Source organism: Strix aluco, chromosome 21, assembly GCF_031877795.1.
Source record: "Strix aluco isolate bStrAlu1 chromosome 21, bStrAlu1.hap1, whole genome shotgun sequence".
NCBI classification, from domain to species: Eukaryota; Metazoa; Chordata; class Aves; order Strigiformes; family Strigidae; genus Strix; species Strix aluco.
The window spans coordinates 9,112,981-9,235,118 of NC_133951.1; the positions used below are offsets into that span (position 1 = coordinate 9,112,981).

The following is a 122,138-nucleotide window of genomic DNA, read 5'->3' on the forward strand; positions in this document are numbered from 1 at the left end:
GTGATGTTATATTGATAATGAAGAGGCCAAAAGTGTCCTGCTTGTATTTTTAATCTCCAGGCAGGAAATATGCAACTTTCTCATCTGGCTGCTGCTATTGTTTGTGTTGAAGCTGAGGGGATGCAGTTTTCCTTGTGAGGATTTATCGGGGAGCTAAAATGCAGCTTCTGCCATCGCATCTGCTCTGGTATGTGTACGCTCTGCACCGTGGGAGGTGTGACTGGGTCTGAGCTGTAACAAACCCCAGACTCTAAAGCAAGGGAGTGCTGTGGGACAAAAAAAATAACCTCACCTGAACTTCAAATCCTCCTCTGCTCTTCCTCGGACTGGGGAAGGGGGTTTGGATCCAGCCCAGCAGAAGGGCTGGACGCAATGGTGGGATTGCTGCCCCTTGGGCCATGGTGGGCTGCGTTAGGAGCAGGTGTGGATGGATCTCGTTTACGGTGCAACAAGGGGTTGCATCGACCCATGAGCTGGATCTATTGCAGACGAGGAGTGGGCTGTGGTGCTCGTGCCTGGGATAAAGCGGGATGTGGATCCATCCTGTTTGTGAGCAAGGTACCGAGACTGGGTTTGGCAGCTGTGGGTGGTTGTTGTTGCGGCAGGAACTTACCTGGTATTTCAGCTCGGAGCTGCCTGGGCACTGGGCATGACACTGTGGGACACTCTGGAATTTGCCAGTGGGAAATTTGGAGGAGAAACTCCCAGCGAGGGGGCTGGAGACCACCCTCGGCTCTGTCCTGAGCCGACAGGCGAAGCCAAGCAGGCGATGCTGCCCACAGCGCCTGCAGCCCCCTCCATGCCCCCTCGGCACGGCGGGCACCTTCCCACCACCCGCTCAGCCCTTTCCCTGTGGGATGGTGCTTGTGCAGAGGGAGGGTCCGGGGCGGCTCGCGGGCTGTGCCTGCCCGTCCAGGTGTGCGAGGGAGGAATGCCAACCCCTGAGTCACGGGCACCCCCTCCTCCCTCCCTAGCTGGGATAAAGCTTGTCCTCACCTGGGATCCAATCTCATTTATCGCGTTCCCACCTTTCCTCCCTGCCAGCCCCCCGGGAGGGAGAGGCGGCAGCTCCGGGACGGCGAGGGGAGCGAGAACAAAGTCGATATTTGACTGGAGGGTACAGAAACCAGCGGGGAGGTATGTGGGATCGCGGGCTGCCTGCCCTCCCCGACGGACTGGAAGTTGACGTTTAACCGGAAAGAGAAAAGGGACAGAAAGTAGAGAGGAGAGAGAGAAAAAGAAAAAAAAAAAGAAAAAGAAAGAAAAGGCCAAGGCTGGAAATCAAGTTGTAGCAGTGAAGCAGCACGTTCCCCCTCTGCCTTCGAAAGAATTTCTTGGCTTGGTGTGTGGGTGCCTGTTATTCGGACTGCGGCAGAGGATTTGGACACTGAGTCAGACCCGGCGCTAATGAGGTTTGTGGAATTAATTCATCTGTGCTCTTTAGCGTCCAGCTTGCTTTAATTTTGCTGCGTTGATTAACCTGGGGGTGAAATAAGGCACGGGACTCCTTGCGTGAGCAGGTAGGCAGGGCACGGATGAGGGGGCTCAGCTCCCTGCCTGCTTGTTCCCCCTTTTTCCTCTGGTTTTGGCTGTTGGACGCTGTGTCGTGCCTCTCGCCCGGCTGGGAAGGGCAGCACTCGTGACCGAGCAGGGCTTTGCAAGGCTGCACGGGGCGGTTTTTGTCTCTGAAGGTATTTGGGTGGGGGGCTGTGGAGTGGAGGTGGGGGTAGCACAGTGTGGTAAGACAGAGCAGAGCCCTTTGGGGAACATTTGTTGCAGGTTTCAAAGGTTGCCCTCTCTGTCTGCCCTGCTTGCAGGGGTAAAGGCAGTTGCACCTTGGAGCTGGCACCCAGGGAAAGCTTTCACGGGTGAAACTGCGCAAGATCAGCCGAGCTGCGGGTGGCTCCGAGCTGCTGAACACATGGAAGTTGTTTTGCAGAATGGGTGGCTGCCTGCGAGCCCCAGCGAGGGGGGAGCGTGTCCCTGGAGGAAAAGGCCGTGGGGGTTCAGGGTGGGCTTTGCTGAACCTCAGGCACTGGGGTATTTGTGAGCTGGTGGGTCTGAAATGGAGAGGAAATAGGGAAATGGACAGAAGAATGTGTGCAAGGGAGCCGACAGGTGCAGGTTAGGTGGGGGGAAAGGGGGGGTGAGGGGAGCACCCATGGAGGGGAGAGAGAGGAAAAGTGTCTTGTGGGGCCAAAGAAGCAGAGAAATCGCTGGGAGCAGCACGTGGGGAGGTACGGGGAGGGCGGGCAGGAGGGTCCCGGGGCTGTGCTGGTGTTTGGGCAGCCCCGCACGCAGGGTCCCGACCTTCCTGCCTGCCCCTCGGGGCTCCCCCCTGCCCAAAGCCAGGGGTCAGAGGGAGGAGGTGGTACCACAGCTATGGGCCCTTTGCTGGCACAGCGTGGTGTCAGCCACTCCCCAGCTGCCGGCAGCTCTGTGTGGGTCCCTGGACTGGGTCCCGCTGCATTTTGTCCTTCACTGGAAGATGATGGGGGCCGTGTTGGGTTTGGGGCTTGACCTGGGAGCTGGGAACCCCCTTTTTGCTGGAAACAACAAATGGTGATGCTCACATGGAGTCTCGTGTCTGCAGAGGCACACGTGGGGAAGGAGGGGAAACGGACAGGAAAGACAAACAAAATCAAAGACAAATACAACTTCGTGTTTAAGCGCTTTGCAGGTCAAGTTTTTGATAGTTTTCTGGAGGTGTGTGTTGATAATTTCCAAGTTTCGGAGCACAGCCCCTGGCAGCTCTGCGCTGCCACATGTGCCGTGGAGGGAGTAGCCTGGGTAGGGAGAGACCGTATGTTGTGGCCCTGATCTGTGCACCCGCAGCCCTGCCCTGGGAGGAGAACTGAGCCTGCATGTGCTGCCGTGGAGGGAGCGGGACTGGTGTCCCTGGGGGAGCACCCAGCTGCCTTTCTGCTTTGCCTCCATCGTGATTACCTCTCCCTCGGGACCCCCAGCCCAGTGCTGAGGCTGGTCATGGTGACCCTCACTGCCTGCCTGCCCCAGCATGCTGCAGGCACCATGGTCCTCAGCACACATGGGCAGGCAGATGCTCCTCCAGGCGCCTCCCATCTACTGGGGTGTCAGTGCCCTACCCAGACCCGGTGCACCCCTCGGCAGGACGGGGGGATCTGCAGCCACAGAAGGGGCAATGCCCGCCAGAGGGAGGAAAGGCTGCACCAGGGAGCTCGAGCATCTTCCTGACTTTCCCTCTCCCATGTCCCCAGCCTGCAGGTGTCCCCTGTGTGGCATCTGGGACCAGGCTCCCACCATGGGCTCATGGCTCATCATAACCTGCTCCTTGGTCCCTGTCCCCCATCCACCCTGGGGCAATGCCCAACTTCGACCTTGTCCTTCCCACCAGAGCTGCTGGGGTGAGGACAGGACGGGGCAGGACAGGGTGACGAAGCTCTGTCACTCCAACCCTGTCCTCCAACTCATTGCTTCACTGGTTTCCTTGGAGCATGGCATTTCGGGGGGAGGAGGTACCCAGCCCGGGCTTCTCCAAGTTTGGGTGTTCCCGGAGTCTTTCCAGAGCAGGTTTGTCGGTTGTGCTGAGGTGCAGGCAAAATCTGGGGGAGTGGGAGGAGACCAGGAGGAAATGCTGGAGTGGTGGTCTGGGATGGGGTAGAATGTTTGTGTGCAGGCAGGAGCTGGTCCACTTCCTTCCTTGGTCTTGCACAACTGAACAGCTGCTTGTTTTTGTTGTTTTCATCATGAAAATCCAACCAAGTCCCTACAGCTTTTCCGAAGTGAAAGTGGCGTTTTCCCTTCCAGAGGACACTTTTGAAGTCAAGGGATGGCCGCTCGCGTGTTTTTGCACAAATATTACAGGCTGCGTTCCTGCAGCTGGCAGGGCCGAGTGGCAGCGGCGATGCTCTGGGTCACCAACGCCCTGCCCGCTGGTAACTGCCCAGCTAAATCCTTGGCAGTTGGCAGCTCACAGGGCAACAGGACATTAATATTGAGCTGAGTTTTATGGCCTTTTATCTCAGCACTTGAAAAGACATGACAGCCGTTTATGTGGCCAAGGCCCAGGGTGTGTCCGTCCATCCCTTGGTGACTCTTTCTTGACTTGTGATTAAAGGACGATGAATTAGGTCTGTGCTTTGTGGCTACCTTGGAAGATGGGTGTGTGTGCTGAGCAGTCTGGTCCCCTGTACTCAATCTTTCCCTGGTGGCCTTTGCCGTGATGGAAGATGGGATTTGCTGTGTGCTCGGGGGATGTTTTCCCTGTGTTTTCCCTTGACGGGCTCAAAGGACTTCCCTCCCCTTTCATCTCGCCTGTAATTGGCATCTCCCCACATCTCTGTAGCGCCAGTCGCTGCAGCTGGCATGGCTTGCTGGGGCGGAGCAAAGGAAAAAGGGATTTTCCTGACTTCAAAACCTGCCTGTCTCTGTGGTGAGGGACACAGCATTTGCCAGCAAGTGGTGGCGTGAGGACTTTTGCTGAAGGAGATCACGGGCATGTCCGGGGATAACTGCCAGCCTCAGAGCCAGCTGCATGGACCCCGCAAGCCAAACCTGCGAAGAGCCTGAGCTGGGGACAGTTGGTGTTGCAGGAAACAGTGCTCAGGGGCCACAGGAGGAAAATACAGGGATTTCCTTGGTCAGCTGGTACCTCTTACCCATAAGAAAACCAGGGTATTGGCTACCAGGTCCTGAAAACCAGCAAAGCTTCCCTGGGTGTTCCCCACAGAAATGCTGCCTCGAGGTTTCCATATTTCTTATGTTTCAGCTATGGGGGATTAATTACTGTGTGATAAATCCCTCTGAGCAGAGCTGACAACATAAATGAGATACCAACATCTTGTCACGTGTTGCCTGCATACCCAGTGACCGTCATGGAGAGCGAAGTGTGAACACCAAGGGAGACGTCTCCTGGGGTCTATGTCACGTTGGTTTGAGCCCTTTGCTGCAATGAATTCTGCAAGTGCTCAGCTTCATGCATTCAATGTATTTCCATTGGCTTTGGTGGCTGATGCAGGATACAGTGTGATCCAACACTGTTGGTACTAGAGCGGGTGTTTCCAGGGGTTTCCCTGGGCCCCAGGTCAGGCCGTCTGGTCTGTGTGCTGGATGTCTCCCTGGGAACTCAAACATCTTCACTTCACGCAACTATTCCCATTTTCCTTCCCTGTTTTAAGTGGTTTTCACATTCTTTTCATTTTTTTCAGAATCAGGGCTTACACAACAAGAAGCTATAAAATAATCTTATTTACATCTTATATTTCACACTTGCATCTTCCAGAAAGGAGATGCTTTAAAATTATCTTTATACCAAATCTTTTGCCTTGACTGCTCTCGCTTGCCCTGCTGAGGTGCCAGAGTCAGAGCTGCCCTGGGGCACAGCAGCCTCAGAGCTTGAGCTCCAGCTTTGTCTCTTTTGTTTACCACGTCCAAATGCTGACTTCTGGATGGCACTAAGTTTTCTCAGTCACGTGTGGGTGCAGGGAGAATGGTTCACTCTCTTTAGTATTTGGCCTTTGGATCCATGTGAGGGGTCCTGCTGCCCTGGACAGGACAGAGGGGTGCTGCCGGGTGCTCAGGACCATGGACTCATTCAGCAGCTCCAATGCTCCAACTCTGGCATTTCCCAAGGCCTCACCCTCTATTTATTGTTGGTTGGACCATCCTGGAAACTCTTAGTGCCATAGGAAATAGCTGAAGGGAGGGGTCTGTTTTGCTTTGGGGAGAGATGCAGACAGTCGCTTTGTTTTCCTCCTCTCTTTTTTTCCTTCACCTGCCAGGAAAAGCAAGGTCCTGACCTGGTTGGCGCTCACACGTGCAGACGGTGCTGGGCTCCAGCCGGCAGCAGCCTGGGCTCCGGCTGCCTGCACCCACCCCGCTGCCCCGGGGACCTGTCAAGCCGAGCACCCCAGCTCCAGGGCACAGAGGTGCTGTGGTGTGGCAGCTGCCCTGCCCTGGCATTGCAGGGACTTTGACCCTTTCACAGATGCCGGAGCAGAGGATGAGCCACTCTGGGTTTTGCTTTTGTGCCCTGCCCTGCTGAGATCAGAGATTGCTTCCAGGCATCAGGTTGCCCTGGGCAGGCAGAGCTGTCCCACCCCGGCGGGGCTGGGCAGAGGCTCTGTGGGACCTGCCCCGATCATCTCCAGGACTGTTTCCATCTGTAGTGATCCATGTGTTTCAGGAGGAAGAGGATGGATGTGCTGCCCCGGGCGTGTGCCCGGCTGCTCCTCCTGTCCCTGCTCTGTGCCACCGGCCTCTGCCAAAGGAGCAAAAGTGAGTGCAGCCGTGGTAGGTCCATCTGTGCTCTCCCCTTGGTGCTGTCCCATGGGGACTGTGCGCACCCCTCCTGGGCTTTGGAAACGCCAGTCCTCATGCAGATCAGACCTGTTGCGTGCCTTTCCTCCTGTTTTCTACCTCCCCAGCATTTGTGGCCCCTCCCTTGTTACCCCACTGCTGTTCTGTAGCCAGCTTCTACTAACCACCCAGGCAAAACCTCCATCAACTCCCCCAGAAACACGATCAGCCTTTTTCATGCCCTCCCACAGCTCACTTGGTTTTTTTACATTCCTGATGCCCTGATCTCTCCCGGTAGATAACCACTGCGTGCTGTCCCGGGCAAAGAGCTGCACTGAGTGCATCCGAGTGGATAAGGACTGCTCCTTCTGCACCGACGAGGTGAGACCTTGCAGGGGATCCTGGGGCTCCGCTTCCCACCCTGCTGACAGAGAGATCCACCACCCCCAGTGAAAGCTGGAAGAGGAACCTGAGAGCAGGGTCAGCTTTCTGGCTCCAGCTTCTCTCTGTGAAGAGCTGGGCTGGATGGGAAGCGCCGAAATGGGGGGTTCCTTTGGTGTGGACGAATGGAGAGGAAGAGGAGTTCGGGGCAAACTTGTAGGAATACAGGGCTTTATCAGAAAATGCCAATGTGCCAGATCTGAAACAGCGTGTGCAAGGGATGGAGGGAGAGTTTCATCTCAGACAACCCAGTAACTCACTGGGGGTTGCGTTTCCCTGCTGCTGGGGCACATTGGCTTTTCTGTATGAGACTCATCCCCATCTCTCTGCCCCACTCCATCTCCCCAAGGCTCGCTAATGGTCTCAGCAGAGGACCCTGCTTCCTGACAAGTGCCTTTCCCCCTTGCATGGAGGATTTGCTGTTTTCTGTGATTGTAATATTGTTCTTGCCCCCTTGGCAGAGCTTTGAAGAGTCTCGCTGTGACTTGCGGGAGAACTTGCTGCGGTACGGCTGCGGGGAGGCCAGCATCGTGTACACCAGGGGCGAGATGCGGACCCAGCAGGTGGGTGCTGGGGACACAGCCCTTGCTTGGCTGCTTCTGAGGGGTCCCACCATTCCCAGTGTCCTTCATGTCCTTCATCCTCCTCTAGAGTCTTCAGCAGGAGAAATACAAAGTCCAGACCTCTGCAGGGTGTGTTCAAAAATAATGCTCTGCCTTCACTAGCTGATGAACCTGTTGGCAACCAGCCTCGGTTGTTTAGGGCTGGGGTGGCTTTTCAGGCAAAACAGATGTAAGCAAAATGTCAAGGTCTGGAGGAGGCACCCAGCTGGGCACGTGTGGCCTTGGTCCTCAATTGCACATGAGGGAAGAGAGCGTGATCATCCTTGCCTTTCCCCTTCCCACGTATCCCTGCTCCTTGCTGCTATCTCGTTGCATCTGCACAGGAGATGGAGTCCATCCCATCACATCACTCTTTCTCCACAGAATTTCAGTATCAACACATCCCTGCAGAGGACCCAGGTGTCCCCCCAGGGCATGCTCATGCGTCTGCGAGCTGGGGAGGAGATGAGCTTCAACATGGATGTCTTCCAGCCCATGGAGAGTCCTGTGGATCTCTACATCCTCATGGACTTCTCCTACTCTATGTCTGATGACCTGGACAACCTCAAAAGCATGGGCCAAAAACTAGGTGAGACCAGAGCTGGGGGAAGAGGGGAACTAGATCCTGTGCTGATGAAGGCAGGCAGCTCACTCCTGCCCATGGCTGTGAGTTCTCTGTCAGCATCAGAGAAGGGGATGCAAAGGGCTGAGAGGCATCTGCTTTAATTAGAGTTTCTTATCTTTGTGCAGCTTGCGGGGGGGGATGTCTCTCTTGGCCCTTCAGGGATCATCATGTGTAGCCTCTCCTTTCAGCCCAGCGTGGGGGCTGCTGCCCTGCAGAGTTGATCTGTGTGGTGACTTTGGCATCTTGAACCTGTAGGTGTGGTTTGTGCTATTGCAGAAACTCTAGTCTTGGAAAGGGGCTACCAAAGGTGGTATAGGTTTCTATCCCAAAAAAGACAAGCCCCAAGCCCAAAGAGTTTAAAAGCTGACAGTTTGGGAGTCTTATCTAAGACCTGACCAGCAGAGAAGATACTCTAGAAAGGACTTCTTTCCCTGGAGCGGCAACCTCACAGACATCTCTTTATTCACATCTCCTCCTCTCTCCCTTCCTCTCCTCCCAGCGGAATTCCTGCAAGACCTGACCTCTAATTACACCATTGGATTTGGCAAGTTTGTGGACAAAGTCTCATCCCCTCAGACAGACATGAGACCTGAGAAGTGAGTGAGGCCAGTGGGTCCCTGGGATGGGAGCAGAGGGGAGGGCAGGTGCCTTCTGTTTCTCCATGATTTTCCTGATCTTTGCTGTCTGCAGTGCGAGAACCTCCATCCATCTCTCTCCCTTCATTGCAAGTGTCTCCACTGGCTTCCCCACCCTGTGCTCAGGGCTTGCTGTAGCACCGTGCCAATGCCAACAGTGTCCTCCTCTGCTCTCAGACCTTCCCCTCTCTGCCATGGCAGATTGCTTGTCTTGTCTTCTCCTCCACCTCTGCCCTCCTCCCTTCGACCGCTCCCAGCCCTCCTCTCAGTGCTGATGGCTTGCCGACTCAACTTCATGTCCACTCCTGAGGGACGACTCAGCTGCCAGGTGCTCTCACGCACTTCCTCTCCTTGCACCCAGGCATCCCTTTGCTCCTGCCTCCTACAAAACCCCCTGCTCTTCCCTTCTCTCCTAGGCTGCGTGAGCCCTGGAACAATGCAGACTCCCCCTTCTCCTTCAAGAATGTCATCTGCCTGACCGACAACATCACCCGCTTCAGCGAGGAGCTCAGGAAAGAGCGCATCTCTGGCAACCTGGATGCCCCTGAGGGCGGCTTTGATGCCATCCTGCAGGCAGCCGTTTGCAAGGTGATGGTGGCCAGGGGTGCAGGAGCTGTGTGGGCAGGACTCTGTTCTTAATGAGTGGATCTTCTTGATACCGGGTGATCAGCAAAAGAGCAGCATGCTGGGCAGCTGATGAGACAGCCAGGAAGCCCAGGTTATACATTCAGCTACAGCAGGTTCTTGCCCTCCCAGCCACACACTCCCAGTGCCGAGTTGTTTTTCATTCCATATTTTTCCTAGGTCTTAGATCATCTCTGTGTATCTTTGGTGTTTGATCCCCAGCACAGGCACTGCTTGCTGGGCACCCTGCATGTGCTCTTTGCTTTGTCCCTCTTCATGCCTGCTGTGGTGAAACTGCTCCCTGGAAAACAGCCCGCTTGGGCTTGACCATTTGGCTGAGGGATAAGCACAGCTCCAAACACGTCCAGAAAAGTGTGTGCTTGCCCCCTGTACATATATGTGCCTGGCACTAAGCTGCTGGGAGTCATCCTATACATTGGGGTGCAGATGGGGGAAGTGGAGATCTGCTGGCGTGGATTCCCAGGGCCATGTAGCTGGTTGTGTTTGCTGCCAAGTGGAGGTGGTGCCTTGACCCTTGGGTTTTCCAACTCCTGCCAGTGCTGGCCTGCCAACAGCTGAAAGGGCTGTGCAGTGGTTTGGGGGGCACAGAGATAAAGGTTCCTTCTCCCCCTCCCTGGCTGTAGGAGAAGATCGGCTGGAGGAAGGACAGCACTCACCTGCTTGTATTCTCCACTGAATCTGCCTTTCACTATGAAGCTGATGGTACCAACGTCCTGGCAGGGATCCTGGCAAGAAATGATGAGCAGTGTCACCTAGACATCTATGGCACCTACATGTATGACACCAAGCAGGACTATCCGTCGGTGCCCACCCTGGTGCGCCTCTTGGGCCAGCACAACATCATCCCCATCTTTGCTGTCACCAACCACTCCTACAGCTACTATGAGGTGAGGAGACCACAGCAGTGGTGCCACATGGGCTTACCTTTCCTCCAGGACCAATGTCCTCTGCCTGCAGCTTGGCTCTGAGGAGGAAGTGTTCACTCATCTCTGCTCCCCAAGTGCTAAACCAATGCCCTGACACTTTCAGAGGGTGCCACAGTGTGTTGGGGGGCCGCTCTGGGTCATGGAAAGTCTCAAGGTGTATAATTGGGTGCAGGAATTTGCAGTCCTAGAGGTCTCTCTGTGTTGGTGTCTGTTTCTTGTAAAGCAGTGGGGACACAGAGCTCAAGAGTAATTTAGGTTGGAAGGGACTTTTGGAGGTCTTTGGTCCAAGCCCTGATCAAAGCAGAGCCCATGTCTGTGCTAAAGGAGATTTCTCAAGGCCTTGGCTTAGGGGGCTTCTTTCTCTCTGCAGAAACTGCACAAGTATTTCCCCATCTCTGAGATCGGGGTGCTCCAGGAGGACTCTTCCAATATTGTGGAGCTGCTCCGCACAGCCTTTGAGGTAATGGTGCTCTCTGGAACTTCCTTCTCACTCCCAGGGAAGGCAGAGGCTGGGTACCTCCTGCCCAGAAGAGCAGGCAGATGCAGGATGCAGCCCATCTGGGTCAGGCCATGAGGTGGTCGCAGCTGTACTGCTGAAAATCAATGTTGTGCTTATCTTCTGTCACCCAGCGCATCCGCTCCAAGATGGACATCAGGGCTGACTTCATCCCCAAAGCCATGAAGACAGAGTTTACCTCCTTAATGTATAAAAAGACAGAATCTGGCTCCTTCCACATCAACCGTGGGGAAGTGGTAAGTCCTTGGATGGCCCCAGAGGGAAAGCATGTGTGAGAGGCTGAGCCCTCCACTGCATCCCTCCTTCCTTCTTCCCTTGGGGTTGGTCCAGCTGAGCTGTGGTCCAGCAGAGCTGGCTCACCCCTGTGGCATCTCCCTTCCTTCCAGGGCAAGTTCGACGTGCGCCTGAAGGCACTTGAGTATGTTGGCGGGCAGCACGTCTGCAGCCTCCCTGAGAAAGACCGTCAGGGAGTTATCCACGTGAAACCCACATCCCTGAGTGACAGCCTCAAAGTCACAGCCTCTGTCATCTGTGACGCGTGTCCTTGTGAACAGGTGCGTGCTGCAGAGAGATCTCCTCCTCCTGGCCAGCCTGGGGTGGGAACGTGTGGGCTGGCATGTGTGGGTCCTGCTTGACCCTTCACTGTTGCTCAGTGGAGGCTCAGCCTGGCCAAGGAGATCTTCATCACTGCCTGTACCAAGCTGGGCATGTTGTTCCGTGGCAGAGCTTGGTCTTGTGGGCAAAATTTTGCCCCTAGATCTGCCTTTCTGATGCCTGAAATAGTCTTGGAGGCAGCTGAGCCCATTTGGCAACGCCTCTTCTCTCTTCTCTTACAGCAACAACAGTTTAACTCGCCTAAGTGCAGCTTCCATGGGGACTTTGTTTGCGGACAGTGCATCTGCCACCAAGGCTGGTAAGGACTTTGTCCAGCTCCATACCCCTTCCAGGGTTCCTGCTGGGTCTGGGGACCCACAGTGACACACGCCTGTGCCCTGGGCATCCTGCCCAGGACCCTTCTGTCCTGTGCTCTGCTCCTGCCTCTCTCAGCACCATCTCCTTCCCACCAGGCGAGGGGACACGTGTGACTGCTCCCCAGCGTCGTCCCCCAACAATGAAGCCTGCATCCGCCCCGGGGATGTGGAGCCGTGCTCGGGCCGGGGCGAGTGCCTGTGTGGGAAGTGCCAGTGCTACTCCGAGGAGCTGACGCAGCGCTTCGATGGGGCGTTCTGCCAGTACGACATCCTGCAGTGCCCGCGAACCTCCGGCTTCCTCTGCAATGGTGAGAGCAGCCCGGCCAGCCCCAGCATCCCCCAGCTATGGGACGTGCAGTGCTCTGCTCTGTCCTGGTGGCACGGACAGGGTGTCCCTGGGCTGGTGGCACTGGCATGGGGGGTTGAATGACCAGCAATTGGCTGTGGGGACTCTGTGCTTGCAAGCGTGCAGGGAGGATGCCATGGAGTCTGTTTGCAGTCCCTTTGCACCCCAAAGGAAGCAGGAGAGCCACAGACCAGGAGGGCCAGGGGAGTGGCACAGCACTGGGCCCTGGGTAATTCCTCTTTTTGCGTCACAGATCGCGGTCGCTGCTCCAAGGGTGCGTGTGTGTGCGAGAGCGGCTGGGAGGGTCCGGGCTGCGAATGTCCCACGAGCAATGACACCTGCATCGACAGCCAAGGGGTAGGTCCTGCCCTGCCTGCGTGAGGGACGACCGGACCAGGCAGGGCTGTAGCAATTGTCCCTGATTCCCGAAGCTCAGGGCCACTGGGAGCTGGCACTTTGCTGACTCCCAGCACTGCTGCGTGTCTATGGTTGCCCTCAGATGCCGATTGTCATCTCTTCCCTCCCAGGGCATTTGCAATAACCATGGGAGATGCGAATGCGGCAGATGCATCTGTGACAAGGCTTCGTTGTACACCAGCTCCACCTGCGAAATCAGCTACTCCCTGGTGAGGCTCAGCCTGGGGTCCCTCTGGGTTTATCACTTCTCCCTCTCACACAGAGCCTCCAGGGAAAGAAAGCAAAGCAGAGATGAAGACACATCTTGGTCAGGAGCAAAATCCTGAGCAGGGGTTAATCTTGCCAGTCCTGCAGGCCTTCAGTGGCCAGGAAGGGTCTGGTATGGGAGCTGCTTTGTAGCTGTGGGCTTTCTTTGACCTCCAGTTCACCAGCAGCAACTGTCTGTGTTTTATCTGCACACTGGTGAAGGGCAGAGGTTTGAGGCTCGGCTCCTGATTTGTTCTGATTTGCCTCAAGACTGGAAAAAAACTTTTCATGGTCTGGTGGCTCAGTTTCCCCATTGACAAACATGGGCTAATCCCACAGTGGGAGTGGAGAAAGCTGTCTTGGTTGTATTTTGGAAAGGCCACCTAAAACCCCTGGAGAAGGTCTAATCGCTACCCAAATGCAGGCTGTTGGTATAAGAGATTTTGGAGCTGGCTGTGGTGGGCTCCTGGGCTTATAAATCCCTCATTAGCTGCTTGTTCTCTGTGATTCCTCTTTTTGACCTTGCCCTGGCACCGGGGTGAGGACACAGTGTTGCCCCTCCAGCTCTGCTTTTCGGAGGCGATGTCCTCCCTTGCTCCCCGTGGGCTGTCTGTTGACCATCCCACCTTGCTTCTCTGCCCAGGGCTTCCAGGCTGTGTGCGAGAGCATCCGGGACTGCGTTCGCTGCCAGGCCTGGGGAACAGGCAACACGAAAGGGAACTGCAGCACCTGCCACCTCCAGATCCAGATGGTGGAAGAGCTGAAGAAAGGTACCAGGAGAAGCGGAGCTGGGTGTAGACACGTGTGGTGTGTCTCCTGTGGGCCCTGTCCCATGTGTGTGTGCATGTGGGGCTGCTCCCCAAGCTTTTCCTGGTCCTGATGACTTTGCAACCATGTCCCCTCTCTCTGCAGAGGAGGCCAGCGAGTACTGCTCATTCCAGGACGAGGAGGACGATTGCACATACCACTACACCCTGGAGGGAGACCCCACCGTCCTCCCCAACACCACCGTCCATGTGCAGAAGAAAAAAGGTGAGCAGGGACCTGGGAGGAGAGGATGTCCAGCCTGGGGTCTGGATCAGCAGTGACCTGCTTCACAGCACCTCTGATCCCCGCTTTGTCCCTTTGCTGTGCCCCTGGGCAGGGTCAGCTGCAGGCAGTACCTCCCTGCCCACCTTCCTGCGTGACAGGGGTGGGTGACATTGGCTGTCACATGAACTGCAAGGAGTGGAGTGTAGCATCCTCACAGACCAGCGCCTTTAGAGATCAGTGCCTTTTTACTGCTGGCACAGGCAGAGATTGGTGCAAGGTGCTGAACAGCCTCTTGGGGTGGCTGGATGTGAGCAGAGAGGTGGGCTGGTTCTCCCTGAGCAGCGCTTTTTGAGCATCAAGAGACAAGTTCCCAAGCTTAACTGGGCTGCTCCATCCCTCGGAGCTGTGGTCCAGCCTATCCCCTCTGTCCCTGCCTCCCCACTCCCTCCCTGCACACCCCACGCAGGAGGCTGATGCCCAGGAGTGACATTGCTGTCACTTGCAGAGTGCCCACCGGGGAGCTTCCTCTGGCTCATCCCGCTGCTCATCTTCCTCATCCTGCTCCTGGGGCTGTTGCTGCTGCTCTGCTGGAAGTTCTGCGCCTGCTGCAAGGTGAGTGCCTCGGCCGGCTGCCCCAACCTGGGGAGAAGACCAGATAAAGGCCAAAAACATGACGAATTTCCAGAATCCATCCAGCCTTCAGTACGGCCAGATGGGCGGGGGCTGGGTCCCAGTGATATCCAGCACCTCTGCTGTTGCTGCCATGAGTGGCTGTGGGATTTCCCCCACTGAAGGGACATATGGCTAAAATCAGCTTCCAGAGCCCCATCCATCCTTTGTCCACCCATCCCTGTTGATCTGAATCCTCCCAGCTGGAGACGTGGAAGTTTTTGCCTTTGGCTGCAAAGTGATTGTGTCTTTGGCCATTTGTTTTCTAGGCTTGTCTGGCCCTGCTTCCCTGCTGTGCACGAGGTACCAGCCCTTCGAACTGGGGGGGAGAGGGACCTGTGGGGTTCTCTGCCTCCCTGGGTTGGGAGGGGGCATGGTGGGATAAGCATCCCTCCTCTTCCTCCTTCTCTATGAGCTGGGGAGGTGGATTGGGGAAAAGCTCCTAGCAGAGAGCCTGAGCCAAAGAGCCCTTGAGCTGCTGCTCCTCTGCTCCTCCCTGCCCCACACCCTTGTGTGCTCTACTGGGAATCCCACTGCTGGCTCTCCCCTGACCAGTGCCCCTTGTAGTGCCTAGCTGGTGTGATGTGCTGTCCCCACTCATGGACACCCCTTGCCATCTCCCCCCTACTCCACTCCTGACATACCAACACCCTTAGTGTGGTGGAAGCCCTAACGATTCCCCAGAACAAAGTCTCTGGTGTTGGGAAGTTGTTGGCTGGTGTTGTCCCAGTCTGCCCAGACTCTGACCCTGTCCCTGGCTCTGCAGGTCGCACTGTTGGCTTCAAGGAGGACCACTACATGCTTCGCCACAGCCTCATGTCCTCTGACCACCTGGACACCCCCATGGTCCGCAGCGGGTCCCTCAAGGGCCGGGACACAGTCCGCTGGAAGATCAACAACAATGTTCACAAGCAGGGCTTCACCTCCCTCGCTGCCACCAACCCCAAAGATCTCAGTGAGTGCCACGTCTGGGGAACAGGGCATAGAGGAGATGCTGCGTGTGCCAGAAAGGACACAAACCCTTGGTGGTAGCATCCATCTCCAGCAGCCATGGTGTTACCTCCAAGGCCAATTGCAAGGGGAATTGTTCCTTTATCTGCTTCCATCCTGGGGGAGGCTGAGCAGCACATTCCTGTGTCCAGCCCTGTAGCAGGACAGGTGGGAGCCTTGGAAACCTCCTGACAACCCGGCTGCACGGTGAATGTACCCTGCATGTGTCTTAGTCTCATTAGCTTAGTGACCCAGCCTTGATTTTGCTGCTTCATCAGCCCAGAGCCATCACTGGACACTGTTTCCTTTACTGGATCTGGCAGAGAGCTTACCGGTTAGCCCTCCAGTTCTCAGAGGGTTTTCTCTGCTGGTGCTATGGGGTTTGGGTGCTAGCGATACAGGATCTGGATACTGAGCATCACGCGTGTCCCCATGCTTCCAGCTTTTGGCTACATTATTTCTGACCAAGAAGGAAGGAATTTGACTTGAGAATTTCTCTTTCCAGTTCCCTACGGGCTGTCTCTGAGGCTGACCCGGCTTTTCACACAGAACCTGGTGAAGCCGGACACCCGGGAGTGCGAGCAACTGCGCAAGGAAGTGGAGGAGAATGTATGAGCCTGGGTGTGAGGGGGGCTTGGGGTGGGACTGGGGGACAGCGATGCTGTGGAAGGGGGGTGCCCCTTCCCTGTGAACCCAGATGGCTCTTGAAAGGAAGAAGCAATTTTTTTCTCTTAGAAAGGAAATTTTAAGATCACAATTGAGAATCATCAAAGCATTACACTGATGAGATTTCAGGTTTGCTTTGGGGTGGGTACGTGGTCTGAAGCTCCTGTGTGGCTTCAGTTTGCAGCCTCTTGCCATGTCCTGGGAAAAAACCACGTGGTGGTCTCTGTCTGGTGTGGCAGGGTGGGGTGAGGGGGGAGAACCCAGGGGTGGCCAGAGGGCTCTTGTGTTTGCTGGCAGCAGCATCTGCTCGCTGAACACATCCCTGTTCAGCAACGGATATGTTGTGAAGGTCCTTCTTGCTCCTTGTAGCTGAACGACGTTTTCAAGCACATCCCTGGCTGCCACAAGCTCCAACAGACCAAGTTCAGGTGAGTCACTGGGGGAGAGACCTCCTGCGGGACAGGGTTCCCCCAAGGCCCTGCTGATGAGGGTGTGGACCAGAGGGCTGGGGTGTGAAATCCAGGATGCTGGGAGGGAGCACGGTCCGTGAGACATCCCCGGCACAAGTTTCACCCACCCAGGGCTGCAGAGCAGAGCCCACCCAGCTGCACAGGTGATCTCAGCTGCATCTGCCTTTGGATCTGAGACTCCTACAGACAGGGACAAATCCTGGTCACATGATGCTCAATGGGAAAACTGCTCACTTCAAAAGCTTCCACCCTGTGCAAAGTTACAAGTGCCTGGTGCAGGACGGAGGAGTCTGGGGATGCCGGAGATGAGCAGGGAGTGTTATCCCTTCCCAACAGCTCTGACCAGATGTGATCTCCCCCTGGGCATGTTCCTCATTGCATTGGGAAACCCAGGGCTGGAGGGAGCAGCCAAGCAGGAGGGAACTTGTGATGGGGCCATGGGATGTGTTGGCACCCGCAGGGCAGCTGCTGCAGCTCAGACCTGCACAGGGCTGTGATTCATGCAGAACTTTGTCTCTCCAAATGCGTTAGTCACTCTGATTTGGATTCTTTTTTTTCCCCCAGGTTACAGCCCAATTCTGGGAAAAGGTAAGAGGAACTTGCAGCCCTCTTTTATGCTGCTTCTCCCACTTTGTACACACACATGTGGGGTGACTGAAGGCCCCATGCACTCACTAGCCCCTCCAGCTGCTATGCGAGATGAGCAATCCTGGCCTCAGCTCTTACCCAGCTTTCTCCTCCCACCGGTCACAGGCAGGACCACACCATTGTGGACACAGTGCTCACCGCCCCTCGCTCAGCCAAGCCAGAGATCATCAAAGTGATGGAAAAGCACGTTTCCCACGAGGCTTTCAATGACCTGAAGGTTTCACCAGGTTATTACACTGTGACCTCAGACCAAGGTAGGGAGCAGACCCCAGCGCTGCCTCCTGATTGGTCAGGGAGGGCATTTCCCACCCCTCACCACTGCCCTTTTCCCCAGATGCTCACGGGATGGTGGAGTTCCAAGAGGCTGTGGAACTGGTAGACGTCCGTGTCCCACTCTTCATCAGGGAGGATGATGATGATGAGAAGCAGTTGCAGGTGGAGGCCATTGATGTCCCCACCGGCATCGCAGAGATTGGACGCAAGCTTGTCAACATCACCATCATCAAAGAACAAGGTGAAGGGCTGCAACCGTGGCATGAGGTGACAGGCATTTGTGTTTGAGTGTCCATGTCCAGATGGACTCATGTGGTTTCTAAGGAAGATACAGCCTCTGTTTCTGAGCTCCCCCAGACCACAAGACTTGCTTGATGACTCCTATCTTAAGTCACCTGGGTCTAAACTAGAGCATCTTTTAAAGAAGGGTTATCATCCCTGGTGACAGAGACCCAAACATTTGACCATCACAACTTTAGATGCTACCAATTCCATGGCAGATCCAGGGTTGATCATACGCCTCTGCTGCTCCAGTTCATAGTTTGCTGGAGTAAAGTAAAACCCCTTTGCTGTTAGGTTGTGCTTGGGGCAGGTGAATGTCCCCAGCAGTTTGCCTCTGCTTCCCATCTGGTTGTTTTGAGCAGGGAGCATGAGTCAGGAGTGGTAAAGTCTCCAGCCCACGCAGTAATATTTCGTATACAGTTCATACCTACGGGTGATAGGAACTCTGTTCGGGGAGGACACCTGCGTGTTTGTAATGTCATTCTTCATGTATTTGCTCTACACATTCCTTCTCTCCTGCCCCTTCCAGCCAGCAGCCTCATCACCTTCTTGCAGCCAGCGTATTCCCACAGTCGCTTTGACAAGCTGGCCAAGATCCCTGTCCTCCGGGAGATCATAGACAACGGGAAGTCCCAAGTCACCTACAGGACCCGGGATCTCACTGCCAAGAATGGCAGGGTAAGGGTGACGGCCTTGGCAGGCAGGAACAAGTGGGCACAGAGGGATGGGAAGGAACCAGCCCTGGGGCTGCAGAAGAGCAGTTAATCAGGTTCAAAGGGGATGCAGCTGAGAGAGGGGTGACCCAAGGCTTGAGGTTAGCACAAGGGCAGACATTCCTCTCCATCTCCCTGTGCCTCGGGGACCTGAGAGGATGCCTGTACCTGAGGCAGAGGGTACCGGCTGCCCCCTGAGCTGTGGGCACTGGGAGGCAAGTGGGGATTCACTGGAAAAGGAGGTGAAGCTCTCTGAGAGCCTTCTCATGGATGCTGTGGCCTATAATCACACACCTCTTCCTTCTCCTCCAGGACTACATCTTCACAGAGGGTGACCTGGTCTTCCAGCCCGGGGAGACCCGAAAGGAGGTGCAGGTCCCCTTGCTGGAGCTGACTGAAATAGATACCCTTCTACACAACTACCAGCTCAAGCAGTTCGCCATCGACCTCCTCCATCCTAAGTATGGCGCCAAGATCGGCCGATACCCCCAAACCACGGTGACCATCGCCGACCCAGGTAGGGGCTGGCAGCCAAGCAGTGGGGAATGGCAGCAGGGGCTGTGGGACCCCCACACCGGACCAGCCCACCCCGAGCCTGTGTACAGAGTTCTAGCCCTGCTCCTCACCAAAAAGCGGCAATGAGGAGGTTCCTCCAGCTCCTACTGGTAGTTCTGGGCCTCCCTCTAGAGGCATTAGTGGGTATAGACAGTGGGTGGGAAGAAGGTGGATAATCTACCTCACAAAAATAGAGCAGATTCTTCATTCCTTTTCCTTGGGGATTTGAATAAAAAGCTTGAGGAGAGGTGGGACTTGCCATGAGCTGTGCTTGGTGGCTTCTGTGGCTGGACAAGCAAAACTCTAAGGATTGTCATCAAGTGGGTCAATAACATAAAGGTATTTATCACAGTACTGGTCATGAATACTGGGGGTACAAGAAAGTTCCTTGTCACTGGGACCAGCAAGAACAGCTTCAGGGGCAGGCACTGGGGCTGGAGAGGCTCCAGAGAGCTCTCAGCTGGGCTTGGTGGATTTCCAGGAGAAGCGGCTGGGCGACTTGAAGGCTTTGCCCATCTCCGTCTTCTCTCATGGCTGCACAGAGCAGCTGATCAAGATGTTGAAGCATTATGAAATACATTCAGACAGAGCTAAATATTTTCAGAGGCAAGAAGGTGGTCTCTTAATTTCTTCCTACCTGGGAAGCCTGTGAGAAGCAGCAAGAGGTGCAGGACTTGGGGGGTCTGAGCCCGACTCTCATGCCAGCTTGCTGTGTGTCTTTGGGGGATGTCATCACCAAGTGCCTCAGATTCCCTTCCCTACGATGGGTATCTGCCCCTCAGAAATGCTTTGAGAGGCTCAGTCAGGATGGCAGGGCGGGGCTGGAGAGAGGCACACTTCCTTCTTTTCCTTCCACGCAAGGGACTAACACTGATGTGATCTTTCTTCTTCGTGTTTGCAGAGGTGGTGGACGGTGTCCCCTCAATGACTGGCCTGAGCCAGGTCTCCCAGTCCCCCAAAGGCCGCCTGAGTGCTCCACTTAATCCCAATGCTCACGCTCTCAGCTCCAGGGAAATCCGCTTCAGCTGGTTTCCTCCACCAGGAAAACCTCTGGGGTACAAGGTAAGGGGTGAGTGGATCCTGGGGAAAGGTGTGGGTCCCGTCCTGCAGGTGTTTCACACACACAGTCATCTGTGCCAAAGGGATGGGGAGAAGACGCCCAAAGGAGGGAGCAAGCTCACCTCTTCTGGAGGGACCACTGCTGGGTGGCTGTGGGATTTGCAGGAAAGATTCCCAGTGGGTTCATCTCGCTTTCCATCACTTACCATGAAATGCCCAGACTGTCCTGGCCTCCCATTTCAGAGGAATGGCACAACACCCTGGCTTTCCCAGAGCAGATCTAATAAGAAATGGGGAATTTCTCACCCATTATGGTGAGGATCTGAAGGAATCATGGCTTGCTCTTGCTTTGCCAGGTGAAATACTGGATCCAAGGGGACCCTGAGTCTGATGCCCATCTCATCGATGTCAAAGCACCAGCAGCAGAACTGAGTAACCTCTACCCCTTCTGCGACTACGAGATGCAAGTCTGCGCCTACAATGCCATGGGTGAAGGGGCTTATTCTGACATCACCCACTGCCGCACACTTGAGGATCGTGAGTGACTCTATACTTTGCTTCGCACCACATTGGTGCCTGTGCATCCAGCAAGGGGTCGGGGCTCCAGCACTGAGCTTCTGACAGTCTTGGGGACAAGCACTGAGCAGCCCCCACTGCGACCCAGCCATGATCCGGGGAGCTCTGGGTGTCTGTGTGTGCTGACTCCTGACTTGCGGTAACCTGGGCCCTTTGTTCTTGCCTTTCCAGTCCCCAGCGAGCCTGGCCGCTTGGCTTTCAATGTCGTGTCTTCCACCGTGACACAGCTGAGCTGGGCTGAGCCTGCAGAAACCAATGGGGAGATCACGGCTTATGAAGTCAGTTACGGACTCGTCAACGAGGACAATGGTAAGAGCTCGTTTTCTGACTGGGTCAGCCCAGACAGGCTGAAGGGCTGGAGTACACTTTGCATAGGCTGGGCTGGTCCCAAGCAGCAGCAGAACCAGAATGGCTCCAAGCATGTTTCTTGTGAAAACTTGGATCTGGAGGGGTCACTTCTTGATGGAAGGAGTACAGAAAAATCACCACTCAAGATTTAATCCTGCAAATCCCAGAGCACTCTCAGCTCCCATTCACTTCCATAGTGTTTTTTGTTGGTTTTCATCTTAGAAACTTAGTTCATAGTTCTAGATCTAGGACTAGGATGCCAGGAAAATGCTGTTTGGTGACACGCAAGCAACAGGAGAACTCTGCTGTAGGCCGACTTCAGCATTCAGTTTGGAAATTTCCCCAAGACGATGTCATGCCTGTCGTGAGCAGCTCAAATAGCTGCTGCACCTTGTCCCAGAGCCAGGCTGTGTCCTGACACCAGAGAGAGCCTGTTGGCCATGAGCAGGGTGCTGTGGGGTACTCTGTGTCTCGAGACCTCATGGGTGATAGGTGTACCCATATTTGCAGTACCCATTGGCCCAATGAAGAAGGTGCTGGTTGAAGACCCAAAGAAGCGCATGGTGCTGATAGAAAACCTGCGGGAGTCCCAGCCCTATCGCTACATGGTGAAGGCCAGAAATGGTGCTGGCTGGGGACCTGAGAGAGCAGCCACCATCAACCTTGCTACGCAGCCCAAGCGCCCGATGTCCAGTGAGTTACCGCCCTGCCTGGGTGGGGAGTGGGGGGGCAGAAGCAGTGCTGGGGAGTGCTCCCCATCACCCCAGCTGCTTGTCTAATAGCACTTTCCACCTCTCCTCCAGTCCCCATCATCCCTGACGTCCCCATCATTGATGCAGAGGGAGGTGAGGACTATGACAGCTACCTGATGTATAGCGCAGATGTGCTTCGCTCTCCAGCTGGCAGCAAGCGTCCCAGTGTCTCTGATGATTCAGGTACGGTGCTCTGAGTTTTGCAAAGGTCATTTTTAACATTCATTTTCCTTAACAACAGCCTTCAGCAATGAGCTTCGCTGCTCTTTTCCTCCTCACGGAGATGGGGAGATCCAAATCACAGAGATGGCGGAGATCAGCCTTTCCAAAGCACAGTAGCTGCATCCATGGGAACACTTGGCTAGTCATAATGTCACCAGTCACCAGTGCCTCCTTGTCTTAGCCATGAGGCAAAGAGAAATCCCAGTGTGGGGTGGGAGAGAAGCTTTTCGTGGCGCTCTCTGCTCATCTTCCCTTCCTGTTGCTATTTGTCTGGACCATGAGAGTTACTGTCAGCAAACAGGCACTGGCAAGGCACAGACCTCTGAGTCCCTTGGATTCTCAGAGTCTTGGCCAAGCCAACAGCAGGGAACTCACCAAGTGCTGGGAAGGCACTGGCCTCTCTTCCTCCATCACTTCACTCTCTGAATGAGGCTGGCTCCCTTGTCTTGTACTGGACAACAAGGGGAAGATGAGCCATCAAATGAAACGATGAGGCTTGTCAGTAGGATCTGGAGGGTATTCCCTGGAGTCGGTTCTCCAGGGCCTAGGATCTAGGAGTGAGTCCTTGGTCCTTTCAGAGAGCAAAGTAATGGGAACACCAAGAGTCTGACCATCCTGAGCGCACATCAAGGAGTGAGGAAACCTCTCCCGAGCAGAGCACAATTGTCGCACACTCTTCGTGACAGGGACAGGCATGTGGTGGGACTTTAACTCTCGCCCTTTGTCGTGATGGACACAGGGCTGGAAAACAGCCCTGAGGTTAAGGAACCCCATGCATGTCATGTTCCTACTATCCTCCATCTACCAGTCACACGATGGTTGCACCGCCTGAACTCATCAGCCAACACCTGGCGAGACGGGCTGTGAACGGGTGTCATTCCCAGTGGCGCCTGCCCCTTCCCCTCCCCAGCAAGCAGCACGAAGGTGGTGGGTAGTCCACTCTGTCCCCTGCAGACCATGCCAACACCAGTGCTTGCGTTGTCCCAAAAGGCTCCAGGTGGAAATATGTGCAGTTGCTGGGAGAAGACTTGGATCTTCGTCGCATCACCTGGAGGCTCCCACCTGAAACCATTCCCCGCCTCTCTGGCAGCAGCCGCTTCTCCTCGGACACCGAGGGCCTCCTCCACGAGGAGGACAGCGACGTGGCTACTGGCAGCCTGAGAAGGAGCGGGACGCCCCGGCCCCAAGCAGGTGAAGGACGGCTTCATTATGGCACTGAGTGTCCTGTCTCGTCCTGCTCTGAGCCGAGGGGCCAGCAGCTGGGGTCTGCCCCAGAACATGTCCCCTTCCTCCCCTTGTGTGCCCATCCTCATGTTGGCGTGATTCACTGTTCACATGCTGTAGTCTGCTTCAAAACCTTGTCCTGGTGTGTCTGCTCACAAGAGTGTCAAGGTAACCCCCATCTCGGCATGGACTTGGGAGCCTGCTAGCAAGTTGCTTCTACAAAAGGCTGGACCTTCGAGGCAGGAGCAAACTCGGATGATACCTGCTAAGTGCCGTCTCCAAGGGCAGCTCCTCACCTTAATTTAGTGCCCTGAGCTTCTGGGGCAGATCTGCTGGACTATTAAACAGAAATCACTCTCTCATGGGTAGCTGATCTCTCCTGGCCTGCTGGGGAGGGATGGGGGTTTGTCACGGACCAGATCAACGGAGCAGAGTTTGCTTTTCAGATCCATCTGACATGGGATCCAGAGTGAGATTTGGAGAAACTGCCTCCATAAAGGGCTGTTTTCCTTCTTCTGCCTTCTTTTTTTAATCTGAAATGATAAACCTGTGCTTGCGTCTAAGGAGAGATGTGAGAACATGGCGAGAAACGCAAGGCAGTGCCCCAGCGAGGCCGAGGTCTGGAGTTACCTTGGGCACCATGGGTGTCTCTGGTGCTGGGTGTAGGGCAAAGTCTTTGTTTACCTGTTTGTTTCCACGTCATCGCGTTGAGCGGTTGTGTCTTGTTCTAGATGTAGTGCTCCAGCACAACCTTCCAGAGTGGCTGAAGCCAGGATGCAGCCAAGGCAGGGTGCACCATGATGCATCCTGCTTCCTCCCCATGGAAACTGGGGCAGCAGCCCTGTCCACAGCCATGTTCCTCACGGTGTGCCCTCTTTCACAGAGCACCTGCTGAATGGTCGGGTGGACTTCTCCTTCCCTGGCAGTGGCAGTGGCACACTGACCAGGACAACGAACACCAGCTACCACCAGCTGAGCCCACATGTGCAGCAAGAGCACAGGGTGATGGGGAGCTCCTCGCTGACAAGAGACTACTCCACAATGCTGATGGGGCATGGTGAGTATTGTGGTGATGGGACCTCCCCTTCCCTTCCACCTCCATGACTGTCTTCAGACCCATGTCCTGCAAGTCCTGTTGGGGTGAGGACTGTGTTGGGGTGAGGACTGTGTAAGGGGGCCTATGAACCAGAGATCTGGAAGGTCATGTCCTCACCACTGATGTGTAGGTGCTTTGCTAAGGCCACCCTGCTCCCAGACCAGTTTGGAAAGGGTTCTCATCCCTCACGTACAGAGTGCTCAGGAAAAGGACCTACATCTTTATCCTCACACCATAAAGCACTCCAGGAAGAACACATCTCTACTTCTTACTCTATCTAGCAGCATGGTTGCCTTTCAGCTCCACATGTGTACATCAGCTGGTGCTGACAGAAGGTTGTTAAAAGCTCTTCAAATCTGAGCCTTAAAAAGCCATCTCTGCAGGAGCCAGCACCTGGGCTGAACCCACTCTGAAGTCTCCAATGGTGTTTTTCTCTCTTTCTCTTGCACTGCTTCTGTAGATTACCCGGGGAGACTCCTCCCTCCCATCCGTGAAGATGCTGGGAGGACAGTCCCACAGCCCTGGGATGTGGGTTTCAGGAGCAGGGCAAAGGTGAAGGGTTACTACCCCAGCACTGGCTTTCGGGACTCTATAATCATGACTGATGGGTCCGCAGGGATTTGCAAGTACATAGGTACAGCTTTGTCCAGTGTCTCCTCGAGCCGTGCATCCCATAACAGCCAAGTCACCGGCCATCCATGAGCTGTTGCCATCCACTGCTTGACCCAAACCCTCTCTCCATGGCTTGTTGTGTGCTGCACTGATCTTCCTCCTGACCCAGCCTGTGCCTCCATCACACCACCTTTCCATTTACAGGGGACTTCAGCTGTGTTTCAACCCACCTGGGCTGATTAACACTCACCACCACTGCCACTGTGCTCTAACGAGCTGATCAGCTCATTGTCCCCATCCTCGTCATTCCTAACAAGCTTGTTGTTCTGTCTTACCCCACAGGCCTTTGGAGGACTCTTGGGGAGAACGTGTGCTCCATGTGAGATGTCCCTCTGCAAGCTCCTTGGCCAAAGCCCATGTTAGTGAGGGGCTTCAGTCCCTGGGTGTCACCTGGGAGGCTGCTGTGCTCGCCATGAGCCTTGCTGTCCCAGTGGGCTGAGCTGGGGGGGAGCCAGACCACCCAGTCCTGGTCCCAGCTGCCCCCATCCCCTTGAACAGCCTCTGGAGGTGTTGGGCTGCTTTAGTTATAGACTAGGGCTAGTCTTAACTGAGCTACATCTGAAGATGTCTGTGAAGCTTCTGGCAGACTGGAGAGGGTGCTTCAGGCTGAGCGAGGAGGGCCGCACACAGCACTCAGGCCCCTGCGCCAGTCTCTCTACCACAGGGCCATGAAGCTTACCTTGACTTGCCCCACCCAAGGTTGGCAACCCAAGGCCATGGGATGTCACTGTAGGTGTGCAGAGCCAGCCAGTCCTCCCTCATGATGGACCAGCTTGCAGAGATGACATCTTGCCACGTTCTCCCCGGACCATCGGACCATCCCACGCTTGCGCGTGCCACTCCCTCCTCTCCCCCAGCCAGCTTAGCCCCCAGCCCCCAAATCTCCACCCTGATGTTCCTTTTTTGCCCCAGACTCCAGGCTGCCACTGGGCGTCCCCGACACCCCCACACGCCTGGTGTTCTCCGCCCTGGGACCCACCTCCCTGAAGGTGAGCTGGCAGGAACCACACTGCGAGAAGGAGGTGCAGGGCTACAGCGTGCAGTACCAGCTCCTCAATGGAGGTCAGTAAACAGGCGGCTGGTGCCCACCAGACAGTTGGTGGTGGGAGTTTCTGGTGATGGAAAGTCTGGTCTGGGTCTTCTCCTGGGCAACTGCCTCTGGGTGGCCCAGCTTGAGCAGAGGTGTTGAGCCAGATGACCTCCAGAGGTCCCTTCCAACCTCAACCATTCTGGGTTTCAGGAACTGGTCCCAACTCTGCTTTATGTGTAGCCTTGAGGAAATGTCTCAGCTACCCCACAGCTCTCGTTCCCCATTTCTACTGGGGGGGGACAATTCCTGGGGTTGCTTGTGGAATCACCCCTCCTCCAAAAGACCTTGGGCTTATTCTCCACCAGCCCCAACATCTTAGTTGAAGGGGTTTTTATCACATTGGACTTGGAAGGATTGGAATGAAAATCTCTTATTTTTACATGAAACTTGGGGCAGTGTTAGTGAAAATGTAATTCTCTCTGCTGAAAATCCTTGAGTTTTCAAGAAGCTGTTGTTTGTCCCAGGCCTTTTTTGGAACATCGCATCCTGCAGTACCAGTTGTCGGTGGCACGGTGTGATGGAGGTGGCTGGGGAGGGGCGCTGGATGACTTTTCCAGGCAGTTTGTTTGAGATAGGGCCATGGCTTTCACCTAAACTCCGTCTTTGTGCCTGCAACATGGTGCTGATATCCTGCTTCCATGTACATCCCAGGAGAGGTGCACCGACTCACCATCCCCAATCCCAGCCAGAACTCGGTGGTGGTAGAGGACCTGCTGCCCAACCACTCCTACATCTTCAAGGTGAAGGCGCAGAGTGAGGAAGGCTGGGGCCCCGAAAGGGAAGGAGTCATCACCATAGAGTCCCAGGTGGACCCGCAGAGCCCGCTCAGCCCTGTACCAGGTGAGGTGGATGAGGAACAGAGGAAGGGTGGCACTGATGTCTCTGCTGCTGTCTGCAGTGCTGGCCTTGCTGTTTCCTCTCCTCTTACCACATCCTGAGCTCTACTTTCCTTCCTTTCATTTAGAAAGAGGACCTTCTTCCCCATGCACTTACCTTCCACTAGCTGTCTAGATAGCCGAGACCTTCCAGCTCACTTCATAAATGCTGTGTGCAGATCCCTCCCAGGCTCCTCCTCACCACCTTCTGTGACACTGACCTCTCACTCATGTCACTGCAGGTTCACCCTTCACACTGAGCACACCCAGTGCTCCCGGACCGCTGGTTTTCACTGCCCTCAGCCCTGACTCACTGCAGCTCAGCTGGGAAAGACCCCGCAAGCCCAATGGGTCCATCTTGGGCTACATGGTCACCTGTGAGATGCTGCATGGAGGAGGTACAGTATCGGGCTGTGGAAGCCCAGTTCCCTGTGTACAGCACAAGATACCTCCACCAAAGGCAGCTGCATTTTTGCTGTGACCAGCAACAAAGTTGTCTGCTTAATCAGAGCAAATAAAGTGAGGACATGAGGCTGATCCCAGGCCTGGGAGCTGCTGGACCCTTGTGTCATTGCATGGTCTGGTGTAACAGATGTGGTGGGAAGAGGAAGGACCTGTAACTTATTACAAACCAAACCCAGTGGAGGTTGTTTGTTGAGGATCACCACCATACTAAAATAGGGTTGTCTTAACCCTTAGTAGAACTGGGTGTGATCATACAGTGTGTGTGTGGTATAAAGCTTAGGGAAAGCCAAGACAGCAGCCAGAGTTGGGGGGAGTGTGTTTGGAGGGACTGTCATTCCTGCCTGTCTTCACCACTGATATGTCTGTGTGGATTAGGGGAGCCCAGAAATATCTATGTCGAAGGAGACAATCCAGAAACTACCTTGACTGTGCCCCACCTGAGTGAGAATGTCCCGTATAAGTTCAAAGTGCAAGCCAAGACCACCCAAGGCTTTGGGCCAGAGAGAGAAGGCATCATCACCATTGAATCTCAGGATGGAGGTACAGTACCATGTCTTTGTGGAGGTGCAAAGATAAGAAACCTCTCAGAGCAGAGAACACAACCCCTCGAGTCCCTTTCCAGCTCTGGTGGTGACTCCATTTTCCATGAAAGACATGGAGACATTGTCTTCCGTGAGGACAATGCTGTGCCTTGTGAGCACTGTCCCAGTCCCACTGAATGTGGGAGGATCGTGAGAACCTGCCAGTGTTTAATTTATTATGAAACTTCTGTCTTATGCCCAGTTATACACATACCTAGAGGCAGTTTCTTACACTGCACAGGTGTAAAACCTTCTCAGTCCTCCCAGTTCCTCCTAAACCTGGCTCTGAGAAACCTCCTGAGCTGACTGTTGGCGCTCACTGTGCAGGGTTGAGGGGTTGGAAGCTCCTTGTCATTTCCTGACTGATTTGTCCCTTTTCCTTCTCCCCAGGCACTTTCTCCCAGTTTGGAGGACAGCAGTACATGAGAGAAGAAGTGTACAACTTCCCCACCGAATACACCACCAAAACCAGCATCAGCCATTCCTCTCTGGATCCCCACTTCACAGGTAGGGGCTCACTGTCTGCTTTGAAACCCTTGGAGAGCAAAGGATAACTCTGCTTGTCCAAAGGTCTGAGGGTGCTTTTTTCTCAAGTGTCAAAGGCAGGGAGGGAGGGTCCATCAGGCTGGATGGATAAAGAGGACCAGACCCTTCCCTACACCGTGTCCCTGCTCTGCCCCAAAGGTAGTTGCAGTTGTTTCCCCATGTGCTGCCCAGTCAGAGGGAATGCTGAGTTTTCAAAGTCCCCCAGGACTATCACTAGGGACCATGCTAGCTCTTCCTGCAAGGTTAGATCTCTTCAGAGCAGGAAAAAAGAGAAGTGTGACCACTATCTTTAATTACATTAGTGTAGTTGTCCCACTTGAGTTCATGGGTTCACGCTGCACCATGGAGAGTTTGGGAGCAGTTAGGACATCCATCTTATTGACTGACATAGCAAAGTACTGAATCACGGGATCTGGAGAGGTTTTCCAGAAGTGAATTCCTCTACCAGGAATCATCAGGTAGAGCCAATCCTATTCCCTGTGACCCCGTACCCAGCACGGTGTCCTGACCTCTGAGCTTCTCGTTGCAGACGGCATGCTGATGACAACCCAGCGAGTGGAGAGCGCCAGCAGCACCCTCACCAAACAGGTCACCAAAGAGTTTGTGAGCCGGACCGTGATGTCCAGTGGGACCCTCACCAAACAGATGGAGAGGCAGTTCTACGAGGCCTGAGCCAGGGCAGGCTGCCCACCAGCGGGACATTTGTGTTCAGATGGCCAGGCTTTGTGGAATGCTCCAAGGGTGCTTCATCCAGATGCTGCTACGGTGTCTGGGCAGCTCCTCCTGTGGGCAGAGACCCTCCATTGCACTTCAAGTTCTGGACCTCTCCTTTGAAGCCCAGCGCACTCAGAGCTCTGGCACGGTTGGGTCATCAGGTGTGTGCTCATCCTTCAGGGCTTGTTCACCCTGTCCTGCTCTGCAGAGACTCAGTGCTGCAGAGTCCACAGGGATGTCTTCCATGAACAATCGCCGCTCACTCCAATACCATTCTTCAGTGCCCATCCATCCAAATACACCTACCAAAATTTGGGTGACTCGATGGCTCCAGCCTCCCCAGATACATGGAACAGAATGTTTTATTCTCACATCCTCAGTTTTGAGAGGATCCCAGCTGGCAACATCCTGATTTATAGAGGGTCACTGTTTCCACCTTTGCTCCAGGGTCTCTGGCAACTTGTCTGTCCACTGGAGACGGTTGTTTTGTTCTGTTTGGGTTTTTTTGAGAGCTGCAAGGTAGTGGTTGGGGGTAACCTATGCTTTCTTACTGCACCTATTTGTGTCTATCTTCCGCTGCTAACATTTGGTACCACGATAGCAAAGTATAGCCTCTCATTTGTATAGCATTACTCGTGATGGCTTCTGATGCATTTTTTTGCATACAATATTGTACAGTTTTCGTAGTATATATATATAAATATATATAAATGTATTTTATTATTTTATTAAAAAAATGGAGGTGGATGAGCTCTAAGCTGAATGCAGAGGCTACACTGGGACTGTGGCTAATAAGAAACATGAATAACTGGAAGAAATTAGTTAAGGGCTTGGTCCAAAGATCACTATAAACCCTGTGGAAAGCCTGTTGATGAGCTGGTGGGTTCTGCCTTTGGCCTTATATCCTCCAGCACCGGAGAGCCCGGCAGAAGGCTGGAAGCAGTCGGAGCCCCTCGCTGCACAGCATCCACCAGCCAAGCACCCTCCAGCCACAGCACACGCGCGGGAGGGCTGGGAGCTGCCTGGAGGAGAGGGCTGGGGATGGCCCAAGCAGTGATGCCTGGAGATGGGAACAGTGCCTGGGATTTCTTACATGGCTGATCTGGACAGCATGAGATTTTGGGCAGAAGATGTTGGGTATCTTTTAAAAGCCCTTTTGCCCAACAGCAACATCCATAAAGGGACCTGTGATCCCTCAGTAAAGACAAGGGAAGAGCAAGCCTGGGAACAGCAGGCTCTGATCATCCTGAGCAAGTCTCTGAGCCTCCTTCAGCTCTCGGCTTTAGCTGTCCTCACACAGTGCTGGGTGCAGGGCTGAGCTGAGACCTTGCTGGGCCTCATTTCCTGGCTCTGGGCACGATGCCTGGCATCTCACTCCCCTGTGCCAACGAGAACAATTGGGCTGCATGTTCTGCTGAACAGCGTGTTTCCCTGGCATGCTTCAGCTGCACGGGAGCAGGCAAGGAGCCTGCCGAAAGCAAGGATCCTGCCTGAAGCAGCAGCTGCCACTGTTCTGGATTAGAGCTTCCAACCAAAACAGCAGCTGCCTTGTCTCCCTGGCAGCATCGCCTGCCTGATTTGATCTGACGCTGGGCCTTGGCTTTTTTGTTGTGGGTTTTTTTTTTTTTCTTTGGACTCAGAAGAAGACTTTCCAGCAATGACACCACCAAGAGCTTCCTCTCTTCTCTGGGCTGTTCATGTGAGTGGGACACGTTGTACATGTTCGAGCTGAAGATGCATATGGGTGACTAAAGTGTACAGAAGTCTCCACGACTGCAGCTGGATCTAGGTCAGTTTTGAACTTGGGTGAAGAGATATTTCACCAACCCTGTGGGTTTTACTGTGCCTTCAAGAAGCACTTACTTCTCCTGTGCAAGTACCAGTGGTGTTAACCTGCCTGCCTCCCAGTTCCCATCACACCTGTGTGGTTGGGGTTTCCTCTCCAGTTGATGTGTCTCCTCCTCCACATGGACTCCATGACCCTTTCCCTGTGCTTTGTGGTCCAGGGTAAAACGCTGAAAACTGCCTAAAAAGGGAGCTCCACTTGCAAGCATTTTAACCAGACAATCCTGTTATCCAAGAGAAGAGCACAGCCCCTCAGCTGCTGCTCTCCAGGGTGTCACGCCATCCCCACGCGCAAGGCTGCACACCTAGGCCATGCCTCGCACTAGAACAGCGTCACTTTTTAATTTTCATCTGGTCATTAGGGCTGGTGCTGTTTCAGCCTTTCTGAGGTGGATCCAGCAGCCTGCTCTGACAGTTGCTCTTTGATCAGATGCCTTTCCTGTTGCACTCAATAAATGTTTTTTCTCTACAGTCTGCCTCTTCCCTTTTCTTTAAAAAAAAAAAAATTAAAAAATCATCCCCCCCCCCAAATACCCTCCACCTGCAGCAGTAGCTGAAGGACATGTGCCAGAAGCAGATACCCAAGCAGGGGTTTCTGCTAAGTGTCAGTGCCTGCTGCTCCTCCACTGCCATCCCCTCCTGCGACTGCAGCTCCAGAGGCACTACTGGACCCTGCATCCCTGGTAACAGCTCGTTACCCCAGTGCAAACTGGAGTTAAACCAGTCTCCTGCGAGGAAAGTGACTTCGGTGTCAGAGCTCGGCTCAGGTGGGTGCAGAACAACTGTGCAAATGTTTTGCATTTATTAGGCAAATACTGCAGGCAGACAAATTGACTCCCTTGTGAAGTGAGGAAAGCAGGCACCTCTTGGGGGGGGATGGCGAGGGTGATCCCAGCCCAGGCAAGGCGGTCGCTCCTCTACAGGGGCAGCACCTTTGCCCCACTGGAAGGTTTGGTGAGGTAGAAGGTGGCTGTGCCGCTGTATTTCTCCTGGAAGACAAGAGGAGCAGTCAGTGCTGGTGCTCTGGGGCTGTAGGATGCCGCAGCAAGAGATCGGGCTAGGGGATACCATGGCCAGGGAAGAAAAGCCACGTCAGTCAGCCCAGCCGTGCATCTGGCCCGGACACTGCTCCAAGAGTGGCCATGTGAGATGCTTTTTGGGGACAGCATCCTGTCCTGGCCACTGCCTGGGGTCCCTTGGTCCATCCACAGCATGGGGCAGGGAGAGTATCAACACATCCCCAAGCTGACCCTTCAGCAGGCCCTTATGGGCTGTTCCCCATGACTTTTTCCAACCCCTTTTTGACCCAGCTGATGCTGTCGACCTTCACAGCCTCTGGTGACAGCAGAAAACTTACCATCAGCTCTGCACAGTGCTTCCTCTGCTCTGTTTTTCCCCTAACTCATCCAGTGGTCACTGGTTCTTATTTTGGAGGATTTGAGGGTCAGTTCCACACTCATCCTATCTACCCCCCTTTGCTGTTCTGTAACTCCTGGTCACGTTCTCCCTCTCCCAGCCTCTCATCAGATTGCAGAGGCACGGCCCTTTCAGTCTCTCCTAGTTTCAGACCTTCCTCTGTCCCTTCTTTATCCCATCCCCACTATTTATAGGGTGCACCATGATCTCATACAGCAGCAAAACGAGGCTCTGCCTCATTCACAGCCCCCATTTCCTGACACCTCCATTTTGCTGGCGTTTTCAGCTACCAGTGCACGCTGAGCTGCTGATTTAGAGAACACTGATGACAGCACTGAGATATTTCCTGGGCTGTAACTGCCAGTGTTAAGCTCAGCATTGCCTAAGCCTGGCTTGGATGACTTTTCCCTAGACAGATTTAGCCTTCCTGAAGCTCACCCGGCACCTTTTTGCTCACTTTCTCAATGCAGTAAGGTCCTTGGGCAGTGCTCTGTGACCAGCAACGGTGCTGAACTGCCTGCAAGAGCTTAGTAGCATCAACAGACTTGGGGTTATCCCTGCACGGTGCTGGATAGGCTACACCAACCCCAAGTGCCTCAGGTGCGTGGCTTAAATGGCATCCCCAGGCCATGCCCCTGAGCGTTTCCTTGGGATCTTTAAGACAATCTCCTGGCACTTTTCTGCTGCGTACCTGGATGTGGTGCTGGGCTCTCTCTGCAGCCCCGGCCTCCAGCAGTGTCACCGTGCAGCCTCCAAAGCCTCCCCCAGTCATCCTGCTGCCATAAATCCCATTGACCTCCAGGGCTGCTGCTACCAGCTCATCCAGCTCTGGGCAGCTCACTTCGTAGTCGTCTCTAGAGAGAGGAGACCCGTGGTCAGCCCTGTCCTGCACCTCAGCCAAGCCCCTGCACCATGAGCAGCTGAAACATGCGTCTTGGTGCATCCATTGCCATAGCAAACTGCAGCGATGCAGGATGCTGCAGATCCTGGTCCAGCTCTCTGCCTGTAAGTGCACATATACGTGAGCAAGGCTGCGAGCATCGGGGACCTGCTGGGCCCTGCTGTAAGCAGCACACGTCTGTAACGTACATGATGGGCTGCCTCATCCCAGCACTCCCGGCACAGAAGCCTGTGAGGCTCTTCTTAAAACTCCCCAGCAGGCTGAGCCGTGGGAGACACTGAGCAGGACATGGTTCTGGCTGCCCCCGGTGCTGCACCCACAGGCAGGAGAACCCCACAAGGACTAGATGCCGGTGCCCTCGACACAGCCTTCCCTGCCTCAGGGTTGGTACCTCCTCACCTGAGAGAGTTGTGACTCTCCACCATCAGCCTCCCGAACGTCCTGTAGTCCCTGTCCTGCAGGGCTTTTGCTGCCTGGGCCGTCCGTGCTATCTCGCCAACGACATGCCTGGCCCGCCGGTACACCTCCTCACCCAGCCGGCTTCTGGCCGCTGCGGAGACATGTGTGCCCCTGCAGCAAAGCCACTCGGGTCTGCAGGATGCTGCTGGGGGTAGGCACAGCTACATCCTGCAACCCTCCTGTTGCCAGAGCTTCTCTACTTGTGGCACGCTCCCATCCCAGTGTGTGCACCCACCCACCTGTCCCAGGTGCTGCCCCACAGTCTCAGCCTGTGCCATGGGGCACTGAGCTTCTGCTGCCCTGAGGAGCGGCCAGAGCCAAGGGAGGGACCGTCCCCACCTTCCAGCTCAGCCATGGTGGCATCTCGCAGGCTGCCCTTGCCAAGCGTCGCCGCCGCCTCCTCACACTGCCGCCGGCGCGTGGGATACTCGCTGCCCGTCAGCGTGTGCCGCACGTTGGAGTTGGTGATGAGCACGGCCAGGCTGGCATCAGCCAGCGGGACAGGAACAGTCTCCAGGGACCTGCAGTGAGAGCTCAGCGTGGGCCATGTGCTTGTCCCCCCTGCCTGCTCCAGCCCTCGGCCATCCGGGTGAGGCCACAGGGCAGGCGGCTCCTGCCCCCGCAGAGGCAAAGTCCAAGTGGTTTAGAATTTCATTTGAGCATTTTATTACCTCCCAATTAGTAGTCCCATAATAGACCCTAATGACTTTTCAGGAAAGACAGCCCAGGAAGTAGCGAGAAGGATGCAGGAAGAGGAATCAAGACCCAGGAATTAAAACACAGGGAGCCCCAGCCCCGCGGTGAGGACTGGGTTCAGGGTTTAACCCGTCCCTGCACTCCTACATTTATTTCATGGCCACCTGAGCAGCTCATCCCCACCTGCCTGAGGAGATGGGCACAGCACAGCGAGCTCAGCACTTGGCCCTGACCTGCAGTCAATGAGCAGCGCGTGGCCTTCCTTGCCCATCACGGATATGAACTGGTCCATGATCCCGCAGGGCATGCTGGCAAACGTGTGCTCTGCTTTCTGGCATGCCAGCGCCTTGGCTACCAAATCACCGTCATCTGTGCCAGAGCAGAGACAAGCAGGTTAGCACCTCTGGGACCTTTGCCCCTTTGTGCTGGAGTGGAGGAGCAAACACGAAGGTAAAGGGTTGCTTTCCCATGGAATGGGGTTTTGCTAAAGCATCAGCCGCAGGTGCTTGCTCCTGCTCCCGTGCACAGCATCTGTGCCACTGTGGGTCCCCAGATCCAGCTGGATGCAATAATTTGACACTGGTGTCTCAGATCTCTCTATTTTTGGTGACATGAAGGTGGGGAGAAGATGCTCCCAAGGGAAGACCCTCCCATCCCCTGGCCAGCCCCAGGGCAGTCCATGGGCTTTAGAGGCATGGGCAGGTCAGGCTGGGTGAGCCAGAGGAGTCCTGCAGCCACAGTGTTGCAGCTCCAGCTGCAGAGGGGGTTTGTGACCCACCCTACAGCAGCATTCTCCTGAGGGCTGTGGGATCTTGCTAAGGGCACCCCCCTCATCCCAGTTCCCACCCAGGAATGGAGGCATCAGGGGCCAGGACCGGCTGCTGCCTTACCAGGGCAGAGCTGCTGGAGGAAGGTGTAAGTAGCCACCTCCAGAGCAGCTGAGCTGGAGAGGCCCCCGCCCAAGGGGATGTCACTGGCTATGACGGCGTTGAAGCCTGGCACGGGACCACCTGCGGGAAGAGAAGGGAGAAGGGGGGCCGTGAGCCCCTGCAGGGCTGGGGGCTGCCCTGCCCCTCAGTTCACGGGGAACAGACAGAGGAGGATATCCCACTTTAAAATGCAAAGTGACTCATGGCAGAGTGTGACCTGGGCATCCCCCCCCACCCCAAACACTGGGGTCTTCAGAGCTGAAAGTGTCTCTGCTGGAGCCTGGTCTGGGCAGCCGCTGCGGGATTGCACCGGCACTGGAAAAGCCCCTGGAGCACACCAGAAGCTGGGCACCAAGCATCAGCCCCACGAGAGGGGGAACCCACCCGGCAGCCTGGGCCTTACCCCGGTAGTGCTGGATGACGCCCTTGACGTAGTTGGCCCAGCGAGGCTGCCCTGGGCTCAGAGGGCTGCCTTGGCAGGGAGCCGGGAACTGCACCCTGTGGGGCTCGTCCGCCTCCGCCGAGGTGGTGAGGATGGAGATGGTCCCGTCCTGCGTGGGGGATCCCACCAGCACCGTCCCCAGCTGCAGGGCCTGGCAGGGTGGGGAAGGTGGGCTCAGACCCCGTGGCATCCCCCGGAGCATCCCCACTGGTGGCAGGGGACAGCTGTGGCTGCTTCAACCCACAGCTGGCAGCACCCAACACGTGTTACCCTTAACTCTGTCCACGCGGAGCTGCCAGCCCCCACTGCACACTCCGGCTCATCACGGCATTAAAACTTTCTGGCTATTTAATGCCACACAGGGTCAGCCTTAGCACTGAAATGTTGTGACCAACCACCCCAGCTCAGTGCTGGGGTGCTGGCTGCTGGGCTCCGGGGAGTGGAAACCCACAACAAGGATGTAAGAGGCTTCGGGAAGTTTTCTTGCTTGCAGGGGAATTCAGCTGACCTGCTCCCACGCTCCTCAGCCTCAAAATAATTAGCTGTAGGTTTGATTTAAGACTGAGCGGGGGCTTCCCCGCTGAGCTGAAGGTCTGGAAGCTCCAGCGGCTTCAAACCATCTCTGTCACCAAACCCTCGCTCTCCAGGGATGGAAAATTGTTTGATAGAGTTGCAGAAAAGAGGCTTCAGCCCCTCGAAGAGGCGGTCAGGGAGGGGGAATCTCATCCCCTCTGCAGTGAGTTAGGAACCGGTCTGCGGGGTGAGCGGCTCCTGCTCCGAGCTCCGGTGGTCCCGGGCGCGGTGGGGGGATCCCGGGGGATCCCGGGGGGACATCCTGGGGCAGGCGGGGGTGACGGCGGCCGGGGACGCCCGGAGGCTGCAGGGAGGACCCGGAAGGGTGACACCGAGGGATCACGGGGCCGGGGCGGCGGAGCACGGCCCTTACCATGGGCAGCACGAAGCCGCCGTTGTAGTCGGTGTGCTCGCCGATGAGGTTGACCCGGCCGGGGGCCCACGCCGCCAGCACCGCCGCCGCCCCCCCAAAAACCGCTGCGTGCGCCCGGCGGGCGGCTGCCAGCAACGCGGCCAACCCGGGCTCCACCGCCGCCTCCGCCATGGCCGGGCCGCTCCGCCCCGCCCCCGGGCCCCGCTCCGCTCCGCCCCGGATCCCCCCCCCGGTCCCTCCCCGCCGGCGACCGGGCTCGAACTCGCGGCGCTGCGGGGCCCCGGCGGAGCTGGGGGGGGGACGACGACGACACCCTTCCCGGTCCACGCAGCCCCTTCCCGCGACCTCGGCGACCTGTTCGTGCGTGTGAGCCCCTCCGGGCAGGGCGAGAGTCCCACCTACACACACCCGTGTGTACCTATGGCGGTGCCTGGCACTTTTTAACACGTGTATCTATATCCCTACCCATATCCCAGCGCCTGCGCTGCCCCCATATACGTACAGGTACGTATGTATATATATGCACCGGTGTCTCTGTTATATATCTGTTTGATGCCAATACAGACGCCAGTGTATGTGTTTTATATGTATGTACAGATATATATGTATATATGATACCTATAGACGCGCCAATGTCTGTTGTACCTGTGTACATCCACGCCTGTCTGTGCCTGTGACACCTGCACATACGTACCCACACGTACCCATACCCCTAAGGTACATACGTGTATATATGTGTATGTATGTTCAGTGTCTGTATCTCTGCACACAGGGGGCTGTGCCCGTGGAGCGCTGCCAGGCGGGACGTGCCCCTGCCCCTGCCCGCGGCTGACGCAGGTGGGTGGGAGCCGGGAGGTTTCACCCCCCGCGGGGCCGAGCTGCTCCGCTCCGCTCCCGGGGCGGGGCCCCTTCCCGGTTCCCGGTTCCCGCCCGGCCGCAGCTGCCGCCGCGGGACCCCCCCCCGGGCGGGTGGACGAGCCCATGGCCAGGAAGGAGCCGCTGCTGAGCGCCCTTAAAGGTGAGCGTGGGTCCCCCCCGTCCCCTCCCGGGACCGGCTGTCCCCGGCAGCCCTCGCCCGGGGCCCGGCCCCTCGCTGCACCGGTTCGGCCGGGCCGGGCCGGGCGGGGCTCCCCGGGCTCCCCGGACCGGGGGCTGCCGTGGCAGGGCCGGCCCCGCCGCCTGCCCGGGGATTTGCCCCCCCGCTGCCGCACCTGGCCTTGATTTTGAGGAAGTTTACCTGAGTTTCTGCCCGGTCGCATCCTGCCGGGGTGCCGGGGACCTCCTGCAGCACCAGCGACCCACCCTGGGGCTGTGCACCGAGCCGTTCCCATGGGTGCCCCCTACCCCTGGCTGGGGCACCTATGGGTGCTGACGTTCCCCTCACCACAGGCGGGGTGCTGCGGCTGCGGGAGGGCGGGGGGCCCTGCACGGACACCTCCCCGCACCTCACCTCCCTCTGCCAGCTGCTGGAGAGCATCCTGCGCCGGGGGCTCCGACGTGAGTGGCCCTTCATGCCCGGGCGGCGGGTGGCAGTGTCCCGGTGCCCATGGCAAGGGGCCTCACGCTCCCTTTCTCCCGCAGAGCCAGCCTGGGGCTTCAGGAGACGGGATTACTGGCACTGGCTGGAGCAGCTCCCTACGGGGGACAGTGGCAGGTGAGCAGCGATGAAAATCTGAGCCGTTGACGGCGTCCATCATGACGTGCTCATCCCAAAGACCCCGGGCACAGGGAGGAGGATGCTCCCACATGCTGCCAAAGTTTCAGCCCCGAGCTGCTTCCCCTCTCCCCAAACAGGCCGACCCCTCTCTCCATCAGCATCCAGAAAGCGGGCAGCTGCGGGAAGGTGCGGACGGTGCAGGGCCACGGGCGGTACTTTCTGCGCTTGGCTCTGCAGGAGAAGGTGCTGGCAGCAGCTGTGAGGCAGCTGGCACAGACCCCCCGGCTCCTGGAGGTGCAGCACATGGGGGGGAGCCACTACCTGTGGGTAACGGGCAGCAAAACGGCAGCGTAATGGTGGCGTTTGTCTGCGTTTCAGTTTTATGATCCAGTGAGCTCCATCCTCGGCAACGAAGACCTCCTGGGTAAGACAGTGGATCCTCCGAGGTGGGATGTAACATGCCCCGGGGGTGGCTGTCAAAGGCTTTATGGCCCCACACTGCTGCAGGGGCGGTGGGGGAGGAAAACGGTCCATTGTGATTTTTTTTTTTTAAGCCAAACTTAGCGGTAAAATCTAAATATGCTGCTGCAGCGATGGGAAAAGAGGTGTAAATTTTTAAACACGGTTTGAATCCATCTAAGGTTGGTTTTAATGTCATGGGGTAGGAAAATTGTCTTTGAAGTGTCTTTCGTGTTATTTCTTTGTACCAAGGATGCTGGTTTAAGCAGACCCAGCAGTCCAGCTTCGAGGGGAGCCCTTAGCGGCTGGGTCCAGGCTGCAGTCCCGCATGGAGGGTCATGGGGGGTTCGGTGCCGTAAATGTCTGCGAGGCCTTGACAGGCTGCACCACTCCATCCACAGCCACGTTCCTCGGGGGGGCCAGGCCAGGGTGAAAGCCTTTAATCTTTTGATTATGATAAATAACCCCGTGTTAAACCTGTACCTAGATGGCTTATAAATCACCCACACTGCTGGTGCATGAGCAGATTGCAGATCCCCATCAGTGTAATTGCAAGTCTCGTGCAAGAGAGCCCGGGCAGCTTCACTTTGCATTTAGGGGCAGAAAAGGAGAGAAAGTTGCTCATCAGCAACGTTTGCTGCGAGCCTTGGTCTGAAATTGGGGAAATGAGGCATTGAGCTCCCCACGCCGGCAGTGGGAGCCCGGGATGAGCCCCCAGCAGCAGCCTGGGTGCCGTGGTGCTGGGATGCTCTCAGGGCCTCGCTCCCCAGGGCTCATTAGTTACACCGAAAATGGCTTTATTCGGACCTCTGCCATGTCCCCGCGAGGCTGTGGCTGCTGGGAACCCAGCAGTGACGCTGCCTCTCCATCCCCATCCCTCTGCAGAGCCTTTCCTCTCGCTGCTGCTGGTGGTGACAGAGATGGATTTCTCCCTGGACCTGCAGGTACGGTGACGAATCGGCGGGGTGGTGGCCAGCACACGGCTGCCGGCATGGGGCCCTGGCCGCTTCCTCGCCAGGACCGATGGCGCTAACGGTCCTTTGTTTGCAGAATTGCAGCTTCTTGGACGAAAGCTGGCTGCTGCCGGTAAGAGCTAGTCTCTCCCTGGAGCAGTCCTTCCACCGCCTGGCCCTCGTTGGAAAGTCAAATGAAGGAGATAAGGAATGATTTGGTGGGGAGGGATCACCACGCGACTCTCCGCCTGGCCGCTGCCGGGGGTGCATTGGCTCGGGTTCACCAGCACAAGCAGAGCTGCCTCTGCCGCTGAGGTCGGATCCTGCTGGTGCCTGCACTGTCACCAGGAGCAGATCCCAGCATTCCTGGGAGTAAAACCAAGCAAGAGTAGTACCCAGACCTAAACTGCTGACATAAATTAGGTTTTCCCATGCTCCCTTCCCTGATTTCTTGCCAAAAAAATATCCATTTCCCTGGGCTCACAGATTACATGTCGGTTTTGCTCTTGGTTTTGCTCAGTGAAATATTGGTGCATTTATTGAGAACAGTGGGGATGCCTTGATGTCTTTTAAAAATGATGAGCATCCCTCCGCTGCCTTTTTAACCCAAAAGAATCCCCCCAAAAAGCTCAAGGCGGCTTTGGGGTCGGTTACAGCGTGTGCCAAGCCACAGCACTGCTGCGGAGGCTGGGATCCCACTGGCTTTTGGGCATTTCTAACAGCAAGTACTCCCGGCCAAACTGGGTTTCGGGTCCCTGGCTAATGTGATGTGACAGTAAGTGCCACTGCAAATGGCAGCAGCTTTGGGAGGGGCGACAGCGCTCCCCCGGCTGTGTGGGGACATGTAGGGTGAGGGAGGAGGGCTCATCACTGAGTTAAGACTTCACCTGCTGCTTTGCCACTATCCATCTAGCAGGTTTGTCCCTCCAGGGTCTGGGCACAGCCAAACCCCAGGAGAGGACAGGGACAAGCAGTCACTGATGGTCCCTCCGGGCCTCTCTCTGGGCTCCCAAAGCCCTGGTTTGGCATCAGCACCAGAAATGATCCAGGGTGAGGGGTCCCCATCCTCCCCTTCATCCTGGTCACACTCCTTGAGCATCCTGTGGCCATTGCCAGAGCCACTGTCACCGGCTGCTCTCTTCCAGGTGTGCATCACTTATGAGACGGTCCCGTGCCGAGCGCTGGGGATGGTGCTCAGGTAGGAGCCCTTGATACTCCTCTCTTCTGTCCAGCGGGATCTGGACACCACGGCACTCAAACCCCACCCCAAAAAGGGGAGATTTGAGAGCATCGGGGATGTCTCAGGTGCTTTTCTCCCCATTGGCTCAGCCTCACCAGTATCTGCTGTCTGTGGGGTGGCTTTTCCCTGCGTCCATGTGTCAGTGAAACATCACTGTACTGATGGTACAAAAGGGCTGGGGAGCTGGGCTGGGTCTCTGGGGCTGAGCTGGGGCTCGGCTGCACCCCCAGGTACGTGGACGGCCGAGTCTTTGTCACCGAGGTGCTCCCCGAGAGCCAGGCAGATGTAGACGAGGTGGTGCTGGCCGGTGACATCCTCGATGAGATCAACGGCTGCTCTCTGAGAAACGCCTACAGCGGGCAGGTGGGTGGGCACAGAGGGCTGGCGTGTCCCCCCATCTCCCCCTCTCCTTCCCCTCCCTGTCCTCCCCTCTGCTTTCCCCACCCTCCCTCCAGGCCGGGGCCATGCTGCAGAAGATGAAGGGACAACCGCTCAGCTTCCGTCTGCTGCGCTGGCGGTGGCACGACGGGGAGGTCTACGAGCCGCTGCTGCCCTACCTGAAGGTCTTGAAGGAGAAGGAGCCCCATTTCCAGCTCCAGCGTGGCCCCCGGCGCAGGGGCGAGGGGGAGCCGCGGAGGCTGCAGGGGGGCAGGTAGGTCTGGTGCCATGGGGAACCCCCGGGCTGGGCTGGGAGTCCTGGAATCAGGGCAGCCCTATGCCCGGGCTATCCCTGGTCTCCACTCAGGGCTGCGGGGCCAAAGCTGCCCCCATGGCCTGGGGGGGGGTGCTGGGGGGCTGTGAGCATCTTCCCCTGCAAAAAGCAGCAGGAGGATGAGTGGGGTCCTTGCTCTGATGCCCCTGAGCCCTTTTCTCCCCAGGCTGCTCTACAACCTGCGGTACCTGGGCCGGACCAGCGTTGGGAAGGTGAGATGATGGGCCAGAGATGTGCCTAGGGGTAAATTGTCTCTTCTGGGTTTCTTTTCACGTGCCCGTGGGTTATTCCCTCCTTCCCTCTCCATTTCAGTACGGTGGCAAAGAGGTGCTGGACCAGGCCATCCCCACCGTGCTGGAGAGACACTCGGCAGCACGGGTGAGCGAAGGGGCTGAGGGCATCTCGGGAAGGGCTCGGTGAGAAAACTGCAGGGAAATATGGTCTCTGCCTGGGGATATTTTTTCCTGCCGGCTCCAGGTTCACTTGGCCTGGCTGAGTATTTGACAACCCTCACCTCTGTGATTTGGTTTTTGTTTTTTGTTTTTGTTTTTTTTTTCCTGGTTAGAAGCATCTCTGCAGCCAGGATAGGAAAGTGAATTAAGGAAAAAAAAATACAGCCAGCTGCAGGAAAGCACTGGGAAGAACTGTGGGACGTTGAGCCTGGTTCCAGGGGTGCTTCAGGGCTCAGGTCACTGTCGCTTGAGCCGTTGAGGGGAGTTAGATTCACATGCAAAAGCACTGGGTGGTGAAAAATGGGGCAGCACAGAGAAAACTCCTTGAAAAAGCTGTGCTTGGCTGTGCTTCATCACCTCTGCTTTTGAATAATCTCTCTTGTAAGTGTCTTATTAAAAATAGAGCTCAGACGCTGTGATGATCAAGGCTTCTCCCCCCTCCACCCCCCATTTAGGAGGTTTTATTTGATGTGAAGGAGGCAGAAGTCCTCGTACAGGAGAAGACTTCTTCCAAGGTACGTGAGCGACATCCAAGGTCTGGGTGACTCCCGAGGCTGCCGATCTCGCAGCACAGGGAGCCTGGCTGGAGGGGGCGTGGGGACCGTTTAAACCAGGACTGGGGATGACAGGAACTGGCTGCAGCACCCAACGCCATCTCCCTCCTCTCCCCTGCGCAGCTCCTGTGCCGCTACCCCTACCCCAAGATCTCCTGCGTGGGACGTTGCGTGGGCAGCAGCAATTTATTTGCCTTCTGCGTGGTGTAAGTGTTGCCCGTGGGCGCTGGGAGGGGGGATATAGAAGGATGCAGGTCTCAGAAAATAAACAAGTGACGTCCAGCCCAGCTGCGGGGTCTCTGGTGTGGTTACAAGCCAGGGCTGGGCTTTCAGAGCCGCTCTCTCTGCCAGCTAATGTACGTGTTTCCATTTTTAGCGCTTCCCCGGAGAGCCCTGACGGGAGCACGTTCGACTGCCTGGTGTTTGCATCGCGTTCTGAGCAGGAATGCGAGGAAATTGTCAGGAGAGTCGGTAAGGGAACGGTTTATGTCTTCAGATATCATCACGGTGAGATCGGGGAATAGCAAGGATTGCTATTCTGGTCCACCACATGCAAGATCTAACTTAATTCCTTTTTGTTGAGGTTACTAAGATGAATAGATATTTTGATACACTTTGATACAGTTTTCTGGTGCGTTTGGGTTTTGTGTTGTGTGTGGGATTTTTTGTGGGTTTTTTTTGTTGTGTTTTTTTTTTTTTAAGAACTGCTAGACAATGATTTTATTTTAAGAAACAGCTTCTAGGCATACCCAGATGGTTCATTGTTTCCACTAAGAACTTGGAGGAAACATTGTTTTCGAGGGATGTTATTTTAAAACATACTTTTCCTGCAGGAGCCCAGCCTGCTACTGCAGTTTAGCACCAGATCAAGCATTCATCAATCCCATCACTTGGAAGTCTTATTTTTAACCTGCCTAAATGCAAGCTGCATGGTGCTTCCCCAACTACGTGGCTCCTGGGCCACCGAGGGCCCTCAGTTTCTTGTGGGGACATCCCTGCCAGGGGTCCCCTTGGCAGGCTGTACCCCCCAGGACAGACCTGCCCAGGTGATCTACCACAGATCACTTAGCATCAACTGAACTTTGAGATGGCGCTTAACTTTGATCCAGGCCTTTAAAGCATGTAGATGCAAGGAAATCTTCTTCCCCCACAGGTTTAGCAGCAAGGAAAATACTTGTTTAAAACCTAATCTTGGATCATTTTAGCACGTTTCTAGCAGCTCTGTAGCAGATATAACGGTGTTAGCTGGGGGCTGCGTTTGTTCCAAGCACACTTGGAGCAGCGCAGGAAAGGTCGCTGAGGAAGTTGTGCAAGAGCGTGTGGTAAGGGGCGTCTGTTCCTCCAGCTGCAGGGTTTAAGCACACGGAGTGGTTTGTCTGAGAGAGGAGAGCCCCAGCCCCTGCACTGCGGCTGGCCGGCAGCACCCCGAGCGCTGCAGCTCCGACTCCCCAGAGCAGGATGGTTTCCAAACAGTTTCCAAACAGCTCCCAGGCCATCGTGGAAGGACGTGCTGTAAACACCTCGGGGCCGCAAACAACCACACTGAGGGCCAGTGCTGACTTACTGCCTGCTCCCTGGTATGAACCATTGCTGTTCTTCCTCCTGAAATGCCACTTTTAATTTCATTGAAATAAATCAAGCTCAGCCAGCTAAACTACTTCCCTGTGCTACTTTACCCTAGCCTTACTAGCACAGCCTGTTCTTGAAGAGCTGAGAGCCGGCCTCACAATTCAATTTAAATGTTAATTACCTGTTTCAGATGTAGTCTGAGCAACTTTCCTCTACCCCAACCTAACAAGGCCTGGCTGTTCCCAGAGGCACCACTGAGAAAGCCAGACCTGTCCTAGCAGAGCCTGAAGAGCTGCGCTGAAGTGAAGGTTTGAGCATAATCCTGTTTCATCAAAAAAGCTTAAACAGGAAATGAGAATCTTATTGAGCGCCCATTCCAGTTTGCTTAGCAGCCCATCTGCTCTCAGGTTGTATAATTAGCTTTCCCACTCGCCTGCCATCCTGCGCTGGCTGCTGTTATTAACTGGGACTTAGTCACACAGCCAGATCCCACAGAAACTCACTTCGGTTTTGCTTCAGGCAGAGCAGTCACACCACCAAAATAAACTTCCCCTGCATCTACTGGAAAGGAGGAGGGGAAAAAAAAAAGGCTTAGAGAACTAAGTTGTGCCTGAACATTGAACACAGTAAGCAGATAAGCTTTATGAAAACCCCCAAGAGCCCCCAGCAGCAGGCTGCTGCCTCACCCGCCATCAGGCCCTTGCCAGGCTCAGCGCCACGCTCCCCAGCCAAGAGCTGCGACTCAAGCTACAGAAAGACTCCAAAAACCTCTGAGGGGGGCCAGGGCAAGTTCTTTCTGTTGACAAAATTTCAGTTGCCAAAGCAGCTGTCAGGGTTACAGGCATCTACTGCTAGCCTACTGCAGCCAGGAGGAGGAAGCTTCTTCAAGCCCATACAAACCAAATGACAGAGACTCCTCACATGTGAATGTAAAACATTTAATTTAAAAATGTTGACACTACAATATATAAAATAGCTATTATAAATGCACATAGTGTATTCTATAGCTGCCAGGTTTACGTTTTTAGGAAACTGTAAGTTACACTGTGGTTAAGACTTGTAGTTTCACCCTCTGAAAAAGTCCACATTTGATCACAGTGATGTATGGTCAGACTAACAGCCCCAATTGTTAAACACTTGGATCAAGTCATAACCAGTTTTATTGCAAAAGGACCCTGTACACATTTATATCAATTCTAGTACCTTACAAGTTTAGCTACCCAACAAGTCATTAACATACAGAAACATGCATGAGAAGCAAGAAAGATCACCCATCCCTTCTGCATATTAGCAACTTGTCACTCCTGAGCAACAAGGCTCACATCACTGAGGTTTATGTGAACAGTCACTTTTAGCATTCATCCTGAGTGAAAGATGGAATGACTTAAGTACAAATGCAACATATTATAAACAATTTCTTACAAAAAAGTCACAAATTAAAACCAAAGTATTTTACAGAATTTACTACAAAACACCATAAAAACAGCCTTCACTTAAGCCCTCTCCCCCCGTATCCTGCGAGCCAACTGGATATCTTTGGGCATGATGGTGACTCTCTTGGCATGGATGGCGCACAGGTTTGTATCTTCAAACAGACCCACCAGATATGCTTCGCTGGCCTCCTGTTTCAAGAGCACAAGAAGAAACGTCGTTAGAAACGCCCAGCGAAGCACACTCAGCACCGCGAGCGCCGAGGCCCAGCAAAGGCCGCGAGCTAAATACCTGCAGCGCACCGATGGCTGCACTCTGGAACCTCAAGTCTGTTTTGAAGTCTTGGGCGATTTCCCTGACCAGCCGCTGGAAGGGCAGCTTGCGGATCAGCAGCTCCGTAGACTTCTGGTAGCGACGGATCTCACGGAGGGCAACAGTGCCCGGCCTGGGTGGAGGAGGAGGAGGGAGGGAGCAGGTGAGCCGGGGCAGGGGCTGCGGCAGCGCCGGGCCGGGCCGGGCCGTGCCGAGCCGAGCCGGCGGCCTTACCTGTAGCGATGAGGCTTCTTGACGCCGCCAGTAGAGGGGGCGCTTTTCCGGGCCGCCTTGGTGGCCAGCTGCTTGCGCGGAGCCTTCCCCCCAGTGGACTTACGGGCGGTCTGCTTTGTACGGGCCATTTTTCTTCACTTACCTACGGAAACACGCACGCGTGACACGGGGCCCAGCTCTCCCCACCCCCGCCGCGGCACGACCCGTCAGGCCCAGCAACACGGCGCTTACCCCCACCCCCCCGCGCTCCGTCCCGTCCAATCCCCTCAAGTCTCAGAAGCGGCAGATGTCGGCGAGCTGCCCCCCTCCCCCGCCGCTGAGGCGGGCAGGCGGCCAGCAGCCTCCCCCGGGAGGGGGAGGAGGAGTCACGGTTCCCCCCTCCGCCCCCGCTTCGCGTCGTGGCCCGACCGCTCCCCTCCCCGGGGGAAGCAGACTGAGTCACGCCGCCTCCTGCTTCCTCCCGGGCCACCCCAGAGAAGAGGGGGGGGGATGGGAACCGGCCGTGACTCAGGGCACGTAGGCAAGGCCCGGCCTGTCCACCAGGCTCTAGGAGGAACCAAGGCCGCCAACGGTCGCACAACCCCGTCGCCCACCACGGAACGCGCCCGAGGGCCGCCACTTACCGCTCTGAGAAGAGGGAAGCACCGGTGCCGGTAGCGCTGCGCACCGAAGCCTGCGCTGCTACTGCCAGAAGCCGCTCCGCAGCCAACCACCCCCTCACTGCGCCCTCCCCGCCGCGGGGACGCGCCTTTTATGACGGGGGCGGCACACGGCGCGGTGACGTCACAATGCCTGGAAGCAGCGCGCCGCACCATTGGCCGGGGCCTCCGCCGGCGCCGTGGCGTCACGACACACAAAGGCCGTGCTCCGGTTCCTCGGCGCTGATTGGGCGCAGGCCCGGCCGCTGATTGGTTGTTAAAGTAGGCGCCCGATTGGGCATTGTGAGGCGAGAAGGGGCCAATCGACGGCGGGCGGACGCTCTGCGCGCTGATTGGACGAAACGAGGCACGGTTTGGATCCTACCCTTTGTTGCAAAGCTCCACAATGGGAAGTCAATAGGAGCGGGGCGAGCGGCGGCGGGGCGCGGCGGGGCGGCGGGCTTCCCCCGGGCACCCCCCGGCCGGCCCCGGCGGCCCCCGCCGCCTCCCGGCCCGCCCCCCCCTCCCCCGCCCCCGCCACAAAGCGCCTTTCTTGGCGTGCGGTGCGGAGGCGCCCGGTGGGGGGCTGCGAGCGGCGAGGGCCGGGCCAGGCCGCGGGGCCGCCTGGGGGGGGGGCGGTGGGACCCCCCCCGCCGCCCTCCGCCTCCCCCGGCAGCCGCAGCGCGCAGGCCGCGGGGAGCGGCGGCCCTCGGGCAAGATGCGGGAGCCTCCGGTGTGTGGCGGCTCGCTCGGGGCCCGCGTCGTCCCCTCCCCCCCGCCGCGCTCGCGTGTGTCGGCGGGGACGAGTGAAGCCCCTCGCACGGGAACGGGCCCGGGCGGCGCCGCCGGCATTTCTTGCCTGGTTGGATCGTGGCAGCAGCCGGGGAACGCGCGTCACGGGACTTGGATCCGGACTGGCCACCCCCGCTGGTCTGTGACCCCCCAGAAGCCAGGGAGAGCGTGACCCTGGGCCCTGGGAGGCCCGGCCCCGGGCGCCAGCCGGGCAGCGCGCAGGGGTCGGGGCTGTGTCCCCCTTCCCCGAATCCCACTGGCTTCGTGGGTCGCCCGCAACGCTAACACGGATCGCAAAGTTTCATTGCGAGTAGAAAGCCAGAATCCATCTTCCCTGTAGGTAGCATCTAGGAAGATAAATAGCAATTAAATAAAAGGACAGCCTTTTGGGGGAAGTTGCTGTCTTAAGTTGTACCTGGCTATATATTATTATTTCATGGTAGCAACTGCTGGGAGCAGAGGCAGGTCCCTGCCCCCATGGGAAGGGTACCATGAGCAGGAAGAACAGGTCCCACGTGCCCCGCAGTTGTAGAGCGCAGAATATATTGCGAACACAAACAGACGCCCGCTTAACCGCCGCTCCAAAGGTATCCGTGAGCTCCGCAAACTGGAGCGCAGCTGTAATCATGCAGACTTTGCATGAGGTTGTGCATCCTCCCCGAATGCGTAAGCCTGTCTCGGGCCAACACCCGTGGCGGCGGGCAGAGCGAGGATCGCCGCGGCGCCGGAGCTCGGCACGTAGGGAGCGCGTCTCTCGCTCCTCCGCCTGCTCCGGTAAGTCAAGCAAACGCCCGCCAATATGGTGCGACAGGACCGTCACGTGTGCCCGGGCCGGGACTGCTGGAGGGACGTTGTCTCCTCTGCCTCTGGTCCTCATTTTCAGGTTCATTTTCTCTGTTGTAAAGGAAAATGTTAATTATTTATCAGAGAGAAAACCTGCATATCAGTGGAATGACTTGGGAGGTGTCAGGAAACAATCATTTGCATTGTACGTGTTTTGGAAAATCTGAGGTAAAGAATTCCCTTTTCATCTGAGTTGTTCACGCTTAGGAAAAAGAAATCTAGAAACCTCTTCCTATGATAACAGCATATACTTTAAATTTGTTATTTTTAAGAGCGTACTCCGCTGTCACTAGTGCCAGGAGGCCAGTGCTTAACGTTTGTTACCAGGAGTTGAGAAGCTCCTTAGATAATTTCCCATGTTTTCATAGCAATGGCTGCTCATGCTGCTAATTTTAGAGATACTTTTGATTTTTTGCTCTCTTTAAGAATGGATAAGAGCTGTGCATCCTCTTGGATGAAACAGGCTGATGGAAGGGCGTACACACCAAAGCTGAAGAGAGCGAATGAGCGCACGTTAACAAGGACCTGCGCAAAGATGGAAGTAAATGCGCCCTGGGCACATGCACCTGGCTCGTCCTAAACATTTCTCTGCTCTTGGCGAGTTGTCCCGACTGTGAAACAAAAGAGAACTAGAAGAGGAAATGGTGTCAGTACCAGATTGTAGAGTAAACATCAGTGTATGAGGATTCCAGTCTGTGGTTTCCAAATCCCTGGGCATGATGTGCACACTGATGGTGTTTTCAGCGTGATTCGTTGATAATTGAAGGGTTTTTTCTGCAGGTTCATCGCTGACAGTGATTTTGTGTTGGGTATATAGGTGTGTATGTGTAGATATTAACTGAAATACCTCCACACGTATTGACTTATGAAAAAAGTTGTCCTACTTGACCAAGAGCTGCATAATTATAGTACTCCAGCCTCCCATGGAGGGTTGTTAGATGAATAAGAAGGTATTGACATTCTGTGACTTATTTCTGCAAATGCAGGGGAATAGGCTATTAAATTACCCCAGTAAAAGCCTGCACAGCAGACGCTGAATCAGTGTAAATGAGAATTAAAAAAGTTATTTCCCTCCCCAAAACAGCTGCACAGGCAGCACGCAGACCAGGCCCAAAAGTTTATTATTAACATCGTTCGCCCTGCGCGTGCTGGCAGAGTTTAAAAAAGGTGTTTGCCTTATAAATCCTTTCTGCCCTCTACCACACAGCTGGAGGATCCCAGCACGGGAAGCGGTTCTGTGTAGAGCCCAAGAGATCAAAGTCCTATTAAAAGAAACTCGTATCATTTCCTCCCCCGGGAGAGAAGGTAATTTACAGAGGAAGCTCTTTGCATGGAAATTCAGCTGCTTCCTTGGACATGGCTCCTTCAGGGGGGGAGTTTCTCCTGGGGGAGGACTGGGAGCTCGTGCGATCTTCTGATGACCCAGCATCCAGGGGCCTTTGGTGTCACCTACTCAGAGGTAGGTTCCCCACGCGGCTCGCTGGGGCTTCCGCCTCCTCCTCCTCCTCCTCCTCTCTGGGACTGCAGTGCTATTCCCAGGCACTTCCTGGATGGTGTTGTCCCGTGGGTGGGGAAGGCCGCGGAGCGATGAGAGATGCCAACACTAAAATAACCCTTTGGCCGGGACGCTGTGCTCCCGCGTCCACGTTCCGTCCCTGAGGCGGAGGGAAGGGGGGGAGGAAGGAAGTGAGGCCGCCTGCCACAAATAACTCTCCATCCTCTCACAGGCCTCCCGGCCCAGCCTCCCCCGCACCCATCCCTGCTCGCCTGGAGGGGCCGCGCTGTCCCCGGGGCTCGGTGCCGCCCCCGGGGCTCGGTGCCGTCCCTGGCCCCGGGCCCTTCCTGAGGGCCGGCGCCGGGGCCTCGCAGCGGGCGCCGTCCCGCCCCGCCGCCGGGGGGCGCCCTGGCGCTCCGCCCCCCCCCACCGACTACAAGTCCCGCCGCCCCCCGCGCGGCCGGAAGCGCGGCCCGCGCCGCCGCCGGGCGCCCCTGGGGGTTGTAGTCCCGCCGGCCGGAAGCCGCCGCCCGCCGCGTCCCGGGTTGGCGGAGCGCGCGCGCGCGGCGGGACTACAAGTCCCACCCCGCCCCGCGCACCGGGGCGGCAATGGCGGCGGCGGCGCCTGCGCGCGGCGCCCTCCGTGCGGACCGCGCAGAGTGAATAATAAAGGTCTCCTCGGCGGTAGCGGCGGCGGCGGGAGCGGAAGGCAGGAGGCATGTCCAAGGGCCCGGTGGCGAGCGGCTCCGCCGCGGCCGGGCCGGCGAGCGCCGCCAGCGCGCTGCAGGCGCAGCCCGAGAAGCCGCAGCACTACACGTACGTAGCGAGAGCTTCCCCGCCGCCGCCCGCCCGCGCGCCAACACGCGCCTGACGTCAGCGGGCAGCGTGCGGCACGCGCGCACGGAGACCCGCCGCCCGCCCGCGCGGCACCGGCTGGAACCGGCCCCAGCCGGCGCGGGCCGGCGGGTCCCGCCTGCGGGGGGAGGGAGGGGGGGGGGGGGGGGCGGGGCGGGGGATGAGCGACTCCCCCTCCCCCCCCCCCCCCCCCGCCCCCCCCCCCCCCCCCTTCCCGCGGGTCGCGCCGGCCGTGATGTGACGCACCGGGGCGGCGGAGCACCGGCGGCCGCGGCCTCCCCCGGGGGTGTGGGGGGGCCCCTGTGGCGGGTCGGCCGCCATCCTAGCTCCGGCCCCTGCGAGGGGGGTGGCCGGCCGGCTGTCATCGCCGGGTCCTGCTGCCCCCCGTCCCTCTCGGCGGGGTCCCCCTGCACGCCCTCACGCCGGCCTGGTGGCTCCTTCCCCCCGTGTGGAAGTGGCACGCGTGGAGGTGGCACTTTGGGGTGCTGGGCTCCTCGAGCTCCGCGGCCCGGGGCTGTCACCCCGGTCCTCCATCCCCTGAGGAGTCTTGGAGGGGCTCCTCAAGCACCTGTGGAGGGAGGCGTCGTGAGGAGATGGGTGCCACGTTGTGTGACTGTCCCCAAGGACTGAAAGCCGGCCGGCGTGTGCCTGCGAGAGATGGCTCGAGGGGGGCCCCTCGTCAGGACAGGCATCTTTGAGAAGTTGCCCACGGGCAAGCTAAGGAATGTTTTACACGTGTGTGTGAGAAATATCCCCCGTAGGAAACGTTACCCGAAGTCACGAGCCGCGCTTGTCCTGTTCCCACCTCTTCTCTCACCGCTCGGGTGCGATTCCTCTGTGAAGGAAAGTTGGTGCCTCTTGGTGCGTATCGCCTCCGTTGCCGGAGACGGTGCCTCAGTGAAGGCTTATTGCTGGAATGTGCCTTCCCTAAGCAGAAAATACCATTTCAGCGTGTTGTCCCAAGGATATACGGTCTCCTGGAGCTTGTGCTGTGTGAACTTGGCCTGTGATAAGTTGTTTGGGTTGGAAAGTGTGGCAATGATATTCAGTTCTTTTGCAATAGGGATAACGGGGTGGATTGAGAGTGAGCGTTGTCTTTGTGAGGATGGGCTAGCGATGGATGAGTAATGGATGGAAATAGGTCAGGTGTTGCCTGTTCTCCTTAAAAGGAAAAAGTTTGGGACTATTCCTTGTGAATAAAGTATGTGTACCAAACTGTCTACCCTTATCATTTTAGGGTGTTGTCTGCATACAGAAGAAATGTCATACAAATTACCCGTATCTCTCATTTGTGTTGATGCCCCCACCCACAATGAGAAGGGCAGGTTCAGAGTGTGGTCTGTGTTCTTTTAGTTCTCATTTTCATAAAGTTGGTGGACTTCTTTGCTGCGTTCACGCCATGATACACGGAATAAAAAGAGCTGCGAGAGAAGCAGAGGCACGGATCCGTACAACCGGTATGCCTGCTGCAGGGATCACAGGCTATTTGACATCCTCTTCAGGCTGTTCAGAAGACTGAGTCTGGGCTTCTAGGTTTTACATCCATCGTGAAGGTCCCGTTGTGATCTTCAGGGAGGTGGCAAGCCACAGCCTCATAGGTTACTTTATTTCTGGTGGTGTCTACAGTTAAAGTTTGACAACTTTATAGGAAAAACTGGCATGAAGGAGTCTCCTAGGAGTGTTGCTGTAGTGGTAAAAGAGGGTGCAGGTGGAGTACAGAGTGAGAGGTGGAGTGACACCAACGACAGAGAAGCAATCGGTCAAAAGTGAGAGGGGGGAAGAACCCAGGTGACAAGGAGAATGGGGTAGAGCGATTATAAGTATGCTAGGGAGAGGAAGCCGAAGGTGGTAACATGGCTAAGCATGACCATGGAAACAAGGATATCAAAGATTAGGAAAGAATCAATGGAAGAAACAGTTCAAGAAATGGGAGGAGAAGAGGAAGGTCAGGATCTGGTAGCGGAAAAGGACAGAGGAGGAAAATGGGACAGTGTGGAACAAAGGTGGTGGTGCAATTAGCTGCTTTCCAGAAGGCAAAACACGGATTTTCAGATGGATGCTAAAAATACTTCAGTGGAAACAGTTGCAGAGAAGCTGAATAACCATAAGTGAAGGATGGGTTTGGGGGCTGCAGTGTGCTGACAGCGGGATGTGAGCCATACTTTGAAAGTCTTGGATTTGTACACTAGGTCACGTCATACTGTAAACCTCCTTCTGATAACATATGGGAACTTATTTGGTGGTCGTTCATGTGAACAAGTTGTATGTTGTCAAAATGTAAATATTTTCTTCCTTTTTTTCCTTAAATATAGTTTGTTTCCATAAAATGACATGAAGGTTACAAGTTGTAAACTCAAGTAAGCTTAATTATCTGCATACTTTGCTGTTCCCTGGGGACAGGCAATCTGGTGCTGGGGATCTCTGCCTTGGAAAGTTTTGGTTGTGTTTGTTAGGAAATGTTCCAATTTCCATATTAGTGTCGATTTCTAAACTCGTGTTATTATTTGCATGAGATTTTTAGGTACTTTGAACTGCAGTTCTAGATCCTGTCGGTAAGCCTTTGTATTTGTTCTAGACGTACAGCAAAAGAAAATCTGAAAAAAATAGAAGTAGTGATGCTATCTCGCACCTTTGGCACTGTTTGCTGGTGGAAGAGCTTAAAAAACCCCTTCAATTGTGTCCGCCGTGCAGATAGATACTCCCAGAGACCAAGTCATTCTGGTATATGCCAGACTTTGCTATTTAATGACGAGCGGCGTGTTTCTCATCTGGGGATCTGCTATTCCGTTTGTAGACTTCACATGAGTAATGAAACACTCGACAGCTCTCTGGGTTGCTGGGTTAGAGAGTTCTGCGTGTGGCTGTTCCCTGCAATCCCGTAGCGGGATGAGGTCGGTGTACTCCTCAGAACAAAGGGGTGAGCTGGGCTCCTGCCTGGGGTACCTGCGGGCTGGCGTGGCTTTGATCTGCTTGGGGCGATGTGCTGTGCAGGGCTTAGTTGATTGCTCATAGTGGGAAGTGGATTTGGTTTGGGTACGCTCTGTCAAACCTCAACTAAGTGTTGGCTTTGCGCCGTTTCTTAGCTCTGCTGGCAGGGTTATTTCTGTGTGTATCTATCTCTGTCTTTAATGTGTTACCTACAAATGTGGATAGAGGCTGAGTTCAAAGAAACTGAAAGCAAGTGATCAGTCATTTGGAGTTGTAGATACCGAGTACGATGGTGTAGTTTTGTTTTGGTACAGTCTCTCCATTTGGCTGTTTCTGTCTTCATTGGTTTTCAGTCAGGCTGGACTCTTTAATTGTGAATTGTAAAGATTGTATCCACTGCTTAGGTGTTTATCGATCTGGCAGAATTTAGATGAGTGAAAGTGGAGCAGTCCTTTGTTTGCTGTGCATTCACCTGAAAGTCAGACAGTTTAATAACTCTGCAGGGAAGCAAACGTTCCAGTGAAGATAAATTAACCCATTTAATGAAAAGACGAAGAGTGCCTTCATTCTATCTATTCTATTCAAAACACACATGCTCAAAAGCAGTGTTGAAACTATTCTGATTTAGGTGATAAACTCTTTGGGACACAGATTTGCGGGGCATAACCCAGATCGTTGCTACTCAAGATAATTCTCTTGAGTGTGCCTGTCTTAAATATGAGCAGCCATCCTGTAAATAAACGTCAGGTTTCCGTGTCCCCGCAGGCTGTACCCTCACTTGAGTTCTGGACCGAGATGCCTGGGAGCACATCCTGTCTTCCTTTGTACTACAGCAAGATAAGCTTTGTGATTATGCCTTTGCAGCATAAAAGACAAAAAACTTGTCTTTCTTTTTGCACGAGGGAAGGAATTGTGGGAAATTCCTGAAGGATTAGTACCCTGTAAGTAGTGCTAGACCTGCATCCACACGGTTGATCGTTGATCGTGCTGTCATGTTAGTGACTGCTGGCCTGCACTCACCCAAGCTTTATCTTGCAACCATTTTGATGCCAGCCATTTAGAGGTAGAAGGACTAGTGCACTTGAGAGTGAAGGACATTTTAAGTGGGGATGAAGATCAGGTTGGTGCAATGCTTTACTTACAGCTCAAATCAAAGACATTTTTGTACCTGCATGTTTTTGGGTACTGCCTTGTCTGGGGGTTTCTCAGCCTTAAATAGGAACTATGATTAGGACAGTGATGGAAATACGGGCGAAGAAGAAATAAAAATAGAAAGATCATAGGTGGACTTGGCTTTCAATAAAGAGCTTGCACGTGCAGCCTTATTTATCTCAAAAGCTTGTGTTTAAATTCTTACTCAAGACCAATAGCAGACAAAAACGCACCTCAAAGCATTTGTAGTAGCAGAGAGTAATCCTTATCTTCTTATCAGTGGACAGTGTCTTATCACTGGCAGGGCAAACACAGCGTGTCTGATCTCAAATGTGCAGACTGAGTGTCTGTGGAAAGAAAACTAAAAAACCAGATGTGTAGCTAACATGTTCCCAGAGTTGTTGCTTTTTCTATAAGTGGCTTGCTCTTCTAGAACCCTTGGCATTTGTCTGCATAGTCTGTTAGATTATACTTTTGATGTGCTTGAATTGGGTGGTCTTCACAACCTGGCAAATACATTTAGGCTTTTGAAACTGTTTTTAGAAACCTTTTGTGTTCTTTTTAAACCATCAGAACTCTTAAAATAACAAACTGTTGCCCTAATTCTGCTTTGGTTTTACTGGTGACAACTCTTAGATCAATAAGCTGATATGGACTTACACATAAATAGAAACTAGCCCTGTTGTTTAAACAAAGCAAAAAAACAACCAAAACCCAAACAAGAACTCCCACAAGCAACCCAGAAAACAAAAACAACAAAAAAAACCCCCATGCGTTTTTAGGTTTCAAATTTGGTAATACCCTCGGAGATAGTTGGGAAAGGACAGAATAAGTCAATACTTCTAAACCAGGGACTTACCGCTGGTCTACTACATAGTTACCTGTGTATGTCAGCTTATCAGGGAAGCAGAAGCTGGTTATTACTGCTGCTTTTTAAGTCTGTGTGAACTTCACTGAACACAGGTCCACCGCAAACTGTTATTAGGAAGTGTGAATAGTTACAGGAAGTTGGAAATATAAAGTACTGGAGTGTGAACAGGAAGAGCTGCCTTCACAGTATGTGCTTACCACCGAATACATAGACTGAAAAATAACACTGGATTTTATGGCCCTTCAAAGGATGAGTGTCGAAAGCCTGCAGCTTGAGAGGTGGGCCGGTGGGTGGTGTGGGTCTTTCGGGCCTGATCGGTCAGGCTCTGCGTTGTCCTGCTGATCGATGCACGTGCTGAGGCAAGAAGGTATTTCTTGTCCCTTGTGTTGAAGGGGGTGCTGGAGCTGTGGGTTTCTTGCTACGCTTACACTTAATAAGTGAGTGCTTTTGGGTATCAAAAGTGACAGGGAATTCACATACAGATGACTGCTCTATCGGCAGTGTATAGATATTTGGCAGAGTGAAAAGCTTCATGTATTGCTTTGACATTTTCAGAATTAGTTTGGGTCTGGCAAGGCTTGGCATTTCAAAAATCCAAAACTCTGTGAAAGAGGAGAGGGATTCAGTCATGCAGGATTCTTCCAACTTGGAAAATGGTTCCTTCAATTTTCTGATTAAAAAGTATTGTGTTAATGCTTATACATTGCTTACATTAGCATATAGGATATTTTTCTGTGGCATGAGAGGCAAAATTTAAATTAATAATTCTTTTAGAAAACCTCAGAGCTTAGAGTTTCCCGTTATATCAATTTTTCTCATTTTGTAGGTTTATGTGTGGTCTAATTTATTTTTTTTTATATTGTGTGGCTTTATTTTAAGGAAGATTCTGTTGGAGTTCAGTATTTTAGTTTTCTCTAGATCTTCTCCTTCCACCAGAATAAGGTTTTTCTAACTTCTGTGGCAGCAGCAATGTGCAGCTTTCTTGTTACAAAGGGTCTGACCAATGTTCTCCAGAAAATCTTCCGGCAGTGCGTTACAACATTTCTGCCTAGCTGCTTGCTGGATGTTACTGCCCCTGTAACAACGTGGCAGGAGGGAATGTGTCAGTACATCAGTTAATATGCAACACAATAAGCATGATTAGCATGAGCTAACTGTCACTGGTAGACTGTATTAATATACCAGGCTGTGAACTGGAGCCACCAGAGAGCAGGCACACGTTCCTTTCTGTTAACCCTGCTATAAGGAGCTGTAATTTCTAAGAGAGGAGCAAAACAAAAAGCTGGTGCAATAATGTCTTGAATTGCTGTGTTGAGGCTCACGAGAACCTGTTTGTCTGGACCCTAAGAGCTACGTTCATTTTCAGAGGATGCCAAGGTGGTGTTTTGTTCCTTCCGTTAACTTTTTGCTTTTCAAAAACTTCATAAATCTTTTTGAAAGCACAAGAAACAGGGCTGAAAGAGATGGTGAGAAGTGACCTGGTCCATCCTTTTGCCCAACAGGATCACCTACACCTAAACGGTATCTAAGAATTTTTTGTCTAATTGTCATTACTTTTTTAATATTGTGTCAGTTTCCTCCTTAAAGACTCCTTAAACTAGATTTTGGTGAAATCTTAGGCTACAAGAGGGAGACGATCACAGAGGTTTCTACATTATAAGGCCTTTATCTACTCTATAAGCTTTTTGTAACATTCAGCACATCACTTGCAAATCAGGTACAAAGTTGGTACTGAAGGCTATGCCCTGTGCGTGCACAGAGCCAGCCAGCAGATCCCCTGGTCTCCTGAATGAATGAATGTGCCAGCAGGCTGTAGAGCAAGTGCAATTTCTTAGTTACCTTTTTTCTCCACTTCATTGAGAAATAGTTTGTCTTCTGTATCAGGGCAATCAAAAAAAAGCCTCACCAGAAGGGTACATAGGGAGATGCTGAAGGCTTGTACTTCCTCAAACTCCGCCTAGTGATGACAGCCAATTTAGATGCTTGTGATAATTTTCTCAGCAATCTCTGTCTTGTGTATTTTGATCAGTGCTTGATGCAGTTAATACCAGTTTGACATTTGAAATATCAGTTGGAATGAATGTTCCCTTAAAATGAATACCAATGATTTCTTCTCTTCTTACATTTGTTGCAGGCTGTCTTCTGACTCAGACACCTTCACCCCGCCGTAGTGTTCATTCAGGTTTAGAAGGTTATTGTTACAACAAGAAAAGTTCTAGGTTTTCTTTGAAAGAAATATTTCAATTTTAAGTGCTAAATTGCAATGATGGCAAGAAAAGTGCTAGCTCACTGAGATGCTTGTTACTGGCCTGATTCTTATCTCTTATTAAAAGTCAGAGACGTTTAATTGAATATAGTTGTCAGAACACTGGCAAAAGAGGAACTTATACTGAGTTTGTGGTTAGACAAGAAAAATCTTAGGCCATCCCTAGCTATCTGTTGGTCAAAAACTGCAAATGTATTTTAGTAGAGCATACTGGCTTAAGAATGATGTCACTGTTAATTACAGTTAAGAAATGAATGTTGGATTGCTTTTTATGATCGTATGCCTAGAATTTCTTTAGATTAATAGGCAGTTATGCACATATGGAAAGGGAAATATTTTCTTGAAACTATACCTGATGAATATCTGCAGAAATCTGAATTAAAGTCAGTATTGTTTTACTTGTTAGCCTTCATCTTCAGCATGTCACCACAGTTCAAAAAGAAGCTGTCAGTCCCAACCCAATATGCTCAGAGGTGATTTTTCTCTAATTTTCAATAGACTGTGAGCTTTCATTAATAGCACTTGAATATTACCATCATAGCAGAAATAAAACTAGCAGATGCCTCAGGGCAATTGTGCAGCTTTACAGCAAGAAAAAAAAAATCGTTTGCACATTTAAAATATCTTGAGAATGCCACCAGATTTATTCCTGTATTGATTAGTCAAAATGGAACATGAGAAGTTGTGGTATAGCCTGGGATTTGACTGCTTTCCCCTTGGTGGAGAGCTGGTATACCTCTTGATGTCAGCCTACCTGTTTGAAGCGCAGTCTCACATGGGGCCATATAATGGTGCTTCTTTGGACCAGTCTACCTGTGCGTGTAGGACTTTTATGGAGTGTTGAAAGAGTCCCCTGGGCTGTAGCAGACATGAATGAAGTCTCATTTGACTGCTGAATAGAAGAGAAAATTGATTGAATAGCTAACATTGATTCTTCAAAAATCAACCAGTAAGAGTTGGCTCTTATCTTTGCGCTGGCACATGTGTTATGGGATGCAGGTTCATGCTTGTTAGATAATCACCGTGTTTTGTTTCAGGCTCACAACAGAAAATGTCTGTTCACAAATGTAAGCCCTTCCAGAGAGGCTGCTGCAAATCTGGTTGGCATTTAACCTGAGAAGAAGCAGATGCCATTTCATTTTCAAATGTAGATTGGTCTGGATGAGAGCACTATAGATCTGTCATTTCTTGTGGAGTTTTGGTTTTCTGGGTTTGGTCCAGCGTAAGTGTAGACCTTCAAACAGTTCACGTACTGTCTGTTGTGAGTGTGGGGCTGCAATTGATCTACAGGCTGTTTGTTAAATCATGAGGGGTTTTGGTGTGGTCAGGAGAAGGAAGGTTACTGTGCTCTATATCTGAAGCACCTCTTGTGAGACAAGACGTTGAGGGTTAGCTGCCTAAAAATGCTCATAAAAATCTGTAACTGAAACCCTGAGCTATGTGTAATGGCTTGTATGGAAATAATATTTTTCTGAATTAGCCTTTTTGAATTCTTGCATGTGGGATGTTTTGTTTTAGGAACTAGCAGAGTGAGTAACACAAGTTTTTAAAACAGCCCAGCCCTGTTCCCAGCCTTCGCTAGTGTTTCTACAGTTGCGAGCGCTGGGTAAGGCTTTGTTAGTGGTTGAATCGATGGCAGGAGAAGTACAGTGTGGAAAAACTTTAATTTTTACAGTACAGGACATCAGTGTATTATTGAGACCTTAATTCACTGTAGTCTAGTGCAGCAAACCTGATGCACGTCAACGCCATTTGAACTCTGCCTTTCTGCAGACGTTCTCCATGTGTCTGAGGCTACAAACACTAACGCTAGGATAAAGAAGCATCGTCTATCCAATCCAGTTAATATAAGATAGAAAATTTATCTGGATATAAGGTGAATAAATGACCATAATAGACAAGTCTGTGGATGGATGTTTTTGCGAACTATTTAGTAGTAAAATATTGAACTGCTCATATTTAAGCACATGTTGATATATTGTGCTGACAATTAAACCAGGTATAAACCTTCAGCAGTGTACAGCTGCCTGGATGCAGTAAGCTCCAGTATTTTTACTGAAACAGTTAGGCTCAACCCACATGTTATTGAAAAATAATTATTTCAATATGATCCTGTTCTCATAGACTCTGCACTTACACAGGTGCTGTAGGGAAGGATTAATGGCAGCTAAATAGTTTGTAGAGCAGAAACCAACCCACAGAGTGATGAGGGTTGTCTCACCTGGGGGTGATCCATGTTTGAAAACAGGGAGGTGTACTTTAGGCACAGCTGCGTCGTTTACATAAACTAGCGGTGTTAAATCGAAAATATGTCATTTAAACTTGGAAAAAAATGGCTGTGTTTTTAAAACATCACATGAACTGTCGAAATGCTTAGTTAATTTTGAGGTCATGTCAAGTAATACATATTCATGGCCAACTAATTTGGGGAAAAACATAAAACTCAAGGAAATGTAAATGTAAACTCAAGACTTTCTGCAGAGTTCTGGATCTTGCTCAATGGCTTTTAAGGAAACATCTCTGAAATGTAATGCAGTTAAATGTTTGCATATGCCTGTGCTTGGATTGTTTTAATTAAAAAAGGTGAAAGCTCTGTGTAAACAAACACTTGTGTTTAAAATGGATTTTATTGGTATGGCTTGGTCATACACATTTCATGGTCCACTGATGCAACAAGTTTATGCTTTTCAAAGAGAGCACTGCCAAAAAAATGACTCAAATTGTTTTATTCGTCGGGTTTGAATGACACAACTCGATGTATGCCAAGCCTAAGGGATGCACAGCTCGAGGGAAGTCTGAACACGCACCTCTTTCCCCTGACACCCACAGACTGCAACACAATTGTAACTCAGCAGAGCTTGTGTCTTGGCTGTTCACAAATGTGATAAATGTTCATTTCATTGAGTTAACTCCGAGTTGAAAGCCTTGATTTTCCTTCCTCATCAAGACAGAGCATTGGTGAGCTACTTAGCTACAGCATGGTATTTCTCTCGAAACAAAGCCATTTTTGCTACGACTGTGGAAACCAAACAGTGTTTTGCCTGAAGCTGGTGCAAGGCTGTCTTCCCGTGGTGGACTGGCACCATGCTGTAGTTAGTGTCTCTCTTTGTTTTTCCTTAGTTTTTTCAGCGTAGACAAGACACAGCTGTTTGTGTCTGACATTTTTCTTTTAATTGAAAAATGCCTGATCATTTCTGATAGTTGCCAACACGTTATTTTTAGCATGAACTTTTGCAGTCACTCAGCTAAAGTTATTATCTGTAAAGTATTGCTAGTATGTAGTTCTTTTCTTGCAGCTGAATTGAATTAGTTACATTGTTGTCCACCTCAAGATCTCCTTTGAAATCCAGAAATAGTTACAGTAGCGATCAGGTTACTGTTGAATATGACTATTGTACTTGCTGGTGTGTTATCCTTAGTTCTCTGTAATCTAGCAGTTTGAATTTTAGCTTCTGCAGTAAACACTATCCTTTAGCACTTACTTGAAAGCATCCAGCTCAACTTTACTTGCTAAATCGATCAGATGTCTAGGAAAAGGAAAACTGGTGAGTGCTGCCTACCTATTTCTGTAGTGAAAAGTGGGGGAGCCATGGGCTTTGGATGTGAGCAGTTGTCTTTTTGATCACTAAGGTACACAATGAGTTATATGAACTCTTAAAACAAAAAAACCTCCACAACCAAACAAGCCCAACTCCATGCATCTGTAATAAGTCTCTCCAACTCACTTTCTTTATTTGACCTTAGACTGACATTATTGTCAAGCTCTAATGGAGAAAGGGAAATCTAACAGCTTTAAAATCACACAGTGCTGTCTGCTGTGTGACCTTTTTCCAGTTGATGGTTCAATTTATTTAGGTGATAAAGAAAACACTGAGGCATGTGAAGTCTATCTTCTTGACAGATGTGAGCTCACTGAAACTTTTTCCTCATCCTTTTCTCCTTCCGCACATTCACAGTCAGCCTTTTGTTTTTAGAAAGTGATCCATATATTTTTCTTTGGGATTTAAATGCTTTCTAATTTTTTCAAGGTTTACAAAACTGCACCTGGCTGTTGAGGGTATGGAAAGGCAGATAGACTGATAGTTGTGGAGATGTGCTCAAAGAGAGGTGTTTGCATTTTGTGTCAGGTGAGGCACAGCGTATGCAATAGCCTTAAAGTGTGAGGATTTGGTCAGGTCTGTGAGGTTATTTAGAAAAATACCATTAAATATGGAAAAGCAGAAATATCCAATAGTGGTGAGCCACAGTAACTGATAAAGATTACTGGTAAAACCTGATCAGAACTTTTCCTAGAGTCATGATGAAAACCTTCAAGTTTGCCGCTAAAAGTGTTTGTTATTGTTTGCTATTCAGCAGTGATTGTTGTGAGGCTCTGTTTCATTATTAGATTACATGTGCCAGTAAGTGAAAAATACTGTTTATTGAAACAGACTTGTATTAACTACTGCTCTTATTAGAAGGATGCTAAACATTTCCTTGCAGAGGTTTGGGCAGGCTGTAAACCAGGCTGCTGGTAGTCTGCAGCTGTCAGTTGAGGGATTTGGGGTTGCCTTGTGCCCACCCCTGGGAACAAGGAACTACAACTCCTATGAAGTTGAATTGTTTGTTTCACTTTTTTCTCCCAAATCCCGAGAAATCTTGAGAGTCGAAGGCTATGTTCCCTGCTGGGAAGCTTGCTTTGCATTGAAATACCAGCATTTTATAAGACGTCGTGGGAATGCTGGTATCAAACACTTTCTCTGAATTATTTTGGAATGACACTATTCTTTTAAGTTCCTAGTTTTTTTCCCCCCAATTATTCTGGAACACCTTCTTTGCCCTAAGAGCAAAAACTCATGAGCAATGTCAAAGCTGCATATCATGGGTTTTCTCTATCAATAATGATATGTTAAACGAAAGGTGCATTAGTAGGATTTTTATTGAGTATCCTGTTGGAATAAGTAGATTCTGTCATGCACCACTGACTCATTTCAATTGGAATACCACAGTTCAGTAAAAGAAAATAATTGAGTCATGGGTTTCTTACTTAAAGTGTGTCTGATATCATCTTCTGCAATAAAATTTTATGAGGGTGAAATGAATTTAGAGAGTTGATTAAATACGGACAGTTCTTTTCCTCTTGTGCTGGGGTGGCTCTTTTTGCTTAAGAAGAAGATAGCAGTTTTGAAAATACTTTCAATAGATGAGCATTATTGAATTAGAAACATCTATGTCTACAGTTAGATACTTTCTCCTGGGTTTTGCAATGCTGCCGACTTTGCAGGCAGTCTCTTGGGCTAGCACACCCTGGTTTACTTCAGATAATTTTATCTGTGTTGGCTCAAACCCCTAATTTAAACTTTAAAGCTAAGCTGGTGATTTAAATTTATTTTTTTTATTTTTCTTTTTTGCCTAAACTGAATTAGGAAAACTTTTCCCATCTTGCTGTCTGGACACATCGGTGCCAGTAAGAGCTTACAGCAAAGGAAAGCTGATGAGCAGCTGAGAGCAGTGACCTCTGTCATGCAGACTGCGTTTTTCAGGAAGGATATCTGTCTACAAGTGAGGTGAACTGGGACCACCTGAAACTTTATGATGAGGTCTACAGCCTCATGCAGTTCTGTCTGAAACAGCAGGACGTGACTGATACAAAAATGCCAGCAAAAGTCCCCAGCGTTCCCATGTACTTTTGTGCCGATGAAATTGTATCTTTGCCAGTGTGATCCTCTGCTGAGAGAAGGCAGACAGGACTGAAATAAATGGTAATGGCAGAAGAGCATTTTCTTCCTGATATTTGAAATCTTACCAGGAGCTTAAACCTTGGTTTAAAAAAAAAAAAAACAACACCCAACCAAAGACTATTTGTACATTTCCTGGTTAGATTTGCCTCCGTGGGCTCTTTTGGACAGTAGCTAGTACTAAGAGTCTTTATACAGCCCTGAACTAGTAATTTCTAACATTAGTGCTAATAAGAAAGTGAAGTGTCCATGTCAGGCTGGACTTCACAGAAACGACCGGAGCCTGTGCTGTCTGAACGTGGCCTGGGTTAGTTTTGTGTGGCCAAGGAGCAGCTGCAGGGATGGAGCCCCACTGACAGCAGCCAGAGCTTTGAGCGTGAGCTTGGTCGCTAGTGTAAAAGATGTCAGTAGTTTACACTGGTCTAACACTATATAAACAGCACTGGTACCAATGACTTAAGGCGGGCCTTTACTGAGGGTGCTGTAGCATAGTTTTGTGAGTGTAAACACACACTCACTGTATGCGACATCTAGATGACAGCGGTGTTAGATCTCGCTATTGTCCTACATTTACAGACAGTGTCCTAGTCTGGATTAGTCAAACAATTATCTAATGGTTTTCTCTCTGGTGTTGTACTGCTGCAGAAGATTCAGATCCTGTTTATGAGCTTCCGCACTCTCTTTGGGCCCAAGAGGAATTTTGGCAGAAAGGGGATTGACTGGGAGGAGCAAGGAGGGCTGCAAAGGAGAGGAGCTCAACTTGGGGCCTATGTAAAGATTTCAAATAGTGCAGGGGGTGTCGGAAGCAAAGGAGGGCCTGGTTTTGTGTTATGGAGCAACAAGGGTTTGGAAGAGTTGGTTTTAATCCTTCTGTTTCCACGCTCCTCAGTATTGTTTCTCTCCCCCCAGTCTTCCTGATTCTTCTGTTACAAAGCAGAGACTTCTCTCTTGGCATCACTGTGCATCTTCCAGTGATTTCAGGGAGCTTTGGGGAAGGCTTTTAATGAGGAATTTGGAGCTCAGCTGTCTTCGTGCATTACCAGCAAATATTCGAATTGAGCTCATGCCACTGCATGTGTGACTTAGGTCAAGTTTGGCAGGAAGTTTGCAGCCCTGGAACACAGTACGGATGCAGGTATCCTCCCATACTGAGCTGCTTGAGCGCACCGGGTGTGAACAGAGCCAGACCTGCAAAGCTGCAGCAAGGCAAGAAATCTCTGCTGCAGCAGGCAATGAATGTGACCAGGACAAGGCTGCAATTGTTGAGTTTAAAAACAAAGCTTCTAGGTTAGTTTCTTCTTGGTTTATGGTTTGGTTTATTTTTTTTTTTTCCCCCTCTTTCTTTCTAGGTTTGATTTTTTTGATGGTGGTGTTTGCAAGTACAGGTTTTTTTTCTTTTTCACCACCCCGCTCATCTTTTTTCCTGAGCAGGTTGCCGCTCAATTCCTCCAGGGCAGAGGGGGAACTGGCTGCGGTTACTAGCTGCAGATGTAAACCCTTGCTGCCCTGCCCTGCTACTGGCAATTAAAGACAGTTAACAGTGCCCCCGCTAGTGTAAATTCTTGCAGAGGGTAATTACTGCCTCTTCCCACATCGCACCCCAGAGGAAGTGGAATTTCAGCAAAGTAGCATTGGGTTTTTTTCTAATACTTTGCTGCTCCTGTTGGTTTCTGGGAGTTCTGAAAGCTAGTCTAAGAACCTCTCCTCTTGTCTTCCTAGTGAAAGAAGTTTTCATTTCCAGTAGTGTCCATCCTGTTCGGCAGCAAGTTTAATTCAGCCTGGGGACTTTGATCTGCATTGTTCTGGGCAGTCTTGTCCTATTTGTTTAGAATTACATTTGCCTTTGTTTAGTAGGACTTATAAATGATAACATTTCCTGCAGGAATTCAGGTGTTGCTGTTGATGTTAATGTAGTATCAGAAGACCATGCTACGTGCTTTCCACTTTAAAAAAATTTATATGGGTTTGACAATATGGTATCTACACACAAACAAAGGAAAGTGCATGTAAAGTAGATCAACACAGAACTGATTAGTTTCACTTTTTTTTTTTTAACAAATATAGAAGTAATTCATATATAAAATGGGGATAATAATTTTTCTGCCCCTCATTTGGGGGTTGTAGAGTTTCCTGAGATCTTCAGAGAGGAGTTGAGAAATGCAAGTTATCATTGCTGGATTTCCTCTTCCTGTACAGACGCAGTGTTTGGCTGACACGCTATGAAATGTGTGGACCAGTTATCAACATGTTTTCAGTTTCAAGGGTCGTTCAAAAATTCCTCTTCTCAGCTGTTCTGGGAAAAAAATTTATAGAGACCATTGACACCAGAAGGATCTGTCATGGCAGTGTTTTCTGTGTTTTTGTTTAGAGCCTTTGCAAAGAGGCTACTGAAATATTAATAGCTTTCTGCTTTGTGAGCCATCACGTTGCGGTAGTGCGGTCTGTGTATCCTTTCTATGTTCCCAAAACACATGTGGTTTAGATGCTTTTCATATATTTTAATACAAAGTGGCTGGTTGAGTGGTCCATGTTCTCCCAGAGGAGCCAAAACTCGCTTCATGGATCAAGAAAATACAGGGCTATAAGACAGTTTACCATTCAGGCTATTGTGGAGGAGGGTGATTTAAAATGTTGTAGTGGCTTGAAAAAAAAAAAAAAAAAAAAAAAACAAAAAAACAACAAAGCCGTGATTGAAAGGCTTGAAATGACTGAGTTAATGTGACAACTCTGCTTTTCCTCTGTTGGGTCTATTGCAGAGGTGATCATGCACAGTTAATGTGTTAAGCAGAGCACAATGGTACCTGTTTGCAGGACTTGCTTTGAAATTAAGAGAGAGATAATTTATTTAATAGACAGCATTAAAGAATGCGTTTCTGATGAAGCAAGTTAGGTGTTAAACACTTTTCAGGTGAACCATTTACTTATGTAATTATCTCTCATTTACATTATAATAAATGTTTCTCCGGGGAGTTTAGCCAATCATGAAATGCAATTAATTTTCAAATGCTCTTCAGCAACAATTGACACTCCAGAGACTGAAATCCCTAGTCAGTGTGTACATTTTTTAACTCTCCTGCTAAAGGGAAGCTGTTTCAGCTCGGTTGATCACGCAGTTGTTAAATTCTAGGGGTTTTAACAGCGTTTCATACATGCCTATCACTACAGCTCTGGAGCGCTGGGCTTGATACCCAGGTTGTGTAGGCCTGATACATCTCCCTTAGTTCCCAGAGCATTGAAGAGGTTCAAGCTGCTGTTCTTCAAATTAAGCCCAGGACTCATTTCAGTGACGGTGGAGGAGTTTAAATGCTCTTGGTTTCTTCCGACTCTGATTGCTGTATGATGCTGGCTGGGGCACAGCGTCAGCTGTTTTGCAGTTTGTCCATATGTAAAATGAGAGTAACATAAATCTCATGTCTCTAAGGTTTACATGGAGATGTATGGGTGGAAGGGACTGGTTGGTGACTGTGTAGTATCTGTGGATGGGCAGTCTTAAGTATCATGCTGCTTAAGTTTACTTAATTCAATTTCTAACCTAAACGTGGTTAGTCACTTTTGTTCTCAGTCTTATTAGTGTGCTGATAAGATAAAATAATATTCCACCTTTACAACTGTACTTGGTCCAACAGCTTAGAAAGCTTTTCAAGACTTTTCAAGAATGGATTATTTTTATTGCGGCAGTCAGTTTTCAGATGAACTGCTGCTGTGGTTGGAGTAGGGATCTCCATTTGAATGGAGCTGGCTTTTTAAAAGTGAAGAGGAGCAAAGTGATGTTGTTAGCCCTCACCTACTCCAAACAGACCTGTTTTTGCACACTGGCTCGCGTTTTTCTGGTGTTAAGCCTTGAGCCCCGATGCAGATACTGTTCCAGCCACGCTGGTTTGCAGGGGACAGATGGGCTTGGGTTGAAAAGGGCTTACAGCCGGCTGCTTGGGGGGCTCTCCAGCTCCGAGCATCTGCAGATCGGAAGCAGTGGAACCTGCAAGTCTTGTGTATTTGGAGGTTGAAGAGGAGGAGGAAGGGCTTTTATCCTTTCATGCTTGCAAAATCCAGCGTAGGAAAGCTCTTCCCAGTGATATTCTCTCTTCATAGCAAACAAATAAAACCACTTTGGTTGAATTTGTGTGTTTTCCTGAGGCTTTCTCTTCAGCCGGGGTAAAGAAAGCTTTATTTTACAGATGTTGCTTTCAGAATGAATCTAGCTTGATGATATTATCTGCAAATACATCTTTGGGCATCAGACATCTTTCCATTTATTTAGAAACATAATAGAGACATCATCTGATATGGGAAAGAATACTCGACAAATTCCTATACTCTGTTTTGTTTCCTCGGAGTACATACGCAGTTTAAAATGAGTCCATATCTGCTGTTATATCATCCTGTTGCTTCCAGCAGAATACTAGCGCTTTTATTTTGACCGACAAATTTTGTTTCTCACTGTTTAAACTGACCTCTAAATGTAAGAGACCAGAATGCTCTGGGCCTTCTGTGTTCTTGGAGGTGTCTCTGAGACTGAAACCGGTGGGATTCGTGTTTGAGCTACTTGGATTGTTCATATGTTGCCTATAAATACAGGGCAGCTAGTGGGTTTCAGGCAGCATGGATTTTATAAGCACCTACACACAGATCACAGTCAGATCATTATGTTGATCTAAACCATTTTGTAATCCTCTACAATCTGGGTTTAGAGACTGTTATTAGTGTCACAAATAAAAGCTTGTGACTTCTTTAGTTCTGAGGATAAAAGAAGACACGTACTTTCAGAGAATTATATATTAAAATTAAAGCAACATAAACATACAGGAGTTTGAGGATAATTATCCCACTTTTCAAGACTGAGTCCTGAATTCACAAGGTTGCAAGAGAAATTGATTAATTTTAATTTCGTAGTTGACCGTGCACTGAAGGAGCCGAGTTAAACCAGGAGGACAAGGCATGAAAGAGTCTTTTAAAAATCTTTCTCTGTCAGAAACTTGAAGCTTTAAACATTGCTACAAGGAAGTGTTTTGTTTTGTTTTCTTTTTTAAACTGAACGTATAGGAAGGAAACCCCTTTTTGCCCACATTGTTCTCAGATTTAGAGATAGAAATGGTTAAAGGTACTTAAGAGTTCTATATTCTCACAAACTGTTTTCTAAGCCCATAAAAAGCCTCTTCAAAATTATACCACAGGCACAATAGAAAGTGATTTCAGCTATCCTTAGCATTCATGTTTGTGTTAACTGACCTGGTAACTGATCTATTCCCATTACAGACAACCAGCGAGGGAAAGCAGGGGAGGGTGTGGGAAGGACAGCAGGCACCTCTGTGATGGATGCAGCTTGGTTTGGCCTGGACTCTGCGGGGTGATTGGATATTGTCTCTAACCAGCATCCTGGTCCTAATCTCCCGCTGTTGGATTTCTGCCTGCAGTTACCTGAAGGAGTTCCGCACAGAGCAGTGCCCTCTTTTCGTGCAGCACAAGTGCACTCAGCACCGGCCCTACACTTGTTTCCACTGGCACTTTGTCAACCAGCGTCGTCGCAGATCTATCCGCCGCCGGGATGGTACATTTAACTACAGCCCTGACATTTACTGTACCAAGTATGATGAGACCACAGGAATCTGCCCAGAAGGAGATGAGTAAGTAAAGACTGCACCCTGCTTTTCAGGCATTAGGCTTTTGGGATCAGTCCAGGTGATGATTCCAGCCAGTTCTCGTAGAGATGAGGCAAGGCAGCAGTAAAGCAGCTTTGTAACATACGTGACATGAGAACAGCTGTAAAAACTGTAATAGCAATCCATGTGCTCCAGGCCTGCTGCGGAGATGATGCTAAGGGTGACTTAGGTGGGAGTTCACTGTCCTCATGAGCCTTGGCATCTTCAGCAGAGTTGAGGTGGGAAAAACAGCTCACTGACAAATGGGCTCAGAAAGACTGTTCCTGTAAGTCCCTGACTGTCAAATAATGGCTCTTGCTCACTAGCAGGGTAGCTTAGTTTTTAGCAGATTTAAGAAAGAGGAGGAGCCTTGTCCTTTAGTCTGCCCCCTGAATTATCTATCCCCATCTTTTTAATCATAGTGGTTACTTGCCAGTTTGTTTTGTCTTCCTGGACTTTTAAGAAGCAAGTAAGGAAATGGACAGGTACCCAGAATAAGGCAACATGAGGAGAAGTTTGTTTTATTGGCTCTTCTCTTGTGGTAAGTTTAACTGGAGCAGGGATGCAAGTGTTTCTGCTGTGCATGTGGCAGACTCCAGCGATTAAAGGGTTAACCCAGTAATATAACTTTAGTCACGTGACAGATATGGAAGAATAAATAGTGTAGCCAAACTGTGGTCAAATATAGGGACTGTTTTATATAGAGATGCTATAGAAAGATGGAATTTCAGTTCCTTTTCATGGTGCCAGTATAAACACACAGAAAAATGCCATTTATCGGTAAAACAATATTTTTTTTTACCCAGCTAAGTAAAGATCTTGTGACTACAGCAGAATGGAATACTCCCCCATCCTGAAGCTTCAGTTTCAATACTTTCTTCCTTGTTAGAAGAGAACTAGGAATAGGATATTTGGGCGCTTTGGCTTTTAGATCACTGGTTCATATCTGGCTCAAACTCAGTGAATGAAAACTGTTGCCATCTCAGAACTCTTTGCTGATTAGTATTTTTAGCTTGATGCTGCAATATCTAAACTTTACCTATTCCGTCTTGTTACTTTTTTTATTTCTCAGTGTAGATTGCTCTTTTTCTCCCTAAGAGGGGAAACAAAACATAAGTCAAAATGGTAGTGTTGTAATTCTCCTTTCTTGTCCCGTGCTCTGCATGAAGGATGCATCTGGCTATAGATAGACTGTCGCAGCCCTGTAGGAGTACATCAGCAGGAAACAGTAGCAGCACGAAGTCTAGATGGGCTGCTGAGGAAATGGTATGTGCCATGTGATGTCCCTTCAATCACGGCTAGTATATCAGAACACTTTGACAGTGTCCTTGCTCTTTTCCAGATCCCTGGCAGTCACTAGACTAGAATAAAAAGCTGCTGCTGGCTTAATAATCCAGTTGTCTTTTTGGGAGGGAAACTACTATACTGTGTGGTGACAGGTTTAGGGGTTCTGTGTAGCATTGGAAGGCACAGAATAAGAGAAGGGGCAGAGTTAGCAAAGGTGTTGTCAGCTGCAGCATCCTTCTGGTAGTGTTGAGTCCATCACCTGTGTGACTAAACGTTGTCTGTTCTTCCCCTCCTTCTGTACCTCAGGTGTCCTTTCTTGCATAGAACTACTGGAGACACAGAGAGGAGGTATCACTTGCGCTACTACAAAACTGGAATCTGCATTCATGAGACAGACTCCAAGGGAAACTGCACGAAGAATGGAGTCCACTGCGCGTTTGCTCATGGGCCCCATGACCTACGCTCTCCAGTGTATGACATCAGGTTAGTAGAGGTCGGGGCTCTGTATGAAAAAGGTAATTTCTGTCATGAATGAATGAAAAGTCAGATGATTGAAGGACAGTACTACTTCAGTGTGTTGGAGTGATGATGATGTATGCCTTCCTAATAAGGCAAATCTACAAAATCTCCAGGGAGGATACTCAAAATGGGAGAAGGGACCACATTTTAAACTATTTGTGCTGTGGTTTGGAGTCTGATGCGGGGAGTGTCAAAATAATGCATCTAGAATTCCCAGGGAATGAAGAACGTGTATTGCAGTTGCTGCTTGACTAAAGATGTTCTGACAAGAAATGCATGAATGAAATGCACCCACCTAGGAATTGTTACTGCACTCCAGTATGTCAGGTTTTATACACATTTATCTGTCTCTTCATCTGCTCGGTCTGTATGTTCATTTAACTTTGTCCACAAAGGGAGCTTCAGGCGATGGAGGCTTTGCAGAATGGTCAGACTACGTCAGAAGGTGGCATAGAGGGTCAGTCTGCAGTCGCTGCTAGCCATGCTATGATAGAGAAAATACTCAGTGAGGAGCCAAGGTGGCAAGGTGAGTGTCACTTAGGGGCTGTGGGGCTGGGAAAGTCTGGTGTTTGTGGAGTGCCTGCTCCTGTCAAAACTTTTGCATAGTAAATATAAATCATGGTCATCTCCCACTAACCAGTTGCTTCTTTTGCAGATACAACATATGTGTTGGGAAATTACAAGACAGAGCAATGTAAGAAACCCCCCCGTCTCTGTCGGCAGGGTTATGCCTGTCCCTACTACCACAATAGCAAAGACAGAAGAAGAAGCCCAAGAAAACACAAATACAGGTACCATGGTCCTGGATATTCTATTTCCCAGCTGAGTGGTGAGGTGTAGAAATCTGTAATGAAGCATCTAGGATTTTGTCCACTAGATAGGGTTGTGGTTTGGTTTTTTTCAGTGTGTCTCTAAGGCCTGTACTGACAGATGTGATGGACCGTTACTTCTGCCTAGGAGAAGGATAACAAACTAAACAAGGAGTTTTCCTATATATAGCAACCAGTATCTCTAATAAATGACTGTTGTTAAATCATGTTACAACTCTGGTTTTATAGCAAACAAAGCAAAAAAAAGAGTCTGGCTTCCCCTTACCATATAAACTTCTGCTTTAGAAACCAGTACAGGAAAAAGAAAACACAAGAAAGTTTTAATCCCCATCTAGAAACAAACTCATGCAACAGTGTTTTCATGGTAAAGGATTCGGAATCATCAAGCTGCTGCTTGTGTGTGCCTGGTGATGGGGATGGTGAGGCACGGTGTGACCAGTACTGTAGCTGGACATGCATTCCTAACCAACTGCTAAAGACTGCTTTTGAGGCACCAGGGTGTTCTTGTCACTCAGCTGTCACTGGATTTTTCAGCATGCCGCGTCTCCCTGAACGCGTTTCATCCAAGTTATAGGCCCTCATTTCCTCCAACACAACAGAGCTTTTGTTGTGGTCTCAGTGGGGCTTTTCCTTAGTTCCTTTTTGAAAAACATAAGAGCAGACCAGAAAGCCAGGAGAGAAAATACCATGGATGTTCTCACTTCCCTTCCCCACCCCCAACATTCACAGAAATTTTTGAATTGGCACTGAAATCCCATATTTAAAAAATAAAACAAATAAAAATCAAAGGAACATTAGTCCCAACGCTTTCAGGAGAAAGAGAAACACTAAGCCAGTCTTCAGGCAGCGGCTATGTGCTTTCTGCCCCTGACTGGGCCCTTTGGGAAGGGAAGAGGTGAAAGCTTCTCCACTCACTTCTGTGTTGCTTTCCCCACCCCCAGCTGATGTGGCTGCCTTTCATGCAGGCATCTGCTGCTGCTATCTGCTTCCCTCTGCTGTTGTCTGAGGGAATGGTTAAGAGCATAAAGAGCAGGGGAAGTAGGTCACGGCAAAAATTCAAAACTGGGAAAAAGAACTGTTCCTGGCTGGGAGGAAGAAAATGGACTTGCCTTTTCCCCAGTGACCTGACTCAGTCTCTTTTCCACATGGCCATACTATAACCCTGGAAACATACCACTGTAAGGGTATTATGTGTTTTAGGATTAGCCAATTAACTTACGAGCTTTCTATGAGTGTACAGTTCCAAAACAGAAACCAGACCCAGCATCTCTGACACTAATCACATCAGCTGCTACTATTGTTAAGTTATGTTGGTTCAGGTTGTATTCAGTTTCAGATGGAGAGTTAAGCCATGTTTCTTTCATTGGCAAACTGGAAGAAGGGGAAGATGCAACAGCAGCAAGGGTGGGGGCTGGGGAAGCAGCAGCCAGCCAAACAGATTGTACAGCTGAGGATGGGTCTGCCAAACCTGCCTCCCGATTGAGGAATCACAGAATGGTTTGGGTTGGAAGGGACCTTAAAGATCATCTAGTTCCAACCCCCCTGCCATGGGCAGGGACACCTTCCACTAGCCCAGGTTGCCCAAAGCCCCGTCCAACCTGGCCTTGAACCCTGCCAGGGAGGGGGCAGCCACAGCTTCTCTGGGCAACCTGTGCCAGTGTCTCTCCACCCTCATAGTGAAGAATTTCGTCCTTGTATCTAATCTAAATCTATCCTCGTTCAGTTTAAAGCCATTACTCCTTGTTCTGTCACTACATGCCCTTGTAAGAAGTTCCTCACCAGCTTTCTTGTAGTAGGTGTTGAAAGGCTGCTCTAAGGTCTCCCCGGAGCCTTCTCTTCTCCAGGCTGAACACCCCCAACTCTCTCAGCCTGTCCTCACAGGGGAGGTGCTCCAGCCCCCTGATCTTTGTGGCCTCCTCTGGACCCGCTCAAACAGGTCTATGTCCTTCTTATGTTGGGGGCCCCGGAGATGGACACAGCACTGCAGAGGGGGGTCTCACGAGAGTGGAGTAGAGGAGGAGAATTGCCCCCCTCAACCTGCTCAAAGGAAGCAAAGCTCAAAGCACATTTGTGAGTCTGATACATTCTCCTGTGACCTTATTTACACAGATCTTCACCATGTCCCAGTGTGAAACATGGAGACGAGTGGGGAGATCCCAGTAAGTGTGAAAACGGAGACTCATGCCAATACTGCCACACTCGCACAGAACAGCAGTTCCATCCAGAGGTACGGTAACCTGCTTGCTACATTGGTAGCTGGCTAGAAAAGCAAAAGCATTCCAGTCTTACAAAGTAAATTAGTGTGCCAGCTGGGAGAGTATGTGGGCTGCTTGCAGGGTGGTCCTGGGATACAGAGAAACTGCATGTTAGAAGTAAGCTGAAACTCAGCTGCTTGATGGGGATGCCTTTTCTTTAGCTAGATCATATGGGAGGAGGTAAGAAAAGTAGGGGAAAACTCAAGTGTAAGAGCAGTCTCATGTATGGGGGTCCTTTTGAAAGCATGATGTGGGTTTGCAGGTGAGCATACAGCATCTGTTTCCTTGAGGAAAAATTCTTGGTTGGTGATGATCACATTATACCATAGATATGAACCACCAAGCTCTTAGTTGTGAGCATGCCCAGAGCATTCCAATATCCTTACAGAAAGTGTAATTAATACCTTGTCCTAGTCTGCTTCATGTTACAGTGTTGAAAAGCTTTGTTGGGCCTGTATCGGCAAAGTAACCATTGTCACCGCCTGTCAAACTGGGGGGAAGGGGAATAATCCATTTCCTACAGTCATTGTCAATGGTTTGTTATTTTCCTTGCGAACATGTGGCTGTAACTTTCTGTGCTGTCATCTGTCAGCTGTTTCCTACCTTTTACCATTTGTAATATCCATGGAGCTTCCAGTGAGACTGAGGGACTTTATGGCAAATGGTGACCTTTGGGTGAGCTGATGTGTGATGGGTTGATCTTTGGGTGAGCTCTAGCTGTGATGGGCATATTTTGGTGTTTCTGTAACTATAGTGGGTTTTCCTTTCTTTGAAGCAAAGCACTGAAATGGTCACCCTGAACTCTGCTGGCCTTTGTGCCTTTTATCTGTGTTCCTATCTTGCTGTCGAGTCTCTCCGTAGTACTTTTGTACCTGGGCTGCTGGTCACTGTTTTTTTCTTGTTCATGTCTTGGTTTTTTTGTTTTTTTTTTTTCCCATCCTTAGATCTACAAATCCACCAAATGCAATGATATGCAGCAGTCTGGCAGCTGTCCCCGAGGACCCTTCTGTGCCTTTGCACATGTAGAACGTACGTGGGCTGCTTCTCTTGTCTTTCATGGATGTTTGAGCTATGGAGAGCTTCTGGCCAAAATAGATAGTTTAAAACATAGGGCCACTAAACTAGAGCTTCCATGAAGGATTTTCAAAAAGAAAGTATTAGCTCTGACAATTCCTGTGAAACTGTGGTAGTGTGGGAGGCATTGGCAGAGCTGAAGGCAGTAGGTAGTCTGTGGGACTCAGCCCTTAGCTCTCTGCTCTGTCTCTTGAGAGGGAACAGAGGAAAATACTTCACTTGCTCAGTTCTCTGTATGGCGGTTTAGGAGGACAGAAACAGAGAAAGCTGCTTCTCCTCTGTACGTAGATGAACTGTACCTAGCTAAGTTGCAAAGTATTGTATTTTAAAAAACTGAGAATAAAATTGATAATTATAGATAATGTATTAATCTGTTCTATACACTAAATAATATTTTACTATTTATGAAGTTTTGCTTAAAGTTTAAATCTTTAAGTCAGGTTGGAGAAGAAAAATATGCAGCTTTTTTGTCTGCCTTTCCTCAAATCCTCTTTTCTTGATAGCTCCCTGATTTATAGGGCATTATTTCAATCTTCCCTTTCATCATCTATAAACTAGTGATGCTGTTTTGGTTGTGGGAGTTCTGGTGAATACTAACACTCATAGATAACTGGTTAGCTCTCCTGCTCCTATGGCTCCTACTCACTTTCTGCACTCCAATCTCACTGCTGAATTTGCAGCAATTAGAGCAGGTTACTCAGAACTCAGTAGATTGGCTCTGATACTGACTCACTACATGGCCTTGAGCAAATCTCTTGATATTTGATTATCCTTTATAAATGATGGCATTAGTAATTACTGCCTTTGTCAAGGAATGGTGAGGATAAATTCCCTACAGGCTATGCAGTGCCTTTTATAGGAAGCCTCGTCAACAACCAGTAATTATAGCTAGAGCTGTGGGCTATAATGGCCCAAAACACAGTAGTCCAACTACACAGTATGATCCAGCAAGCTTAAGAGAGAATGAAATCTTGATAAAGAAGCAGTGTTTAGCAAACTCCCTTGTGTGTAACATAGTATTTTTGTTAAGGAGATGCCTTATTCCTAGCAAGATTACTGCACTTGACACTATACTACTTTAAAGCCAGAGTAACATTCTGTGGCACTTAGGTTATTCCAACCAGGTTATTTCTTATGCTGTCTTACGGAATTGCATCTTTTAGTACTTTCTTAGCAAGGTGAACACTGAGGGTCTAATTCAGTTAAAAATAACAGGATTTGTTATCCATTTATTATATCTGCTCTTAGCATGAGTTTTGCTAATTATTAGCAAGAAATGTGTTGAAACCAGATATTGCAATAGGCATAGTATCAGTTATATAGTTTTTGTAAAGATGCTGAATTGTGTTAGATGTAAATACTACAAGTCTACAGCATCTCTACTTTACCTTCCAAGCCAGTGACACTTCCTTTTTGTGTATGCCTTTCTATGTACGTTACTTTTTTCTTGGTAATGGTCTGTAGTGAGCACAGATGGAAACTTATCTCCCTCAGATAATTATAATGCACCCATCAACTAGCAATGAAAGAAGCTCTGCTTAGTTCAAGATGGCTGAATGAATAACACACAATTCACGCAGGGAAGATAATTTTGGAGCAGCGTTAATGGACTAAAGAGCAGCACAGTGTACAAGTGATGACAGTAATAATGTAAGGAATATTAGATAAGGAGTAGCCATTTGCCAGATAATGTTTCTCCTTGCTTCTATACTTATAAGTAGGTGCTTGTGGAATATTTCTTCTCTCAAGAATATCTAGGTATTCTTGTTCCTAAACATCTTGTGCTCCGTTGCAATTGTACAGTTTTGAGTAATGTTCCATGTGCTTTTATTTCTTCCAGAGCCTGCTCTCAATGAAGATTTACAGCAATCCTCGGCTGTGTCTAGCCCGACACAGACAGGCCCGGTGATGTATATGCCATCGGCAGCTGGTGATTCTGTTCCAGTCAGCCCTTCCAGTCCACATGCCCCAGACCTTAGCAATGTATGTAGCACTGTGAGGAAGCCTGGTTCATATTTTATAAATCTGAGTTTCTCTGAGTCACTGTACTTCTTTCTCCCAAGAAGAGAAAATGTTAAGTGTTCAAAAGCCCAAAGGATATGGCATTTTTCTTTTAAATCTCATCTCCACACATTTTGAGAGAGATCTATTTGTTTGGAACATACAATTCAGTGGCTTTAGTATTGTCCTTTCACCTGTAAAATTTCTAAGCCTTCCGTTCTGCGCAGAGCTTGTACTTTCAGGAAAGTGGAATACATCCGCACATGAAGTCCAACTCTTTCCTGTCTGGAGGTACATATTGGGCTTGCTTTCCAAACACTCTAATTAAAGGCTGTGAGCCAATAATGTCTAAAGTACATAACTACAATTGAGTTTGTTTACATATATAATCTCAGAGGCTTAGCCTGTGCATATTGTGTGTTGCGTTATAGGATATCCTTGATTCATTTCCCCTCCTACTTCTGGAGATAGCTAAACTCTGGAATACGTTTAGGTAATGCCCCAGATTGTTGGTAGTACTTTATTTCAGTTGTACATACAAGAAGAGAGATCTTTAAATGCTGAACAGATACACACAAACAGATAAGAAGCCCATGGAATGCTAGACCACTTCATTTTTGCTGAGATTTTTTTTTTTCATCAAGCCTTTCCTGTTTGCACTACTGTTGATAAGGTGTGTAACCTTTTCAGATGGTTGGTCGAGGTTTTGAGAAGGTAAAATGACATGAGTTTAACTCATTTGAAACCGGTCAGAATGAGATGAACTCATTTAGGACCTCTCTTTTATCTTATTCCCCTTCCTTGAAAAGAGAAGCTGATAGTTTGATTTTTAGTGCCAAAGCCAGCCTAGCAGTTCAAAGTTCTGAATTTGATTGGAGCTAGAATTCCAAACAGATCTTAAAGTCTGGACGTAATGTTTTCTCTCACTAAATAACACTGTGGAAAGCAGTAAAAACCAAAATCCCTTCGTCTTATGAATGTATCATCTAAATTCTCTGAAAACGGCAGTGAAATGGAAGATATCTTCCACTTAATAGACCATTCAGGTCTTTTCTGTCTCAAGCTCTTAGTCTTTTAAACAGTCTTTCCTTATCCTTGGATATACGCCAAACAGCAACACATGTCTTTCTGTGACTTCATCACTCCACAGGGCATCTGTATGTAGCTTGCAAACAAATATGGCTTTGCTGGTGATCATTTTACGTGATGAATTAATCAGAGAAAAAGGTCCCTCTAGCAGCCAGCCTCACATGGCCTGTTCTGTTTTGTATTTGTACTGTAGGTGTGGAATAAATCAGGAACTCTGCCAACTAGCCCCACCTCCACCACAGTGAGTAGTATCTTTGCGACTGTAGGGAAGCGTGGACAGCAGAATGTCTGTATAAAAATAAAATCAAAACATTGTAGGATGCTCCTTCTTTCTAATGCCAACCCAGACTGTGCCACATTTGAATCTGTGGTAGCAGTAGCTGTCTAAATGGTGCAGGCAAATAATTTCTTGTCCCAGAAAAATGGGTTATCTGCATTGATCCAGGTAGGCGCTTTCACTAAAACTCATCTTAATCTCCTTTGCTGCTGTCTGTGGCTTCATCTACAGTGCAAAACTAGCCTTGTTGCATGTGATTGTGATCCCTGGTATTAGTCTAAAGAATGGAACTGTTGGAAATCCTTGGTTTTTTTAATGCAGCTGTTGATACTTGGCTGTGCCTGCATTAAAACTTTCAGATTTCCAACTGGAAATCAAAAGATAGTGTTACGTGTAGCTCAGATATGCTTGGTTGCTCTGACTGCCATAGCACCTTTCCAGGTTTCACACTACTACTCAGAGTGCAGACAGGATCCACTGTAGCCTAAGGAAAGTGAAGAGAGTTTTGGTCAGGTTTGGAAACTTGAGCAGTCGTATCTGAGGCCTCAAAAAGAATAAATGTCACTAGAGCTGGAGATTGTTTTTTATAAGACTGCAAACCAGTACAAAGTAATGGCAATAAAACCATAATTGTGGAACTGTATAAATCCAGTATCTACTGTAGCTTTTTCGTGGTTCTTAATTACTGTTTACTGGAAGCTTGTACGCTTGTGTTGACTGTCAGTATAATCGATGCACAGTGAAGTGAATGAGCTCTTCTGTGGGATGCCTCTCCTCTTCGAGTTGTTGCTACTGACTGGCTGTACTTTCCTGACACTTGTCCCTTCTATTAGATTCTTTGTAGGAACAGCAGTCTCGGAAGCCCATCTAATATATGTGGGTCTCCTCCTGGTGCCATTGGAAAACCCCACAGCTTGGAGACTATTGGTTTTCCTCCAGACTCAGTAACAGCAGCCGGCAGCTACAAGAAAGCACCGGGGTTTGAGCGAGAAGATCAGGTGGGGGCCGAGTATTTGAAGAGTTTCAAATGCCAGGTTAGTAGGGAATATTGGCTGGAAGAGTTGGGGGGATGAGGAAGAATGAGAAATTGCCTAGTCTAGCTTGAATGTATTTTTATTTTTCAAGGAACAAAAATGAGAAGGCAGTATTCTCATTAGCAGTTCTCAGATCTCTGCTGTTGCTTTCAGCCTCCCTTCCAGTCTCTTCCATCTTACATCTATTGTCTGCCTAGCTGCCATCACACACTCAGTTTGTAGAAGTTGAGCTGCTGCTTGTTTTCCTAATTCCTCACAACTTCTGTCCTGTGTTGACCCTGGGTAGCTTCCCACATATCACTTCTTGCTCTTTCTTTTTCCTTATTCAGGTCCTTGCCAAGAGTTGCTGTTTCTTTTGCTGTATTGTCTCATGGAAACTCATCCTTCCTTCTGTTCTCACTCCAAACTCTTACCTTGATCTCCGTGACTTGGTTTGTCTTCTGTTTTCACCATTCATTCCTCCAGTGTTTAAAAAATGTCATGTTAGTTGTCTCTTGCTTCTCTGGCTGTATCACTCTGATCCTTGACTCTCTCTCCTGTGGCTTCTGTATTAAATTGGAATTCCTCATTCTCATTTGAAGAACCCTCTGCAGTCTTGCCCAATCCACATCTCTAATAACATTCCCTCTTATCCCTTTTGGATATCCCAGTCTTGCCTTGCTGCTTCCTCAGTCTTCTCCTTCTTGGTGTCATGCCTTATTCAGACAGCTCACTAAGCCTAGAACAGTCTCTTCCATCTCTTCTACCACACATGAACTTTTCCACAGTCAACTTCTTACCGTGAATTTCCTTTCTTGATGTTACAATTAATAGTTTCTCTGCACCATCCCTTCCAAGTCAGCTCAGTTCAATACAGAGCTTGGGTCTCAATTTTTATTCCTCACTGGGTTTGTAATTGTGATAGAATAACATCTCAATTAAGGGGAAGGAATAGCTACTTGTATGAAGAGGTGCCTGCAAAAATATTTCCTACAAGTTCTTTTTAAAAAAAATACAGAAAGGAATAAAATTGCCTGGTCTATGTTGCTTGAAAACAGAGATGACAAGAAGGCTGCTTTCAACCTGGCTACGTTTAAACTCGTCTGTAATATTAAAGAAGCTACCCTTAATAAGCTTATACTGCTGCGTTAGTATTGCACTGCTGTGAGAAAACAGTGGAAATATCCTGTCCAGACAAGATCTTGCATAAAGTAGTTGGATTTAGAAGCAGACTCTGTGGGGTTTGTTTTATTTATTTTTACAACTTTGGGAAAATATGACCAAACTTTGCAGTAGGACCAGTCTTGAACACTGTTTAGTCTAATTAAAATGATTTAGTGACAAATACAGATTAAGCTATATGCATGTGCGCTTTCTTATAAATGCTTCCATTGTCTTGCTTCACGTGGATGTGGCTTAGGAAATTGCAAATTGATGCAACACGTCTTTGGGGGTAAAGAGCAGACCATGCTGTGATCCTGGCACTTCTTGCAGGCACAGCAGCTTGTAGCAGTTGTTTAGAAACAAAAGAAAAAACATGTGCTCGTTCTCTATTGCCTCTGGTGCAAAGGAGGAGTGAACCCAAAGCCGAAGGACTGAGAGAACCCCTGTTTCCTGCCAGCAGAGGCAGAGTGCCAGGGAGGCCCTGCTTTGGAGAAAATGGGCAGCAAGCCTAAGCCAAGGAGAAAGGGGATGGAGCATGAATAGGACTTTTAAAAGGAGGGCCAGATGATGAGCATTTATGTCTGAAGTTCAGGCTGTGCTACAAAGATACTGTATTCAGGTAGTTTCTTATGTGGCTTTAAGCAAAAACCTCTGTTAAATGACTGGAATGAATAGTTATTAAGATATAGATGGAAGTAATCACAGTTGCCTTATGCTAGGCTTCTACAGACAAAATTAGGTGTCTCATAAGTGTCCTGATTTAATTTTCTTTTAATCTGTAATTACTTACTTTTTAAAATCCTCTGTAATTCCCTTTGGCTTCAGTGGGCACCAGAGATTCTCATGTACCCTGTAAATTAGACCAATAATTAGACATTTAACTTTGTTCACTCTTATTTGAAAACTTAAGAGACACTCTGGCTCAGCTCTGCAATCAGCTTGTCATTTTTCCTCTGTAAAATAGTTTCTATCTTATTAGACTGAAAAATGCACCTTCTGTGTTAATAAGTTCCACATAGTTTGTGGTAAGGCTGAGCCAGCAGTTAAAGCTAAAAATACTTTTCCTGAGTCCCAAAAGATTTAGCAAGCTGGAAAAATGCTGGCTGCACTGGAAGGACTTGAGTGCCACGACCGGGAGGTGTTCCTAAGTCCTGACACAAAGTGCAGTAGGTTTGTTCCACGCTGGTCAGAAAACATTCAGCTTCACTTGTAATTTATGTGCCCTGTTTTCTTTCCTGACTTCAACAGAGTGAGCTGGAGAATTTCAGCCTGCGCTTTGCATTTCTGTCTTGATGTATGCCCTTTTTAATGTTATTCAGAGTTAAAGGAGACTGGCTTAGTGGTGACAGTCGTTTTGTCCCATTTTTCACTGGTCTTACATGAATTCCATGCAGTGGGAATTGAGACTAGCTTAGAAATGTGTTCAGTTTTTCTTCTCCTTAAAGAAAAAAAGCCTTCCAGTAAGACTTAACTGCACCAGAGCCAGCTAGCTACATTGGCAGGAAACCTCTCAGTGGGGGGGGCATGGCTGCGTGTATGCCTTCACTTTAGCTGCTGACGTCTGTTGATAGCACATTTTGTGTTCAGATGAGTGTCAAACAGGGTAGGGATGTGTTGGATAATCTAGCAGGCGTGTTATCAGACACACACAGATGCACTAATGTAACGCATCTATTGCACACAAAGGAAAACAAGCTTGTGATCGGTTCAGTGGTAGTTTTGCTGTATGTAAACACACTGTATGTTGTTCAGGGAAGCGTGAGAGAATGGTACCCACCACAGAAGGATCTTTGTGTCCGTATCTCAACGGCCTGTTTGCCAGGCTTTGACCTCCCCATCTGCCCATAGGCATACAGCTGAGCAGAGAAAATGATTTAATTAAGTAAAATCAGGGGATGAATTCTTCTGCTGCTCTTTCGCCTGTCTGGATGTGTCATCCCTCTCCAGCAATCATTTATCTTTTTCATAAGGGTCTTTAAGCCAAAAAGTCAAGGCGTATCACTTCAGGTCAGTGTGGCGTCTCATGCACTGCTGTTGTACATCGTGCCCTAATCTCCCCTGCAGAGATGGTGACTGACTGCATTTGTGATAAAAACAATCGAGCGGACTTTATGCCTGGAATATGTCCCTGAGTCGGACTTGGGGGGTTGGAGAGCGAGTAAACAAGCAGCCCTGACTCTTAGCACTTTTTTTTTTCTCCCCCTCTGTGCCCAGAGGGTGTGATTGATCTCCCTATGCCTTACGCATGTAGCAGTCTGGGAGGAGCAGAGCAGGGCCTGCAGAACAGACCGTTACACACTGACAAGCTCATGGGGCCACTTCCTTCCCAACTCTGGTTATTTAGCTCAGAATTGACTGATGTTGTGAGGCAAGAGGGTTGCTGTCAGTTAAGGGTGTAGTGCTGGAAGGTCCTTAAGCTGTAGAGTGGAATTCTAAATGTATGTTTGCGTTCATACAGTTTTGCAATTCCAGACAGCCTTGACCTCACTTGTGTTTTATAGCTTTGAGCTCTCAATGTTAATGGATGGGGAAAGGATTTTTTTTTTAAGTCAGTTTTGATGATGTTGCTTTTAAAATTTGTTAGTTATCAGTATATTTTACTTTGCAATCCTAGCTGGGAACTGGAAATGTTTGAGGGAAAACATAATCTACATACTTTATTTTCCCAAAGCTGAAAAATGTTTATGTAATTTAAAAAATAGAGTATGCCTCCCACTATTTCTGGCCCTTTTTTTAGATACTAGTAGGGCTGATGAATTATTTATAGCAAGGCAAAATAAGAACCAAGACCAAAAATGCATTAAGATGTCCTTTGTGCTAGCAGAGGACTTATAGCAGCAATGAAGCCAAATGTAGTTGTGACAAGCCTTTGCACAACTTTAGGGGTGATGTTCTGGTATATAGAAAACAAATTACTTAGAGTGTTTTCAGCTTGCTATGCTTTCCTGCTCTCCGAATTCTCTAGTGCCCAGAGCAGGAGGAAGGGACTGTGTTTCCCATGGCCTCTCCAAAGCCAACAGTCAGCCATTTTTAATTTTGCTGCTAATCCCTCTGCTTATCTTCTGTTCTGTTTCTTTACTGCAGCAAGCAAAAATGAAGTCCCACTCACTGGAACACAGGAGCCAGGAGCAACCTTTGTTACAGCCCAAACAGGTACGGTACTGCTAGCAGGGCTCTGAACTTGGCTCAGTGCTCACACCACCACAGACAAGGACACGAGAAATCTCTGTGGATCCAGACAACTCTGCAGGGAGTAAATGACAGTCCGGACACCATTAGGGATGCTCAGGTTGAGTGATTATTTTATGAAGATGGGATGACTTGCTGAAGGTGTTATTTGTGAATGGCTAGACCTGTGTGAATTCAGGATAGATTTATAGGCCTGGTCCATGCTGGAGAGAGTCTCCAAATTACAGAAAATTGATCTGGAATGGATCTCTGGAGTCATCTAAGTTCAAGGATTTGGCAAAGAGAATTTAATATCAGGTTCTAAGTCGTGGGCTGAACTAAGTCTGAGTGAGTGATTGTGTGACCCATCCTTATGATTGCATGCAACCTGTGGGTCACAGGAGTTAATTCTGGGGCAGTCTGAAGGATGTTTTTAATACTGGGGCGGGGGGGACATGGAACAGAGAACAGTTGGCAGAAATTAAAGAAAAGCTGTTAATCTCTCCCCCACCCCCAGCCCAGTAGTAGCACCAGCCATCTGTCAGGTTGGAAGCAGGCAGGAACAGGTTTGCTGCTGATCTTTGGCTCATTTCTGCATGTTTCTAAAGGGATTCTTCTATAAAGATGTTTTATTTCCTACCTCTTTCCCTTTTAAAACTCTTGTTTCAGGACATACTGGGTATTCTCCCAGTGGGGAGCCCGCTGACATCCAGCATCTCCTCTAGTATCACCTCCAGTCTGGCTGCAACGCCACCAAGCCCTGCCGGCACCAGCAGCATACCAGGCATGAATGCCAATGCCCTTCCTTTCTACCCAACCAGTGACACCGTTGAGTCTGTCATAGGTAACTTTGCCTTTTTTACTTATGCTAATAGGGCTTCCTCAGACGTGGATCACCAGGTATGAGAATTGGAATAGCATGGGTGTTCCAGTGAACTCCAGTTTTTCATCTCTGTCAGTGTTGGCAGATTCCTGAGGCTGTAAGCTTTTTCTGTGACTGTGACACATCTGATGTTTTCTGCAGGTCATTATGGATGAAATTCACCCACGGGACCAACAAAAGGCCTCTGAGCCACTTACTCAGAATGTCAGATGGTGTAAAGGGCCTTAGTTTTAGGTTTGTCAAAGTGACAAAGAGATCTTGGAGTAGGCAGGAAATCACAGGGGCGTTTTCCACAGTTATAACCCCTTACATTCTAAATGACAATTTTATAGCTACTACGAGGTAGACTGTAAGGACTTGCCCTTCCTAGAGTGTAGGACAGAGGCTGTAAGAAAAGAGTCCAGAGACTAGAATCGCTCCTCTTAGATAGGTACAGGTTTTTTGGTCACCTGTTTTTCTTTTCTTTTTTTTTTTTTTTTTTCCTCCAATCTGACGTTTCTGAGGTGATCTCACTAATTGGTTAAAAATAATAATAGAAATGAGTGGGCATGTGTGGGATGGAATTATATTGATCTTGATTAGTGATGAGGCATGTTCAAATAGATGTAACATTTGGAGGCATTCATAAGCTTGCTTTATTTTACCCATCTCTGAACCTCAGAGATGTTTTTCAAGTGTTCCCTTCTACTGGTATTTCTTTTCCGAGTGGCTCTTCAGCAAAGTAGGGACAAAGCATAAGCCAGACCCAGACATGTCATAAACCAGTGTTACTGCATATTACAGACAGACTTGAAAGAGCAGTTTGGGGAAGACTTATGGGAACTGCTGTTACTTCATCAAATTTTTGTTTTCATATAACATTTGGGAATACTTTGAGACAAAAATAAATCAGATCAGGCAAAAGAACCTGAACTGAAAAGCTGCCCATGACACTTCTGCCAAACCATTTAAGAGCAGCGTTGCACAGGGCGGAGAGTAGGGCCGTGCAGACTGACAAATAGAGAGCAAAGGCTCCTCTGCATGTAGGCTCTTTGGGCCATCCTATCTCTTGAAGTTGTTGGTCCTTTATAACATAATTGGTACCTCTGTGTCTGGCAGAGTCTGCCTTGGATGACCTGGACCTGAATGAATTCGGAGTGGCTGCCCTGGAGAAGACATTTGACAGCAGCACAGTGCCCCACACGAGTGGCATCATGATAGGTACATGAAAGCAACAGAGCTTTCTTTATCTTCTGCCAAGCAGTGTTGCCCAGTCACCTCAGTGGAGCCAGCCCAACAAAGCTCTAAAACCAGTCCCAAAATAACATTGGTTAAAACAGCAATTATAACAAACTCTGGCAACCGCTGAGCATCTTTGAAGTGAAAGCTTGCCCTTGTTGACTAGCAAAGCTGAGTTCTTGCCATTGGGCCCAGGTGTCTTGGGGATGTTTCTTGAGACTGAATGGGACTTGCTTGATATTTTTTTTTTTTTTTTTAAGTGTGCAAGTAGACTCTAGAAGGCATCTGATACCTTTAAAAACAGGCCAAAGTATAACGATTTGCATCTTAAGCAGAAAACTCTCCCTAGCAGTAACAGGAAACTCACTGACCTGGTAATGCTATCCATCTGTCACACAGTGTCATCATGGTCTGCTGATTTGATTCCTGTAATGTCTGTCTCATTTTAATATGTGGAGGTAGGCTAAGGCCTCTTCTACCTGTCTCTAATGAGTGTTCAGGGGGGAAAAAAAAAAAGTCTCATAGCTTTTTGGAAGTTGTTGTAGTTTCTGGCTACCCTTGCTGTGTAAGACAGGTTTTGAATGAGAGCTAACTTTGGTGGACTGAAGGTTTCCAAGGGAACTACACTGCCTGGAGCTGTATGGAGGTAGGAAGGGACCTGTGGAAGGGAACCCTAAAGGATATCTCTTCCACTTCCCTGCCAAAGATAAGAGCCTGGTCAAAAAGTTTACTGTGCATGTTTGCTGATAGCCCTGCTTCTGCCACTACCCATCTGCAGTGGCTTAGAGATCCTCCACACTGCTTTTCCCTCTGTTCACATCAGGTCTGGGTGTTACCTGGTGATCTAAGAAGGGAGATCAGTAAAGAGTGGGGAGCAGGGCGGAGATCTCCCTCAGTCTGTGTGTGGCAGACAGAATGACCTCTTGTATAAAGGAAGTGTGATGTCTTTGGAGGATGGGCTTTTGTTTAGTTGGGGTTTTTTATTACTGATAGATCCAGGCACTCAAGTATGTCTAAAATGCCTAAAGCTAGTCACTGATATTTAGCAGTTCAGATCCTGACCTGACCCAGCATGATAGTCTTCTCACTACAGGTTGTTTGGAAGTGTTAAAGGCAGAGGCACATGTTTTAGAAGCGAGTTTTTCTTTACAAAGTATTTCACCAGATACCAAATTCATCTTCTCTAGGCTGATAGGGACTGCACTCTGCTCAGAGAACCTTTTGTTGCTTTGGCCAATGAAAGAGTGGTCCATTGAACTCTGGAGGGTCTTAACCTACGTGGTTCATGGGATGGCAGCTTCAGTGCTCCTCTTAAAGGCTGAGAAGGGAATGAAACCTGATGAGAAGCAGAGGGAATCCCGAGGGGCTTAGGAAGGAGAGAGGGAAGCTAACACCTTCTGCTCTGAACTCCTGCACTGTGCTCTGGCCCATACTTCATGGTCACACATAGCCATCCTCTCTGTGTGTTCTTTGTCCAGGTGGGAGTTTGCTGCAAAGTTCTGCTCCTGTAAATATCCCCGGGTCCCTTGGAAGCTCTGCCTCCTTTCACTCTGCCTCTCCTTCTCCACCGGTCAGCCTCTCATCGCATTTCCTCCATCAGCCCCAGGGACACTTAAGCCAATCAGAAAACACATTCCTGGGGACATCAGCTTCTCATGGATCATTAGGTAAATGCACAGTGTGTGTGTCCCATGTACATGCCTGTCTGTGCCATGTAAGTATTTTCTTTTAAGTTAGCTTTAATTTTAATGTATTTCACTGCTGCCATGTGTTATCTCTTCTTCCCATGAGAACAGCAACAGTACTAGAAGCTGCTTTACCAAAAATCAGCTAATACCTTGTGAAGAAGGGAGCAATTCCCTCTTATTTCCATGTTTCTAGGCTGAGAAAAAGGGACAGATAGGTTAAGTGACTTGCTCTGATGCCTTTTAGGGGAAAGAGCTCTGCCTTTTCCTGAGAACAATGCTGTGCTGAGCCTTCACTTTACAAAAAACTTAGAGTTGGGTCCTCAGCTTTGCTTATTTAAGGTGGGGATTGCAGTTTGCCCTTGGGACTGCTTGTAGGTCTTATTGGCTTCTGGGAGCTCTAGAACAGACTTGGGTCATTGTGCTTTTTTCTCCTATGTGGCACTCTGCACACATTTTTGCAGTATGGACTTTGCCCCTTTGCTCCTTCCCCCCCACCTCCTTGAGGATCTGTTTCCTGTATGAGGGACTGTGAAGGGAAGAGAAATTGCTTTGGAGCTTCATCTGTATTGGGCAGAACTGGGAACTGAGGGGCCAAATGTATTTTATTATCCAGGCACAGGGTTTCCAGGAGAAACAAACTTCTTTGGGCTTCAGACTACAGTGACACTGCCTCTGCTTATTTCTGTTAGTAAATATTCATTCTCTCTATTGATATTAGACATAAATGCTTCTTCAAAATTGAGATATGCTTTAATCTTTAATATTCAGCTTAACCTGATAAAATGATTACATGCTTTTGTAATCTATTTCTGCATGCACTTACCTGTGTAACTGCATCCCTTGTTTGTGTAGGCCGAAACCATGCTTCCGTGCCTTGCAATTGCTATTTGTTTCGCTTTAACAGCTTTTACAATTGTTGTAATAAGAAAAGAGAGACATCAGAGGGCATCTCTGCTATTAAGTAGTGTTGAGTCTGGCTGTTCATCCCAGTTTCAGTAAGAAAAGGAAAACTTGCTGATAAGGCCTGGCTTTAATTTCAGAAGAAACAAGTTAGTTATAACTGTCTTGCCTATGTAGTTATACAAATAAAAAGCCGAAGAAATGCAGGAAATTCACAAATGAATTTAAATACTTGATTTTTAAGAAAAAAGCTGTTTTTCTGTAATATAACAAAACGATTTTTGCTGAGGTTTTGGTAAGATACTTAAACAGTAACCCAACAGTTAGGAATCTGGAATCTATCTATTCCATGTGACTTGCTGATGCACATAAGTTAGTGTGTAGTGTGTGTAGTTATTACTTATTTGTATTGCAGTTGAGTTAAAAATACCTAGTCCTGGGCTAGTTTCCACTGTGCTAGATGCAAAATGTGCAGAGAAGGCATTCCTGACCAAAGGGCCTTGCTACTTCCAATATGAAATGAGAACAGCAGGTGGAAAGAGGGAGCAAAAAAGAAACGAGATAAGCTTGGTCAGCATTATGGCAGAACTTGTGGCTTGCCAGCATCCTGCTTAGTGCTAGATTCCCTTTTTCAAGAAAACTGGAGCTTGAAAAACAAAATGTGAATTGAGGTTCCATTAAAACTTCTTGCTCTCAACCAAGCGTGCTTCAGAGCAGCTGATGTAGATCTGTGCTATGTGGCCTGAGCCCGTGAAGAGCCCTTCTTGCTCTGCTAAATTACTTGTTAATGCACCTAAGCCCTTAGCGAAGACAAGTTACTATTCTTTTCAGCTGTATTTTTTTGTAACCATTTGTGTCTTGGCTGGCACTAAATGTAAGTGGTGTTGGGTTAGCCCTCACTGAGAGGCTACTGGCCCCAGGGCTTGCTTGCAGACACAGTCAGTTCAGCTGCCGTAAAATCAGAATTATCAAATGCAACTAGATTTAGGAATGTCCACACCCAGTGGTGAGCACCACTAAATGAAAATGACTGCTACATCGAACTGGTGCATGTCTGTATGCATAAGCAACCACATCACTCAGTAGCTCTGTCTCAATATGAGCTTTTTCCTGCTAGTTCTCCCCTGAGTGCAAAGTGTGGATGCTTATTTCAAGTAAAAATATTTTTGTTATTAAAAGAGTACAAACCTTGGAGTCTGCGAAAAACAGCCGCTTTTGTTTACAGCTGTTTTTCTACTGCTTTGTCTCCTAAGCCTTAAATCTCTTCCTGAAAAGAGAAATTATTTGAACAAGCTAAAATAGGGAAGTGGTTAGTTAGTCTTCTCCAGTGCCAAGCACTCGCTTTCTGCTAGATCTCTGCAGGGGATGGAGCTGGTGTATATACTATTGCCTCCACTTGTTTATAAACAGGGTTTTCCAGTTAGTGCTGTTTCTTGCATCTGCAAACAGTAATGAGGATGGTGCAGTTTAGTCTCACTGTTTGGGAAATGATGCTGCTTTTCTAAGCACCAAGCTGAGGAGACAAAAGCAGAAGTTTTCTTGGGATACAGTGTGAGAGGAAGCACCACCTGGGTTGGCTGTGTGAACCAATCTGTTCACCAACACTGAAGGTTGTGCTGCCCAGAAAAGCAGGAAGGTAGTAAGCAGTTCAGAGGTTCTCATATGAGAAGGGAGATTCAAGCTGGTAGTCAGCTCTGCTCTAAAAATCAATGCTTCTAAAACAGCCTGGTTCAAAAGTTGCCCCCACTCAGTTTCTTGGGCCCTCCCTGTATCATTAAAGATGAGGCCTGACAGTGTGAAACTTCCCCTTTAAAGTCCCTCAGTGATGGACTCCTGTGTCCTGGGGATGAAAGTAATTCTTAAGATGATCTTCTTTTTGCTATGTACACATTTTCAAATCCTGGATTTCACAAGGGTAGGGAGGAAGTGGGGAAATTGCCAGCACCTGTGACATAACCCTCTCTATTTCCCTGTGAAACAGGTTTAAATGGGATGAACAGCAGCATATGGGAACACTTTGCTTCGGGGAGTTTTTCGCCCAGTACCTCACCTGCATTTCTGTCAGGTCCAGGTGCTGCGGAGCTGGCACGGCTGCGACAAGAACTGGATGAAGCCAACAGCACAATAAAGCAGTGGGAAGAGTCTTGGAAACAAGCCAAACAGGTACTTGAGCAACTCCTAGGAAGAGGGATTAGGGAGTGTAAAGGAGTAGGAGTGTGTCAGCCTTTAAAGAGAAGCTTTCCAGACATTGAGGTGATGGAAACAGCTGTAGGTTTTACAAACAGACTCTCTCAAGTGTTCTTAATCTTCCTTCTGCCTTGGAATGAGGGTCTGAATCGCTGTGTCTGATGTGTTCAGATGCTGGAAGTGTGAGGCCAGGTGTCATAACAGATACACTGAAGTGCTTGTCAGTCTCTTAGACCTGCCAGCTGACTTAGATCCATGACAATTTGCTGGTATGCAAAGCTCGTCCCCTTAATGGTATGAGCCAAGTCTGTAGAACCACAGCCCAGCCAGATGGGGTCTCTGGAATGAGCTGCACTTTGAAGCAAAGCTCCAAGGATGTTTCAGAATTTGGGAACAGGGCAGATTGGACAGAACACGCCTCTGGTGAGGAGTGTATGGAAATGGATATTTTTGCCCGGGATTCTCTCTTGGAGGCTGACCGAGTTTTCAGACTGCTTCTTTTACCCTCTTTGTTGGAACTTGTAGGCTTGTGATGCTTGGAAAAAGGAGGCAGAGGAAGCAAATGATCGCGCCAACACAGCTAACATGGAATGTGAACTGGCCCGGGAGCAGAGGGAAGCCTTGGAGCTGCAAGTGAAGAAACTGCAGGAGGAGCTGGAGAGGATCCACACAGGCCAGGACCCTCAGTTTCTGCGTTCTTTCTCTGACCTGGAAACGCTCTCGCTCTCTTCACTTTACACCCTACAGAAACAGCTGCGGGCAAACCTGGAGAAAGTCGATAAGGTGAGTGCTAGGGATTTGCAGGGCAGGGCTTTGCTCTCTCTGCTCCTACAGATTGCGGCTTTTTTCCGTTTTCTTTCATTCAGCCAGAAATCAGAAGCCTATCAAAGCAATTCCATGTGGGTGTAGCCTAAGTGAGTTTTAGCCAACTTACAGGGAAATACCTGCCTCTGCTTTGTGCCTGAAGTACAGAGTTTCAGGCAGTCAAAGCTGCTCTGTTGATCCGAAAGGTCCTAAAAAGACATCATGCTGTGCTGCTTTGCTTTTGCTTCCGAAGCGGAATGGGCAGACAGCTGCGAGTCCTTCCCCAAACCGCGTAGCACAGAACGGGAGCCCGTTTGCTTTGTGACTTTGATGCTTATGTTTTGCCCTGTCCCCCTCTCTTGCAGGCGGTATTTCAGATGCAGTCAGTGAAATGCCTTAAGTGTCAGGAGGAGAACCGGGTGGTGTTACCGTGCCAACACGCAGTGCTGTGTGAAACGTGCGCCGAGGAGGGCGAGTGCCCCATCTGCCATCCCAACAGGCCCCACTCTCTCCAATCGTGACCTTCCAAGGACACTTGTTCTAATCATATCGTATAGAACTTTTTAACTTTATACATACGTACATATATATGTATGTGTACATATATATATGTATGTGTATATATATGTATATATGTGTGCGTATGTGCATGTTTGTGTATGTATATATATGCACACACATGCACATACACACATAAAACAAAAATTAGTTGCAGAGCACTTTTTAATATTTTACATCCCGTATCTAAACTGCCCCTCACCCGTGCCCCACTAATTCTAACTCTTGGGGAACTTTGAGAGCTGTTTTTAATACAGATCAAAGGGCCATTTGCAAAGAGTCTGTGTTTCTCCTCTTTTCTATTTAGGTGATAACAAATTTTTGACTATTTCCAGAGGGATTTAGAGTGGGCAAGAGGGGCTTCCATGTGCTTTCCAGAGGAAGAGTTGAGATCATGGGGAGGATCGAGGTGGATTGAAATGACTTGTTCCTGTCTTCGGTCTCCCTGCTCTTTCGCTGACCCAGCTTGGTTAAAGCCGTCCTCCCTGATGGAAGCTCTGCTGGGTGCCTGCCTGGTGGGCCTCACGTTGCCGATCTCTGAATGTGCAGGAACTTTGTCTGTCATTTAATCAGCAAAGTTCGCTTTTTAAATTTTTTTACACTCTTTGTATATTTGTATGAAAAGAGGAAAAGAGGGAAAAAAATGTATTGGACCTAGAGCAAGCCAAGCCCCAAAATTCAGTGACTAGTGTTCATTGCTGATACAGCTACCATGTTCCAGGTCTGAGCAGCCTTAGAATTATTTCCCTTGTGTCAGCTAAAGCCCTTTATGAAAGAAATATGGATGCAGAGGTTAGTTCTCTCCAGGCACCGCTTTGTCTGGTGGCTGTCTAGAGACTTTTTACTGTTTCAGACCAGATTCATTTTGTTTTAGCCACAGGGACCCCATTCATAGTCACTACTGAAATGCATGAAACAATTCCAGGTAGTCTGAGGACACTTTTGTTGGACAGAGTCCATGTTGCCAGTGTCAGCACCTCAAGGATGGTTTGTGGACTGCTGGGTCCAGAAGCCCTTACACTAGAGACCATATATGCCTGTGGTGACAGAGAAAGTCCAGCGTGACAAAGAAATGCCACCAGCTTAGACCTGTCCAGTAGCTGAGCTTTCCTGTGACTTTCTTTACCAGTGTGTCCACTGGATTTTTACATCGGGTGGATTGCAGTAACCTGCTGGGATCTCAACCAAAAGGCCACTCAGTTGACGTAAAACATTTTTATTTTGCACAGGGATGCAGCCTGTGCTATCCCTCCCTGACCTGGAAAAGCACTGGAACCTCCAGCAGCCCACTGTTGTAGGAAAACTGAATTTTTACCGGAGCCTCTCAGAAAGCTTCATATTTAATACAAAGACATAATTAGGTTTGCTTCCATAATTCCACCTTTCCTTTACATGGAAGGCGTTAATATGCATTCCCAGATGATCTCTTAAGTGCAGCTCTGTGTAGTTCTTTTTTATGTTTTTCCCATTAACTTGTTTTTGGGTTTTTTGGTAAAAATGCTTTTTTTCCATGTGTATTTTATTGTAACTAGCATCAGTTTTTTTAAATTTTTTTTTTATGGAGAGACACTGTTGAGTGACTATTGTGGCTATGTTGTTTGGTTATAGCCTTTGAATGTCTGTGCCATGGGGCAGCGCATCTGCCTTGGTCTGATCTTAAGGAAAGACCTTTTATTAAGATACGTGAACATTTCTTTTTTTAGAAAAAAAAAAAAAAAAAGAAAAAAAGTGGGGGGAGGGGAAAAAGCCCAATTAAGATAAAAATTTACTAAAAAGTTTTTGTAACTAACTTAAATCATAGGAAATAAACTCTTGAATCAGGTCTTTAATATTTATAAGAACCAGAGCTGATCAGCCTGTTTTGGCTATTGGTTTGTAACACTTTTTATTAGCGTGGTGGTTTATCTGCTCTCCTACCACCCTGTGGGACTGTTCAGGGTGATGCTGCCTTTGGCCAACCCTCTTTTTTTTTTTTTTTCTCAGAACTGTCTGACACCCGGCTGCGTGACTGCATCTGATTCCCACAGGGGCACTTCTTTGTCCCTTCTCTTCAGATGCCGCTTGTCCCCTGATGGCAGCTCTGCCTGTCTCACTGGGACTGCCAGTCGCGGTGTGACGCAGGGCTGTTGGGTCTAGGGGGAAGAGATATTTGCCCCCAGTTTCTGTGGGGGCGCAGTGGTTAGGCAGGGGCGGTACAAGGAAAATTCCAGGCCAGAGAAAGCACGTTTTTTCCCTTTTGAGTAAAAGAGTTTCTCTGTTTTAAAACTTATACTGAAGGACCAAAGAATTCAAAACTTCACCCGTTTGTGGCCCTTGAATTTTAACTTTCCATTGCCACACTGCACTCATGGCAGAGCAGCCTGAAGGAATTAGCACTAGCCCCTTCCCTTGCCCCCACCCCAATGTATCTCGGCACTCTCTTTGCACAAGCACATAGGCTGATTCTCGCTTTCCTCTGGTTCTTTAAGAAACACTTCCTAAATTTAGGTTTCTATGAATTTGTTTGCTGCTTTAAAAAAACAAAAAAAAATCTGAAATGTGAATTATTTTCTTAAGCATCAGATGGAAGAGAGAACTTCATCTTTGCATATTTTTCGAATATTTTGGGGGGCCACTTATATGACAATTTCATAACCGAGTGAGGTGAGAGCAGGGGAAAAGGGCAGCACTTCTGACCCCCTCCAGCAGTTGTTACTGCCTGCCCCAGGCAGGAAGGATGAATTGTCATCACAGCACTGCGCTTAAGGCTCAAGAGTCTGTGGTCAGCTTCTGTATGGTGTAAGAAGAGTCTTGTTGAAATAAACCTGGTGCTAATAAGTACAGCCCCTGTAATGTACTGTCAAGCTTCCTTCTGAAGCAGGAACTCCCTTTTACAGGACACGCAGTAACACATCAGAACTAAGGGGGCTTTTTTGGCCGAGTCACGCTTCAAAATGAAGTTTTGGTCCACAAGGCTTCTCGACGAGCAGCCCAGCTGGCTGTTGCTGAACAGCCATGAACACGTCTGGGTCCTGCCTCTTCACACAGACTCCTTATTGGATAATGACATTTTCCTCCCCAAATTTTTGGGAGCTTTGGAAGTGTTAACCTTGGTGACTAATTGTGCAGGTTGGACACTTCTGAGCTGCAGAAAGGGAGTCTTGATGGTGTTGTGAAACCACAGTATCTTAAAGGTCAATAAACTTTTACATTATTATGGAAAAACAATATAGAAGCAGATGGCTTAAGACAACGCTATCCTGGGTAGATAGAGATCAAAAAGCAAGGCTAGAGCTGTAGGTGATAGCCAGGAGCTGAAGAATTTTGGCATCGCTTTGGGCTAACAGGACCACTTTTAGATCATCTCCAGCCTTAGATGATGTAGCTGCATGCCAGCTGTGGCAGAGACACGGTGGCACAGGAGGGACTGGGGGAAAGTCTCAGAGCTGGAGCACAACTTTCCTTAAGCAGATCCCCCCCCCCCCTTCGAAGGGGGCCACTGCAGCTGATCCCCTGCCGAAGGGTTTTATACTTTCTGTACATCTCTGAAGCTGAACCTGAGCCACTTGCAAGGCTTGTGCAGCTGAGACAATGAAGAGAAGTCCTTACCCTGTGAGGAAGCCCGTAACACTGAATGGACTCAGTAATTCATTGCTGTTCCACCAGCCTCCGAACCTCCTCTCTTTCTCCTTTTCCCCCATCTGGGAAGGAAGAATATTACCAGTGTTTTCCTCCAGAATTTTAATAATCCTTGGAGTGATGGCCAACAGCAAAATAGATGTTACTGATGTAAAACCTAGTATTTTAAAGGTGAAGTATTCCTGCAAACTAGTGACTGCATCGGAGAGATTTCTGGGGCTTCCCCACTCCGTAGCTTCCATTGTTAAAACAAAATAAATACAGTATACGTTTAAAAAAATAATAATAATACACACTGCAGTATTTCTGGTGGCAATTCTTGACCAGTCTCTTCCCCGCTTTCCCTGGGAGGAAGGGCACTGGGCAGAAGCGCCCCTAGTCCGTGTAGAAGTTGGCAGAATGGTGATCGGTGGTGTGTAAAACGTGTTGTTGATTCCATGTATAGAACTGTGATTTCAGCTGTCGTTCTCTCGTACTCTGTAAATATGTGTTTTGGCTGTCGGAAACCTGGTTTAGACTCTTTTCTTGGCAGAGTGAATTTGCATGTGGGGCTGGAAAGAACTCAATCTGTGTCACAGTTTCCAAGGGCAGGATGGATTTTTTTTTTTTAGAGGACAATAAATTTTTATTTTTTTGCTAAGAAAAAAAATATATACTAAAGCAGTGTGTGCGTGTGTGTGTGTGCACGCATGCGTGCCCGGGGTGGATGTGCAGCCCCGTGGCCGGCTCTGGGGCTTGGGGAGGTGTGGTGAAGTCTGTGCAGTGAAGCCCTCAAAATAACATCATCTCCATGGCCAGTTTTGCCTTCACCCTTTGACATGGCCAAGAATAATTTCTTCCTGAGCTCCCTTCTGGATCAAGCCCCTTTTTTCCAGGGGGTTGCCCTTCACCTTTATGATCGAGGTGCAATGGAAGAGGGAGAGAGTCAATGCAATGTGGTTAGGCGTGGCAGAAATTTTTTTGAAATGGCAAAACCACAGAGCAAAAAGCATTTTTATCACCCAGATTCTTGGTCTGGACAAGAATTTATCTCCTGCAAGAGCCAGGCTGGGCAGAGGTGAGCTCTGCCTGCGCCTGTGTGCTCGTGCAGCTTCAGGGGATATGAACATTTCATGCATTGGCACCCAACAGAATATGCCTTAGATATGGATTCAGGAATTACCTTTTATTTTTGGTCTAATTAATGCTTCAGAGATGCATCAACCACTTGCCCTTAGTCCAATCACAACAAGAATCTGAATCACTCCATTTATATGCCAGATAATTAGTAACGCAATAAAATGGGAAGACATAAGTGCCTGCCCCCTTCCTTCTTGTGTTGCAGCAATCTGTCTGTGTCAGGGCTCTTCACCAGGATGATGATGACGGGGATTTCTTCCTCCTCAGTCTTGCATTTGCTAGGAGCTGGGTTTGTGTGCTTCAAGCCATATATTTTAATGCTTAGGCTGTTCTGGTCCATGGGGTTAGTTATGCTCTGATTGTTTAAAGTTTATTAGTCCTTCTCTGATTTCTTTTGGGGTGAGACCCACATAACTGCCCAGAGCTGAGCAAAAATTAAGCTAAAACACCTTGGATAATACAGCTCAAACAACCTCAAAACAGAGGTTAGTCCGTGCCACCTGCTCACTGGGACATGCTGCAGTGAGGACAGCCTGGGTGATGGTCTGCCCAGAGCACGTTAGAGCACAACAATTTTTAAACATACAGCTAAAAATAAGCTAAAACCACGTTCAAGCCTGCAGCCCCATACAGCTAAGCCTTGCAATAAAGCACGAGGCCGATTGCGAGCGGGTGCCAACACCAGGTCAGGTGCAGAGCAGAGGCATGGGGGTTCCTCTCTCTCCCCAGGAGCAGTAGTGACAGCCCGGCTGAAATGACACCCTGGGACAGCGTCTGATCCGCAAGCAGGGACCCTTCTCTGGAAATGTTTCTCTGCAGAGCTACAAGGGGGGACTGAAACAAGTGGTTTAAGCCAGCAAATGGCTTCCTTGTGAGCGAGCAGCGCTTTAATCCCTCCTGCTGTGGCTTCGATTGAGCCTGGCCATGTCACACAGATACCAAAGGAGCTTTTTTCCCCCTGCCCCCACCCCATCCTCGCATGGAGGGCTTGACCTGAACTGACCCAGTGGTTGCTCTGCCCACTGAGAAAGCAGCTGGTGCTCAGACACTTGGGAGGGTGATGCTTTTAATTCCCCGGGGCATGGCAGCTCCCAGGGGCCTGCTGGAGCTCAAACACAGCTGCCCCCTTGCAGGGTCAAGGCAGAGGAAGCTCCAGATATAAATTAGTAATAATTACAGCTAAAACAACCCCCCAAAACCCAGCAAATAGCCACTGCCTGCCCTGCTGGGCATTTTTCCTGTTACACCTGGGTCACCCCACATGTGATGCACCCTTCGGAGTTGCCCACCACTGTGTGTTGTAGCCAGAGGGACCCATGTCCGTGGCCCAGGCTGGGGGCAACGCCAGGGACCTGCCCACTGTGTCTGGGCTCTCGGCAGCCTGAAGCGCCGCGTGGTTTGGCTGACGAGGCTGCGATGCTTTTTATTGCTGCCCAGGCTCCAGCAAGCTTCCAAGCTCCCTCAGCTCCAGCAGGCACCCCCAGGTGAATTCGATTGGTGGTAAAATACAAAAACATATTTTTAAAAAGAAAAAAGAAAACAAATGAACCAAAAAAACCCCACAAAGCCTGACTGGCTACACAGGGAGGTGTCAGTTCTGGAGCTGGCAGTGCCAGGCTGGGCAGGGATCGTTCCTGCTCCCAGACCCTCTCACCCAGCCCCGAGGACACACATATCTGCCCAGGGCCCTTTTTTCATCACCAGCTGCTGATCCTGAAAGACTTTTGCCGTGCCTGAGCCAGACTTAGGCCTTTCGTGTGTCTTGTCAGGCTCTTTCACAGGCCCAAACCCGGCTCCATGGGCAGGTTGACGCGCACTGGCTGTGCTGCGTGCTCAGCCCTGCCTGTCTCCAGCACCACTGGGCAGCGGCAGCTTTCCCAGCCGTTTGATTTCTACCTCGGTGGAGGTGCTATTTTGCAATGGCCTATAACTCAAAGTAATGCTACCCTATTCCCTGCAGAGAGAAACAGCTCGGCCAAGCCCTGGCCGAAGCCTCAGCTGCCTGCAGGGACCAGCCAAAGCTGGGAGAGGAGAATGAGGCAGCTGCCAGTGCCAGCCACTGCCACGCTGGTGCTGCTGGTCCCTGGGCGAGGGACCCGGCTGCCTCCCAGTGCCAGCACAGCTCCTCGCCAGCGGTGCAGGACTCAGCACCATCCCAGCTCCCCATCCTGTTTCCAACAGGAAACTTGAACAAAACCACTCATGTGCCAGCTCCTCCTGCTGAAATCCTGCAGTCAGCTGCCCCTTCCCAGCTTAACCCCATGCAAGGGGACAGCCGCCACCATACCCCAAATGCCATGTCCCACCCCTCTGCTCTGCTGCCACAGCTGCTCCCGGCGCAGGGCCATTGCCCCAAAGCACTCCCTGCACAGACTCAGCCCATGCATCAGCACTGTTGCTTTTAATTTAAAATAAGAGGCTTATCCACAAGAAAAAAAAAAAAAAAAAAAGGCAGGTTTGGCCATGGGTTGTCCCCACCCCAAATAAGTGACGATGCATTTGCATTGCCCTGACGCAGTGTTGCAGACAGGAGGGTTGAGGACACAGCCAGCAGATGTGGCACCGGCAGTGACAAGCGAATGGGGGACAGGCAGGGACAACCACACACTTTCACATCCCCCGTGTAGTGTTGCTAGTCCAGACAGGCAAAGAAATCCCCTGAAATACCATGTGCCCACCCTCCCCAGCCCCACAGAACATTGCTACCTGAAGTTGGGGGTGAGATGGGTGCTGGGAGGTGGTGGGGGGCACAGGGACCCCCTCTGTCCCCCCGGCCCTTGTGGATGGCAACGGCTCCAGCACTGGCAAAACTGCTGGGGTCCCAGTGGCTGGACACCCTCATTTCGGGACCCTCTTCCTCCACCTCCCTCACTCTGTCTCCTTGGACTGCTTGGCTCGTTGCTTGCGAAGCTTAACAAAGGCCTGAGCCTCTTTGTCCCCTTTCCTGGACTCCAGCAGCCGGAGGATCTCATCTCCTGCCAGAGAGGAGAGGAGTGATGGTGGGAGATGCTCATCACAGCCCCCTCCCCACACCATGGGGCTGGCGGGGGCTCAGCCCAGCTGCAGCACCACATACCAGTGGGTTTGGGGTGGGTGAGGGGGAGGCGGGTCTGGGGCACCCGTCCTGTGTCAGCCTGGTCCTCATCAGCGTCAAGGCCGGGCAGGTGGCAGAGGGGGAAAAAGGCTTCGCCCTCCAGGTCGTTGGCCCCCAGCGTGTCGTAGTCAAACACAGTCAGCAGCAGGCAGGCCCCCTCCTGCCGGCACTTCTCAGGGGGGATCAAACTGCAGGGGGACAGGATGCAGGGGACGGTCACGTCCCAACCCCTCGGTCCCAAAATTCAACCTTCCCTCCAGGGACCAAACAGGCTTCCCCAGAGTGGGAAGCCACCCCCCCCCCGCCACCGCACTGACCCCAACCCCTTCAAAGCACAGGGCCCCGGCACAACCCCACACCAGCCTGCAGGACCCTGGTGTTTGGGGTGCCCCTACCCCAGCTCCCACCGTGGGACCTCACAGCTGAGCCCCCAGTGGGGTGCAGGGGGTGAAATCCCAGGGCAGGACCCAGTTCCTGAAGCAGCAGCCCCATAGCAGGGGGTTGGTTGAAGCATGGGGATTGGGACGGGGGGCCAGGGGGGTGTCAGCCCCTACATACAAGTCAAAGGCTTCGTCGAAGAGGGGGTGCAGCTCGTTCCTCTTGCACTGGGTAGTCCGGGCCACCACCTCGGGGAACTGGTGCCGGGGCTCCAGGGTGAGCTGGACAAAGGGGTCGCTCGAGCCTGGTGGGGTGCAGATGTCAGCCCCCTCCCACCGCCCCCTCTGCCCCAGCACAGCTGGCCGAGCCCAGCCAGGGTAGCTGGACAGATTGGGGTGGCTGGGGGGGTCAGGACACCCTCACCGCCACCCCCAGCCCAGCCCACGCTCTTGGGAGGGTGCCGGAACATCCCCAACCCTGCCCACACATCGATCGGCCACAGGTGGCTGCAAGAGGAGTGACCTCTCCTGGAGAGCTCCCCAAACAACAGCCAACCCGAGACACTCTCCCTTGTCACCCTGGCATATGTTTTTTGTCTGAGACATGGTGGAAAAAAGCTGGCTGCTGGCTTGTGCTGCAAACTGAAGGCAGTGGGATGTGGGCACAGGCCTGGTCCTGCCTGCCACATCCCGTTGGACCACGCTGGACCAGTGCAATAACCCTTCATCTTCCCCAAATCCACCTCTTTGGATGCAAAAGCGAATCAAGACAGAGTCCTGTTACACCAAGCACTGCCAGCATCTACTACCCAGGGGCATATCGGGGACAGAGGACAGGGGTCCTGGGGCGGTGGCTCCCCAGCCCACCCACACCCACCGTTGGAGTCCAACGGGATGAGGTTGACGGCGTTGAGCACTTCCACGCGGAGTTTCTGCTCCGAAGGGCGGTACAGCGCTTTGATTGTCACGGCCCCGTACTTCTCTGAGCTGGCGTCCAGCTGAGCAGTGGGGTACAAGAATAAGGGTGCTGCCTTTTGGCATGCTCGTGGAGGGGATGCCTGGGGTTTGTTGGAGGCTGAGCAGGAATTCTGAGGTACCAGGCGGGCGATGAGCATCCTCTGGGATGCAATTGAACCCACTGCTGAGGCAAAACCAGCCGCAACAGCCCCAGGACTGGGAGGGTGGTGGGGAAATCCCACGTTTCCACAGGCAGGCTGGGCCAGGCAGCCTCATGTGTGCAAGGATGGGATGTGGGAAGGGTCTGGGGGCACCATTCTGGCTCCCTACCTGCTGCTGGATCCTGTTGCTGAAGTATTTCTGGATGAGTTTGCGGCTGGTGGAGGAGCAGAGGGCAAGGTGGGTCTCCAGCGACTGCAGAGAGGATGAGAGGTGACGGTCAAGCACATGGATGAGTCTGCAGCCTGGGGATGCCCTCCCTGGAAAGCACCCAAAGGAAACCCTTGGGGACCCCCCCCATCCCCATCCCCATCCCCCCCATACCAGGAAGGCTGTGGTGTGGAGGGTCTCCAGTGGCAGCCCACAGCCCTCAGCGTAGAAGCACCGCTCCAGGCTCTGGGGAGAAGGATGCTGTTAGCTGGCATACAAACACCCATCCCTGCCGGGGACCCCCACCCCCCTGGTACCTTCAGGGCACAGTGCAGCTTCTTGTAGCACTGAGTCGAGGGGACCTGCTGCCCCGCAGCTGCCGACAGCACAGCCAAGGTGTGATGCCAGAGGAGAACGAGGAGGCTGTGGGGGTAACAGAGGAAGGTTGTGAGCAGGGGTCCAGGGAAGTGGGCTGGGGGATTTGGCCCTCAGCCAAGGGGCTTTGCAAAGCCCCAGAGTGAACTGGCTCATCCTGCTGGGCTGAGCAGCCAGCCCCAAAGCGGGATGTCCCTGAGCCCCGTGGGGCTGGGGGAACATTCCTGCTGAGGGCCGGTGATGCTGCTGGCATCTGCCATGGTGCATCCCCAGTGCCCTGGTCACCTTTTGAAGTTCTCCTGGACCAGATGCTCATTGAGATACTGCAGCTCCGACTCCAGGAACTTCATGAGTGGGATGATGGACTGCAGTGAGAGGAGAGAGGCATTGGGGAGGGCACAGTGGGAGAGGGGCAGAGAACTGTTGACTGGAGCCAGCAGGGCAGAGGGGGCGGTCCAGAGGAGCTCCTTCCCACAGTGAGGATATGGACAGGCTGTGCCTGGTCTGGTCCTGCTGCCGACATGGGCACCAAATGAAGCATATGAAGGTCTGGGCCCCATCACTGGTGTGGGGCAGGGAGAGGTGAGGAAGGGTGATGGGAGCCTCCACCAAGTAGGCAAGGGTTATTCACAGCTGCCTGAAAAAGATGGTCCAGGAGGGGCTGGGCCAGGTACTTACATCCTCAGGCTCCCGGGTATCATTGGAAGATGAGAGCTCCTGGATGTGTCTGGCAATGCCCTTTTCCAGCTGTCGGGGAGAAATGCATGGAGATACTTAGGCTTTGCCCTCTTCACCAGCTTCACATCCAGGTTCACCTTGTCTCCATCCCAGGAACATTACTCGCTCCAGGTCCCCTTAGGTGAAACCTCCCCACTTTGGGCCAGGGAAGAAGGGTCAGTGGCAGGTGGTCACCTTGGTGGCCAGGGCTTGCACCACATCCCGGACCTCATGGTCTAGGCAGGAGACAGCGCTGTCAAGCTGGTTGTGCAGCGTGTGCTGGATCTGCTGCTGGTCGATGACAGCCTCTGTGCGCTCCACCAGCTGCGCCCAGTCCAGCTGTGATGGCAGCTTCAGGATCAGCAGTCGCAGCTGCTTGATGTTGTTCACCACGACGCAGAGCTGGGAGAGGTGGGTCTGCTTCAAGGTGTCCCACACCCCCTGGTGCATCTCCTGCTGGCTCCATCCTCATCCCCATCCCAGCCCCATCTCCATCCCCATCCTCAACCTCATCCTCATCCCATCCCCATCCTCATCTCCATCTTCATACTCATTCTCATCCCCATCCCAAGCCCATCTCCATTTCCTTCCCCATCCCCATCCCCATCCCCATTCCCATTCCCATCCCACTCCCATCCCCATCCCCATCCCCATCCCCTGCTTACACCATTTCCCTCCTGATTTTCCAGGACTACAGATATCGGGGGCCAACTGATCCCCATGAAACCCAAACCCAGGATGTTGGCTGGGTGCTCTTCTCCCCCTCTGCTCCAAAACCACGGCCAAATCCTGCCTCTCCCTAAGCAGTGGACCCTGTCCCGATACCAACCCTGTTGGCCGCTTCACCCTCATTCTGCTCCCTCAGCGACAGAGCCTCAGCCCTCTCCTTGATGAGCCGGCAGTACATCAGGGCGATTTTGCACATGTCCTGCAGGATAGAGAAGATGACAACTGGTCTGAGCTGGGCAGCACAGGGACCACTGCAGTGCCAGGGGACCCCGCCACATCAGTGTGGGGCACTGTCCCCATTCATCAAGGCATGTCTCCAAGAGCAGGAGAGGAAACTCTGGCTGCTGATGCCTGAGGGCCCGGTGTACGAACCTCCACGAGCTTCACCATGATCATGAAGGCTTCCTCGGGGTCTGGCCAGTTGAGCTGCTGCCAGGTCTTTACGATCTGGGCGTAGCAGGTGGACAGGTCAACAGTGGACGTGCTGTGCTTGTTGTGCTCTCCAAAGGGCGTCAGCTGAGAGGGCAGAGAAAATAAATGCAACTTAGCTTGTAAGAGAGAAGAGATCCCAGACAGGAGAGCTGTTCCTTCACTTTGGGGGTCTGTGGCCCATCGTCAGCTCCATATGTCCCAATGTCATCACTTGGTCACTTTGGAGAGTGGAGGAGATGAGGATGGATGGAGCAGACTGAGCTACCTGCATCAGGCTGTCCATCCTCCAACCCAGCGTTGTTGGACCACACTGAAGAACAGAGTGAGGAGCCCATAGCCCCATGGCTGCCTCCCCTCCCCTCTTTCTAAAGGTCAGAAGCAAAGGGGATGCTCATAGCATGGCCAAATGCAGGCTCATCAGCTTGTCAGGCTGCCAGAGAGCAGAGAAGGAAGGGGCATGGGGATGCAGTGTGGGGCCAGGGTGGGATCAACTGGTCCAGGAAACCACATCCTTTGTGAGAGGGATTTGGGAGGGGAACCAGCCTGCTCCTGGGCTGCAAGAGGCACCTACGTGGTGGTCTCAATGCTGTGAGCCAGGCAGAGCAGCAAGGCATGGAGGAAGCCGGAGTGTAGCCAAAGCACAGAGATGTTCTCCTCCCCGGGTTACCTGGTCCATCTGGATGGCTCTCTGTGCCCTCTCCAGTGCAATGGTGTAGGCCTTCTGCAGCCACTGGGGCACAGCCTCCTTGAACCACTGGTGGAAATTGCTCAGAGCCAGAGGTCCATCCCTGTGAATGAAGGCAGCAGCTTCTCCAACCGCACAGCAACAGCACAGGACCATCATCCCTCCTTGCTCTCACATAGAAGAAACTGCCCTGAGCCAGAGGCCACACATAACACCATGCTAAGGAGAAACATCCCCTTGTCTGGAAGTTGAGATCTCCATCAACCCCACTCAGAAACAAGCCTGAAACCCTTCTGGTGATGCTCACATTGACATCAGACACCAACTGCCTGGTCTGTCTTGTGTGTAGTGAGGTAGGTGAATGGGAAGGATTTGGAGTTTCTCTCAATTAACTGCTCATTCCCTCGCTTCAGGGTTAGATACCTCTTTGGGAGGAAGTTCTTCATCCGATAGAGCTCCTGTAGGTTCATGTAGAGCTGGAAAAGGCTCTCAGCTGTGGGCTTGGACATGCTGCTGTCGACCTCATGCAGCTGCTCCTGGACGTGCTCCGCAACCTGGCAGTGGGCAAGAGAAGGGGGGGTGGCTGTTAGTGAGGGTCCAGCCAGGAAAGTTTGGTCTGCTGGGGGCTCTCTGGAGCCACGGGGTGAGGGTCAGCTCAGGGGACTCCTCTTCCTTTTGGGTGGCATTTCAGGAGATTCATTGGGTCAAGTAAGTAGATGATAGTCACTTCATGGGCATGCAAGGAAAGATGGAGAGTTTCCCTGGCTTGCTCCCTTTCCAGGCTTGCAACAACCAGTTGTCACCTGAAGGGTGGCCAAAAACCTCAGCAGCGTTTTAGACCTTACTCCTGCGAGTGCAGAGAAGCCCAGGCTTGCTCACCAGGCTCTCCAGCTCCAGGTAGGCAATGGAGAAGAGATTCAACTTCAAGGTGCTGCAAGAGAGAAACGTGGAGTCAGGAGCCTGTCAACCCCAGCCCAGCAAACCCTCCCAGGCCATGCCCTTACGGCAAGGACAGTACAGCTCTAAGAGGCAGAGATGGGACCACAGATGCTGTCTGTGAAGCCCAAGAGCCAAGGAGTGAGGCATCAAAGTGACCTGCTGCTCGTGACCCCAGAGAAGTTGGATGAGGGGGGATCAAGTTCTGAAACCTACCTGATGAAGAATTTATTCCAGATTTTCTGGCACTGCTGGAGATCTCCTATCACCTCCACGAGGAGTCTTGACAAGGCTTTGCCATTCTCCTCCATGCTCTACAAAGGAAGGAACAGCTTATTTTGGATGCTCAGTGATTCTGAGATGACCTGGGCTCTGTTCTGATCCATTTTGTTTCTATGATTTGTTCTCGTGGGGTAGCAATCTATCATTAGGAGCACCAAGAAGTTGTTGGTAACATCCACTGTCATCCTATGCTTACATGGCTGGGCTGGGGGCCACCTCCTGTTCTCCTGAGCACTGCACCAAGGCCTTAAGCTTCAACACACCTCAGTGGCCGCAGGTAACATGGCTCATGGTATTTTTAAGCTGAAAACCCAAATGCCTTGACTGCATCAAAAAAAATGAAGAAGCTTCATCTCAGTCTTGTCTTCCCATGCCCTCGGGCCTCCCACCTCAAGCCTGGGAAATTGCTTCTTATAATGTCAGAGATGCAGAGATGGGAACTGACCTTCACCATGGGCTTGAGGTGCTGCTTCTCCATGTGAAACCACTCCGTCGTGCCTGACTGCAAGAGAGGAGTCCTGGTGAGATGTCAGGGAAGCAGGAGGAGCAAAGCCAGCTCTGTCACCCCCTTCATTCTCACTGTCCCCTGAGTGTGGTCAGGACCCAGCTCCATGTGGTGGGAACCACAGGCTGGGACCACCAACTTGAAGAGGGGCGGGTATTTTCCCTCCTGCCACGGTGGTGTGTGTGGCTTTGCTGTGGTGTGGGCACTGGGCAAGGGATGGATGGGAGGGGAGAGCTGGGGCGTCCCACCTCCCCAGGGCTGAGGAGGGTGAGACCCCCGGTCCCCACTACCTTCAGTGCCATGGAGACCATCTGGGGGAGATCAGGGCTGAGCATGCACAGCTCATGGAAAGCTTTCATTTTGCACATCTGGACCAGGACCCTGCAAAGCGAGACCCTCGAGTGAAACCAGCACCAGCCCATCAGAAACAGCCACCTCTCCCCGCAGAGACCCTACCCAAACAGACCTTCCCTCCCAACAACATCCCCAGGGGGAGCCCAGGAGGAGGGACAGGCCAGGGCAAGTGTCACAACAGCCTAGAAGGGGGCAGAAAGGGCTCAGGTGAGTTTTTGTTCAGCCATATGGCCCCACGCACAGCCGACACCAGTGCTCGACTCACCGGAGCAGGGACTGGAGCCTCTCTGTGGACCTCGGGACAGAGAGGGGGAAAATGATGCGGTACCTCCGGATGAGGGAGATCCCATAAGTCAGCAAGGACTGGAAGGACTCAGCCAGCTCTGCTTTCTGGGGAGAAGGAGGAAAACATGTGCTGTCCGCCTCAGCGGGGGACAGAGATGCTGGCAGGACTGTGGCACCATGGTGGAAGGAGCTGGTGGCTCCTGTTCCTTTCTAGCCTTCTCCAGGGATGGGAAAACCCCCTGATGTCTTGGGTAGCTGAGCTTGAGCTTAAACCTTTTTTCTATGCATGAAAAATCTGGAGTCTCAGCATGGTGCTGGGATGCCTTTGGAAAACAGGTGGGGAAATTAGGAATGGGGTCATATTTAAGTTTTGTAGAGGGTGTGATTGACTTGATAGCAGCTATGGAGGAGGGGGATGCTGGTGCAAAGGGTAAGGGTTTCTCTGTGGAGAGGGGGAATAAACCCCCAGGGTAAAGGGGCTCCCTGACCCGTGGGTTGTCCTGGTCCCTGTGTCTGGTTCTCCCCAGAGACCCTCCAGCTGCCCTGGCACCCCTGTATCCCATAAGCTCCTGCTCTTCCTGGAACACAGGGAGGGAAACAGCCTGGGGAGCTGGGAGGAGAGGCTCGGGGTAGGGTACACAGGGCACGTTTCCCTGATCTCTGCCCCCCATGTGGTGCCGGAGCCCTCTCACCTGCTCTGGCCTCAGGCGCTCCTGCACCCACTGGTACTCGATGCTGGTGATCTGGTGGAGCAGGCAGTTGCTGTTGAACTCGAGGCTCTGGTAGAGCTTGCTGTACGCCAGCCACTGCCTGGGGAGGAGGGAGAGGCTTTACTGAACCCTCGGGGGTTGGGGGGCACCCAAGAGACAGCACAGGGCTCCCCACACCACAGCTACAGCTGGGATTGCAGGGGGAGGACCTGGGTCTCCCGGTGTTGCTCAGGGCAGGGAGCAATACCAGCCACACTGAGCTCATGGGAGAGACCAGCTGCAGTCAGATGGCCCCAGGGAAGGTGTCGGGGCCCTTGACCCCCACCAATGCTGCATTGTGGCTCCCTGGGCATGGGCTACTCACGCCATGACCTGGTGGAAGTCAGAGAGATCCTTCTGCGTGGCGTGCAGGTACAGCACGGTGCTGGCGTGTTGGCTCAGCTCCCCATCCCAGGAAATGCTGCCGGCCTGTGAGGATGCAAAAGGAGGGTGACATGTCCTGGAGTAAGCTGGGCTCAGTGAGGAGGGGGACTGGCAGCAGAGTGGGGTGTGTTTGCAGGGCCACAGGAGGAATGGGTGCCCCATGAGGATGCCAGGCACAGGCAGACATCATCATAACCCTCCTCCCCATCACACTACACCAATGGAAGCCCTCACCCTACGCGAGCTGCTGGGGGGCTGCTTCTCCCCCTCGGTACCTGGTGCTGAAGGATCTCATAGGACACCAGCTGCTGCAGGAGGTGGCGATGGACAGTGTAGCTCGGCTGTGTCCGGCTGCTCGTGGTGGCCCTCTGAAAAGACACAAGGCATAGAAGCAATAACCATAATTTGCCCGAACACACAGGAATGCAGGCAGAGAGTGGGGACACAGGAACCCCAAAAGCATGGGGCCGGAGAGTCCTGTCTGAAGCCAAGCCAAGGGGTGCAGGAGCACTAGAAGCAAGGCCCCCCATGCTGGCATGGAGCTCAGGGGAGAGTCAAGCAGGTTTCCAGCACATGCAAACCCTGGTGCCGGCACCTCTGGCCCTGGGACAGGGATCTGTGATCCAGGATAGGCCCCAAGGGACAGGCAGCTGCCCCGTCCTGCCAGGGCAATGGACAGGGACCCCCTTCCCCGTTCCCTCCTACCTTCTTGTGAGTCAGCAGGAACTGCAGGTGACACTGTCCCCGGTTGGGGTATGTCTCCGTCCGTGGCTCCAGCTGGTACCACCGGTCATCCCAGCAGTGCAGATCCTGCACACACAGAGATGGGGTGAGGCCTCAGGCAGCCTTCCCAGGGGAGGGATCCTGCTCAGGTCCCACTGCATTTACGGGGCAGAAAGATGCTGTCTTGTGTAACTATAATATTTGATTGAAAAAAAGATATATAACGACCAAGCAAACATGTTGGACTGGCCAGGGCACCTGTCATCAAGCTGGAGGACCTGGCATTAATTTGCAGCTCTGAGCCAGGATCCTGGGTGAGCCTGGTGCTGACACAGGGCTAGATCCTGCTCAGACCCCACGAGGTTTAACTGGCGCCTGGGGAGTCACTTGGAGGAGAGGATGCACCGTGGCACTCACCTTCAGGCGAAGGACCACGTTCCCCAGGAAATCATCCTGCCCTTTGTCTTTGCGAGCATCTTTAAAGATCCTGAAAGGCACAAATGAAGGAGGGGGTGAAAAAGTTTCCTGTAGCCATGACCCAGCTGCAGTTGGGGCGAAGAAGGGTGACACAGACCTGAGGTCCTCCCTCCCTCCTTCCAAAGGTGGTTTTTAAAATCCAGCAGGAAAATAAGCATTTTCCAAACCCTCTTTCTCAGCAGCCGTTAGGGCCATGCCAGCACCAACCGTTTGAGGCCATGGAGGTCCGTCAGCTCCCCCAGCTTGTGCCGCACTGACTCCACCACGTCCGAGTCCCTGCAAGGGTGGGTAGTGAAACCCACCGCCGGGGAAAGGAGGAAATTCAGGCAATTGCAAAACAGTTCAGGGAGCTGCAATGACGGCAGAGAAGGGAAGGTGCTGGGCGGGGGAATGTGTCGGGACTGAGATCACCCCCAAAATTGGATGTCCAGCCAAAATCTGCAAGTATGTGACTTCTTTCCATAAACAAAATCAGGGCTCAGGGTCAGCCCTGCCTGGGCAAAGCCAGTCTGGGATCTCTGCTCATGCTGGTCACATCCTGCACTGTGCACTGCTCCAGCAGAAAGTGATGGGGAAAGGGGTCCCCAGCTGGTTTCTAAAGGGTGCAGGTTGAAGGATCACCCCAGGGACCCTACCAGGAAGCAGGACCCTGATCAGGGCCAGGGATTGGGGTCACTGGCTCGGGGTGTTGCTGCTCACCACATGTCCAGGTGGAAGCTGGCCGTCTCCATGTCTTCAAACTCCCTGCAAGGCACCAGCAGGATGCTGTTACTTGAGCAGCATCCGAGGGACCAGCAGCAAGCAGGCAGGACAGCTGGGCATTGCAGGCAGGTGGCTCCTCCCTGGGAGAGACCCCAACCACCCCACACAGCCTGGGAAGTGGTGGGAGAGACCCGAGGGAGGGATTTTTGCCACAGTTTATTTTTTCACCTCCCTGGACCTGCTGCATGAGTTAGACCAGAAGCCTGGTAAACACGGTAAACCCCGGCAAAGCCCCAGCTCCTGGTTGGGGTGAGTAATGAACCCCTCCATCCACCCCCAAGAGCCCTGGGCACCCCCTGCAGCCCCAAATAAGCAAAGCCAACGGGTGGCAGATTACAGGATAAATGTCTCGTCCCACACTGGGCTGAGGGTCTGGCTTATGACTTGTGTGCGATGGATCTGGTCTTCGGGGATGAGGTCTTTGACCACAGCCTTCATCCGCTTCTTGTGGTCGGGGTGGGCCGGTTCCTGGCTCTTGGTCTCGATGCCCAGCAGGCAGTACGGGTCACTGAACCCTGCGAGGGTAGAGGTGTGCAAGTTGCTGTCGGGAGCAGCAGCTGTCCCTTCTCTGACTGGGACACCCACCCATCTCCACTTACCACTGACGTCTTTACCCAAAATCCCCTTGGCTTCCTTCACGGTTGCTTTCAGGCAAAAAATTGGGCTCTGTAAGAAAAGAAACAAACAAAAAAATTGCTTAATGTGGGGTTACCAACCCCACAAAGAAGGATGGGGCTTGAGAAGGATTGCATCATCAGCTGCTGCTCGTGCCAGCAAACAGCTCCTGAGCAACTCCCTCAGCACAGCCTGGAGCACACCATACCCCAAACACGGGGGCTGGGAGGCACCGCAGCTCCCCAGCACCATCCCAATATGGGGACCCCCCTCGGCTGCAACATACTGGGGAGATGTCATCTTGCTGCATACCTCCAGTTCCTTGACTTGCTGCATGATGATGCTGTGCTCCTCTGCATCCATGCCGAAAGCCTGTTGTAGATATCATGGTCAGTAACGGATGCTGCCCTGTTAACAGCGGCTGGAGAGCAGCCAGGGGCTTCCCTCTGCTCCCCAGGAGCCAGCTGCAGCTCGAGGGGAGAGGAGAAGAGCAGAGCCCAGCAGAAGGGCTGGTGACCAGCTGAAAGCTCTCAAGGGAGAGCTTTCTTCCCACCACCCCAAGCCTAAGATAAATAATTCCCCCTAAGGTTAATATTTCCCAGCCACAAGCTGTTCCAGCCCTCCAGCTGGATGCCGCTGCTATGTCTTTTAAGACGCTTGCTGAGAGCTCCTTTCAAGTGCTCCCCATCTCCTTTAGCCAGGAGGGTGGACATATCAGGGGACATGTTTTGGGGACCCCGCTGGGGAGGTGGGGACCCACCTTTTGCACGTAGGCATAGAGTTCCTGGGAGTCTGCAACATGGTGGTGCTCAGGCTTGCCCAGGCGGTGCCGGATGGTGTAGAGGACCTCCTCATAGAGCAGGGCCAGCTGCAGGGGGACAACCAACACCTCGTGTGGGACCAGGCCAGCGGGGACATGCTCCGTGCATCCCCTGGAATTAGCGGGGCATCCCTTCCCGCCAGCCCCCCAAGCTCCCTGCCTGTCCCTGTCACCCGCTTCCCAGCATCCAGCGCTGCCTTGCCACCACCAGCTGTCCCTGGCGAGCATCTTTGGGAGCTCAGCCATGTCCCCAAGCCCCAGCAGTGCTGCCACCCCCTCCTGTGCCACCAAGGGAGACTGTGGCAGAGCCACACTCATACCTCTTGCTTGGAAAACCTGTGGGACAGATCCATCTAGAGAAAGAAGAGAAGCAGAGAGGTTTCCCATCAGGTCTTGTAGTAGAGCATGATTTTAGGACGAAACTGCAGGCAAGCAGGGCTGGGCAGAGGTGGCATCACCCACAGCCCATTGGGAAGGGATGCCCCAAAGGATGCCATGAGACCCCACAAACGCCCCACGGCCGGTGGACCACTTCTTCCATCACCCACCAGTGGGCAGCAAGGGGTCTTCACCAGCAAGCCCCGTTATTTGATAGCAACAGCAATTTGGGGTGACTCATAGGAGGCTTGAAAAGCCAGCCAGCCATGTCTCACCCCACAGAGCTTCTTGCTGACCAGGCCAGGCCCAGCAGGACGAGGCTGGAGAGCAAACTAGCCAAGGGAGAGGGCAGGTGGCCAAAGCACAGCGGGGAGCTGCAGGCTGGGCAAGGCAGCAATGGGCAAGGAGCCACCAAAAAGCCATCGGGATTCATGACTGGCAGAAAGAAAAATGAGCACTGCTGCAATGGTGCATTGCTCATCGTTGAGCTGAAGGTCCATTCCCCACTTGAAGGATGACCAGCAATAGCATTTACTTTCTAAAAGACAATTGAATTAAAATGGTGCCACGCGACGAGGCACAGCCCCAGCACTGGCTGAGGGGGTCCTGCTGCCCTCGCAGCCCCTGTTGACCCCCACCTCAAACGTCACTTCGCACTCATCCTGGATCCACATGGGTCCAGCTGGGAGATCAAACCACCACTACCAAAAATACCCTTTTCCCTGACAATCCCCAGCTCTCACTCCCTGTTCTCTCCCCGACGCTGAGGCTGAGACTGTCCTGCATCTGCTTCTCTAACCACGGTCTGGATTCTGCCACCACCACGGCTGAGCAACTCATTCCTGCTGTGAGGCCTGGCTGGGTGACGGTGACTTTGCCACTGTCACAAGCCGGGTGACGCAGCCAGAGGGAGGGGAACCGGTGACCCTGCACCATCCGTTACAGCTCCCAGTGCTGGAGCCTCTGGGAGTCCGAGGGAGTGACGCCATAAAATATAATGGAAAAGTTTGAAACAAGTTTGGCCCTTTCTGTGCTGAGGGGCGTATGCCAAGCACAGTTCCATCACCCCGCTCAGTCAAGGCAGAGCCTACCTGTGGGGCAGCCCAGGCCCCAGAATGACCTTAGGATCCCCCTAATAGGAAAAAAAACCCAGCCCAGGCTGAAACATTAGCATTTGCTTATGGCAAATCTGTGGCTGGCATGATCCCCCAGTCATCTGGTCTAAATTCAACTCTTCCACCCTCGTGCTTAGCCATATGCGCATGGGACTGGTTAAGCTAAAGCTGAGCTGAGCCACCAGGATGTGTTTACTGATGTTAATCCCCACATCAAGAGCCCAGCTCAAATCCAGGAGCAGTGCTTAAATCCAGGTCTGGATACAGCCACCAGCATCCCTCCCACCCTGCTAGCTGTGGCAGTGTCACTGGTGCGGGATGCCAGCTTGGCTGCAGGGATGGTGACACTTGGGAGGAAGGACAAGTCCTGGGGGGGGGAGGACTCATACAGGGAGTCCACCATGGGGAATCATTCCTGCATGCTCCCAGCAGCACCAGGCTGAGCACGCAGAGCTGTGAGTCCCATCTCCATGGGGGCACACACAGGGACACCGTCTGCCCGGCCACTGCAGAGGAAGTCAGTTGGGTTGGGCTGGCCAAGAGCAGGACTTTGGGAGATCTGCTGGCAGCGGGGAGCCCAGAGGGGCTGTTTGATGCTGGGAAGCTGTAGCCAAGCTAAGAGGGGACCCTCAGTGCCAGCACAGAGCTGCAGCTGATCCCATTACACAGCCCTCAGGTGCACGTTTACACGGGTGTGGTAGCCCCACAGCCCCATCCCCATGCCTTGCTTGCCCTTGCCAAGCATCCTGGCTGGGACAGGGACCTGGCCATGTTTCTCTCATTCCCCTTTTACAGCCTCAGCACCCAGCTCTGCACCCTGGGGTCCCCTGGGCACAGCCAGCCTGACCCCCTCCTTGGGCTCATCGCACCCCAAACACCCTCCCCAGTCCCAAACACACTCTTCAGCCCCCCAAGGTCAAGGCCACCTACCTCGGGGCTCTCCTCCCTGGGGAGAGTCCCCATGGGGGTCTCGCCAGCAGCATCCATCTCAGGGAGAGGCTCAGCGTGGGACAGGGGAGCGGCTGCAGCTCTGCCTGCCGCTGCTGCCTCTTCCCCTCACTCACGTGTTCAAAGGAAACCACAGACCTTATCTCGCCGTGACCATTTTAACAAGCGGAAACACACGCAGGCCTCCTTCAAGAGCAGCATGGGAACGCAGGCGCCAAGGCCCTGCTTCCCACCACCCTGTCCTGCGTGAGCAGCCCCTGGGCCATGGGGACTTCATGGCACAGACGGGACAGGGGCAAAAGAAAGGTGTCACATCCAGTCCCTGCTATTATTTATGAGCAAGGAATTGGGAGCAAGTGGACAGAAATAGTCCTGAGAAGGCAAAGCCCAGCAGGGAAAAGGGTGATGGGAAGGATGGGTGGGGGCAGCATGGAGGATATGGGCTCTGATGTGTATTTGGGATCCATGTGCCCTGGAAGCACAGACAGGGGCTCTGCAGAAGTCACCTTCAGCCCCGGGGTATGGAGGGGATATGAAAACCAGTGCAAAAGCTGCAGGGTGGGAAATCCCTGCGGCACCCCAGCACGTTGGACAAGGTTGGGCTGAGAACTGATGCAGCCAGCGCACATGCCGGGGATGGCACCGGGAAAGGGTGCGGAGCCTTTTTCCCAAACAGGATGTCCAGGCAGAGCTGGTTACTGAGAAAAAAAGCAGCAGGAAACGGAGTTAAAAACTTGTGCTCTACTGTCAGCTTTCATTCTTGTAAACACTTTATCTGATTGCAACTGGCAAGGCAGTTGCCTATCACAGACTGGCAGCAGCACCCTCCCCTCTAAGATCCCTATCGAAACGCCTGAGCTGATGGCAAACAGGGAGGGAGGGAGGGAAGGCACAGGTGGGCACCAGGACAAGCCACAGGAGATGGCCAAGAGAAGAGCTGGGTTGCTGCTGGATGTCTAACGTACTTACATGCACAGCTAAGAGCACCCTCGGGCTTGGAGGGGCTGCTGAGCTGTGCAAGCATTTGATGCTCAGCAGACAGACCCACAGCCCAGGGAAGGACATCAGCCTGTGCTCAAGACTTGCATGTCACTGCTGGGGCTGCTGAGGAGCCACAGGCTCTGTGAAGCAGGACTGGGACCACAGCTGATGCTGCGCTCTCCATCAAGGGGAGTTTTTGTCTTTCCAGCCTTCCTATTTCCAGCCCCCAGACACTCTGGAAGCCGTAAACAAGGATGCTTCAGATGCGACTCAGGGGCAGAGGCTCTACATCGGGTTCAGTGGTGCTGTGCAGCCTGGAAGGATTTCTGATTAATCCAAACAGGAAACCATGACCATGGAAACTGCACAGGAAAGTTTGTGCCCTTAACTACCATATGAGACATGGTGAAGAGCTGACTCCAATAGCACAGAGGTACCCTGCCGCATGCTGGCTCGAACCAGGGCTGCAAAGAGCTGCGGGAGGATGCTGGCAGCAGCATCTCTGTGAGAGGACATGGGGGGAGGCAGGCAGCCAGTCCCTTTCATCCTTGCAATCATCTAGTCCTTTAATTAAGGCAGGTTGCACTGTTTCAGCCGCTTTAAGAGACACACAACTTCCCTTTGCCCTGAAACACTGTAGGAGCAAAAGGGGTTCTCTGGTGCTGGGGGACCAGGAGGTGGGGAAAGGGCTGGTGGTGTTGACAGTGGTTTTCTTTATCCAGGTCAGCCAGCACAGGACTGGGGCTGTGAGGGGCTGCACAGCACACACACAGTGAGTTCCCAGAGATGGGGCTGGGGGTGTGTGTGTGTGTGTGTGTGCTGAGCTAATCTACAGAATAAAAATCCAGAGATACAGCGAGGCACTGAAAAGCTGAAATCCATCTCTGCTCTCACAGCGATCATCCAGCCTCATCCCTTGAGGTCTGAAAAAAGCTGCTCGTTACACTTCTGCTCTCTCCCATGTCAGGAGGGCTCTTTTGTAACTGTCCCCAGGCACCAGCGCAGTAGCCCCAAGGAACTGGGCTGCAGCATCACTTCCTCTGGGCTTCCCAGTTTGGCAGTGGAGCCGCATGCCCCATGCCCGGTGAGGGTGCCCTCCTTTACTGGCAGAGGTGCTCAGAGGTGCTCACCCAGCCCTGCCAGCCTTGACTTTAACCAGCCTAGCACTTGCTTCACCTTGGGCAAAGAGTTTAAAAGCATCCCCTCCCTTGCTGATGGCTATTTCTATTCTGCATCCCTCTCCCTTGACACACACAAATGCTGTTTATTGATCTGGGACATTAGCACCGTGCTCCACTGCAAAATGTTGTCAGTGGGAAGTAGAGATGTAAAATGCACAATGGCATTTGAAAGTGATTGCTGTCATCTTTGCTTTTAGCTTTGATTGCAAAAGCAAAATCTGGCCTAGCAAAGAGCAACCACTGAGATAAAGGCAGGACGCGGACTCAGCATCCCCGAGCTGCTCACACCTTTTGCTGCTTCTTGCCAACAAAAAGTAACAGGGGTCGAAGAAATGTCTCTTACCTCAACAGCACAGAGAGAACAACTGCTAAGAGTTGAGTTAAACCTCAAATCCACCTCCCTTCTCCTCGTAACGCTGAAGAAATAAAGTCCACTGCAATCATAAATATTGCTAAGCATCAGGCAATCATTCTCCAGCCAGGAGCCGGTGGCTGTGCTGGGGTTTTGCAGGGTTTAGAAAGAAGAAGTTCACCTTCAGTATGGACATGTCTGTTAAAAAGCACTTTCCCTGAAAGTTCCCCAGCTGATCACTGCATCGCTTGTGGCTGGAAATGCTCAGGCAGAGCCCGGCAGGGTGGGCAGCACATGTCTCCCATCAGAGGCCAACATGATCTGTGCATGGTTTTGAGCCTCTGCGTGTGCAAAGGGAGAGTTATCTGGTGATCCTGCTTCATTAAGAGCAAATAGCCTTTTTTCCCCTGGGTTTTACCAGCAGCCACCTGCTCCACAAAATACCAATGACAAAAATCACTGAGCTCACACATCTCATCGTATTTGAACCTTGAATTAATCCTCGTCCAGGAAACAATAAGAAAAGTCCTAAAAGCTGCTCCAGAATTAGCACAGATTTCTGCTTAGTAGAGACAATCCCAATAAACTCCATGCCCCAAACCTGCAGGCAAGCAGCAAAACATCCCAGACACCCCAAGCCAGGAGCTGCAAAAGGACTTTGTTTTCCAAAGGGAGTGGGTCAGCATTCCCCAAAATAGCCCTCCCTCTCCACAACATGAGCCTTCCTCCCAAAATAACTAGCCAGGGGCATGTACCATACACATGCACAATATAGAGTGAACCCTTCCATCCCTTTTAAGAACAACTCATCTGAAAGGAAAACCCTTTCCCTTGTGCACAGGGTTATAGGTGCTGCTGAGAGACCAGCTCTCCAAAGAACAAGTGTTATCACCCTCTTTAAAGGGTATCATCTTCCCTTTAAAGGAAAACTTGGTATGAAAGGACCCTCTACAAGCATTAACAGCAGTTTATCTCCCTACCTCTCAGCTTGATAATCCTGGAGCTGCAGCCTGCCCTCACTCTTATCTCAATCTCTCGTCTGGAAATGGGCAAATAGTCAAAAAATTGATTTCAACATGTCCCTCCCTCACTTCTCCTTTTAAACACGGGGTCCAATGACTCTGCAAAACCAGGCTGTGCCTGCCAGAGTTTGGCAAGGCATACAGTGAAAACCCAGTGCAGAGGAGATGAAGGTGATTTCAAAACGAGATCAGGGACAGTTGTGCTCAGCTGGGGCACCCTCCCAGGGACCTGCAGGTGCTGCGTGCTCTGGGACCAGCGATTTGATATCCAGGAGGGATGTCAGCCAGTTCACTTCCTTGTCTACTGCGGGGCCTGCTAGTTATTTCTGCCCTAAACCTACATCTTTTCTTCCACAGGCTCTCCTGAGTGCTTTGAGTGCACCTAGCAAAAAGCAGTGGTACCTGGGAAGGATGCGGGGTGACACACAGCCCCCCCACCCCATTTGGGATATCTTAGAAGGCAAACCTTGTCCTTCTGGGAAGAGCAAAGGGGACTTCCAGCCACCTACGTGGGGTTGTGAAAGCTGCGTTTCCCCCTGGAGCCCGAGCAGGAGCACAGGTTTGGTGCAAGAGCGTGTGAGGATGACTCCGTCCACGCTGCCCGCGAGGCAGTCAGCACCCCGGTCACCCTGGGGGGTCTTCACCAGCCAGCCCCAGCCCCAGCCCCTCCGGAGGAAGCACCACTGTGATGCCAAGCTCTGCCCACCGCTGCGTGGAGCTGGCTGGGTCCCGAAGGGGAAAGCACGGCGTGTCCTGCCCACCCTGACCCCACTTCCCTGCTGTCCCCCTGGGGCCCAGAGCACAGGGCTGACCTGTCCGGACACCACCCCCACTCAAATGCTGCATCTGGCTGCCTGCGTGCATGCACAAGGCAGGGGGAGAGCACAGCCCCCCCCCGGGCTTGTCCTTTGGAAGATCAAAAACTTCATGTATTGACCTGGATGCCATTTGTTTGGCTTGGGGCACCCTGTGACAGATTTAAAACATTTTCTCCATCACTGCCATGTGCTATGTGTATGCAGCAAATATTTCATCCACCTCCCTCTCCCGGTGAGATGAATTCAGTGTCAGACACTGGATTTATCATCCCTTCTCAGCAGGGTCGGGACAGCGGCTGCTCTCACTGCAGGGACAAGAAAGGGGGGACACAAATGTCAAGGCCATTTCATCTGCTGGTCTCGGGCACTGAGTTCAGAGCAGCAGGACCTTCAGCACATGTGTGAGCCAAGGAGGGACCAGGGTAGGTGCTTGTGAAGGTGAAAGAACTTGGGGCTGACACCTGGGTACCAGACATGCCCCATGGTGCATATTAAGCACCTTCGTGCCTATCCTGGAGCACACATGCCAAATTACTGACCGGCTTCAGCACCAAAATGGTCCCTCCCTGTTTTTTCTGCTGCCACCTCTCCCCATACGTGTGTCAAAGCCCCCTGAGGAGCCCACCAAGCCCCGTGGAGCCACACACTTGGACGACAGGAGGAAGCTGCAGGACTGAACCCCCCCCCACTGCCCCCGGATCCCAGACCAACATGCCAAAACACTGAATATTATTGCAGCCGATCTTGTCGTGGGGAGGGACACCATGTCCCAAGCAGAACCCAACCCTTATGGAGCAAAGTACATGGAGGAGGAGGAGAGACTGAACTCGAGCAAGGGAAAGGAAAGGTTTAGAAAGATGGGATTTGCTGAACTGAGCTCACGCATGGAGCCCAAGCTGATACCTTTTGCTCCAGTATCTGGACGCTGAAGGAAATGCGTAGGAAATGGCAGGCGGGTGGCTGGGAGGAGGCAGCAGAGATGGATCTCGGTCCGTTTCACCCTGAAGTGTGAGATCCAGCACCCCCCGTCGGCAGGTACGAGTCCCCGCTCCTGCTCGCTGCTACGTGGGTCTCTTCACATCCCGTTGTGGCCTCTCTCAGCGGCACAGTGACAGCCCTTGAGCAAGGAGGGTGCTGAAATACCGGTTTCCAGTTCAGTCTCATGATGGCAGCTCTTTGAGCTGACTCACGTAGGAGAGCAGACGGGTGAGTAATACCCGGTACGGCTGCAAAGAAACCCCTTGCCTAAAACAAAGATCTGTGCCCTACACGTCCCAGCATTTCCTACCAACCCACAAAAACCCACTTTTGTCACTTGGGCTTACTTGTACAGCCTTAAACCTGAAACTACCTCTTGATCACAGCCCATCTTAGCAAAACCCATCTTCTAATACCAACCTGGCAGTTGCTTACAGCTGGAGGTGTCTGCGATGCGACTGCATCGGCCAAGGTGAGCCACTCGCTGGCGAGGGCTGGCCCCGCTCCGGCTGCTGTGGGAACAGCTGGGTCCGAACTTCACCCCACGCCTCCTGCCACCTCCAGCGGCGCTTGCGAAGGGAGCCAGCGCTGCAAGCTCATAAATCACAGTGTCCATCACGTGGCAGAGATGCAATTTGACCGTCTACTGCTCGGAGAGCAGTGGGAAGCCCTCGTGGTCCCCAAAGGAAGACACGCGCACGTACACAGGGCAGGCAGGCGCTGGGCAGGCTGGCTTAACCCCAGTCCCTATGACTGCTCAGCGCATCCCCCCAGCTACAAAGAAATTAATGCAAAATAATGATTTGGTTTATTTTTTTTCTTGGTAGTATGTCACACGAAGCAGAAATGCTCTAGGTAAAATCGGGGCAGAATGGTGTGGAGGAGGAGGAGGAGGGCTTGGTGTCTTCCTTCAGCTGGAGGCAATCCTGGGCAAGCACGCACACGCTCCATCCTTCCACAGTAAAAACCTTCCCCAACCCCCAGGGATATCAGCAAGATTTCAAAGCCGATAGTAGAAAACCTGTAAGTAGTACCTGCAATTCCTGCAATAACAGTTTTTTGCATAAGATCTCAAAGCACTTTAGAAATACCCAGTTACACCACACTCTCGTGAAGGAGGAAATAGCCGTGTATTCCGAGTGGGGAAGCAGGCACAGGGTGCAGTGGGCGACTTTACAAATGAAAAACTAAAGTCACATCAGGGAGACAGAACTGTACATGGTGGTAGAAAATTTGTCTATGCCAAAAAATCAACTGGATCCAACACTAACTGTCCCCTATGCCCCCTCTTTTCCTTCAGTAGTATAATACCATCCAAATGTTGGAATTGAATGGTGCTGATCTAGCTTTCACAGGACAGCCTTTCTGCCACGTAGCTGATTAATCATTCAAGCAGGGACCAGATCTGGAGAGGTATTAATGCACAACATTTCCTCCTGCCCTATTCCTTCCAGAGCAGAAGCAGACTTTGAATTGCACTTCCCTGCTTTAATATTTAAAATCTTCTCTGTGGGCAGCAGGACCGGCTGACCCTTCCACCCCCTCTAAGCCCTTTCCAAAGCAGAGCACAGCTCCAGGTTCTCGTCAGGGAGATGGCAGCAAGCCCTGAATATCTAAGCCAAACCTGGGTTTTCAGGTTTTAACGAGCAAGGCAGGAATTCTCACCAGCCCAAATCTGCACCCTCCTGAATCATGCTGCTCCACTCAACCAAATACCTGCAGGAGCCTTGCTGACTGGGTGCCTTGCCCGGCCTTTTGGCCCACAGCTTCAGCACTCCCAGAATGTGCTTCACTTCTCATCAGCACGCTCCAAACACATTGAGAAGACCATGATCAATCTATTTTGGCTTGCTCCTTCTCACCACCCCACAGACCATGCCAAGCTCTAGCCTGGAGGAACGGGAACATTCACCAACAAGCCATTGTAAAAAGTGCACAGCTCAAAAGCTGCTGATTTAGCTCACTAATACCCAACTCGAGGAGAGGAATATTTCATTTATTCCAGCCTGACTCATCCTCTCAACATATTTTCCTTTTTTCCAGGCAGCAAACCTCATGGTCTCTCTGCCGATCTTACCACTTGTCCACACTAGTGGAAGAGAGAGTCAGCTTGAACCACGGAGCCAAGTTCTCATCAGAGCAGATAGCTAAATGCTTTTTCTCACACGCACACTTAGTTGAGGAAAGATTTTAAAAAAATCCTCATGGGTTTGTGCTGATTGTTGGCATGAGAACTGCATGGTGAGTGGTGCTGGGCAAGAGACCTGGAAACTTCATGCAATCTTTATTTTCTAGGATTATCCGCCTGGGAGGAGAGGGTAGCTGCGAGGGAGCCATTTTAAAACAGAACAGAGTACAGAGATGTTTCTGCAGCATCTTACAGTTGGAGCGATGCGATTCAGAAAACCTCCATTTGAAGTAATTTAATTCACAAAACAGGGTTTATTAGGTTCCTACTGGGCTGTAACGTTTTTTCTCTCAATGCTTTCCTTCCCCACCCACCTCTTGCTACAGGAAAAAA

At 51.1% G+C, this 122,138-nt stretch overlaps 6 protein-coding genes across 16 annotated transcripts; 3 read left to right on the top strand and 3 right to left on the bottom strand.

The window, feature by feature from the left end:
• Positions 1-939: 939 nt before the first annotated feature.
• On the top strand, positions 940-31,482 carry ITGB4 (integrin subunit beta 4). 2 transcript variants are annotated; one of them, XM_074847155.1, is made up of 41 exons: positions 940-1,412; positions 6,164-6,255; positions 6,575-6,657; positions 7,179-7,280; positions 7,704-7,908; positions 8,444-8,540; positions 8,996-9,167; positions 9,848-10,111; positions 10,521-10,610; positions 10,781-10,903; positions 11,054-11,221; positions 11,504-11,580; positions 11,735-11,946; positions 12,238-12,341; positions 12,512-12,610; positions 13,291-13,417; positions 13,560-13,679; positions 14,185-14,291; positions 14,618-14,651; positions 15,115-15,303; positions 15,844-15,947; positions 16,374-16,432; positions 17,039-17,062; positions 17,228-17,376; positions 17,457-17,636; positions 18,207-18,355; positions 18,703-18,907; positions 19,847-20,007; positions 20,361-20,541; positions 20,752-20,889; positions 21,439-21,621; positions 21,732-21,863; positions 22,893-23,093; positions 24,010-24,183; positions 24,683-24,856; positions 25,807-25,956; positions 26,636-26,824; positions 27,102-27,257; positions 27,700-27,864; positions 28,296-28,412; positions 28,981-31,482. In XM_074847155.1, the coding sequence occupies exons 1-41, from the start codon at positions 1,408-1,410 to the stop codon at positions 29,121-29,123; spliced, it is 5,604 nt and encodes a 1,867-aa protein (XP_074703256.1). In that variant the 5' UTR covers positions 940-1,407; the 3' UTR covers positions 29,124-31,482. The 2 variants fall into 2 exon arrangements, with proteins under 2 accessions (XP_074703256.1, XP_074703255.1); XM_074847154.1 differs by lacking the exon at positions 940-1,412 and having other exon boundaries at positions 6,153-6,255.
• Positions 31,483-31,782: 300 nt separating this feature from the next.
• GALK1 (galactokinase 1) lies at positions 31,783-36,982 on the bottom strand. The gene is made up of 8 exons (XM_074847156.1): positions 36,800-36,982; positions 35,815-36,004; positions 35,373-35,492; positions 34,716-34,851; positions 34,126-34,307; positions 33,727-33,877; positions 33,118-33,280; positions 31,783-31,999 (listed from the first exon to the last, which is right to left on the bottom strand). Exons 1-8 carry the CDS (start codon positions 36,968-36,970, stop codon positions 31,928-31,930), a joined length of 1,185 nt encoding a protein of 394 aa, XP_074703257.1. The 5' UTR covers positions 36,971-36,982; the 3' UTR covers positions 31,783-31,927.
• A 73-nt stretch (positions 36,983-37,055) lies between these two features.
• Positions 37,056-44,480, top strand: LOC141932883 (uncharacterized). The gene is made up of 17 exons (XM_074847094.1): positions 37,056-37,303; positions 37,572-37,817; positions 38,189-38,296; positions 38,381-38,453; positions 38,594-38,750; positions 38,835-38,880; positions 39,801-39,859; positions 39,966-40,001; positions 41,014-41,066; positions 41,339-41,471; positions 41,564-41,760; positions 41,987-42,032; positions 42,133-42,198; positions 42,728-42,787; positions 42,950-43,032; positions 43,203-43,297; positions 44,172-44,480. The coding sequence occupies exons 2-17, from the start codon at positions 37,781-37,783 to the stop codon at positions 44,204-44,206; spliced, it is 1,284 nt and encodes a 427-aa protein (XP_074703195.1). The 5' UTR covers positions 37,056-37,303; positions 37,572-37,780; the 3' UTR covers positions 44,207-44,480.
• An 837-nt stretch (positions 44,481-45,317) lies between these two features.
• On the bottom strand, positions 45,318-47,183 carry H3-3B (H3.3 histone B). The gene is made up of 4 exons (XM_074847711.1): positions 46,996-47,183; positions 46,373-46,514; positions 46,118-46,271; positions 45,318-46,017 (listed from the first exon to the last, which is right to left on the bottom strand). Exons 2-4 carry the CDS (start codon positions 46,498-46,500, stop codon positions 45,889-45,891), a joined length of 411 nt encoding a protein of 136 aa, XP_074703812.1. The 5' UTR covers positions 46,501-46,514; positions 46,996-47,183; the 3' UTR covers positions 45,318-45,888.
• Positions 47,184-50,762: 3,579 nt separating this feature from the next.
• Positions 50,763-96,758, top strand: UNK (unk zinc finger). 7 transcript variants are annotated; one of them, XM_074847694.1, is made up of 17 exons: positions 50,763-50,956; positions 69,341-69,550; positions 71,159-71,335; positions 71,767-71,897; positions 72,027-72,162; positions 74,311-74,428; positions 75,401-75,485; positions 77,371-77,513; positions 78,814-78,861; positions 79,731-79,931; positions 84,159-84,227; positions 84,912-85,086; positions 86,224-86,325; positions 87,822-88,010; positions 90,997-91,094; positions 91,644-91,901; positions 92,288-96,758. In XM_074847694.1, the coding sequence occupies exons 1-17, from the start codon at positions 50,859-50,861 to the stop codon at positions 92,441-92,443; spliced, it is 2,394 nt and encodes a 797-aa protein (XP_074703795.1). In that variant the 5' UTR covers positions 50,763-50,858; the 3' UTR covers positions 92,444-96,758. The 7 variants fall into 7 exon arrangements, with proteins under 7 accessions (XP_074703795.1, XP_074703793.1, XP_074703796.1 ...); XM_074847692.1 differs by having other exon boundaries at positions 79,731-79,895; positions 90,913-91,094; XM_074847691.1 differs by having other exon boundaries at positions 50,764-50,956; positions 90,913-91,094.
• Positions 96,759-97,248: 490 nt separating this feature from the next.
• Positions 97,249-119,590, bottom strand: UNC13D (unc-13 homolog D). Of its 4 annotated transcripts, none has more exons than XM_074847690.1 (32): positions 119,543-119,590; positions 112,165-112,197; positions 111,785-111,892; positions 111,337-111,396; positions 111,009-111,075; positions 110,747-110,924; positions 110,347-110,391; positions 109,855-109,923; positions 109,588-109,657; positions 109,153-109,257; positions 108,723-108,815; positions 108,389-108,492; positions 108,007-108,124; positions 107,295-107,419; positions 106,966-107,056; positions 106,616-106,672; positions 106,105-106,202; positions 105,832-105,883; positions 105,376-105,506; positions 104,935-105,055; positions 104,208-104,351; positions 103,936-104,034; positions 103,302-103,508; positions 103,068-103,136; positions 102,675-102,754; positions 102,332-102,437; positions 102,189-102,260; positions 101,976-102,059; positions 101,566-101,686; positions 100,870-100,993; positions 100,294-100,499; positions 97,249-100,192 (listed from the first exon to the last, which is right to left on the bottom strand). In XM_074847690.1, exons 2-32 carry the CDS (start codon positions 112,195-112,197, stop codon positions 100,086-100,088), a joined length of 3,144 nt encoding a protein of 1,047 aa, XP_074703791.1. In that variant the 5' UTR covers positions 119,543-119,590; the 3' UTR covers positions 97,249-100,085. The 4 variants fall into 4 exon arrangements, with proteins under 4 accessions (XP_074703791.1, XP_074703790.1, XP_074703788.1 ...); XM_074847689.1 differs by lacking the exon at positions 119,543-119,590 and adding an exon at positions 117,780-117,801; XM_074847687.1 differs by lacking the exon at positions 119,543-119,590 and adding an exon at positions 114,268-114,370.
• Positions 119,591-122,138: the final 2,548 nt, after the last annotated feature.

What these genes read in the sequence shown, in the direction of transcription:
- LOC141932883 (XM_074847094.1), top strand. Translation starts at nt 37,781, where the DNA reads ATGGCCAGGAAGGAGCCGCTGCTGAGCGCCCTTAAAG. An exon ending in GCGCTGGGGATGGTGCTCAG is followed by an intron (nt 41,067 to 41,338) that starts GTAGGAGCCCTT and finishes CTGCACCCCCAG; the next exon opens with GTACGTGGACGGCCGAGTCT. An exon ending in GAAACGCCTACAGCGGGCAG is followed by an intron (nt 41,472 to 41,563) that starts GTGGGTGGGCAC and finishes CCCTCCCTCCAG; the next exon opens with GCCGGGGCCATGCTGCAGAA.
- ITGB4 (XM_074847154.1), top strand. Translation starts at nt 6,153, where the DNA reads ATGTGTTTCAGGAGGAAGAGGATGGATGTGCTGCCCCGGGCGTGTGCC. An exon ending in ACATCAACCGTGGGGAAGTG is followed by an intron (nt 10,904 to 11,053) that starts GTAAGTCCTTGG and finishes CCTTCCTTCCAG; the next exon opens with GGCAAGTTCGACGTGCGCCT. An exon ending in ACTCGTCAACGAGGACAATG is followed by an intron (nt 20,890 to 21,438) that starts GTAAGAGCTCGT and finishes CCATATTTGCAG; the next exon opens with TACCCATTGGCCCAATGAAG.
- H3-3B (XM_074847711.1), bottom strand. Translation starts at nt 46,500, where the DNA reads ATGGCCCGTACAAAGCAGACCGCCCGTAAGTCCACTGGGGGGAAGGCT. An exon ending in AAGAAGCCTCATCGCTACAG is followed by an intron (nt 46,272 to 46,372) that starts GTAAGGCCGCCG and finishes TCCTCCACCCAG; the next exon opens with GCCGGGCACTGTTGCCCTCC. An exon ending in CAGCCATCGGTGCGCTGCAG is followed by an intron (nt 46,018 to 46,117) that starts GTATTTAGCTCG and finishes CTCTTGAAACAG; the next exon opens with GAGGCCAGCGAAGCATATCT.
- UNK (XM_074847691.1), top strand. Translation starts at nt 50,859, where the DNA reads ATGTCCAAGGGCCCGGTGGCGAGCGGCTCCGCCGCGGCCGGGCCGGCG. An exon ending in GAGAAGCCGCAGCACTACAC is followed by an intron (nt 50,957 to 69,340) that starts GTACGTAGCGAG and finishes TTCTGCCTGCAG; the next exon opens with TTACCTGAAGGAGTTCCGCA. An exon ending in CACGAGTGGCATCATGATAG is followed by an intron (nt 86,326 to 87,821) that starts GTACATGAAAGC and finishes TTCTTTGTCCAG; the next exon opens with GTGGGAGTTTGCTGCAAAGT.
- UNC13D (XM_074847687.1), bottom strand. Translation starts at nt 114,324, where the DNA reads ATGGATGCTGCTGGCGAGACCCCCATGGGGACTCTCCCCAGGGAGGAG. An exon ending in AGCTTCCACCTGGACATGTG is followed by an intron (nt 109,924 to 110,346) that starts GTGAGCAGCAAC and finishes CCACCCTTGCAG; the next exon opens with GGACTCGGACGTGGTGGAGT. An exon ending in AGCGCCTGAGGCCAGAGCAG is followed by an intron (nt 107,420 to 108,006) that starts GTGAGAGGGCTC and finishes CCTTCTCCCCAG; the next exon opens with AAAGCAGAGCTGGCTGAGTC.
- GALK1 (XM_074847156.1), bottom strand. Translation starts at nt 36,970, where the DNA reads ATGGCGGAGGCGGCGGTGGAGCCCGGGTTGGCCGCGTTGCTGGCAGCC. An exon ending in GAGAGTCACAACTCTCTCAG is followed by an intron (nt 33,281 to 33,726) that starts GTGAGGAGGTAC and finishes TCCTCTCTCTAG; the next exon opens with AGACGACTACGAAGTGAGCT. An exon ending in GAGCCCAGCACCACATCCAG is followed by an intron (nt 32,000 to 33,117) that starts GTACGCAGCAGA and finishes CTTGTCTTCCAG; the next exon opens with GAGAAATACAGCGGCACAGC.